Raw genomic sequence first — 143,776 nt, 5'->3', positions numbered from 1 at the left:
CGACTGAGCATACACGCACACTTTGAAAATATTGAGAAGGTAGTGCTAAATGGTGACCAAGGAAACAAGCAAACACATACACTGGTCTCCCTTGCGAAGAGTCTACCATGTCCAAGCACTGCTGGGGGTCCAGGAGCAAACAGGAAGATGACGCCGCTGCTCTTAAAGACCTTGCATTCCAATAGAGAGAGGTTAGGAACAGAAAGGAAGGAAAGAAGAGAAGGGAAATATCAGCTGGTGATAAAAGAAGCAGAATGGATTCTTGGGATATCCGAGAGCTTTCTGTCTGGACTTATCCCTGGATCTGTCTCAAGCAGTAGGCTGCTGTAGGTGAACTGAACACAGGTTTTCTGAAGTAACCTCTTTAAGGGACTCAGCCACAATACACAGAGATGCAGGTTGGTGCTGCAGAATGCCGAGGGTGTCACAGGCCACAATGTGAACAGCACCCCCTGGAGTTGTGACAGGTACCAAATGTTCCCTAACTCAAGTAATGTGTTGCAGGAATAGCATCTTAGGTCTAGGTGGAGCCAGAAATACTAGTGGATTCTTTGTTTCTCTAAAAAGGTAAAAGAGGGACTTCCATGATAGCCCAGTGGTGAAAAGTCCACCTTTCAATACAGGGGATGTGGGTTCTATCCCTGGTCAGGGAACTAAGATTTCTGCATGCTTCAGGGTAACTAAGTCTGCGCTGTGTGGCAAGTATTGAGCCCATGTGCTCTGGAGCTCATGCTCCGCACAACTAGAGAAGCCTGTGCACAGCAACAAAGACCCGGTGCAACCAGAATAAAAGTGTGCATCATTTTTCTAAAAAGGCACAAGAAAAGACCCTCCATTATCATCTGGCCCAGAATGCAAGCTTCTCCTGAGGCTGATGTTGGAGGACCACTTCCAGGCTTGGCTCTAAGCAGACGCCTTGTCCTCCCCGGGCAGAGTAAATGAAGGGAAAAAGCTGGATACGGTTTCCTCCTCCTTCTATAATTCCCCAGCACCATCCTCCAGAGCTTTTATCAAAACTTCATAATGATATCCTCCATGAGTGCGGTTTTAAAATGTTTGGTTCTGGTGGGCGTTGGGGAAATACAATTAAAAACAAATCTCCTCCCAACGAAGAAAACCTCTCCACCAAGGTAGCAAAGAAAGGAAACAATTTTATTATTGAATAAGCATGAAACCAGAATATGATGCGCCTCTCAGGCAATCCACTAGGAGATGGCAAAGGCAGAAAGGCATCTCCTGCTTTTATACAGCAGAGAAGATACAACCAATTACATCGATGGTCTCAAGGTAAACCATGACTAATCCACAAGTAAAAAGTCTTGGAAGAACCGTTGGTCACACGTAATTCATCTTAATTTAAGACACATTCACTTGGTAGTTGGGATAACCACTCGTGTTAGTTAACTGGCTTCATCCAAAGGAAAAGTCAACTTCTTGTACCTTTAGGATTGGAGGCAGTTTTGCAGCTTAGAGGCTCCTGCCCTCCCAGAGAAACAGGCAGATAAAGGCTCCATCTTTCTCAAGGCTGATGATTCAAAGAGATAGTTCCGGGGTCCTCGAGAAAGACACTCCTGGTCATAAAGCTGGCAAGAGGCTTATTTAGCTTTGAAAAAGATTTGCATTTATTTCAAAGAGACAGAGGAACAACTGACAATTACACGTTGACGAAGTCAGTGCCCTAAGAAAAGAGAAGGGGAAAGTCTCCTCTTGTTTTCAACAGAAAGGAGTAAGCCTCTTATTTTTCATTTGTATTTACCTTTACAAGCACAGAAGGAAGCAGCTGGCAAAACTTTGGTTTAAAATGGTTCTCTTATGTCTCTATATGTGGAATTTTAAAAAAAAGGTACAAAGGAATTTATCCATAAAACAGAAATAGAGTTATAGATGTAACAAATAAACTTATGGTTATGGAGGGGGCATTAAGGGAGGGAGGATAAACTGGAAGATTGGGATTGACATATACACACTACTATATATAAAACAGATAACTAATAAGGACTTACTGTATAGCACAGGGAACTCTACTCATCACTCTCCAATGGGACTTCCCTGGCAGAACAGTGGCTAAAACTTCGCCTTCCAAAGCAGGGGGTGTGGGTTTGATCCCTGATCAGGATGCTGAGATCTCACATGCCTCACAGCCAAAAAAACAAAAACAAAAAAACACCATAAAACAGAAGCAATGTTGTACTACGTTCAAAAAAAAAACTTTTAAAATATGCTTAAAAAAAAGGAAAAAATATTCTTTACTGGCCTATATGGAAAAAGAAGCTAAGAGTGGATATATGTATGTGTGTAACTGATTCACTTTGTTGAAAACCTGAAACTAACATAACATTATAAAACAATTATACCCTGACAACATTTCTCAAATGATTCTTTTAAAACTAAATTATGAAATGCTTCTAAGGGGGGAAAATCTTAATTTCTTAAAGAAGAATCTCAAGAGGAAAGGAAAGCCACACTCTTGGTGGTGTTAAGTCACTTTATGCAGAATGGTTTGCGCATTTTTAAGCAACTTCGAAAGTCAGTGATGGCACAACAGCAGTTGCCATGGCAGCAAAAGTTGGTGTTATTCTCATCTACTTGATGATGAATCGTCTGGAGCTGCTTCTCAGTGCAGGAAGCCATGTTCTGTGTGTGGAGTTGTTAGTTTTTGCACCATCTAATGGGCAGGAGTAGGCTGAGCGGACAGTATAGAAGTCAGGGTGGAAACTGGAGCAGACATAACATGAGATCTGAGCAGCCCTGAGTCAGAAACGAAAGAAGCCTTGGAAAGCAGAAAGCTTTGGTTCCCATCTCTCCAACCAGCCCTTGCTAAGGACTGGACTTGGGTTGGGATGAGGAGAGTGATGCCTACACAGAAACGTAGTAATTGTGTTAGGGGTACCACTGACTGAAACTGCCCGCCCCAGCCAGGTGCCATAGTAACCACTTGCACGAGTTATCTTACAACAGGAGGTTCTGGTTACGAATGAGGAATTGACAAGCTACCTACCACCACCCGGAAGAATTTGGGAAAGATCAAAAGGAGAAAGGAGACACCAGTCCATATGTCCTCGTAGAATCCTCCTCGCTGGGAGCCATTTTGGCTGAGCGACGCATGTGCCACCAGGAAGGACCCTGAGTCAGAGTGACTGGCCAGAGACGACCCAGAAACTCACCCCATCACCATAAAAGCCAAGACTGTGAGCCACATGGCAGAGCAGTCCTCCTGGGTCCCCTTACCTGCTGCCCTCCACCCGGGCACCCCTTCCCGGTAAAGTCTCTTGCTTTGTCAGCAAGTGTCAGGAATTCCAAATCCTTGGGCAATTCATTCCTGAATAAAAGGCAAGAGCCCACTCTTGGGCCCTGGAAGGGGTCCCCCTTTCTGCAACAATCATTCCAATCCCTCAACGACTCAGCATTGTGCCCATTTCCCCTGAGGACATGAGGGTTTATGAAGGCGAAAGAGACAGGTCCAAGGTCACAGAGTTGGTAGCTGAGTGAGGAACAGAATCCAGGGTCTTGCTCTCAAAATGGGAGGAGCTGGCATACTGATGTGAGAGGAAATTCAGAGAAGAAACTTGTTTCCCTGGAGGAGGGAGTGGCTGATCTCAAAGTTAGGAGAAAGAATAGAATCAGTATTGTTGGTGATTTTAGGTTCATGCTACCTAGAGAGAGAAAGAGATGGATGGAAAAAAAGGGAGAAAGCCAATGGCATATGTAGGTGCTTCACGAGGATGGGGACTTTGTCGGTTTCATTTACTACTGGCCTTAGAGGAGGGCTGGGCACACAAATCTTCGATAAAAAGTGGCTGAATGAACACTAAAGGAATTCTTGCAACAACTGAAGGCTGAAGGAAGAACACGATAGGAGTTTAACTATGTGGATTTAGGGTCTCAGTGAAGACTAAGACACCACATAATAAGAGCTATGAAGGACTGCCCAAGATTTATCCAAATCGATCATCTTCATGCAAGCTTTGGGAGGAATTCAGGCTAAGATACTTAAGGTCTGATGCATTTAAGAAATAAAGCTTACATTGTAAGTCACTTCTATGTTCCTTTCTTTTATTCATAAGAATCTGATTGATGAATGGTTACAACACCAAAACTCAGTATCTTGGTACTTGCCACATGCTCCAGTGGCTCAGACTCTGAGCTCCCAATGCAGGGGGCCTGGGTTTGATCCCTGGTCAGGGAACTAGATCCCATGTGCTGCAACTAAGAATTCGCATGCTGCAACTGAAAGATCCCATGTGCCACAACTAAGACCTGGAACAGCCAAATAAATAAGTTAATTAATATTTAAAACCTCAGTATCTTCCCAAACTCCTCCCCAGCCCTGGGGCAAGTTGCTGCCATCCACTTTGCGGCTCTGTCATTGTTTACCCTGACCTGCCTCTGCACAGGGATGTTCTCAGGATCATTACATAGAGCAATGGCCCTGAAGCCAGGCAAGTTAGTGCTAGTTTGTTGTTGACAGATAGTTTTGTGTGGGACTTTGACATGTCTGGCTGTCTTACCAGCTAAGACCTCTCTGCTTATTCCAGATGGTTGTTTTTCAATGTCTAATAAGTGAACAGCCTTAGAAGATAGAGACTGTGTTTCTGTCTGGAGCAAAGGGCAGGCATGTTTACTGACCATTAAAAGATGCTCAGGTTCCCTAAGTTCAGGGTTCCTGTCCATAAATGCGGGTATTACTTTCTGTCACCTTGAACTTTTTACATCATCCTGCGGAAGCCAAAAAAAAAAAACAAAACCCACCCAAAACCAAACAAACAAAAGCCCCCACTGTCTCTCTTGGCTATTGCTAATACCATTAGTCCCCAAGTCCTTTCTCTGACCCAGGAGATTTGTGTCTTCTGCCACCATCTGTAGAACTCTGACAGGATATCATAGTAGCTTGCAAGATTTTGCTGTGTTTGTGCTTGCTTTAAATGAATACAACAGATTTGATTTATATATATATATATTATTCACAGGATATTACTGATTAGGAAATAATTTGTTTTTAAAGTGATTCTTTGTGGAAATTCCCTGGTGGTCCAGTGTTTATGACTCAGCATGTTTCACTGCCTGGGTGAGGGATCAGTCCCTGGTCATGAAACTAAGATTCCACAAGCCATATGGCACGAGCAAAAAAAAATTTAAATAAATAAATAGATTCTTTGTGCTTTCAAAGTCACAATGTTAACGGCCATTTGAACATTTCCGTTATAAAATAAAGATTTTAAGAAATCTAAATTTAGCTTTATAGATGTGTGTGTTTACTGGATTCTTTTTGTACCTAAATTAAAGGCATGTCAACACATACTTCAGTTTGTGAATAAAATGCATGGACATTTGTTTTATCAAGTCTTTAGGAGACATGAACAAAGATGTTTAGTATGTGTGTGCATGCTCTTTGCTCAGTCACGTCTGACTCTTTTTGACCCCCAAAGACGGTAGCCTGCCAGGCTCCTCTGTCCATGGAGCTTATCAGACAAGAATGTTGGAGTGGGTTGCCATTTCCTTCTTCAGGGAATCTTCCTAACCCAGGGATCCAACCAGCATCTCCTGCATTAACAGGCAGATTCTTTACCTTCTAGCCACCAAGGAAGCCCCAAATGTTTAATACAGTGTTGTTTCAAGTGATCAGGGGATGGAGAGCATCAAGGCATCCATCCCTGGCAGAATTAAAAGGTGGTAGGGGCAAATGAACATCATGGAATGTGCTATGCTAAGTCACTTCAGTCGTGTCCAACTCTGTGCGACCCCATAGATGGCAGCCCACCAGGCTCCCCCGTCCCTGGGATTCTCCAGCAGTTACAATCAAAAGATCAGTGGTTCATATAACTATATAAATAGATCTTAGAAACATAGTGCCGAGTGAAAATAAGCAAGGAACAATGGGATTTATAACATAACACCAATAACAACACTTAAAAATATATATCTACTGGGACTTCCTTGGTGGCCCAGTGGTTAAGAATCTGCCTTCCAATGCAGGGGATGCAGGTTCAATCCCTGGTTGGGGAACTAAGACTCCATATTCCATGGAGCAACTAGAGAAGCCCTCAAGAGAGCTCTCATGTTGCAACTAAGACCCAATGCAGCCAAATACATAAATATTTTAAAAATTGTTCTGTATCTGGTTTAAAAAAACATATCTACCGAACAGTGCACATTTACAGGAACACATACATATAAACCAATACACATTAAATATATTAGAATGATCTTCTGTGGGGAAGAAGGTAATAAGAGTGGAGATGGAATAAAAAGGGGGTAAAAGGAAAAAAAGACTATTTTATAATAATTTTCCCATTCCTTTTTCATTTATGTGTACTTCATATTTAAATTGTGCTTTTCCCCCTTCTAAATCAGGAAAAAAGCTTCCCACCCACACTATTCTAGGGAGAGAGATGAATATTCACCATCTAACTTTTGAAATTGACATTTATTTTGTGATTCAAGAAGAAAAGGTGGTGGGAATAAATAACTTTGGAATTTAATCCATAAAACTGGGAAAATAGGTTTTATTAATAAAATATGAACTGGGTACATTCATCAGTTAGGGGGATTTATTTTGTTGATGATCTTAATTTGGATGGGGAGAGATTTTCATTAGTAACTTTGCTCACTTTTATGGGAATTAAGATTTTTTTTCCATGTACTGTGGGCATGCTTTCACCACTGGATGCAAAACCTGTTGCTCAGACATGATATTTGTGTTTGGTGGTGATTTTTGCATGCCAGTAGCAATGGAACCTGAATTTCCCTGGTGGCTCACACCGTAAAGAATCCACCTGCAATACAGGAGACCCGGGTTCGATCCCCGGATCGGGAAGATCCCCTGGAGAAGGGAATGGCAATCCACTCCAGCATTTTTGCCTGGAAAATTCCATGGACAGAGGAGCCTGGCGAGGTACAGTCCATGGGATCGCTAAGAGTTGGACATCACTGAGAGACTAACACTTTCACTTTCACAGCAATGGAACCCATGGAGCAATCCTACAGAACAATGAGCCCTAATACTGTGCCTCCTGAAGAGGTGAGGCCTCTAGCTCAGATGGGTTTGGGGAAAGATCTTGAACTGGCCTAAGACTCAAGGCTCCCTGTGGTCTCTCTAGGCCAGGCCCTCAGAATTGGGCATCCCATTCTCGCCCTCTGGTGAGAGGTCAATAGTCCAGAGTGAGGCAGGGAATTCACCATGAACAGGCTGGGACCTGGGACGCTTCACTGCAATGCTTGTAAACACAAAGAAACTATATTGGACTAAAAATAACTGTGTGCATGAGCAATTGGGGCAGACTCTGGACCTAAAGATACAAAGAGACCAAAAGACCTGACTGTCACTTTTGAAGCATGTATAAAGTCACTTCAGTTGTGTCCGACTCTTTGTGACAACATGGAGTGTGGCCCACCAGATTCCTCTGTACATAGGATTCTCCAGGCAAGAATACTGGAGTGGATTGCCATGCCCTCCTCCAGGGGGATCTTCGAGACCCAGGGATTGAAGAGCCTGGGGCAAAAGCAGGGTGGGCAAAGCACCTAAGCCACCCCTTTGGCCCAACCCCTGGACCCACTCTTACCCTCACTCCATATAAGGAACATGCTCACTGGCCCCTCAGGGAGTGAGCAAAGGAACCTACTGTTTGTTCTCACTCCCCTCTGCTGCAGCAGGGACCCCAGTAAAGTCTCCTCTCCTGACTCTTTTGTCTGACCTCTATCAATCTCTATTGATTGGGGAAGGCCAAGAACCCTGGTGGGTAATGACCACAGCGCCTGCTGAGACCTTCTGTGGCATCTCTGGGCAGCGCTGCAAGGCCACACCATCAGACCTGCTGCTAGAAGGCCTGGGGGGCCTTTCAGCAGGAGGACGCCCTTCCAGAGGGGATGCACTTACTTCTCAGACAGGCAGTGGTGGCTGCCCTAATGCCCCACTTCCTCCAACTAGCAGCTGAGTGTCTCTAGGTAAGCACCCCCTCGACTTACAGAGTCAGTACATTTCAGGAGTTGCAAAGACACATATGGCAAGTGAGTGTGCAAGGTCTGAAATGCTACTTCAGTTACCTATTGAGGTGTGACTCCCCAAAACTTAGTGGCTTCAAATGACAACCATTTTTGTTTGCTTGAGGTTCTGAGGGTCTAGAATTCAGACAGAGCACAAGTCCTTCTGCTCAGGGACCATCCTGGCATGGGTGACAGGGCTGAATAGGAAGGTCCAAAAGGCCTCACTCTCCCGTCCAGGTGGTTTGTCTCCCTCTCCATGTGTTGGTTTCTTCATCTGACCTCTCTCCAGAGGATGGCTTAGACTTCCGTATGGCACTGCAACTGGGTAAGAAAAAGCGGGAGACAAAAGCATTTACTTATCAAGCCTCTGTTTGCATCATGCTTGCTAGTGTCCCATTGGCTAAAGCAAGTCATGGAACCAAGCTCAGAATCAATGTGGGAAGAGACCACACCAAGATATGAGTACAGTTAAGTCCCCTACATAGGAACCTTCAAGTTGCAGGCTTTCAAGGATGCAAACGCACCCAGAGAAAGGACAAAGAGAGACAAGAGGAAGAAGCAGCTGAAAAACCGAAGAGATTCACGACACAGGACATGGCAGGGGGGTTTTCTTTACTTGAGGAGGCACTGTTAGCTTTTGAGACACTAGACCCAAATGTGGAGCAGTACATGAAGTTTGCAGCAGCTGTTCAGAATGCAATCCAGCACTACCGTGCCATCTATGATGAGAAAAAAAAAGAAGAGCTACCACCCAGACATCACTGAATCATTTTTTCAAGGGGGTAGAGAGAATTGTCTTCAATAAGGAACCAGAATCTGTGCCATCAACATCAGGCATGAGTGACACCTCAACTTGTCCTCTGTCTTCTATTGCTGATGATCCTTCAGCTCTACCAACTCCCACCTCCTCCATCAGTAACTCTTCTTGCCTGTTCACTCGATGCCATCCCCTATGTGCCAGTTGTTATACTATGCTATTTTACTTTTCAAAGTTGTACTATAAGATTAAAAATGTTTTATTTATTTTCTGTGTTTGATTCTTACGTATTATTTATGTGAAAAATGCAAGAAGATCAAACCAGTCAACCCTAAAGCAAATAATCCCTGAATATTCATTGGAAGGACTGATGCTGCAGCTGAAACTCCAATACTTTGGCCATCTGGTATGAAGAGCCAACTCACTGGAAAAGACCTTGATGCTAGGAAAGACTGAAGGCAAAAGGAGAAGGGAGCAAAAGAGGGTGAGATGGTTGGATGGCATCACCAACTCAACGGACCTGAGTTTGAGCAAACTCCGAGAGATACTAGAGGACAGAGGAGCCTGGCATGCTGTAGTCCATGGGGTTGCAAACAGTCAGACATGACTTAGTGACTGAACAATATGTGAAAAATATTATAAACCTATTACAGTACAGTACTATATAGCCAGTTGTGTTAATTGGGCACCCAGGTTAACTTTGTTGGACTTAGGAACAAATTGGACTTGTGAAGATGCTCTAGGACTGGAAGCCCTTTGATATTTAGGGGACTTACTATACTAGGAGGCATAGATCTTTGGCAGTCACCAAAGCACCAGTCTACCACAAGTTCTAATTACAGCTCTTACAGCCAGGCAGGACAGCCTACAGGTACAACCAGAGGGTACTGTTTGTCATTCTAGAAAAGTCTAGAGTTCTATCAGCTGCTAAAGAGCTCAGCCAGGTTGTGGCATGTGGCTGTCAACAAGCCCCCTTGTGGCTGAACAAGCCCCCCAAGGAACTCAGTCACCAGTTCCATGAGTCTGGGATGGGATCTAGGCAGGAGAGTAGGAAATGGGAGGATGAATATACCAGCTTCCTAGCCCCTTCAGGAGAGCGCCACATCACCTCCCAGAAGTCCCTGGCAAGACTGAGCTCTGGTTGCCACAGTGTCATCTGTTCATTTAATAGTTCCCATCTTGTTTTGCTTCTCCACTTATCTATCAGGGCTTCCACCCAAATAAGCCACTGATACTCCAGTGGGGCCTCAGGATCTGCTTCTTGGAAATTCCAGGTTAAGACACTGAGGGTTGTGGACCACTGTGTGATCTCATTTCCAGCTGGAAAAGCCTGCAATGTGATCAGTGAAGTAGAGGTGTGGACTTGGTATCAGACAGGCATGGGTGTAAGCCCCCGCACCCCTGCTCACCAATTCTGTACAGAGAGCTTTCCTTCTCCAAGATGGCCACCAACAAGGCTTCTCATCCCTGTGTCCACACACCATTCCTCTCATTAAGAGATGAAGTCTGTTTCTCCTCTCCTTGATTCTAGGCTGGCCTTATGACTTGCTTTACCTGGAGGGGGAAGAAAGTGATATTCCAGGACCTCTGAGCCCAGACCTTAAAAAAGCCTGTAGCTTCTACTCTTTTGCCCTTTTGGAAGACAGCTGTCATGTAAAAGCCCTGCCACCCTGCTGGAAAAACTGGCCTGGAAAAAGAGGGGCCCGGCCAGTTCCCAGTTATTTCCAGGGGTTGGGTACTGGGAGCTTCTGAGATGTCCAGTTGAAAATGTCAAAAGGACAGTAAGATATAATTAACACTTCTGTATTTCTCTGAAGAACCAGGACCTTGCCTGGCACTTTGGCTTAAAAGTTGCGTTGTGCCATCGGAACAGCTCACAATTGTAAACGGGTAAGGCTGTATGCGTGTACTGGTACGCGCGTGTGTGGTGTGTGGGCTGAGTGTTTGAAACAGGCTGTGCAGTTTCCCGTGCCCTCACGGCCTCCCTCCTACAGACCAGGCCTCAGCCACACCTGCCCCCGCGATGCGCAGACTGCGAAACCATCAAGCCTCCAGCACCACCAGGACCTCCCTCTGCCAGCAGCTAATGTAACACTTGGGACCAACGCGGGAAGCCTTTGGAACCATCCCGGTGCTAGCTTCTCCTCTAATGCGACCGTGGCTCTCTTGGAGGAAGCCCTTCCCCGAGCCCCATGGAGGGGGTCGCTGCTCAACCTTGCATAAACGTCCCTCCACCTCAAGGTCTGGAGCTTGGGTCACTATGCTTCGTGGTTTAGCGTCGTCTGCTTCATCACACCACTGGACCCAGTACAGACAACCACAAGTGGTGAGTCTAAGCCAGTCACAGAGTTCCGGGTCTCTTGCTAGTGATTGGTGTAGAAGTGAACATGTGACTCAATTCTGGCCAATGAGATATGAGGGCAGGTCTGCTCAGGAGGTTCTGGGAAAGGATTCTTTGCTCCTTCTGGAAAGGAGACCCTGAAAGCTTTGGCTTATCTCTACTAATGATGGATGGCCGGCCTGGCTGATTTGTGGAGCTTCTTGCTGCCAGCATCTCAGAATTATGAGGGTCAACAATGACTAGAGGAAGCTGAGGCAGAGAGATAGGAGGAACCTTGATAATATGATTATATTACCGAGTCCTATTAACTGGAAGTGAAAGACCTTACCTGCCTCCTGAGAAACCTATACTCAGGTGAAGAAGCAACACTTAAAACCAGACATGGAACAACGCTAAGTCGCTTCAGTCATGTCCGACTCTTTGCAGCCTTATGGACTCGGAGTCCACCAGGCTCTTCTGTCCATGGGATTCTCCAGGCAAGGATACTGGAGTGGGTTGTCATGCCCTTCTCCCAACCCGGGGATGGAACCTGTTTCTTATCTCTTATGTCTCCTACATTGGCAGGCGAGTTCTTTACCACACGTTACCAATCAGTTCAGTTCAGTTCTGTCACAAGTCGTGTCCGACTCTTTGCGACCCCATGGACTGCAGCATGCCAGGCTTCCCTGTCCATCACCAACTCCCAAAACTTGCTCAAATTCATGTCCATTGAGTCAGTGATGTCATCCAACCATCTCACACTCTGTTGTCACCTTCTCCCACCTTCAATGTTTCCCAGCATCAGGGTCTTTTCCAGTGAGTCAGTTCTTCTCATCAGGTGACCAAAGTATTGGAGTTTCAGCTCCAGCATCTGTCCTTCCAATGAATATTAAGGACTGATTTCCTTTAAGATGGACTGGCTGGATCTCCTTGCAGTCCAAGGGACTCTCAAGAGTCTTTGCCAACACCACAGTTCAAAAGCATGAATTTTTCTGCACTCAGCTTTCTTTATAGTTCAACTCTCACATCCATACATGACTACTGGAAAAACCATAGTTTTGACTAGATGGACTTTTGTTGGCAAAGTAATGTCTCTGATTTTTAATATGCTGTCTAGGTTGATCATAGCCATAATTTCATGGCTGCCGTCACCATCTGCAGTGATTTTAGAGCCAAAAAAATAGTCTCTTGTTGTTTCCATTATTTCCCCATCTATTTGCCACAATGGACTGGTTCAAAATTGGGGAAGAAGTACATCAAGGGTGTATATTGTCACTCTGCTTATTTAACTTTTGCCAGGAGAAGTATCAACAACCTCAGATATGCAGATGATACCACTCTAAGGGCAGAAAGCAAAGAGGAACTAAAGAGCCTTTGATGAGGGTGAAAGAGGAAAGTGACAAGGCTGGCTTATAACTCAACATTAAAAAAACTAAGACCATGGCATCCAGTCCCATCACATCATGGCAAATAGATGGGAAAATAGTGGAAATGGTGACAGATTTTCTTTTGTTAGGCTCTTGAATCACCGCAGATGGTGACTGCAACCGTGAAATTAAAAAACACTTTCTCCTTGGAAGGAAAGCTATGACAAACCTAGGCAGTATATTAAATAGCAAAGCCATCACTTTATCGACAAAGGTGTGTATAGCAAAGCTATGTTTTTTCCAGTAGTCATGTATGGATGTGAGAGCTGTACCATAAAGGAAGGCTGAGCACCGAAGAATTGATGCTTTTGAACTGTAGTACTAGAGAAGACTCTTGAGAGTCTCTTGGACAGCTAGGAGATCCAGTTAGTCAATCCTGAAGGAAATCAACCCTGAATATTCATTGGAAGGACTGATGCTGAAGCTGAAACTCCAATACTTTGGCCACCTGATGCAAGGAACCAACTCACTGCTAAAGACCCTGATACTGGGAAAGACTGAAGGCAGGAGGAGAAGGGGCAACAGAGGATGAGATGGTTGGATGGCATCACCAGCTCAATGGACATGAGTTTGAGCAAACTCCAGGAGATGGTGAAGGACAAGGAACCCTGGTGTGCTGCAGTCCATGGGGTTGCAAAGAGTAAGACAAGACTTAGCAACTGAACAATGAAAAACAACATTAACCTGAAATCTCTTTTACTTCTGGATGTATAATACGAGGGTGTGTTGTTTGTTACCTCTAGTCACCCTGGTGAGGCAGCCCTAGGCTTCTTTCCCACCTCCAGGGGCGGCTTCCCTGGAGGCCTCCCCTGTGCACTCAGCCACCTGTGTCAATCCAGAGGGTCAGAGTCCCCCTGGGTGTCCTACTGCCAAAATCTGCCTTCCAGGTTGAATACTCACTGCAGAACAGGTGTGGGTTCAGGTTTTGGTGTCACCCCTTCCTCACTGTACTGCCCTGACTTGTCTATCATCATCCTCTCTGAGCTTCAGTTTGTCTGTCTGCAGAATGGGGGCAACACCTCTCCCACAGGGTTGGCAGGAGAATCAAATGCGACAGGCTTATTACACGGTCCAGGGTAGGAGTCTGTGCTCCATTCCTTCCTCGGTTCCGTCGCCCTGATAGCTGCGGGCTCTCTCTCGTCATTACAGTCCCTATCTTCCTGGAAGTCCCAGCGCCTGACTGTTTCATTGCCCCATGGACACGCTGGTGGGCACCGGTGTTTAGAACGTGCACCTCACAGCGCTATGAGATTCCTGCCTAAGCTCGGCTCTGTTGTCCTCTCTGTTCAATTCCAACCTGACAGACCAGTGAGAGTTATCTGTTTGATCCTGTCGACAACCAAAATAGAAACTCCAATCCAGCTACCCTGGATACAGCTTTTCACTGTCTTTAGAAGACACAGGCAGTGATGGGCTCGCTTCAGGTTCTCTCTGGTAAAGGAAGGAGTCTCAGAAGCTAGATGCTGAGTCCCTCCATCCAGGTGTGTGGTGGCAGAAGGAGGCATGATAATAAACTGGGGGATGGGTGGAATGCCCCCCTTTGCCATGCAGAAAGCTGTTTGCTAGTCGCACCTGTATTGCACTCCAGCATATTTTGCTCAGATTAATGGGAGGCATCATTTAAGAAAAATCCACTCAGGGACTTCCCTGGTGGTCCAGTGCTTGGGAGTCCGCCTTCCAGTGCAGGGGACATAGGTTCAATCCCTGGTCAGGGAACTAAGATCCCACAAGGGGCAGAGCAACTAGGCCCACTCACTGCAACTGCTGAGCCCACACATTCTAGAAGAACCACAACGAAGACCCTTCGTGCTGCAACTAGGACCTGATGCAGCCAAGGAAGTAATTTTTTTTTAAGTGTTAGGATGGCACATCCAACACTGCCAGAGCTCGAAGCCACTCTGCGAAGCTGAGATTGTTGTGTCCCTTTTGTGAATGAGAACATGGAAGCTGCAGAGAGGGTTAATAGTTTGTCCAAAATCACTCAGCTGCAGAGTGCCCGCCCCAAGCTCTGCTCACAACACCATACTGTCTCCACCTCAGTCACGGACATTTCTCATCCCTGCCTCCTGTCCCTGGCCTCCCTGGGTTCTGGCAGGCACAGCTGGTTAAAGTGAAAGTCACTCAGTCATGTCCAGCTCTTTGCAACCTCATGGACTGTAGCCTGCCAGGCTCCTCTGTCTATGGAATTCTCCAGGCAAAAATACTGGCGTGTTCTTTCCACTGCCATTCCGTTTTCCAGGGGATCTTCCCAACCTAGAGATCAAACCGGCATCTTCTGCATTGCAGGCAGATTGTTTACCATCTGAACCACCAGGAAAGCCCAAGAGTACTGGAGTGGGTAGCCTATCCCTTCTCCAGGAGATCTTCCCGACCCAGGAATCATATCAGGGGCTCCTGCGTTACAGGCAGATTCTTTACCAGTTGAGCTACCAGGGAAGCCCTGACCCCTTTGAGACACATCATTGTTAAACAGACTCAGGGAACAATGTACCAAGTGTTCCCAGGGGCCCCTGTGTCTGTGTTGACTGGGTCCCCACCTTGATGCCTACTTCTTAGTCTGACCTTTACCCTGCTAAAAAAAATCAGAAAGCATCTGGGACATACAAGCAGAGTCTTTCCCAGGCTACCTGTTGATCTCCATCAGCCAGTCACCATCCCTCAAGCCTTCTAACTGGCCTGTGCTTCCAATCACCCTGCCACAAGGATGGCGTCCAGCACTGGGGCATGGGCCCCTCCACTGTTTGGACCCTGGAGCTCAGGAAACCTTTCTGTCTTGTTTAAAGTCCCAGAATTCTGTTACCAGAGGTCCCCTTGAGAGGATCCCGCCTTTACTGATGTTTCTCTGTTGATATCCAGCCTCCAAATATAAAGGCAGAGACCATCGCTCTGCAAGAAACGATACTCACCTAGATTACTAATGGAAGAATGGTCTTTACCCATCTTGCCCACTCCTACACTGCAGAGAGGAGACCTAGGCCCAGAAAGAAGAGAAAGCACAAGGTCTCCTTGACCCAGAGTAAAATCTTGAACCCAAATCAGGTGGCAGCTATCGATTATCAGGACATCTATTTGTGATTAGCGACTGGAATGGTTTACAGAAGCTAATGCTATAAAAATGTGGGGCTAGAGCACTATGGCCAGACTGGGACTCACCTAGATAGATTTTTCACCACCTAAAAAAAGTACCCCTTCTTCAGGCAGACTTAGCTCCTCGCAAGGCAAAGGCTCAGCAACCAGACCAAGGACCAGATTTCAGGTCCTGCTTGCCCTCTCAGCTGAGCATATTTGTGCAGTGAAGCATCTGAACAACTGTACATGGCAGTCCTGCACATAGAACACTGAAGTTATTTGCTTAAGAGTCTGTTTCTTTTACCAGAATGAGGGCTTGAGAAGGGAGTTCTGTTTCATTAATCTTTGTATTGTTCCCCCTCTTGGCAAAAAGCCTGGCACACAGGGGCTCATGGAAGCTTGCTGAATTAATGAATGCATGAAAAAAAAATGAGTGGATAAATAAATGATTCACTCTCCCAACTTCACTACTTCCCTTTTTAAATATTCACTTAAGAAACTCTCATCTGTATCTTAGTTAACTTTCTATAAGTTTTAATAACATTCTCTGTATCGGGGTACCCATGCAACAGGGAAGCACCAACTTCTGCTTCTGTCCTCCTGACAGGAGCGCTAAGGAGATGGTTGGAAGTAACAACAGTTTTCTTATCTCCTTGGAGAAGGATCCAAGCTATTACTGGGATTTTATAGATGAGATCCCCACTGTTCTCCATAAACTCATGTGTTGGAGCTTCTGTCTCCCTGGTTCTGCATTGCTGGCTGGCTGAGGTTATTCTGGGCATTTCTTCAAGTGTCACCGGTAACTTAGAACTCACCAGTGACAAGCTGGCAGATTCACTTACAGAATGCAGCTCTTGAAAACGACTAATGATGCTGCAAAGAGACAGGAGGCAGGAACCAGCAGTATTTGGTCTTCAGTTTAAGGCATAAATATCTGAAAACGAGAAATTCCTTGGAGCCAGCCTCCCAGATGGAACATTTAGTACTTGGGTTACATGAAGAGTCACAGTAGCCGAGAGGTCAGGGCAGAGATGCAGCACAGTAGGGGTGAGGTGTCAGGGGGCAGGGGGTGCTGGGCCCCCGGAAGAGTGAGTATCGCAGGGGGTGGGGTGGAGGGGGTCAAGGGCATGACCCAGTTGACTGTGAGTAGTGAGTGCTGAACTTTCTTCCATGCACTGTCCTGTAACCCTGCTGAGGTCAGAGCACAGTGCCAGGCACTGCAGGGAAGGTAGGGGAGGGTGGAGGGGACTTAGAATGTGGCATAATTTCAAAAATGAGCAAATCAGTGGTACTTTATAATACTGCAGGGCTTCCCTGGTGACTCAGAAGGTAAAGAATCCACCTACAATGCAGGTTCGACACCTGGGTTGGGAAGATTCCCTGGAGAAGGGAATGGCAATCCACCCTAGTATTCTTGCCTGGAGAAACCCATGGATGGAGGACCCTGGCCGACCACAGTCCAAAGGGTCGCAGAGTCAGATACAACTGAAGTGATTGAGCACCATGATACTGCAGATTCATTTGAAAGAGAAAACCTCATAAAGTAGTATGAGAGGAATCTCCCCTTTCTCCTCTCCCAAGAGCCAGCAGGGCTGTCTTTGAGGTCTGCCCTCGAGCAATGGGGAGAGGCTTTTAATTTTTCAAGACTAGGCTCTGGGCGTGTACAGATGTGAGAGTTGGAGCAGAAAGGAGGCTGCGCACCAAAGAATTGATGCTTTTGAACTGTGATGCTAGAGAAGATTCTTGAGTCCCTTGGACAGCAAGGAGATCAAACCAGTCAATCCTAAAGGAAATCAACCCTTAATATTCATTGGAAAGACTGATGGCTGACGCTGAAGCTCCAGTCCTTTGACCACCTTTTGCGAAGGGCTGACACACTGGAAAAGACCCTGGTGCTGAGAAAGATTGAGGGTAGGAGGGGAAGGGGTCAACAGAGGATAAGATGATTGGATGGTATCACCGACTCAATGGATATGAGTTTCAGCAGACTCTGGGAGATAGTTAAGGACAGGGAAGCCTGGTGTGCTGTTGTCCATGGGGTTTCAGAGTCAGACACGACTGAGTGACTGAACAACAACAAAATATTTTGTTAGACTTATATCTAAGTGTATGGGCTTCCCTGATGGCTCCGTAGGTAAAGAATCTGTCAGCAAATGGCTTAGCAGGGAGTGCGCGCGCGCGTGCGCGGGCCGCGACTGGGGGCTGCTCGAGCCGTCGCTCCCCGCCCTTCTGCCGTATTAAAAAAAAAGAATCTGTCAGCAATGCAGGAGATGCAGGTTTGACCCCTGGGCCGGGGAGATTCCCCTGGAGCAGGAAATGGCAACCCAATCCAGGATTCTTGCCTGGAAAATCCCATGACAGAGGAGCTTGGCTGGCTTCAGTCCAAAGTGTCGCAAAGAGTCGGACACAACTGAGCACAGAGGTGTGTGTGTGTGTGTGTGTGTGTGTGTGTGTGTGTGTGTACACACACCTAAGTGTGACCTGTCTACTCAACTGGGCTAAGGGATGCTCAGATGGCCTGGGTGTGTCTGTGATGTTGTTTCTGGAAGAGATTAGCATTTCAATCAGCAGACTGAGCAAAGAGCATAGATTGCCCTCAGAAATGCTGGTAGGTATCATCCATCTGTGGAGGTCATGAATAGAACAGAAAGGTAGAGGAAAGATGAATTTTCCCTCTGTCTGAGCTTGGACATCTATCTTCTCTGCCCTTGCATATTGGTTCTTAGGCCTTCAGAATCAGACAGGGTCTTACACTGTTGACTCCACTGGTCCTCAGGGTTTGAATTCAGACTAAATTCTACCACCAGCTTTCTTGGTTCTGCAGACTAATACACTAAGCCTTTCTCTCTCTCTCTCTCTCTCTCTCTTTTTTTTTTTTTTTTGCAATAGTAAATGACACTAGTTTTAATCTTGTTTTTCATGTATTTACTGCAATTTTATAGAAATGCAATTGATTTTTGTATATTGATCTTGTAACCTGTGACCTTGATGTACTCATTTATTAGTTCTAAGATTTTTTTCTCTTTGTAGATTCCTTGGGATAGTCCATGAGACCATCAAGTCATCTGCAAATAGGTATAGTTTTATTTTTACCTTTCTGACATATATCCATTCTATTTCCTTTTCTTGCCTTTGAGCTATGTAGGACTTCCAGTACTATGCTGAATTGTTCAAATAAGAGTTACTGCCAGTTCTGCCACTTCCCTGGTGGTCCAGTGATTAAGACTTCATCTTCCAATGCAGGGGGTGCGGGTTTGATCCCTGGTTGGGGAGCTAAGATCCCACATGCCTCTTGGCCAATATACAAAAATCATAAAGAGTTTATTCTAGTGATGCAAGGTAGATTCAGTATTTGAAAGTCAAGCAACCATATTAACAACCTATCATATCAATAATCCATCATATTAACATGCTAAGGAGAAAAATCATGAAAAATTCACATTTTAATATCAACCAGTACCCAAAAAGCACTCATTTTAATGTATATTTGCCTTTATGACTCGCCCACCTATTGGAGAATTGTCAATAAAGAAACCCAGAGAGTTTGATTTTGAGATGTCAGAATCCTTTGACCCTCTTAGGTGACCATGGGGAAGGGTAAACGCTCTGCTAAAGACAAGATGGGCGGTGGGAAGATCTTTACATTCTGGACATAAAAACCCAGTGTCATTTTGGACTTGAGTCCCGGTGTCCATAGAGCTTGGAGGAAAGTGTTGGTTCTAAGAAGCACAAAGCTCCCCTCTGCTCCTCAGTGCTCAGAATTGCTGTAATTCAGTCTCCTGCAAGAGAAAGTCCATGCTTTTATTTAGAAAGCCATGTACCAAAATTCACACAAGGAAATATCAATAGAATTGGAAGGTTTGGATAGTCTGAAGCAAAAGTCTCTTATTTCCCACATGGACCTGCGACCAATGAACTAGCTGGTTGAAGACCAAGAGTTCCCAAGTCATAGGCAAACATCAACCAACCATGGCTAAGAAAAAACTCCTCACCACCAGATTCAACCTTCTTCTCTGACAGATGGCAGATAGCAACAATGACCCAGAAAAAAATATGAATAGCCCCAAAGCTCAGACTTTGTTGTGATATGACTCTGGGTTCTGCCCTCAGGTTCATGCACAAAATGGCCTTTTGTGTACCTCTGTCATATCTGTCATCCAGGGCAGACAGAACATCCTTCTGTGAGCCTCAGAAATCCTGTCCCAGGGACCAAGAGTGTTTTTTCACAATATGTCACACCCACTGGATGTGAGGGAGGGACGTAGCAGGACAGCAATCAGCACCTACCGCAGAAACCCTGTGGAAACCCTGAAGTTGCTGTGTTTGGATGTGACCTGCCACACACTGGCATGTCATTCCAGGCAGTCAGTTCCCCTTTCTGAGCCCTAATTTCTTTACCTGTTGAGTAAAGGCTGGCAGGAAGAGGGATTTCCAAGAAACCCTGCATCATCAACAAGGGATGGTTCCAGCTTTTAAAATACTTATTTCTAATTTTTAATATTTATTTACTTGGCTGTGCCATATCTTAGTCGAGGCATGCAGGATCTAGATCCCTAACCAGGAGCTGAACCCAGGCCCCCTGCATTGGGAGCTCGGAGTCTTAGCTGCTGGACCACTAGGGAAGTCCCCAGGGATGGCTCCAGTTTGAGCCACACATGGCACATACAGAAGGCAAAGCCATTCTGTTCACATCCCTGGTACTGAAACAACTCTGGAAATGAAAGACAAATGTCTACTGTGTTCTAGCCATAATCTTTTAGATTCATTTGTGATAGAGCTCATTCTATACCAACTTAGACTCTGAAGCTGACCTGGGGATTCATTTTCAGGCTCTGGGCCATGAAAAAAGGCTCCTCCTTCCTGGCCGTGTATTCCAGGAATTGTACAAAGTGTAAGGTTTGATATATACACTACTATGTGTAAAACAGATAACTTGGGACTTTCCTTGTGGTCCAGTGGCTAAGACTCTGTGTTGCTAATGCAACACATTGGTTCAATCCCTGGGTTCAGTCCTTGGTCAAGGAACTAGATCCCACGTGCCACAACTAAAAGATCCTGCATGCTGCAACTAAGACTCAGTGCTGTCAAAATAAATAAAAAAATTTTTTTAAAAACAGATGACTAATAATAGCCTACTGTAGAGCACAGGGAATGCTCAGTGATCTACTCAGTGCACTGGGGTGAACTAAATGGGAAGAAAGTCCAAAAAAGAGGGGATATATATATACGTACAGCTGATTCACTTTGCTGTGCAGCAGAAACTAACGCAACATTGTGAAGCAACTATACTCCAATAAAAATTAATTTTAAAAAATATTTCTTAAAAGTGTAAGATTTGGAAGGGTGGAGACATCCTGAAAAGTTATCAGGTGATTATCCAATTTGGTTGCCTCAGCTATAATGAGAAATTCCTTCCTTGGTTTTTCTTTCTTTATTTAAAATACGGAAAAGAGTCTGATGATACTAGATTGATTTTTAGATCCATCTGAATTCCACGTCTTAAAATCCTCTGTTGGGACCTGACCTGAGCCATGACAGGCTCGACGGGCCACACTGGGCCTAGGCCTCATGTTCTTGTAAGCATGAGTCATAATTCTAGGAAGCCCCACCAAGGTCCCTGAAGACACCAAGGTCCCCGATGATGCCAAGGTTAAGTCAATCACCACGATGACCCAAGGTTGAGTCAATCACCACACGCCAACTACACTATTGCTGAGACAAAAGACCGCCTGTATATAAGCAGCTGTGATTCAGAGCTCCACTGCACTGGATGAGACTTGAGCCCTAGCTCAAGCTAGCAATAAACCCCTTTATGCTTTTGCATTGCTGTGGATGTCTTATTCTCTCAGTTTTGGGGACTCAGACACTGGGCATAACATTTGGGGGCTCGTCTGGGATTCCTTTTAACTGAGGGGAATAACACCCTACCGGCAGAAGGGGTTCCTTAGCCTGAAAGAGGTCGACCTAGCCGGCATAAGGCCGAGGCCCGGCATCGTGCTGGGAAGGCGGCTGGCTCTGTGGACACCTTGTTGGTTGACGGCATTGGACCTTGGGTGCACTGTAACCATGTGCGCTGTGCCACTCCGGAAAAACAGGAAAAGGCCCAGAGAGAATGGAAGGTGACATCACATCCCCAACCCTTTAAAGATGAAGCTCACCCGTCAACAGGACTCAGACGAATCACCCTGGACCCTCAGATAGAGGAGGATTCCTCTATATGATCAAAAGACAGGGGGGGATGTTGGGACCTGACCTGAGCCATGACAGGCTCGACGGGCCACACTGGGCCTAGGCCTCAGGTTCTTGTAAGCATGAGTCATAATTCTGGGAAGCCCCACCAAGGTCCCCGATGACACCAAGGTCCCTTATGACGCCAAGGTTAAGTCAATCACCACGATGACCCAAGGTTGAGTCAATCAACACACGCCAACTACACTATTGCTGAGACAAAAGACCGCCTGTATATAAGCAGCTGTGATTCAGAGCTCGGGGCTCTCGTCAAGACTCCACTGCGCTGGATGAGACTTGAGCCCTAGCTCGAGCTAGCAATAAACCCCTTTATGCTTTCACATTGCTGTGGACGTCTTATTCTCTCAGTTTTGGGGACTCAGACACTGGGCATAACACTCTCTTATTTTAGACTCTGCACAAAGAGACCCCCCAAAAATCTATACGGAATCTTGGGACAACAATTCTTCATCTAATAACTCAGTATAATCTCTCCTCCAGAACATTCTAGAACTGTGCCACACAAATAGACAAACTCTCTAAGTTGCTGAAGATTTGTCTCCTCTTTTAAGCACCACATGGCATTGACTGAAGCCATCTCTCAAACTTCTTTGCGTGTCCCTGTCTTATTTCTTTAGTGGAGTAACTTTTTTATTACAAAAAGTAGAAAATTCAGATTTAAGAAAAAAAGAATACTGAAGGAAAATGGAATCAAAATGAGAAGCAGAGCACATATGCCTCTTCCCCTCCCACTCCCCTAAAGTGATTCAAAAGATCAGATTAGCTGGGCCTGATTCCAATGAAGGGGGTGGGAAATCTTTGACTTACTGTACCTATTCCTCCACTGTCCATGGAATTCTCCAGGGAAGAATGCTGGAGTGGGTCCACCATTCCCTTCTCCAGGGTATCTTCCTGACCTGGTAGCTCAGATAGTAAAGAAACTGCATGCAATGCAGGAGACTTGGGTTCGATTCTTGGGCTGGGAATATCCCCTGTGGAATATTAGAAAGGAATGGCTACCCACTCCAGTATTCTTGCCTAGAGAATTTCGTGGATAGAGATACTTGGCAGGATACAGTCCATGCGGTCTCAAAGAGTGGGACACGGCTGAGCAACCAGCACTTTCACATTACTTTTTCACACTGTCTTATTCCTCTGTGGTCATGAGTAAATCCTAGCCCTCTGTATGTCACAAAATTTATCGAGTTGCTAGATATTTGTCAAACTCCATACGCTGTGAACAGAGCATGTATCTTCTTTCCCAGAAGCCTCAGAACAATCACCTAATTGACCACATGCAGAGCATGATGATGAGGCCAGATTTCAAAATAGTTGGTAAAGCAGTAAGAAACAGAAATCACTGGGATAAGAACAGACAGGGGAGGGTGGAATGAATTGAGAGGTACCTCATGCGAAGAGTTGACTCATTGGAAAAGACTCTGATGCTGGGAGGGATTGGGGGCAGGAGGAGAAGGGGATGACAGAGGAAGAGATGGCTGGATGGCATCACTGACTCGATGGACGTGAGTCTGAGTGAAGTCCGGGAGTTGGTGATGGACAGGGAGGCCTGGCGTGCTGCGATTCACGGGGTCGCAAAGAGTCGGACACGACTCAGTGACTGAACTGAACTGAACAGAATGACGCACATACACTACCATGTGTAAAATAGATGGTTAGTGGGAAGCTGCTGTATAGCACAAGGAGCTCAGCTCTGTGCTCTGTGATGACCTAGAAGGGTGGGGCGGGAGGCAAGGAAAGGATGTCCAAAAAGGAGGGGACATACATACATACAACTGATTCACTTTGCTGTACAGCAGAACTAATACTATATTGTAAAACAACTATATCACAATTTAAAAAAAATAACGACAGAACAATAGGACAAAAAGCAGCATCTGGAAATAGTCCTAAGTATTGACAAGAATTTGATCCCTGATAAAGATGCTACTCCTCATCAGTGGTAGAATTTGGATTATTCAATCAAGGGTATTGGGACAACTTGCCAGCTCTTTTGGAAAAATTAATAATAAGCAAGGCCCCCAACCTCACTCTTAATGAATTAAAAGCATAAATAGAAAAAATAAAATTGAAAAAATGAAGGAGAAAATATGGGCACATATGTTTCAATCTTGAAGGATCTGGCACAAGAGGGCAGGAGATCTAAAATAAGAAACCATAAAGAAAAAGATATATTTATCTGCACCCAAGTTTTAAAATTTCTTACAACCCAAATAAAGACATATAAAATATATAGTTGTGAATGGATGCTCAGTCACTTCAGTTGTGTCTGACTCTTTGTGACCCCATGGACTATAACCCCCAGGCTCCTCTGTCCATAGGATTCTCCAGGCAAGAATACTGGAGTGTGTTGCCATGCTCTCCTCCAGGGGATCTTCCAGACCCAGGGGAAGTGTATTGCCATGCTCTCCTCCAGGGGATCTTCCAAATCCACATCTCCTGCATTGCAGGCAGATTCTTACCACTGAGCTACTGGGGAAATCCCTGCAATATATAGATACATAGCATTAAAGACAAGCAACAAACTGTGGAGATTATTTGCAACACAGATTAAAACTGATGGTTAGTATCAATATCCAGGACTGACAAATAGATGGAGAAATGGATACTCTCATCTCTGTGGACAGCCATGTCAAGAATAAAAGCTCTCCTTGGAAATCTATTAATAGGTATTAATGTTTCAAATGGATGTTTCATTAACCTAGAAATTTCAGTTTTTAGGTTAAGAGAGGGAAATGTATCTACAAAGATACTAATTACATCATTATTCCAAAAGCTTAGAGAAGGGCATGGCAATCCACTTCAGTATTCTTGCCTGGAGAATCCCATGGATAGAGGAGCCTGGAGGGTTACAGTCCATGGGATTGCAAAAGAGTCAGACACAACTGAAGTGACTTGGCACAGAATGGCACGGCACGGCATTCCAAAAGCTGTGATTTGAGACAACCCAAATGCCAAATCAAAGTATCTGTTGATTAAAATCTGTAGTAATATTTGATTAAAATTTGCAGTAATATTGAGACAAACCTGGAACCCTTTGCTGCAGTGCTTGCACCTGGACACACCTCTCCTCCAGCAACAAAATACAAAGAAACTGTATGGAACTAAAAATAACTGCATGCATGTGTAGTTGGGGCAAATTCTGGACCAAAAGAAACCAAAACCCCCAACTACCACTTTTGAGGAGCCTGGAGCACAAGCAGGATACTGCATATGCCCCCTGTACATAGCACCACCTAAGGGGTGGGCAAACCACCTAAGCCACCCCTCCAGCCCAGTCCTGGACACAGCCCTACCCTCACCCCATATAAGGAACCAGCTTGTCCCCCAACCCATGCCAAGGAGCAAGCAAGGGAACCTGTTGTTTGTTCTCACCCTGCTCTCTCCCACTGCAGCAGGGACCTCGATGAAGCCTCGCCTAAATCGCTTGTCTGGCCTCTAATCAATTTCTATTGATTAAGAAGGCCAAGAACCCTAGTCCATAATGATATGAAAATATGTCCTCACATGCTGTTAAGTAAAGAGAGATGATAAAATAGCATGTGTTTCAGAATCCCATTTTGGTAAATATGTTAGCAACGAGGAAAGTCAAGGACATTAAATAGAAAAGAAGAAAATCAATGGAGGAGTAATCTCTTTACTTTCTATATTGCCTTAATACTTTACAAAACGCCTGCATTACATTTATAGTCCAACAGTATAATAAAGCTATTCTCACTGGTTAGAAAGTAAAGGTATAAACCCCTCACATCTACATGTGGATCCTGGAGCAAAGCTAACAACCGAGCCCAAAGTTGGAGGAATGAATCCCCATTGGCAAAGCCTCTATTTCCAAAACTCCTCTGACTCAACATATTAAATTCATTTTTTTAGGTGATGTGAAAAGTACATTTTTCTTTCAGAGTATGTTGCCAAAAGACCAAGGTTTCTCTAAATGTTACACCTACACACCACACATACCTCTCATGTGTACCTCACACCACACTTACACACACACCCCCCAAAGACTCCCTCTTCCCAAGGCAGGTCAGACCCACACAACTCCCAGGTCAACAAATGCCCAAGCTGACCACTCTTCTGAAGCCCCGCAGAAATCTCCCCATGAAGACTTACTAGGATTTTGGACTAAGCAATGTCCATGTCACTAGCTAGTCATTTCTAAATGCAGATCTCAAACCCACCAAAATACTCCTTAATCCTCCTTATTGTTTCCTTATCTGCAGAGACCTCAGCCCAGAGAGCTGGAAGTTGGGAGACCCAGAGAGCAAGTCCTCTGCGACGAGCTGTAGTTGAGCAGTCAGGATCCCCATCATAGCGTCGCCCTACGAGATTCTTTGCAAATATTGCTTCCACTCTCCAGCCTCAGTTTCTCCATCTGTGAAACGGGGTTATTAACCCTTGTCCAAAAGCCTTATGGAGAGGATGGAATGAAACAAGGCAAAGCCCAGATGCACTTGTGAGGTCTTGTGGGCATCTTTTCCACCTATGGGGAAGAGTTGGTCTCTGGCCTGGTAGACAGCACACACCATAGCTAGACATGCTCATCTCTGCCTGCTATGGCAGGACATGCCTACCTGCTCCCTGGCACCCCCACCCCAACCCAAACTGCAGCCGATGTTCTCCTTAAGCAGCTCCCCTGAGTGCCTTCCAATGGTCCTGAACTCTGGCTGGAGACCAGGAGGATGACCAGAGGGCCCCTTTACAAGCTCTGCTCAGGTTTCTGCCAATGGAGATTAGAGAGAAAGCAGTGTGTTTGCAGCTCAGATGGACATAATTAAAGTGCTAGGGCTGCGGTCACCTCCTCTCTCCCACATGAATACTTTGAGCCACATCCAGCCTTCCAGTGTGCCGTCCAGGTTTGGAATTCAGGTACCATAGGTCTCTCCGGCCACAGCAGCCTCTAAGCAGACCCAATCTTTTTTTTTTTTTAATCAGAGTACAGTTGTTTTTGAATGTTGTGTTAGTTCAAAGTTTCAACGTTAGTTTCACTTTGTGGCTGTACCACAAAGTGAATCAGCCATAGGCATAGGTATACATATATCCCCTCCTCCTTGAACCTCCTTTCTATCCCCTTCCCATCCCACCCCTCTTGATCATCACAGAGCACCGAGCTGAGTTCCCCGTGCTGTACAGAAGCTTCCCTCTAGCTATCTGTTTTACACACAGTAGTGTATATATGTCAATTCCAATCTCCCAGTTAATCCCCCCTCCCCTTTCCCCACTGTCTCCACATGTCAAGCAGACCCAGTCTTGGCTCTGGCCCACATGAGAGAGGCCCCCTTTTAGGATAAAGGCCAAACACTCTGCAACACAGCAACCAGTCATTCAACTCTACATAGCCAGTGGGGAGAGACCACCAAGTTCAAATCCTGCCCCTGCCACTATCCAGCTGAGTGACTCTGAACAAGTCACTCAACTACCCCAGGCCTCCATTTCCCTCTTCTGTACCACGGAGCTCATGAGGGGAGAGGGAAGGGGATGGACACTACTCCTAGAGCTGCGTGACAATTAAATGGCTTAGTCAGTCTGAAGCACTTAGAACAGTGCCCCTTCCCTCAAGTTCCCTTGGCCTCTGTATCAGGCTTCCTAAGAGAAGAGTTTAGAGGAAGAGAGACTGGATTAAGAAACTCACTTCTGGAAACTCTGCTTTCACAAAGAAGGCAGAAGAGAAGTAAAGGTGGTCACAGTGCAGGGACCTTCTTGGAAAAATCGAGACTAAAGGAAGAGTTTTAGCCATCACCCTTCTTTGCTTTCATTATTCGTGAAGAAAAATCCTTCGAGTTCCCAAACCCGAGCGTGGGAACTGAGAGGCAAGAGTAAGGCTAACTCGGTCAGTTCCTCCCTCGGAATGGTCCCCATCTTAAAAAGGCAGGCTTTCGCCATTGTGCCCAGGACCGGGGCTGTTCCAATTTAGGTACGGCCGGGTGTCTCTCCGTGGATTTCCCGGGGCCTTCCCAGAGCTTATTCCCAGGCCCTTCCCTCTCTCCAGACTAGGGTGAGTGGGTGTGGGGTGTGTGTGTGTGGGGTGTGTGTGTGTGTGTGTGTGGTATGTGGATGTGTCTGTGTGTTGCGCGTGCAAGGGAGGGAGGTGGGGTGCCAGCAGATTCTCTACTGAAAAATGGTGCCCTTCCTTCCTTCCTCCCGAAGGCTGCGCTCCCGCCTGTCCCCGCTGCAAACAGGCCGGGCCGGGCTGAGGGGCGCCGCCCCCGGCCCTAGCCCGGCCGGTACCCTCTGCGGCAGACGACGGTGCGCGCGATTCCAGCTCCAGCGCCCCGGCTGCCCGGCGGCCGGCGCGCCCTCCCGGTGCAGCAGGCGGGCGCTGTGACGTTCCCGGATAAATGCCGTGTAACTGTGTAGGCGAATGCGAGCTAAAAATAAGAACGGAAAATCTATCATTAAGGTATCATTGCGCCAGCGCAGCTATTTGAAGGCTCCCATGGTCCCTGGCGCCTGCGTTTGAAGCCCGCCTTCAGGCTTTGGAGGGTATTTGCAGAAAACTGCCAGCAGCGGCTCGCTAGCCAGACCTCGGGGCGCAGGGGTGGCGCCAGTAATTATGGCAACACTCAAATTAAAATAAATGCTCACGTCCCCCCTCCATATCTCCGCCTGTATTGCCCTCAGGTCGCTGGGGAAGCCACCAGAAGTAGGATTGGATGCTGAATGATGTGACCTGGTCGGTTACGCAAATATTAGAACTGAAAGCTCTTTCAGATCCATTTCGCCATCCACCTTCCTCCATCCACCTCGGAAAAGAAAAATAAAGTACCAGGAAGAAGCCTCTGGAGGAGAAAATGGCAAATGGTACTTAACCCCAGGTCTACTGTGCGCTGCGGCGGGGCGCAAAGACGCCAGCTCCCAGTATGGCGAGCCTCTGGTGTTCCTTGGGTTAAACGAAAATTGATCTGATTTGTTAACACCCAAAGAGAAGAGGAGATCGGGGGAGGGAGGACAGGATTTGTGTTTGTGCGTGTGCGCTTGTGTCCGGGGAGAAGGAGGAGGTGCCAAGGTGCAGCCTGCGCGCGGCTCTGCGCCTCGGCGGGCTGCGTGCGTGTGTCCCTGTCCGCGCTGCTGAAACGGGCTCTTCGAGGGATCAGCGTCACATGACTCCGCCTGCCCCTCGCCAGCGCGCAGCTCGCCAGTCCCTCCGTTTGCCCGGCGCCGGGGGAGGGTCGGGAGGCATCTCCAGGGCCCGGGGGCTCTGCGGAGTTGAGAAGAGGTTCTGGAGGGGAATGGTACATCTGGATTCCAGCAGCCGCGGCTCAGCGCCAGATCCTGGACTGTAGAGATTGGAGGGGGGAGGGGAGAGCGCGAAGGAGCGAGCGCCAGAGAGAAGCGGAGCACAGCGCGCACGGACCGGGGCTGCCGGGTTCCGCGCGGAGAAGATGTAAGCGCGTGGAGTCGAGCTGGCCTCCGAGCACCATGCAGAAGGGGATCCGGCTGAACGATGGCCACGTCGCGTCCCTGGGGCTGCTGGCGCGCAAGGATGGAACTCGCAAAGGCTACCTGAGCAAGCGGAGTTCGGACAACACAAAATGGCAAACCAAGTGGTTCGCGCTGCTGCAGAACCTGCTCTTCTACTTCGAGAGCGACTCGAGCTCGCGGCCCTCGGGGCTCTACCTGCTGGAGGGCTGCGTCTGCGATCGCGCGCCCTCCCCCAAGCCTACGCTCTCGGCCAAGGAGCCGCTGGAGAAACAGGTGAGGCCAGCGCCGGGGCCGCGGCCCTTGGGGCTCCGGGCCTTTCGCCGGCCGAAGGCGCCCGAACTTTAGTCCCTCTACTTTCGGCGCCCTCGGAGAGATGGGAGGGTTGGCCTAAGCGGGCTGTAACCCGCGGTGGCCAGAGGGTCCCCGGACTGCAGGCAGGGAGCGGGTGTGGGCTGCGGCTGTCCTGCACCCGGCGAGCTCGGCAGGAGGCGGGCACAGAGCGGGCGAGACCCGGAGATGCGGAGGGAGACGCGGTTTGGAGAGAGATGGGTGCCTCAGGACAGACAGAAACAATGAATGTAGAAGCACATCCAGCCAAAAATGGTGCTCCCGCCCCGGAGAGCCCCGGACCAGGTAGCTGAATTTCCCCGCGCTTAGGCACGGAAAGGGTGAGACCGAGGCGTCCGCTCGCCATGGCCCCTACCTCACCGCGGCGGGAGCGAAGACGAGCCAAGTTAGGGACTGCGCGCAGGGGTCGATTCGGTGCCATCGACCGGTGGTGAACTCCCAGCCGTCTCCACGCCCAAGCAACAAACCGAAGGGTTCCGGGGACCCTTCTGACGCGCTGGGGCCGGATCTGGGGCCGGGGCCGCTGCGGAGGCCGCGGGACAAGTGGGCGCATCTCTCACCCCCGCCCCCTGCGCCTCCGCCGCCGCCGCCGCCGCCGCCGCAGCAGCAGTCGCGCCTCTAGCGCTGCCCTGGGGTTTCCGGAGTTGCGAGGCTGAAAGCCCAGGCCTGGATGGACCGGGGATCGGGGCGCCGTGGAGGTGAGCCTTTGGCGTGGGGGGATGGAGTAGGACCTGCGGCAGCCAAGTGAAAGCCGCAGACTGCCAGAGAGCGATTTTTATACTTGCTGCGCTCTCCAAAGGCATCCATCCCGATGCCTCTGGGAAGGTAAAGTCAAAGATAGCGGATGCTAAAATGTCACCGCTGCGAGGGACCTGTGATCCGACGGAACTAACCAGCTGGTTACTGCCTGGATGAAGACTGGAGGCCAAAAGAGAGATATTTGCTTGCCCAGTGTCATCTCAGGAGTTAAGGCCACCTTAAGGTTCTGAGAAGAAAGCTAAGGGCTCGAAAGCCATTACTGCAGGCAAACTGGCAGTGATTGAATTGAATTAAATAAAAGCATCCTTGAAGTCGCCCTCCTGATGGCCCAAGACAGAGCTCTGAGCTCAGACCCTACAGCATGTCTCTTCCTCTCCTGCCCACAGCCCATAGGTGTTGGGAGATGAATTGGGAGGCTGGGAAAGGTGGACAGGAATATTTGAGGATAGATCTCTGAGAATGATGTGCCACCTGGCAGGTAGAGGCCCTCAGATGGCAAAGTGATGCAAGGAACGGGCAGCTCCTTAAGCTCAAGGCAAAAATGGGGCCTGGAAGACTCCCCTGGGAGAGGCAAACCCAGCCTGGGCCAGAGATGCTGTCTCAGCCCTTGACAACCTGCTCTTTGCCGGCCTTCCAGAACAGTACCAACATTTGCCGGCCAAAGTCCACCCATGGCCTGGAGTCCCAACTGGCGCCCATCCTCAACCTCTTATACCAGAGCACAGAGCTGAGCTCCCAGGCAGGCAGGGAGAAAGGGCTGGAGGAAACTGAGCTTCTATTGGGCTCATAGTATCTGCTCTCAGCCCCTTGGACCAGAAACAGGCCTGAGATGATTCACAGCTCTGCAACTTCCCATCTGTGTGACCTCAGTTAACACACTAAACTTCTCTGAGCCTCTGTTTTGTAATCTACAAACTGGAGGTAATAACACCTATCTTTCTGGGGTTTTGAGAACATGTATAATGTGTATGCAAGGATGCTCATGGTCCATTTTAGTTGATGTTTTAGTTTGAATCTGAATGATACCCACCTGGCCAGGGAGTAGAGGCCTAACATAAAATGTTGAAGCTGAAAGGAACCTTGGAAAGATCGTACGACCCACTCCTCCCGTTTTACAGACAGGGAAACTTGGAGAGCAGATTGGGAAGAGAATTATCTGCCTGATTCAGATTCAGTGGCAGAATTAAGACCTAGAATTCATCCAGTGTCTAAGAATTCCTAAAAATGCCCTCTTACATTGATTCTAAATCATTCACCTTTGGGCTCAGGTGTTGAATCGTGCTAGCAGTGGATTATGGGAGGGATAGGAGTGCAAAGCCAATTGGTGGTGTCCTTGCGTGGTCCAAGCCATTTCCCAGAAGAGCAATGGTCAAGAGATCCTCCAGTATGGTCGTGAGAGTAGCCTTCCTGGCACAGGAGAACCAGAAGAGGGTTGAGAATAGTAGGTGGCCATCTGGTACTGTCCAGCTCAGGTGCAGATTTCTGTTAAAGATGTGTGCTTTGTCTTATACACTTCTATAGATGGTCCATTTGACTCCAGGCCAAGTTTGGCTGCTCCTTTGCACTGCATGTGTCTATAAAAATTTATAGCTTTTTGTTTTCTAAATCTGTGAGTAAAATTGGTGGTGCCAGCAGCAAATCAGTGTTTCTCCTTGAATTGTAGTCCCTGTGACACCTACAGTGTACCAGCATGAGAGGCCCAGCTCCAAGCCATTCTGTGACTAGATTTGCCTTGAAAACCACAGGAAACCTTAATTCAAAACCAGCTGGGCATGTGGCAGAGAACCCACATGTGAGGGACCACAAAAAGGCTATCAGTTTGACTGGACTGGCCAGTATCTAGTGAAGGCTCTATTTTAGCAGAATGTCATTTTTATCCAGGTCTAAGCAGGCAGCAGAGAAGGACATGGCAACCCACTCCAGTACTCTTGCCTGGAAAATCCCACGGACGGAGGGGCCTGGTAGGCTACAGTCCATGGCATCTCGAAGAGTTGGACACGACTGAGAGACTTCACTTTCACTTTTCACTTTCATGCATTGGAGCAGGAATTGGCAACCCACTCCAATATTCTTTCCTAGAGAATCTCAGGGACAGAGGAGCCTGGTGGACTGCCTTCTATGGGGTCCCACAGAGTCAGACACGACTTAGCAGCAGCAGCACGTCCACCTGGGAGGATCAGGGTTAGTTTCTCTAGAAATAAAAACCAAGTCATGGCTGGAAACTACCCCAGTGGCAGGGATGCGTGAGGAATGAAGCACACAGTAGGTGCTCAAAAGGTACTTATGATGCTGAACTTATTGGTGTATCCTTGTTAATCCCACACTCCATGCTTCAAGACTGACTGTACAGCAGTCCAGGCCCTGAGCTGTGCTGTAGGCCCAGGAAGCGTGGATGTCATAGTCCCCAACCCCCCAGGAAGATGAACACAGATAAAGATGTGTTAGAGCTGTATAGGCTGTGAAGATGCTCCAGTAGGATATGCAGGGGCTCTGGGAGTCCAGGCCAACCTAACATGATGCACTGTCCTCTGGCTGCTTCTGTTCTGGTCTGACTGCCTCTGGTGCAGCCCTGATGTCTTGGAGCCCTGACTTGGGATCCCAAAGCCTCATAAAGTCACAGGGGCTTAGCCATGCTCCCCTGCCGACTGGCAATTGCAAGCCCTCCCTACACATTGGCCTGAGCCCTGCTTGCTCAGTCCTGACCCCCTTGCCTCTGACCCTATGGCCCACACACTGAAGACCAAGAGGCTCTGAACGTAAAATTTGGGTTCAGAAATTGACCCTGAGTGTTCCTTTTTTAAGGTTTTTTTTATGTGGACCATTTTTAAAGTCTTCATTGAATTTGTTCCAATACTGCTTCTGTTTTATATTTTGGTCTTCTGGCCACAAGGCATGTGGGAATCTTAGTTCCCCAACCAGGGATTGAAACCATACTCTTTGCATTGGAAGGTGAAGTCTTAACCACTGGACCACCTGGGAAGTCCCAACCCTGGGTGTTGTTGCTCTGCTTTGGCATGGAGTCACCCCACACTGGCTTTTTCTACTGTCATTCCCAGCTCTCTGAAACAGAGCTTCCAACCCCAGCTTCTCAGGTATGGGCTTGACCTAACCAACCCCAGGACTCCCTTATCACCCAGCCAGGGAGGGTCAAAATGTAGACCCCAGGCTCTTCCTGATCCCTTCATCCAGAACCTCAACACTGATGTAGGCAGAGGGTCCAGAAGCTGGGGGCCCACAGTACCTGTTGTCCACCCATGGGTGCCTTTCCCTGGAGACCAGATGAAGGCCCTCTCCTGGTCCTCATTTCTGGGTGGCCTGGTGTCTCCATGTTAAAGACAGCTGTAAGTCCATGAGCATGCAATCTCATCCGCACCACCGAGCAAGGTAGTGGCTGAAATGCTCTCTGGCTTTCTCTGCAGCGGCGCTGTCCTCACCACAAAGCCTGCCCTCCAATTGCTGTAGCTCATCCTGCCTCTTGGCCAATCAGAAAAGCACAAACCTGGATGCAGGGAAATACTGCATACTCTAAAAGCAACACCCCTCAGACAGAGGGACGTTACTGCACACTCACACACACACGTGGGGCCAGCAGCTCAGCCTGCCATACTTGCACCTCTGGAAGGACCAGCAGGGCTGTCCCCTTCTCTGGTTCCAGACCAGGGCCGGGCCAGGAGATGTGGGGCCAGCCCCCAAATATTTCTAGCACTGACACGAGGTTGAAGAGCCTCAATAATTACACCTTTTGTGTGTATGTGTGTGTGTATTCGGTTGTGTCCAACTCTTTGCAACCCCATGGATTACAGCCCACCAGTCTTCTCTGTCCATGAGATTTACCAGGCAAGAATCTGGAGTGGGTTGCCATTTCCTCCTCCAGGAATCTTCCTGACCCAGGGATCGAAGCTGAGTCTCCTGCACCTCCGGCACTGGCAGGCGGGTTCTTTACGAGTTTAGCCAGTGGGGAAGCCCTAGTGACACTGTAGTTGGGATATTTATTTGTGCAGTACACAATTTGGCTCTCAGTGTCAGGCTGATACCCAGTCCTGTGAATACAGAAAAAAATGAAATTGATTCTCTGTCTTTAAAGCTCACCATGGAGTAGAGTGCACCGTAAACACCAAGTGCCAGAATTCTTCATACTCAGGAGTCCAGACTCTTCCCACACCTGCCTTGGGTCAGGAGCTCAGTGTCAGGCTTGATATGTTAGACTTGCTCACATGGTCCCTCCTTGCCCCACACCAGTCCCTGGCCACATGGCAATCCTTGGGACTGAGCTTCTAGAAGGTAAACCTGACCATGTTCTAGGTCCCTGAGCATGTCACTGTCTTTCATTGCCTTTGGGAAAAAATGCAGGCTCTGCAGCATCACCCAAAGCACCCAGCAGGCTCCAGCCTCCGCCTGCCCTGCCAACCCTGCCTGACCCTCCCCTGCCCCTCGTTCCTCACCTGACCCTGCCTTCTCTTGCCCACCTCAAGGCCTCTGCAGAAGCTGCTCCCTATGCTTGGAATGATCCCCCCCCTCCCGCCCCCAGGTTTAGTGACCAACTTCTCCTCCTTCAAAGATCTCCTTTTAGGTCTTAGCCTAAAAGTCATCTTCTGAGCGCCCCCCAGCCCCACCCTGTGGGAGCTAGAGGAGCCCCAGTTTCCCCATCACAGGCTTGCACAGCCCTCTGTCCTTCATCCACATGGCTTATCAGGCTAGGCTTACTTGATGTATTTAGCTGGTGGTTTGTGAAGGGTCTTCCTTCTCCCTATAGAATGTAAAGGCTGGAGGGCATGTCTTATATCCAGTCTCTTCCCCTCATCATCCTGACACCCCATGAGGTTATCCCTGAAAACTATTTTTGAGGTAACAAAACTGAGGCTCAGAGATGGTCAGTAACTTGTCCAAGATTACAGAGTGCATACTTGGCAAAGCTAGCCTGTGAACCCAAGTCCATGCATGTGTGCAGTTGTGTCCAATTCTTTGTGACCCCATGCACTGTAGCCCACCAGATTCCTCTGTCCATTGGATTTCTCAGGCAAGAATACTGGACTGAGTTGCCATGCCCTCCTCCAAGGGATCTTGCCAATCAGGAATTGAACCCAAGTCTCCTGCATTGCAGGTGGATTCTTTACAGCTGAGCCACCGGGGAAGCCCAAACGCAGGTCCATGTGACTCTAAAACCTGCGCTTTCCAACCACAAGCACAGCACAGAGACTGGGGCTGAGGGACTGCTTGAGTTTAGCATCCTCCGCCAAGAGAAATAAAGAACGAGAGAGAGAGAGAATTAACAGCAAGCAAAAGGATGGTGCTTTCTGGTGACATCTGGGAAGGAGCTTTTGTTTCTGTTGGGGTGGGAGACTTGCACCTCAAGTCCCAGTAGTTGGGAATAAGCCCCCCAAGGCAGGCATCCATACCCCATGGGCTCCCTGGCATCTGTGGGAGCCTGGAGCCAGCATGTGTATGCACAGAGCCAAGAACAGGACTCAGCCCCCTGGTGTTTATGCAGGAGAGTCGGTGACGCGTGCACTTGAGGGGGGCCCAGAACACTGCCAACGCCTAGACGCCTCCGGGAGGGCACCTGTCGTGCTGGGAGCAGCTGCGAGCCTCGGACACCCCCGCTGCCCATCCCCTCCCCAGCTCAGAGAGGAAGGCGCAGCCCCCAAGCACATGGCTTCAATTCCCAGCTCATTCACTGAGGGGTTTGTCCACCCCCAGCAGTGACGTGGAATCGGGTAAAAGCCACATGGACTGACTTTGGATTCTGGCTCTGCCAGCTCCCAGCTTGGGAAGGTCTGCAAGCTCTCTGAGCCTCAGCGTCCGCGTCCGTGACGTGGAGTCTGTAACTCAGCCTGCCCCGCCACTTGTTCTGAGTGTCATAGTGGGTGCTGTTTGTAAAGCCCTCGCATAGTACAGTTGCTGTTGTTGTTTAGTTGCTCAATCATGTCTGACTGTTTGCAGCCCCGTGGACTGTAGCCCACCAGGCTCCTCTGTCTATGGGATTTTTCAGACAAAGGTGCTGGAGTGGGTTGCCATTTCCTTCTGCAGGGAATCTTCCTTATCCAGGGATTGAACCCGGGTCTCCTGCATTGCAGATGGATTCCTTACCACTGAGTCTCCGAGAAGTCCACCCCCACCCCCGCCAATAGCACAGTAGGTCCAATAAATACATTATAACTATTGTGGCTTCCCTGGTGGCTCAGACCATAAAGAATCTGCCTGCAACACAGGAGACCCAGGTTCAATCCCTGGGTTGGGAAGACCCCCTTGCAGAAGGAAATGGCAACCCACTCCAGTATTCCTGCCTGGAGAACCCCATGGACAGAGGACCCTGATGGGCTACAGTCCATGGGGTCACAAAGAGTCAGTCACGACTGAGCGACTAACACTTTTGCTTTCATTGTGGCTTCACCTTTCATGGTTATGACAGGCACTTCCTCCACAAAGCAAGGACCCAGATCCCCTGCGTCTCTGGAAGGTTTAAAGTGAACCAACACAGACCCTTGACCCTGGATATAAAAATAGGATCGTAAATCTTAACTCAGAGAACCTATGGGTTTCTGAGAAGGTCTGAGTGAGCATGCCCCTGAAAGAGGGAAAGTGGCTGCAGAAGCCTCCTTCATCCATGGTGGCCACACCATCACCCAGCCCTGTGGATTTCACCTCCTAAATCTCTCCCAGACCATCCTCTCTGGTCCCTCTCTTCCTCCAAGGCTCTAGTCCAGGCCACCATCATCCTGTCTGGACTTAGGTGCGGCCCTCCTAACGAGTGTACTAGTCAGCATGGGTGACGTCATGCTGCAGTAACAAACAAGCCCCCAGTTTCCAGGAACACAACAGAGACTTATTTCCTGCTCAGGCTTTAGGTCCCATATGGTTGGCAGGAGGGCACTGCTCACTGTGACCGCTCAGGGACACAGCCGGACATAGATTCATCCTGACACCTGCCTCCACAGTCACCTCCACTGAGGGCAGGTATGTGGCCAATCTCTCCCTGGCTCTTAAAGCTTCCCCCCGACACCCAGAAGTGGACTGCTCTGGCCACAGTTCAGGGTGACAAGGCAGGTCACGTGGCTTCAGTTCAGAGGTGGCAGGGACATGCAGACCTACCATGAAAGCAGGGCTCTAGAGGTTTTGGGAGAACCGTCTCCGTACATTCACTGCATCCTGCCACTTATGTGCCTCTCTGCAGCCAAAGCACTTTCCAAAATGCAGATCTAGTTGTCACACACACACACACACACACACACACGAGTAGCTGAGAGAAAAGCAGAAGCGCCATCGTGATGGGTGTAATGACAGGAAGCAGAGATTGTGCCCAGCAATGTGTGCTCACACCTACAGGGGCATCTCTTCCCAGCCTGGGGGCGTCGGGGAGACTCCACCCAGAAAGGGGCAAGTAGGACAGTGAATGCGGCTTGCAGGGGAGGCAGAGCTGGCCTCTAAAGCCCATGTGCAGGTTACAGAGCACAGTGAGGGGCTGGCACAGGTCTCGATGATAGAACGGGCTGCTGTCAGCTCCAGGCTGCAGAGATCGAGGCAGGGGGAGGAGAGACAGGAGGAAAACCCATCGGGAGGCAGGAGGTCAGGTCGGAGAAGGCTGTCGGACGGAGCGGTCACAAAGGCCTGAATTTGGGGAGTGTGAGAACACTGAAGATTCCACCCTTATCTATTATGCGTCACCCTGCACTGTGCCCCGAAACCATCCCTGGCTCCCACATGCCCTGGCCTGCACAACCTCTGGATCTTCCTACCTCCCAGGCTCGGTAGTGAGCCCATGAAAGCTCCAGGTGGTCTTCATACCTTATCCTTCAGCCACCGCTCAGATAGAGCACCTTTGCAGCTGACGGCTTACAAAGTCCTTTCCATGCCTAGCGTTTCGTGCAACACCAAGGTAACCCTGCTGTTCCTGCAGTTGTATGTGGGGAAGAGCTCATCCTTGCTTGGATGAAGCTCAGATAGACGGAGCTCATCTCTCCACAAACACCTGAGTGTCTGTGTCATGCAAGACCCCGAGCCCTCGCTGCTAATAAATGTCAGGCCTCCTGGTTCTGGGTTGTTAAGATCAGAGGACATCCAGGCCTCTGTTGTTAAATTCAGCAATTTATACTTAAAGACCACGTCTTACTAAACGAGCAAGGCTAATGCAGTTTCTTTCCCCTGAAAAAGAGAGAGAGAGAATTATTTTCAAGAAGATAATTCCCAGTTGAATTTTTATTTATTTTTCAAATTGAAAAATCTAACTGAGACCTTAAAATGAAATTAATTTTAGAAGTGTGAATGAATGAATTTTTAGCCGCTGTAGCTGGCATTCCAAAAACGAGTCTGGAAATTCAGACAGACTTGATTGACTTTTCCTCTGTCGGACTATATAAGTGAAATATAACCAGCTTTGTGGAATTGCCTCTTAGACTATTAGCCAAACTCAAGGAGTTAGTGAAATAGCTTGGAAGCACTAGTCAATCATGCAGCATCCTCTGCATGCCTGTTAACCTTACCCCTAGCCTGCTGCTGCCCATCTACCCTTTCTCCCACAGTGGGTCTTCCCTGCCCTCCAGCTACAGTGGTGGTCGCCTGGACTCCCTTCACCTCTCTGTCAGATCCACAGGCTTCGGGGAGCTTGGGGGAAGACTGGTGATCTGGATGGAGAGCCCATACAGTGTGGGCACAGGTGAGGAGAGGCAGGCATGTAATTACATCTGAGAGCTTCCTGGTAGCCAGGGCACAAAGGGAAACCAGCCAATTATGGAACACCCATTGCCTCCCAGAAAGTCACAGTGCAATTCATCCAGTAGGAGCACTTGTATACTCCCAGGGGCTTACATATGGGAGACTACTGGGGAGTGATGAGGACCTCAGGGGCAGAATCACTGCAGAAACAGAGGTTCACCCCACTTCAGTGGCTCCCACTGGCTCTCAGGGCAGGCTGGGCCTGCTCACTGAAGATCACAGTCCATGAGGCTACAATGCTGAGGTCCAAAAGATAGTGTCCTGGTGACTAGACAATGCAGGGGTCAGCTTGGAGAACCTGGAAAGTGGATGGTCGGTTAGGCACTCTCAAACAGCCACTGACTTTTATTTTAAAATTTTAGAATTGGTAATATATTCTTGACATTTAGAAGTTACAAAGACGTAAACAGTGACAATGCTGCTTCCCACTGCTAACCCTGGCAATCAAGTTCTCCTCCACAGAGGATTTTAATGTTACCGGTTGCTTATGCATTCTTCCAGAGAGATTATACATGCAAATATATGCAAAGGTATATAGATGTATGGCCATATATATGCATGTCTGTATAATTATACAAATGGCAACATACTGCAAGCACTATTGTACACATTTTTTTCAATATATTATGGAGATAGTTCTCTGTATTGATCGTCTTCATCCTTTTTGACAGCTGCATAGAAGGAACTTTTGCTTTGCTGAAAGAAGGAAAAAACTCCAGTCTGGATAGGTCTGTCTTTCACCTTCTGTCAAAAACCCAGTTAGAAATGACCTATGCACAAGGGTGTTTACTAATTTCAGGTCTGTTTGTAATAAAAAAAGACTATAAATTATCCAAAAGTCCCTCAAGAGAAGATTAGCTAAATAAACTGCAGCACAGCCACACAGTCGAATACTATGCAGGTATAAAAAAGGTGAGGACAGTAAATATACTTATAGAGAACTATCTCCACAATATCGTCAGAAAAACACATGTAGAATAGTGTTTGCAGTATGTTACCCTTTGTATAATTATACATACATGCATATATATGGCCATGTATCTATATATCTTTGTGTATATAATCTTCCTGGTGTGGTAACCAGGCCCTAGGAGGACCATGACTTGAGAACTCAGAGACAGAGGTCAGTGAAATGAGGTTACTTAGAGCAGGGTATGTGGGAGGGCAGGTAGGGAGAAGGTCATGAAGTGGCTTCCAGCCTCCAAGTGCAGTCATGTCAAGTGAGGTAGAGGGTGTGAGTGGGCAGGGTCCTTTCTGGGTTGGTGTGAGAGTACCAGTGGGGCTGGTCACTGCCAGTACTTCTATTGAGTAGGACCATTTGGAACACACTGTACCTAGGGACACCCCTCTGTATGCCCCAGACACAAGGGTGGTACAGCCAGGGCAGGGAGGAAGCAGCCTGAAGAGCCATTCACTGTGCCACAGACATGGTGAGACAGGGCAGTGTGCAAGCCTGGAGGGGGCCTGGCCTGAGTCAGCAGGACCTCTTCTGCAAAAGCCAGAGAGCAGACGGACTTCCCCTGGGATCTCAATGGTGAGAGGTGGAAAGGGACCTCAGATGATGGGGAGCCTGAGTGGGTGGCCCCTTATTGAAGGAGAGGTGGTCTTCAAGCAGAGCACTGCACACACACACACGCACACACACACACGCTGATGAGGCCCCTTCAGGTCCACTCTAACACAGTTCTGTTCGCACTGGGACCTCCGCAGCATCAGGCAGAAAGAGCTGACTGAGGCACAGGGCCAACTGGGACCATGGTCCCAAAGATGGACCAGGAGGGAGGAGCCAGGGCCTGTGGGGGAGAAGCTGACCGTACCTAGCCAGACCACTGGAGTGGACCTACCAAGAGGAAGGGGTGGGGCTGACCAGGAGTGAGGGCTTCCATCCTGCCGCTGACTGCAGCCCACCTCCCTCTTGGAGGAGATAGCGAGCAGAGGCCCAGACAGGCCAATAGGTCTGGTTTCTGATCAAGGACCATGAATCAGAGGGGATAAGACCAGGGGCAGGGAGACCATAGGGAATGGTTTACAAGTTGGGAGATGAACCTTGGAAGCAGGCACAGCAGTAAGGATGGGAGAATGCACAGTTCCAGAGATATCCAAGGCAGAGAACTTGGTGACCCATTGAGTATCAGAAATGAGGAAGAAACAGGAGCTGAGGGTGTTGGAAACAATACCCCAAATGGCTGATTGAGAGTAATCCTTTGATCTTAGTACAACTCTGACACTTCAGTTTCTAAGCCTCTCCCATGCCTCTTGTGTGTGTATGTGTGCATATGCCTTGCTTATTTGAAGAGGGTTAGTTTACAACAACAGCAGTGTATTCCCTCATAGCTCCAGAGGCTAGAGGTCTGAGACCAAGATGCCTGCGGGGCCATGGTCCCTCTGCAGTCTCTGAGGAAGAGCCTTTCCTTTCTTCTGCTGGCTCCTGATGGCTGCCAGCAATCCTTGGTGGTCCTTGATGTGTAGAGTCGTCTCTCCAGTCTCTGCCCCCCTCTTCACATGACTTCCTTCCCTGTATGTCTGTCCAGATTTCTCTCTTTTTATTAAAGCCTCTTCTTGTTATGACTTCATCTTCCCTTGCTTATATCTGTAAAGATCCTACTACAAATAAGGTCTTTTAAAAAAAAAATTTATTGGAGTAGAGTTGATTTACAATATTACGTTCGTTTCAGATGTACAGCAAAGTGAATCAGCCGTACATACACATATATCCCCTTTTCGAGATTATTTTCCCATATAGGCCATTACAGAGTATTGAGTAGAGTTCCCTGTGCTATACAGCAGGTTCTCATTAGTCATCTATTTTAGACAGAGTAGTGAGTATATATCAATCCCGAACCCCCAATTTATCCCTCCCTCACCTTCCCCTGTTGTAACCGTAAGTTTGTTTTCTACATCTGTGACTCTACTTCTGTTTTGTCCATCCGTTCCTTTGTACCATTTTTTTTTACATAACACATATTCGCAAATAAGTTCTTGGTCACAAATTCTGATAGACATGAATGTTAGGAGGGCATGATTTGTGCCCAGCATGTGTATGCACAAGGTGTGGTTTTTCTAGTAGTTGGCCACTAACTAGTTCTTTTGATGGGGCTTCCCATGTGGCTCAGTGGTAAAAATTCTTCCTGCCAATGCAGAAAACTCTTCCATAGGTCAGGAAGATCCCCTGGAGGAGAAAATGGCAACCCCCTCCAGTATTCTTGCCTGAGAAATCCCATGGACAGAGGAGCCTGGCGGGCTACTGTCCATGGGGTCAGAAAGAGTCAGACATAACTGAGTGACTGAGCACACAGGTTGTTTAGACCCATCACTTGGACCTGGCAAATGATTCGAGTGGTTTTAAGACCATTATCAAGCACTTCTGTGAACCAGGAGCTTTCACAGCATCATATGTTTTTCACAGCCCTGTGAGATTTGTGATATCCTCCCCTTTTTGTGAAAGAGAAAACAGGTCCACAGAAATGAAGAGATATATTGAAGACACCAAGGATAAATAATATATAATAAATTTAAACCCAGGTGATTCTAAAGCCTAGCATGTGCCACAGCTCCAGAGTCCTGGAACACTAGTTTCATGGAATGTTGATCTTCCAAAAAATGAGAAGTGTTCCATGGTGGGATAAGTTCTGGAAGAAGTTCCTTCAGGGACTTCCCTGGTACTCCAGTGGCTAAGACGCTACACCTCCAATGCAAGAGCCTGGATTTCAACCCCTGGTCAGGGAACTCTATCCTGCATGCCACAACTAAGAACTGATGCAGCCAAATAAATATTTTTAAACAACATGCATCATTAAACATATTTAAGAGAAGTCCCTTCATTGCACGACTGCTCAGTGCCTTTATGAAGTGACCGGGCCTCCTCTCCCTAAAGAGAGATGAGCCTCATTAATGGAAAGCCATGGCCCACACCCTTCCAGACAACTCGCCCACCTGAGAAGTAAATGCAATGCCACCTGCTTTGTGGCGTTTGCTGTGCATCGATTAATTAGTGATCTGGGCTCCCATGCCGTGCTGACACATGCATTCAGCCACCCATTCAGCAAACGAAGGCCATTCCAGACCATTCCAAACCCAGGCAGGGACACGGTGCCAGGCTCTGGGGACATTCTTGGTCAGGAATAATTTGTTTGAAAGAAGCAGGAGCCCATTCAAAGCAGCTTAAGCAAAAGGGACTGCTCTTGGAATGGTTACTGTGATAATTAATGGAACCCACGGAGCAAACCTGTGTCCCGGTCTCCAAGGCCTGGACCAGAACCATCTCTCTTTGCCCTGTCCTCCCCCACCCCCACTCTAGTTTCATGCTCTCCCATCTCCACTTCTCTCTGAGGCAGTTCTGCCTCCTCCTTTGTTGTTGGTACTTCGAGTTCAACACACACTGCTCATTAATTTGGTCTCTCCCTGTCATTGTTCCAAATAACTGAAAATTCCTGGATGGATGGCATGCATCTATGGTTGCTCCAGGGTGAGGGGCCCCAGGAGAACGTGGGGGGATGAGTAGGGGAAAGAGGTGCTTCTTCTGCAGACACTGTTCCCTATTAGGGGTTCACTGGGACCAACAGGAGGGCTTTGAAAAATATCGGTGCCTGAAGCCTATCCCCTCCCTGTTCCCTGCTCCCATGTTCTGGTTTAATGTGCCTAAAAACAGGGCTCAAGCATCCGTGTCGGCTTGGGTTCTCAGGTATCTCTATTGGGAGGCCCAGATCGGGACTCTGTGCTGTACAGCAAGTCCCCTACATACCAACTGTCAAGTTGTGAACTTTCAAAGATGTAAACGTGTGTTCGCATGTCCGGTCAATGAGTTAGTTCACGTGTCGGGCGTACCTTGTCACATACGTGTATCCTCTCCAAACGGTTGTGCTTGTGTGCACTTTACTGTCCAGTACTATGTAGAGTACAGTAGTGCAGTGTCTTTTCTGCAAGCCCAGGATGTCTGGAAGCAAGCGTAACAGCAGTGGTGATGTAGCTGGTACTACTCTGCTTTTCAAGGTACTGCATTGTTAAGACTCAAACTATTTTCTTTAATTTTTGTGTTTGTTTTTTGTGTATTGCTTGTGGGAAAAGTATTCTACACCTATTACAGTACAGTACTATGTAGCCGATCATGTTAGTTGGGTACTTAGACTAATTTTGTTTGGCTTGTGAACAAATTGAACTTATGATCATGCTCTTGGAACAGGACTTGTTTGTATGTAGGGGACTTACTGTGATAGGAAAGACAATAAAAAGTCATTACAAGAGGATAACGGCTTTGATGGAGAAGCATAGGGCCTGGCACACCTGACAGTCCAGAGGGAGCAGGAAAGAGATCCTTTAAGACCTGAGTGTGAGAAGTGCCCACACCTTGCAGAAAGCACTACGCATTGCGGGCTTCCGTGTTTGTCACTGATTACTACCATGAGATGGACAGTGTCTGGGTTTACAGTGGGGACAAAAAATATAGGCTGAATTCACAAATGAGAAATCACTCAGGTAGAGAGTTAAAGGTGGAGAGACCTTGATTTTGCATGATTGAGACCATTCATGCATAGTTGACCAAGGCAGGTGTCAGTGTCATGCCCACTTGCCAGGAAGCTTCCCAGCTGGCTCAGATGGTAAGGAATCTGCCTGCAGTGCAGGAGACCCAGGTTCAATCCTTGGGTCAGGAAGATCCTCTGGACAAGGGAATGGCAACCCTGTCCAGTATTCTTGCCTGGAGAATCCCATGGGTAAAGGAACCTGGCGGGCCTACAGTCCATGGGGTCACAGAGTTGGACGTGACTGAGCAACTAACACTTTCACTTTCCACTTGCCAGGGGGAGAGGCGGAGGCTGCCCAGAGTCCCTGGTTCTGAGCTGCACAGCCAAGCATGGACCCCACTGTTGAGACTTCCACCTGCCCCACCTTTTGTAGGATGACCAAAGGTCCTGGTGTGCTCAGGACTGCCTTGGTTTTAGCTCCAGAGTCCGCTGCTTGCAGAAGCGCCTCAGTTCAGTTCAGTTCAGTCACTCAGTCGTGTCCAACTCTCTGTGACCCCATGGACTGCAGCACACCAGACTTCCCTGTCCATCAGCAACTCCCAGAGCTTGCTCAAATTCATATCCATTGAGTCAGTGAGGCCATCCAACCAACTCATCCTCTGTTGTCCCCTTCTCCTCCTGCTTTCCCAGCATCAGAGTCTTTTCCAATGAGTCAGTTCTTCTCATCAGGTGGCCAAAGTATTGGAGTTTCAGCCTCGGCATCAGTCCTTCCAATGAATATTCAGGACTAATTTCTTTTAGGATGGACTACTTTGATCTCCTTACATACAGTCCAAGGGATTCTCAAGAGTCTTCTCCAACACCACAGTTCAAAAGCATCAGTTCTTTGGTGCTCAGCTTTCTTTATAGTCCAACTCTCACATCCATACATGACTGCTGGAAAAACCATAGCTTTGACTAGACGGACCTTTGTTGGCAAAGTAATATCTCTGCTTTTTAGTATGCTGTCTAGGTTGGTCATAGCTTTTCTTTCAAAGAGCAAGTGTCTTTTAATTTCATGGCTGCAATCGCCATCTGCAGTGATTTTGGAACCCAAGAAAGTAAAGTCTGTCACTGTTTCCATTGTTTCACCCTGTATTTGCCGTGAAGTGATGGGACCAGATGCCATGATCTTAGTTTTTTTAATGTTGAGTTTTAAGCCAATTTCTTAACTCTCTTCTTTCACTTTCATCAAGAGGCTCTTTTTTTTTTTTTTTTAACTTAATTTTACTTTACAATACTGTATTGGTTTTGCCATACATTGACATGAATCCACCACGGGTGTACATGTGATCCCAAACATGAACCCCCCTCCCACCTCCCTCCCCACAACATCCCTCTGGGTCATCCCCGTGCAGCAGCCCCAAGCATGCTGTATCCTGCATCAGACATAGACTGGCGATTCGATTCTTACATGGTAGTATACATGTTTCAATGCCATTCTCCCAAATCATCCCACCCTCTCCCTCTCCCTCTGAGTCCAAAAGTCCACTATACACATCTGTGTCTTTTTTGCTGTCTTGCATATAGGGTCATCATTGCCATCTTTCTAAATTCCATATATATGTGTTAGTATACTGTATTGGTGTTTTTCTTTCTGGCTTACTTCACTCTGTATAATCGGCTCCAGTTTCATCCATCTCATCAGAACTGATTCAAATGTATTCTTTTTAATGGCTGAGTAATACTCCATTGTGTATATGTACCACAGCTTTCTTATCCATTCATCTGCTGATGGACATCTCGGTTGTTTCCACGTCCTGGCTATTATAAACAGTGCTGCGATGAACATTGGGGTACATGTGTCTCTTTCAATTCTGGTTTCCTTGGTGTGTATGCCCAGCAGTGGGATTTCTGGGTCATATGGCAGTTCTATTTGCAATTTTTTAAGGAATCTCCACACTGTTTTCCATAGTGGTTGTACTAGTTTGCATTCCCACCAACAGTGTAGGAGGGTTCCCTTTTCTCCACACCCTCTCCAGCATTTATTGCTTGCAGATTCTTGGATCGCAGACATTCTGACTGGTGTGAAGTGGATGCATATAGACTGAAAGTGAAGGGCTGGAAAAAGATATTCCACACAAATAGAGATCAAAAGAAAGCAGGAGTGGCAATACTCATATCCGAAAAAATAGACTTTAAAACAAAGGCTGTGAAAAGAGATAAAGAAGGCCACTACATAATGATCAAAGGATCAATCCAAGAAGAAGATATAACAATTATAAGTATATATGCACCGCATATATAGGAGCACCGCAATATGTAAGACAAATGCTAACAAGTATGAAAGGGGAAATTAACAATAACACAATAATAGCGGGAGACTTTAATACCCCACTCACACCTATGGACAGATCAACTAAAGAGAAAATTAACAAAGAAACGCAAACTTTAAATGATACATTAGACCAGGTAGACCTAATTCATCAAGAGGCTCTTTAGTTCCTCTTCACTTTCAGCAATAAGAGTGGTGTCATCTGCGTATCTGAAGTTATTGATATTTCTCCTAGCAATCCTGATTCCAGCTTGTGCTTCATCCAGCCCAGCATTTCGCATGATGTGCTCTGCATATAAGTTAAATAAGCAAGGTGACAATATACAGCCTTGACGTACTCGTACCAATTTGGAACCAGTCTGTTGTTCCCTGTCCGGTTCTAACTGTTTCTTCTTGACCTGCATACAGATTTCTCAGGAGCCTGGTAAGGTGGTCTGGTATTCCCATCTCTTGAAGAATTTTCCACAGTTTGTTGTGATCTATAGTCCCAGGTCAACTAGGATGTTTGGTCATTGCACCTGTCAGTGGTTTCCCCATGTTCTACATCCTGTGGAGGTACAGAAGCCCTCCCAGCCAGTTAGGATAGGCAGGAGGTAAGTGGGAGGCTAAGCAGAACCAGGGTCGCTGGTCATCCCTAGAAAATATGGATATTGATAGCATTTAGCCAGAATGCCCAGAGACACCCCATCTGCCTTCTGGACTGTAAGCCTGTGAGATCCTCAGGTGGCCACTGGCGGTGGAGCACTCTCTGGTTCTCTATGGTGGTTACAGAGCTCCAGGGAGCTTGGCTGGCCCAAACAAGGCCTTGACCCCAAGATCTGGAACCAAAGCAGGCCAGTGGGTCCCCCATTTCTGCCTAAGCCCAGACCCCTATAGCAGGTCATAATTCTCTGGCATCAAGAAAGTCTGTCCCTAAACACCCAAACCAAGCAGAAAGGAGTTTAGGGAGGGGAGAGTGTGTCAGGGCCCGAGGATGTGTGTCTGGGCTTCCTGGGCAGGGTAGAGAAAGAAAGAGGAGCCCCTAACCCTGGAAGCAGCCAGTCACCAGCCTGAGCAAGAGGAGCGTGAGCAACTCAGGGAAGACAGGGGCTCCATATGTGGGCTGGTTTCTGCAGCTGGTGATGTAGCTGTGGCCAGATGATCTCACTTGCCATGTGGACAGAGGCTGGGAGAAGGGGCAGAGGGACTTGGAGGGGTAGAGAGGAGAGAGGCAGCAAGAGAGACACAGGGAGAAAGGGACAGAGAGGTGCAGAGGTTCAAAAGGAGACAAGAGACAGAAAACAATGGAAATAACAAGATTAGGTGACTTCCTTGGTGGTCCAGTGGTTAAGACTTTGCCCTCCAGTGTAGAGGGCATGGGCTCCATCCCTGGTTAGGGAATTAAGATCCTACTGCCTCGTGATAGTTCAGTTGCTAAGTCATATCTGACTCTTGTGACCTCATGGACTATAGCCCCCCAGGCTCCTCTGTCCATGGGATTTCCCAGACAAGAATACTGGAGTGGGTTGCCATTTCCTCCTCCAGGGGATTTTCCCAACCCAGGGACTGAACTAGAGTCTCCTGCATCTCTGGCATTGGCAGGCAGGTTCTTTATCGCTGAGCCATAGTGCAGCTGAAAAAAAAAAAAAAAGAACAAGATCAAAGAACCAGAGAGAAGGGGAGATGGCATTTTTCCTACTCCAAGAACCAAGAGGTAAGCTCCTTGGATCAGCCAAGCCAGAGTCAGCCCCACTCCCCATTGAGGATACAGTGATGGGAAACAGCCTCACCCTGGATCCTGAGGGCCATCATCAGGGCAGAGCTTCAGGCTCAGGCATACCAGGCCAGCCACTCTCAACCTGGCATCCTGTCTCTCGTGCACACCTGTGGGCAGCCCAGCCCAAGCGTTGCCATCCAGGGATGGGGGTGGAGTGGGGTGATGGCAACCAGCAGAGGATGGGAGGTCAGTCCTGACCATCCTTTGAGGAGGAACCAGCCTGTTTCTTGCTATGCAGCAGTGCATCTACCCACGAGATGGGCAGTTGTTCCTTTGATGTTGCCCTGAGCTGCTGAAGTGGCTCAGGGCTGGACAGTCATCACATTTTTGCTCCAAAGTCCACAGCAACCCATACAGGCCAAGAAGTCACCTATTTTGGGAACTGCTTTGGTGGTCCAGTGGTTAAGACTCCACGCTCCCAATGCAAGGGGTCTGAGTTCCATCCCTCATTCAGGGAACTAGATCTCACATGCCACAGCTGGAAAAAAAAATACTGTTGTGCTATAAGGAAGATTTGGCACAGTCAAATAAATAAACTGTTTAGTATCTGGCCTTCTCTGGTTGCTCAGATGGTAAAGAATCTGCCTACAATGCAGGAGACCTAGGTTCGATCACTGGATTGGGAAGATCCCCCTGGAGAAGGGAATGGCAACCCACTTCAGTATTCTTGCCTGAAGAATCCCATGAACAGAGGAGCCTGTAGTAAACTACAGTCCATGGGCTTACAAAGAGTTGGATACAACTGAACAACTAACACAACAAAGCATCTAAAACAGCCTTCTTTCTTAGCATCCTCCTGGAGCCTCTGGCTCACCCATTCTCTCCCTGCGTGTGGGTTTTGTTCTTTCACAGCCAATTGCACTTCCTTTCTCAGGCTCTGTGTCCCTGTGTGCTTTTCCTTCTGTCTCTCTGTGTGCTTCCCTCCACTCTCCCTGTCCTTTGTTTCCGTTTCTGTGTATAGTCCCTCTTCCCTCATCTCCCAAGTCCAGCGTCCAGCAAAATCTCATTTATTTGGTTGCCTGAAGTCAGGTGGGGTGATGACTCAGAATTGCCAGGTGGAAGTTTTACTTTCCCTTAGTGAACACTTTCTACTAGTCAGTCAGGCAACATGGTTGTACAGGCCAGCTGTCAGTGGAGAGGTTTACAATCACAGAGGGAATGCTCCAGTCATCCGAAGCACTTACATTCCAGCCTGGGGCAGCCCCCAGTCCTGGCTCAGCTGGGCCGTTTCCTGGCTGGTGACCTTGGGCAAACCACAGTGCTTGCCTCCACTTCCTCCGGTAAGTGGAGGTGATCCATTTCACACCTGGGGTTGAGGTGATAATGTGTGCTGAGAACCTGGCCTGATGCCCAGGGCCTCCAATTTCCCCTTTATCTACAGCCAAGCACCACCACCACCTCCAGCTGCCAGCACTGCAGGCCCTTTGGTTTCTGCCCTGAAGATGCTCTGCAAATTCTCCAGAGCTCACCATGGTATCCATAGCCAGCTTCCTAGGAGATGTAGTGGGTCTTGCCTGCAGTTATGGCCATATGCACGTCCCTCCAGCCAGCGGGCCACTTCACCTGTATTCTAGCCGGTCGGTTATTCAGGGTCTAGGTGCTATCTCTAAGGAAGAGAGATGCAAGATGCTTGTGGGAGAAAGGTCCCTGGACCTGAACTCGAACAGCAGCAATGGGGACAGATGCCAGGCCACACAGTAGTGGGATGGACAGAGGGGTGAACTGGCAGCTCGCGGTAGAGGGGGTGTGAGGAGCTGGGGAAGGGGCCTCTGGGAGCCCTGTCTCTGGTCTGAGGGACCGATAACTGAGTATTAGCAGCTGTCGAAAGCCAGAGGACTCTCCTAGAGACTGTCCTATGGAGTGAAGTAAGTCAGGAAGAGAAAAACAAATATCGTATCTTAACGCATATATGTGGAATCTAGAAAAATGGTACTAATGAAGCTATTTGCAGGGCAGAAATAGGCGGACGCAGAGAATGGGCTTGTGGACACAGGAAGGGACGGACAGGTTGCGATGAATTGAGAGAGTAGCCCTGACATGTATACCCTACATGTGTAAAACAGGCAGCTAGTGGGAAGCCGCCGCATAGCACAGGGAACTCAACTCTGTGCTCTGTGACGACCTAGGGGGTGGGATGGGGCGGGGTAGGAGGGAGGCCCAAGAGGGAAGGGACATATGTGTACAGATAGCCGATTCATGTTGTTGTACAACAGAAACTAACACAACATTGTAAAGCAATTATATTCCAATAATAAATAAAATTTCAGATGTTTTAAAAAAAAAAAACAAACAAACAAAGCCAGATGTTTCTGAAGGCCAGACTCAAGCTGGGGCTGGGGAGGAGAAGGGAGGCGGCCTTCCCAGCTTCCTTTCTCACGGTCAGCTGTCCAGCCGAGGTGAGGTGGCAGGGGCTTACAGTACACAGGGTGGCAGGTAGCCATCTGCTTATCCGTGAAGCAAGACGGGTTAGAAAGAAGGTTCTCTTTAAAAGTATTTATTATTATGTGGAGGATAATTGCTTTACAGTATTGTGTTGGTTTCTGCCATACATCAACATGAATCAGCCATAGGTATACACATGTCCCCTCCCTCTTGCACCTCCCTCCCAGTCCCACCCCATCCCAGCCCTCTAGCTTGTCACAGAGCACTGGGTTGAGCTCCCTGCGTCATACAGCAAATTCCCACCAACTATCTGTTCTGCATATGGTGATGCACATGTTCTGGTGCTACTCTCTCAAAATTTCCCACCCTCTCCTTTCCCTCCTCGTGTCCACAGTCTGTTCTCCAGGTGTGCGTCTCCACTGCTGACCTGCAGAGAGGTTCATCAGCACCGTCTTTCTAAATCCCATATATATGCATTAACATACGATATTTGTTTTCCACTTTCTGTCTTCACTCTGTATAACAGGCTCTAGGTTCATTCACTTCAGTAGAACTGACTTCTGTGTGTTCCTTTTTATGGCTGAGTGATATTCCCCTGTGTACATGTACCACAACTAGAAACAAGCTTCTGCTGGGAGGGAGGGGCCTCAGCCAAGCCCACCACCTGCTGCAGCTCTGAGTAGCCAGACTTGGGGGCCTCCACCAAGCCCAGCTGGCTCCTGCCCAGGGCGAGCAGCTCCAGGTCCCCGCATGGCTTTGGGGCGAAGGAAACTACACCTGCCCTGGGAATTGGCCAGCGCCACGGATGAGTCCAGCCAGCTCTGACCGTGCTGAGTTCCCCTGGGGATTCTCTAGGGACCCGGCAGCCCTGCTGAGCCCCTGTGGAGCTGAGAGGGCCTTGTTTCTGAGTTAGGACCCTGAGCCTCCCCTGGCCAGAAGTGCCTTCAGGTAGGGACCCTGCCTTTTCCATCCTTCACCCCAGCATCAAGCCCAAGATCTGAGTGGATGGTAGGTGCCCGGAGAAGGTGTTTTTCTGGCTCCCTTCCTTTCCAGCTATGGGACCTTGGGCAAGTGGCCTGACTTTTCTGCACCTCACATTCATCTGTGGTCAACAGATCACAAGACCTGTTCCACTTGGTGCACTTGGGAATACACAAGATCACAGGGTTCCCAGAGGCCGCTTCCGCAGCCCCTTCCACCCCCTCCATCGGCATTTCATCATATAGCCAGATCTCGAACCTGGAGCATATTATACAGAGTGAAGTGAAGTCAGGCGTGTGTGAGCTCTCCACCCTGGGGTGTGGGCAGCATGCTGGCTGTCGCCTGCAGCTGCATGTGCCGCCCGCTCTCTTCCCCAGGGAGCGCGGAGTGCCCACCGGAGCCTTCCCAATTCAGTAATGTGTGGCTGCAGCTGACATTTCATTCTACAGCCAGATCTGTTTCCTAGGAAACGAGTGAGAGACATTGACTGTGCAGCGCACACGCACATGCACACACACACACCCCTGGCTGCCACCAAGAATGACAATGAACAGAAAGACAGTAATGTCAGCGGAAGCAAAAAAATAAGTTTATGCCCTTGTGCTGTTGCTCCCTGCTGCCCGGGCTGCAGGGCAGGGAGGGAGGGAGACAGCACTCCTTGACACAAGACCACATCGTGGCCTGCGGGGCATCTTCTGAACAGGCAGGTTTGGGGGGGTCCCCTCTGCACCTCGCAGCCTCTATCCTCCAGGGCCAGACCCAGGTGGCCTCTGCAGGTGGGGTCCTGATTCGTTGCTTGTGCACCTTCTCTCTGACCGAGTCTGCTCCCAGCTTCCCTCTCCACCCTGAAGCTGGCACCCTAGACTCCTGTCTGCAGCCAGAAAGACATGATCCTCCAGGCACACACAGTCTGCATGTCCACTCCCACCCTTGACTCCCTGACACCTGCCCTTTATCCTGCCGATGCCTCCTCCAGTCTCTGGCATCCCACCCTCCTAAGGTGCTCAAGCCGGAGACCTGGGAGTGGTCCTTCTGCTCAGTTCCACCATGCAGGCCCCTCCTCCCACCCAGCCTCAGCTCTGGCATGCCATATTCCCACCCCTGGAACATGTCGTGCACTCTAGATGTCCATGCTCCCTCCATGTTCTTCCATCGACTGAAGTAAAACCTGGACAAACACCTCATCCTCTGGGAAGGCCTCCTGCCTTTCCTGGGCTGAATCAGCAGGTGACTTTCCCTGGACCCTTTTTTCTTACCTCCATGAGGGTAATGATCATTGCACCGCATTAATGAAATCAAACATGTGGGCTTACTAGATTTCCGGCATTCTAACAGCTTTACAGGCATTCGTTCATAGAATATTACACTTGTGTGTCTATTGTTGGCGTCCTTGCTGCCCTGGCAGCTTGGAGAGCAGGCCCCCTGTGTGACCCAGCTCTAAGTCGGCCACCAGCTCCCAACATAGAGCTGGCTTCTGGTGAGCTCTGCTAGGGTCTGTCTGTTTCTTGCTCTATGGCCAAGACATAGTAGAATACACAGAATATTTTCGTGGAGTGAATGAAATGAATGCTGCATTGAGAGGGTACCCAGTTGCCAGAGGGGATGCTCTCTTGGTGTGTTTCCTCTGCCTTTCTCCCAGCATATCTGGTGGTTTAAAACTGGCTTTTGTGCAGTCTGTTGGCAAAGAAGGCTTTGTGGGTTTTGCTTCCTTCTTACAATAACCTAAGCATAGGTTCTGTTACATTGTACAAAGCCTGCCTTAATCAGAGTTTGAAACTGCTGAATAGAATGGCATTCAGATGATCATAGATAATGAGTGCATGCCTAGCAGATGTGGCAGCAGAGTGTTTTGCAAAGCAGCCAGATGGATGACAGGAGACACTGCTGGTTCCCTGCCCATCACCCTGGTAATCAGGGCTGTCTTCTTTTTCTTTGGGCAGCACTATTTCACGGTTAACTTCAGCCACGAGAACCAGAAAGCCTTGGAGCTGAGGACAGAGGACGCCAAGGACTGCGACGAGTGGGTGGCGGCCATCGCTCACGCCAGGTACACCTCAGCCACCCCAAGGTCCAGGCGGGAGACTGGGCCCCGTCCTGGGAAAACTCAAACCCTGGGAGGGGAAGACATGGAGAGGGAGCACATGGAGGGAACATGAAGCTATAAGAAGGGCATCTTGACAGGTCCACCCTTATAGACCCAGGGCTCTGATGTGCCTCTCGGGGATGCACAAGGAACCAAGCGCCCCAGAGGAATAGGAGGATGCCCTCCTGCCCCCAACCAGATGAGCTTCTTTTATTATCCCAGGAGAACTGAGTCCAATTTGATTGGATTTAGGGTTTTATTACAGGACTTCCCAGGTGGCTCAGACGGTAAAGAAGCCACCCACAGTGCTGGAGACCCGGGTTCATCCCTGGTTCGGGAAGATCCCCTGGAGAAAGGAATGGCTACCCACTCCAGTATTCTTGCCTGGAGAATCCCATGGACAGAGAAGCCTGGTGGGCTATAGACCATGGGGTCGCAAAGAGTCAGACACAACTGAGTGACTAAGCACAAGGTTTTATGGTCACCAAAAGCTAAGACCACCTGAGTTCTAAACCGGATGCTGCAGGAATGTGCTGGTCCTGTCTTTTCTCTGGGCCTTGGTTTTCTCTATAGACTGAAATTCTCTGTGCTTGGATGTGCAGATTCTTAGCTGGCTCTTTCCCTCCTTCCCATCCATGTGTGCCCCTCTCTGGAAGGATTCACTGGGCCAGGCGGGTAGAAGAGCAGAAGGAGAGTGTATGCAACAGAGAAAACGGGGGCTTCAAACTGAACGGACTCTTCCTAGGTTTGGGGGAGATGATGGGCTTGGGGGCTGGGGTGTGGCCCCAGAGCTAACAATCCCCAGCAGGGCTGAGTACTCTCAGGGAGGATGGACACCCAGACTCACCCTTTCAAGCAGCAGACCTTTCTGGCTCCTCTTGGGAGCAGGGACCAAAGGCCTTATATAGACAAGAGCTCAGCAAATGTCGAGTGCAAGAATGCAAGGATGGATGGACAGAAGTTGGATGTTGAGTGTATGTGTGGGTGGTAAATGATGGATAAGTGGATAAATGAATAATAAATGAAAGATGGATAAGTGGTAAAAGTGAAAGTCGCTCACTTTTACTTTCAAAAAGTCGTGTCTGACTTTTTGAGACTCTATGGAATTCTCCAGGCCAGAATACTAGAGTGGATAGCTGTTCCCTTCTCTAGAGGATTTTCCCAACCCAGGGAACGAACCCAGGCCTCCCACATTGTAGGTGGATTCTTTACCAGCTGAGCCACCAGGGAAGCCCAGATAAGTGTTAGAAGTATACATAAAGGGGACTTCCCTGGTGGTTTGGTGGTTAAGAATCTACCTTGAAATGCAGGGGACATGGGTTTGATCCCCAGTTGGGGAACTAAGATCTCACACACAGAGGGGCAACTAAGCCTGCGAGCCAAACTAGAGAGTCTGTGTGCCACAGTGAAAGATCCCGAATGACCCAACGAGGATTCCTCCTGCCACAACTAAGACCTGACACAGCCAAAGAAATTAAAAAAAAAAAAAAAAAAAGACTGACAGTAGCAAATGGAGAGCGGATGTGAAAGTGAAAGTGAAGTCGCTCAGTCGTGTCTGACTCTTTGCGACCCCATGGACTGTAGCCTGTCAGGCTCCTCCGTCCATGGGATTTTCCAGGCAAGAGTGCTGGAGTAGATTGCCATTTCCTTCTCCAGGGGATCTTCCCGACCCAGGAATCGAACCCAGGTCTCCCGCATTGGAGAGGGGATAGGGTAACTATAAATCACATGATGCTGGTGCGAGCATAAAAGTGGTTCAACCACTCTGAAAAATTGTTAGGCAGTTCCTTTAAAAGTGAAACATATACCTACTCTGTGACCCGGCAGTTCCACTTCCTAGTATTTATCTCGAGAGAAATAAAAAACATCCACAGAAAGTCTTGCATGCAAATTTCCTTAGCAGCTTTATGCACAATAGCCCCCAAACTAGAAATAGCTGAGGTGTCTATCAACAGGCAGATGTAGGAAAGAACCTTGATACATCCTTGTGATGGAATACCGCTCAACAATAAAAAGGAACCCACTGCAAATATGCGTAACAAAACAGATAGCCAGGATGTGGAGTGAAAGAGCCAGACACAAGACAGTACACGCTGTCTGATTCCTGTTACCTGAAATTCTAATAACACAGGCAGAACTAAGCTGTGGTGACAGAAATCCAGACAGCAGCTACTTCTGGGGTGTGGACTGATGAGGAGGGGCACGGGGGAATTCTGGGGTGTTGGGGATTTTCTTTATCTCAATCAGGGCATATGCATTTATCCACCTCAGTCAAACTGTACATTTACGGTCTGTGCTTCCCATTCCCAAATTCCCCTCAAATTTGTAAAACAAATTATGTCTATTAGCATGTTTTAGTTCTCTACTGCTGCAGAACAAATGACCACAAACTTAGCAGCTTAAAATCATACCTGTTTCTCTCAGTTCTGTGGTCAGAAGTCTGGACTGAGACTTGGCTGTGGTCTCTGCACAGAGGTCATGGGCTGAAATCAAGGAGTCAAACTTCTGACCTCAAAGTTCTGGAGATGTCTCTGCTTCCAAGCTCACTCCTATTGTTGGCAAGAGTCAGTTTCTTATAGGAGTGCATCCCTGCTGGCTGGTGGGCAGGGAAGGCTCTCAGCTCCATCCTGTAGCACAGCAGTCTGGCATTTCATGCCATGTGGTCCCCTCCATCCTTGAGCCAACAGTGATTCACCAAATCATTCTCCAGCCCCAAATCTCTGACCACTCCTTCTGTGACCAGCCAGAGGAAGCTCTCCATTTTAAGAGGTTCATGTGGGGCCTTCTCCAGTGGTCCAGTGGTTAAGACACTGCCTTCTAATGCAAGGGATGTGGGTTTGATTCCTGGTCGGGGAGCTAAGATCCGACATGCCTCAGGGCTGCAACTAAGACCCAGTGCAGCCAAATAAATATTGCATAAATTAGACGAATAAATAAAATAAAGGCTCATGTGATTAGGTAAGGCCCACCTAGAGAATCTCCCTATCTTAATGTCAGCTATGCCAAAGAGTGGGTGTCCCAGGTGACTCACTGGTAAAGAATCTGCCTGCCAGTACGGGAGGCATGTTTAGATCCCTGGGTCGGGAAGATCCCCTGGAGAAGGAAATGGCAACCCACTCCAGTATTCTTGCCTGGAGAATCCCATGGACGGAGGAGCCTGGCAGGCTATAGTCCATGGGGTTGCAAAGGGTTGGACACGACTGAGTGAGCAACACATTCACAGAGGAGCACCGTCTGACCCTTTTCTGAGGGAAAGTTTCATTTTCAAAGAGAATGGGAAGAGAGGTTGGAAGAAGAAAAAGGAAAGACCAGAAGTCCCAAACCAATGCTGACTCCTCCATTCTTGCCAAGGCCACACTGGACTCGGACACAGGCTTTTTTGCTTTGGGCCAGCACATTTAAGGGGAAGATAAAAACTAGCCACTGAGGCTACAGTTAGGTTGTCTAAGAGATGTGGTCATTTTGGCCCATGAGATACCTGCAGAGAGACAGTGAGCTGTCCCTGGCTGGTGTCGACCCAGAAGCTATGGCCACTCAGAAGCTCTTCAAGTCAGATTCTATGTGGATGGACGACCATAGCACAGACTGAAGGGCTGAGAGAAGCCAGCAGCGTCCAGTCTGGCACCGAGCATGCAGGTCTAGACGCGTTTGCAGAGGCATCTTTAATTTGTGGACCAGGTTGCCTGGCCCTAGGGTTTCCATGGTGGTCTGGAGGGCTACAGTCCGTGAGACCACAAAAAAGTCGGAGAGGACTGAGCGACTCACACTTTCACTTTGACACAACATGGTAGAAACAAGGTATGTACAAAAATAAGCACATAGTATAGGAACAGGGACAGCCACAATGTCCTCTGCCACTGTATGCATAGTAGTCTAGTATTATGGGATGCCTCTGGGCTATGTGTCTGTACAGCAATGTATAAAATGCAACACCAAGTGTGGCTTGTGGTCTGGAGCTCAGTAAGGAGAACTAGATGGAAACCAGACGGCCACATGGAGAGCGCAGACCCGACTCTTCAGGAACTTGGTGCGATTCCAGCTTCAGCTTCGACGCTCAGTGACTAACTGTCAATCAGGGGGGCAAGTCACTTCCCCTCTCTGGCCCTCAGTTTCTTTGTTTATAAAATGAGACAGTTGGCCTTTCGTGATTCCTGAGTTTCCTCCCAGCTCTGAGAATCTGTGAGTCTATAAAGACGGTGCTGCACAGAAGTGCAGATGGACCTAGAGTGTGTCATACAGAGTCAAGTAAGTCAGAAAGAGAAAAACAAATTTCATATAATATCACTTATGTGTGGAATCTGGAAAAATGGTACTAATGAACTTATTTGCAAGGCAGAAATAGAGTCACAGATATAGAGAGCAAACTTATGGACACCAAAGGGGCAGGAGCAGGGGGAGGAACTGGGCGATTGGGATAGACGTGTATACACTACTATGTATGAAACAGATGGCTAACGAGAACCTGCTGGACAGCACAGGGAACTCGACTCAGTGCTCTGCGGTGACCTAAAAGGGAAGGAACTCCCAAAAGAGGGGATCTATGTATACGTATGGATGAATCACTTTGCTGTACAGCAGGAACTGACACAACACGGGGAAGCAGCTAAACTCCAATAAAGCGTTTTTTTTTAAACAGAAAACTGGGGGAGGAGGAGGCAAGGGAGGCAGGCAGCGAAGACAGGGGAAGGGAAGAAAGGGAGGCAAAAACAGACCAAACCGTCCTGCCAGTAAGACTCCAGATCCCAGTTCTGAAGCACCACTAAGAACAAACTGATGAAGGCTCTGAATGTTCACACTGGTAGAGCAAGGAGGAGAGACCAGCGGTGTGAAAACGGAGTCCTTCCTGTTCTCGACTGCATTTCCTTTGCAAGTCAAGATAATTAAGCCTCTTGGGAAGTTGGGAAAACATTAACACCTGATATTCTAGTTTAAATTCATTATAAGAGATGTACCAAAGCCTTATTTTAACCAAAGAGTTCTCTCTTGTAGCTTGTCATTTACCTCTAGAAGGGGATGGGGGAGCAAGCATGGAGCTTGGATTTGAGGATCAGGTGTTTTCCTCTAGGCACGGGCTCCAGGTCCTCTGCCCACCCTCTGCCCCTGCCACCCCCCTGAGGAGAAGCTGCCAGCTTTTCCCGCCACCCCTCCCCGCCCCTTCAGAGCACCGCTGGGCAGAGCCTCCTCCTCTGACACCATCAAGGGACCAGTCTCCACTGCCCACCGCCTCCGTTACATAGCTCCTCTCCTAGAGCAAAGCTGTTTCCCTGCCCTCAGCCTCCTGGGTTCCTCATCTCCATCCTGGGGGCTTGTAGGGAAGCAATTATTGTCCCATTTCGCCATGAGGGTCTCCCCCATGAGTTCTCAGGGACTTAAAGAACTTGTGTGAAGTGACTTCTGAGTTTGTGACAAAAGCCACTGTCTCTAAGCAGGCACACCACTAACCAGCTGCATCCTGGGAACCTGGTAGGTCATGTCAGTAGATTCTAGACTGAACAGTGTACCCTCAATTTAAGTGGAAGGTCATTGGTGACCCCAGAGAGGCAGCCGGCTCCTGTGGGTGCAGTGCCCTACCTGCCCTCTCCCTCTGTCCGCAGCTACCGGACCCTGGCCACGGAGCACGAGGCGCTGATGCAAAAATACCTGCACCTGCTGCAGATCGTGGAGACCGAGAAGACGGTGGCCAAGCAGCTGCGGCAGCAGATCGAGGACGGGGAGGTGGAGATCGAGCGACTGAAGGCAGAGGTGACCGCAACCCCGGGAGGAGAGGAGGCTGGCCAGGGATCCCGGCCTCCAGCCTCACACCCGTGCTCCCCAGGTTCAGGGAGACACAGGGTGGGCAGGAGGGACCCGCTCCCAGCAATAGCTGTGCCAGCCCCAAACTTAAAATCAGTGATGCTGGCCCAGTGGAAAGGTCGGGTGGTCAGATCTGGGTTCAAAGCCCTCCTCTGCATTGTAACAGCTGCAACCTGAAGCAAGTCCCCCAGTCTCTCTGCACCTTTGTCTGTGTTGTTGTTTAGTTGCTAAGTCATGTCCAGCTCTTTGTGATCCCGTGGACTGCAGCATACCAGGCTTCCCGGTCCTTCACTATCTCCTGGAGTTTGCTCAAACTCATGTCCTTTGAGACAATGTTGCCATCCAACCATCTCATCCTCTGTCCTCCACCTCTCTTCCTGCCTTCAATCTTTCCCAGCATCAGGACCTTTTCCAGTGAGTCAGCTCTTTACATCAGGTGGCCAAAGTATTGGAGTTTCAGCTTCAGCATCAGTCCTTCCAATGAATATTCAGGGTTGATTTCCTTTAGGACTGACTGGTTTGATCTCCTTGCTGCCCAAGAGACTCTCAAGAGTCTTCTCCAGCACCACAGTTCGAAAGCATCAATTCTTCGGCACTCAACCTTCTTTCTGAAGAATAGGCTTTTTATCACTAGCTGACAAAGTTGTGAAGATCAAGTGATGTCACTGATTGGCAAGCTCCTGGTTACTCTGCTGACAACCACATGGACTAAGGGGGCGGGTGTGGGGCCAGAGCGTGGCTGGTAAGTCCTCAGAGCGTGGGCTCAGGCTCAGCTCCAAGACAGTCCCTTCCTTCTGCCTGCCATGGCCGTCTGGAGGCTGATTAAGTCTTCTAAAACTTCTAGAACTAGTCTTCTAGTCTTGCTAGGTTAAGTCTTCTAGATCTTCACTACTCAAAGTGTGATATGGCCCATCAGAAATGCAGAACCTGGGGTCCCACCCATATCCCGAGTCAGAACCTGCACTTTAACAGCATCCCCGCAATTCTCATTTACCTGAGAGATGCTGACTCTCAGCCCTTAGATGCCCCTCGCCAGCTGTTCACTCCTCCACACGATGATCTGATCGCCTCTCACGGCCTCATCTCACCAGGAGGTCACAATGTGTGTGTTAATTGCTCAGTCATGTATGACTCTTTGTGACCCCGATGGACTGTAGCCCACCAGGCTTCTCTGTCCATGGGATTCTCTGGGCAAGAATACTGGAGTGGGTTCCCATTCCTTTCTCCAGGGGATCCTCCTGACCCAGGGATCAAACCCCAGTCTCCCACATTGTGGGCAGATTCATTACCATCTGAGCCACCAGGGAAGCCCCCCAAAATGCAGGAGCATCAATTCTTCATTGCTCAGCCTTTTTTATTGTCCAGCTCTCACATCCAAATATGACTACTGGAAAAAATCATAGCTTTGACTATACAGACCTTTGTAGGCTACAGTCCAGAGGGTCCCATAGAGTCGGACAAGACTGAGTGACTAAGCGCACATGCACAGGGAACTAGATCCCACATGTCTCTAGACAACATCAAAAAACTTAAGGAAAAAAAAAGGAAGGAAGAACTGAGCTGTGTGGCAGCTATCTGAAAAACAAGGAATTACAAAGGTCTTAGTAAAACCTTGGCAGGTAACAAAGAGGAAAACACCTGGGTTAATTCCACCATGAATGACTGCTCTGACTAAATGGATTCTGGACTAAAGACACTGCCTCTTGAGAAGGGAGCAGGATGGGGCAGAAGCTGATGCACTGTGTCTCAAAGTTGGGGTGGCAAGCGGGGTTTTCCTCTGATGGATCAAGGAAGCCAGACCACTGGTGGCGAGTGGGCAGGGTCCAGCAGAGACCACCTGGCTTTGAGCCTGGTCAGGCAGCCGAAGCTGGACTCCAGTCGGTGAGGTGGGCATGAGCCAAAGTCCCCACTCTGCGTGGCCTTCATCTACAAGGGTCAACTGAGCAGACCCTGGACGTCTAGCAAGCAAACCGAGGTCCAAAGCAGAACCATCTCCAGAGGAGACCCGCCAGGGTCAGAGAAAGGCTGCCTCCGTGGGCTCACCTGACCCTCGCTCCAGGCAGAGATGGGCCACAGCCCAGGACTTGTGCGGGGTCCCAGGCTTGCAACTCCCGCCCTAGAGCTCTGCCCCCCACCCCGAACCTGATGATCCTTGAACAGAGGCTCCGCGGCTGCCAGTGGTGCTGTGCATGCAGCATAGCGCCTGACCTAATTGCATCTATTTTTTGCCTGGTCCCTGCTGAGTGCATGTCCTGGAATGCCTCTTTCTGAGATAAGTGCCAGGTTTAAATACAGGACAGACACAGACACGTACATACAGCACACGCACGCACACAACCCCCCATGCTAAAGAAAAAAAATGGTTCCACATGCAAAGCTCAAAAGTGGCAAAGAAAGCAGAAGGTGATAATAATCAGGTCAAATGTGGGGATTGACTGGGCATTCCTGCATCTCTCGTCTCTCTAAGAGCCTGCCTGTGCGTGTGTGTCTTCACATGTGTTCCTCAGCCCTTTAAAATACAGATCAAAGAACCAGCCTTTATTTCACTGTGCAGATGTTCCCAGAGAATCGAAAGAAAAGGTAGGGGGTGGGGGAGAAAGAAGAAAAGCCTGTGTCGGCGCTGAATATGTCTCAGTTAGATATTTTCAGCCGCTCTTCAAGCATAGGCTGGGGTAATTTTAGCAACCCGCGAGTGGAGAGCGGGTAACTGTTCCATTTTGCTTTCAGAGTGCTCAGTTCGCTCAATTGTGAGAGCCCATTCATTCTGCAGTTCAGCAAGTGGCCTTGAGGGGACAAAGCCACGTGCTCTGAAGAGGAGCGGAGGCTTTGTGGCGGTGTTTGTGGAGTCCCCTGGGCTGTGTGGGGCTCAGTGACTGTGGCGTTTTCCTGTGATTGAGGTTTTTGTCGCTGCTGTGGTTCTGACCCTTCTCTAATTGACTTATTTCTGTCACCAATGAATATCTGTCAGCCACCAACCTCACGTTAGGCACCCGGAACCCACGAATGAATGAAATGGTGTGGTCCTTCCCCCACAGATACCATAGTCATGATGGAATACACAGGCAGTATCAGCATTTTCGGGCTTCCCACGTGGCACTAGTGGTAAAGAATCCGCCTGCCACTGCAGGAGACCAAGAGACACGGGTTCAATCCCTGGGTCGGGAAGATTCCCTGGAGAAGGAAATGGCAACCCACTCCAGTATTCTTGCCTGGAGAATCCCATTGACAGAGGAGCTTGGCGGGCTACAATCCATAGAGTTGCAAAGAGTTGGATATGACTGAACTGACTTAGTATGCATGCATTTTCACGGGAATGTTCGAAGCCCTGGGAACCCTAGTGAGGGATCCCCAGCAGAAACTTGCGGACTCTGGGGTGGCGTGAAGGAGCCCCACCAGGGAGGCTGCACTGCTAGCCTGTCCACCTGAGGAGTGCCTGAGGCCCCCGGCCACAGTGTGGCTTAAGGCACCTCTTCTGGGCGACACCGTGTTGGCTTTATTCTTGCAGCTGGGCAGACCTGTCTGATCCCAAATCTGGCAAATATAGATTCTTAGATCAGCTCCAACGCTCGTTTAAAGGGCTGTTCCATTTTCTAGGCCAGCAGTTCCCAGGCTGTGTTCCAAAGAGAGCTCCAAGTCAGAGAAGTCCTTCAGGGTTGTCCCGGGAGGGGACAGGCAAGCCAGCAGTGCTTCCAACTGAAGTCCTGCTGGGGTTCCAGGACAGTTTTGTTTGAAAAAACAAAGGAACTACCCAAGTGTCCATTGATGGATGAATGGATTGCAAAATAGGGTTTATACATACAATGGATGTCTTCCCTGGTGGCTCAGCAGTAAAATATCCGCCTGTCAGTGCTTGAGAACAGTTGGATCCCTGGGTCAGAAAGATCCCCTGGAGAAGGAAATGGCAACCCACTCCAGTATTCTTGCCTAGAAAATCCCATGGATAGAGGAGCCTGGCAGACTGCGGTCCATGGAGTTGCAAAGAGTCAGACACTACTGAGCAACTAAACAATACAGTGGATATTACTCAGCCTTACAAAGGAAGGCAAGTCTGACACCTGGTCTGACATAGGGGAGCGTTATGCTGGTGAAATAAGGCAGACACAGGTAGACAAATACCGTCCAATTCCACTTAGGTAAGGCACCTAGAGACATCAGATTCACAGAAAGTAGAACAGTGGGTGCCAGGGGCTGGGGAGTTAGTGTTTAAATGGGGACAGAGTTGGGGAGGATGAGAAAGTTCTGGAGACAGATGGAGCAGATGGCTGCACAGCAGTGTGAATGAACTTGATGCTACTGAGCTGTGCACTTAAAACCGGTTAAAACAGTAAATTTTATGTTACATCTATTTTACCACGATAGAAATTCAAAGATAAAGGAACTGAAGGTTTAGGAAGTAAGGAAGATGATCACAGATTTGGACCAAAGCTCCCAGATTACAAAGGGATTGCCTGCAGCCCTGAGGGTGCCCCGCCCAGGGTCACTCAGAGTCAGATCCCGGCTGCCCTGGACCCTGGTGGACAGGCACCAGGTCCAGCGCTTACTCACAGATGTCTGGCTTGTAACCTCGGGCGGACAGGAGCTGCAGTACCTCTGGCCTCATGGAGTGCGTGGGAGGGCACCTGCCCACCACACTCCGCCTGGTGGTACCTGGAGGGGTGGGGCTTCCGCCTGCTGCCGCAGCCCCCCCACCCCCAGCAGCTGACCCATGTTTCTGTTGCAGATCGCATCTCTGCTCAAGGACAATGAGCGCATCCAGTCCACCCAAACCGTCACCCCCAACGACGAAGACAGTGACATCAAAAAAATCAAGAAGGTCTGTACCGTCCCTCAGGGCTGACGAAGCTGCCCCGGTCCTCTTTAGAGAGCCCCACCCCCGGCACAGCCCCGTGCCCACCTGCTGTCCCCCAGCTCCCAGTGTGGCCTTCCACTTGCACTCCAAAGGCAGAACCAATAGCCCTCACCTCCGACCGGCACCTCCTCAAGCCTTTTCTTCAGGCTGTCTCTGTGAGGTAGGGTCGTTCAGCCCATTTGATAGATAGGAAAACCCAGGCCCCAAAAGATGAAAGAGTGGATTGAGCCAGGGCAGGAGCCCAGGCTGTGAGACTCATAGCTGAGAGCTTTCCTCACGACCCTGGGCAGCCTCAGTGAGACCCCAGGCCACTCTTCCATCCTCCAAACCTTGCGTGCCTGCCCGTCCCGCCTCACCCCAGCCACTGTCCTGCAAACACTGCCTCTCCCAACTGTACCCTTCAGTCCCCAGCAGAGGTCAGCATGGGGAACCAACCTCTGTGACGCACCAGGGTTGGTCCAGCTGGTTTTACTCTGTTGGAGTCCAGGAGGGGTGGACATCTCAGGGGGTATCAGAATGCTGCCCAGTGGCAGGGATACTGACCAGCACCATGAGCCACCCTGTGCAGGGGAAGAACATGGTCTGTGTTTGCAGCTGGCCAGACTTGAAGCAGGGGAGCCTGACTCACCCTAAGAAAAACAAGCGAAACCAGAAAACCCTCCTTGTCAAGAGCATAAGAGGACCCCAGCAGCATACAGACCAGAAGCTGCAAACTGGCTTCCCACAGGCCAAGTTCAGCCTCCCAGCGTGTTTGGGGTTTTTAGCCCATACGGTGTTTTTCCCCCCTTTTTAATGTGTTGCCGGTGCTATAAACGCTAAACATTTCACATTAAAAAAAAAAAAAGTCTGTATTTCTGGTTACTCAGAAATAGAAAGAGCTAACATCCCTTACGCACTTTCCATGTGCCAGACACTATTCTAGGAGATGTATGCAGATTAATCTCTTCCGAACTGAGAGCCCTCTGGAGTTTGATTATTGTCTGCATTTCACAGATGAGGGTACAGAAGCCCATAAGGGCAAAGTGACTTGCTCAGGTCACACACCCAGGTATTAGCAAAGCGACATTTAAACCCCGGCCACTGAGCTCCAGAGCCCTCATCTTCGGTCACTGGGACAGACCATCTCTTGGAAAAGCAGGAGGTCTCGCAGCCCCAGGCCTGCCTCCTGCCCACAGTGTTTGCTGGCTCTAGGCCAGGTGCCTGCCCACCTATGATCCATAGGACCCCCTGGTACCCTATGGACATTGGGACTTGCCACCAGTGCCACCAGGGATCTGAACCAAGCCCTACCCACACAGGGATGCGTTGGCCTGCCTTCTCTTCCGTGGCCCCACTGGACTTCCCGCCCCATTTTGACAGCCATTCTGGTGGGAACATTTTGTTAAGTCCAGCTGAAATGCACTGTCCTCCTTTTATTGTCACCTTTCTGGGGCCTCTGAGCAAGCCCCTCCCACTTTATCCAGAGAGGCTTCCTATCTTCAGAGAGAGCTGTTGTGGCGAGGTCAAGCCGCTCCTCCCCACCTATGATCTACATCCAGGACTGCCCAGGGCAGACGGCCCTGGCCACAGGTCTGCACTCAGAAGGCCGCACTTGCTGTTCATGGCCAGTGCCCTTTTCAGCTGAGAGGATTTTGATGAACACCTCAACAGGCAGCCCCTGGATCCCCAGGATCCCCTCTCCGACCCAGCACCATGCAGCACCTTTGTTCCTGGGGCCCTGGGCCCTCCCCGTGCAACCCCTGAGCTTGCCCACAACTCGGCAGCAGGAATGGTGAGGAGCCTTGACTGGAAGCATACAGATCTTCACACAGTCCTCTGAGTCTGGGAATCAAGGCCCTTCCCAAGTTCTCGCCAAAACGAGGCCAAGCCAAGCAGCCCAACTCAAGTCACCATGTTCATTTCTCCCCGCAGAGGCAGAAGACAGCCTCTGGCGCCTGCTGATGAGGTCCAAGCATGAGATGAACTCATCTGCCATATTCAGTTCAATGTGATAATCGCCCTCTGTCCAGACAAGCTTAAACTGAAACTTCAGGGTTCTCAGGCCAGTCATTAGATGAGAAGTGTGAGCTCCACCTGGCACAGCGTGGCAGCTCTCTCTTCTCGAGGCCCCTCCCATGGTGGGGACTTGGAGCCACATTTTCCCTCCGTCTGGGGATGCTACCAGAGCAACCTGGGGGACCTGGTTTGAACACAGAGGTCTGGGGTGGGGCCTGGGGTCGGCATTTCTAACAGAATCTCAAGAGATGCTGAAGCTGCCTGTCTGGGGACCACACTTTGAGTCCGGCCATCATCTCCTTAGCTTCAGGGCACAGATGGAAAGTGGACATAGAGGGCCCCGAGGTCACGCCCAGCACCACGCAGGCAGGGGCACCAGGCCTACCTTTGCCTGAGCTCTTTCCCTAAGCGCAGGGGATGACAGAGCCTGGGTCCTGGAAGGACCCAGGCAGCGGAGGCTGATGGGCGGCTCTCCCCGGTCTCGGCGCCCAGGTGCAGAGCTTCCTGCGGGGCTGGCTATGCCGGCGCAAGTGGAAGACCATCATCCAGGACTACATCCGGTCGCCGCACGCAGACAGCATGCGCAAGAGGAACCAGGTGGTGTTCAGCATGCTGGAGGCCGAGGCCGAGTACGTGCAGCAGCTGCACATCCTGGTGAACAACTTCCTGCGCCCGCTGCGGATGGCCGCCAGCTCCAAGAAGCCCCCCATCACGCACGACGATGTCAGCAGCATCTTCCTGAACAGGTGAGCACCTGAACCTCAGTCCCTGCCCGCACCCATCCCCACCACCACCACCACCGCTGCCTCGGAGCACTTGGCCAAGGCAGGAGGGGGGAGCTTGGCTAGCAATGAACTTGACTGCAAGCTCTCCTCTAGTTCCCGCCAAGTGTGGAGGAGGAAACAGCCCAGAAAGGAAGGAGGCCGCCCGAGGTCTCCGGCCTAGAAGCCAGTGTTCTGACCCTTACCGGCAGGATACGGACAGAGGCGCACAGAGTAGATGTCTAAACTCAGGAGTTCAGCTGGGGCAATATCGGGAGACGTTTTTGATTGTCAGAACTTGGTGAGGGGGTTGTGGGAGGAGTTTGCAAGTAGCATCTAGTGGGTAGAGGTCAGAGATGATGCTCAACATCCTACAGTGCACAGAGCAGTTCCCCACTCCCCCGACCCCAGCAAAGAATTATTCCACCAGAAATAATCATGCCAATACCCTGGTGGTCCAGTGGTTAAGACGCCGAGCTCCCACTGCAGGGGGTGCAGGTTTGATCCCCGCTCAGGGAGCTAAGATCCTATGCGCCAGAAAAAAAATCAATCAATAAAAATAATCAAGCCAAGGTTAAGAAACCCTGGATTAAATGTTTCCTGTATTGAGAGATGGGTTCATTACCACTGGCACCACGTGGGACAGGAGTTGAATTAAATGTTTACAAGTTATAAATCAAGCTACAAAAAACCAAGCGTGTTCCATTCCTCTATCTTAATAGCATCGTCATAATGATCAAGAAACAGGTCTAAATTTTTAGAATTCTCAGGCTCATTAGAGTTCAGCTTTGTACCACGTTACCCACATACCATATAAAAGTGGTTCAGTTCAGTTCAGTCGCTCAGTCGTGTCCAACTCTTTGGGACCCCACGAATCGCAGCACGCTGGGCCTCCCTGTGCATCACCAACTCCCGGAGTTCACTCAGACTCACATCCATCGAGTCAGTGATGCCATCCAGCCATCTCATCCTCTGTCGTCCCCTTCTCCTCCTGCCCCCAGTCCCTCCCAGCATCAGTCTTTTCCAATGAGTCAACTCTTTGCATGAGGTGCCCAAAGTACTGGAGTTTCAGCTTTAGCATCATTCTTTCCAAAGAAATCCCAGGGCTGATCTTCAGAATGGACTGGTTGGATCTCCCTGCAGTCCAAGGGACTCTCAAGAGTCTTCTCCAACACCACAATTCAAAAGCATCAATTCTTCGGCGCTCAGCCTTCTTCACAGTCCAACTCTCACATCCATACATGACCACAGGAAAAACCATAGCCTTGACTAGACGGACCTTAGTCAGCAAAGTAATGTCTCTGCCTTTGAATATGCTATCTAGGTTGGTCATAACTTTTGGTCTTTTAATTTCATGGGTGGAATCACCATCTGCAGTGATTTTGGAGCCCCAAAAAATAAAGTCTGGCACTGTTTCCACTCTTTCCCCATCTATTTCCCATGAACTGATGGGACCAGATGCCATGATCTTCGTTTTCTGAATGTTGAGCTTTAGGCCAACTTTTTCACTCTCCTCTTTGACTTTCATCAAGAGGCTTTTTAGTTCCTCTTCACTTTCTGCCATAAGGGTGGTGTCATCTGCATATCTGAGGTTATTGATATTTCTCCCGGCAATTTTGATTCCAGCTTGTGTTTCTTCCAGTCCAGTGTTTCTCATGATGTACTCCGCATATAAGTTAAATAAGCAGGGTTACTTTCCCAAATGGTGACCTTGGGTGTTTGTGTGAGGTTGGTAGTGCCTCAAAAGGCTGAGCTGACAGTTGCCCTTCTGCTGTCCACCTCTTTTGAAAAGGGCAGTCTTAGGAAGTGGCTTAAAGGAGCTTTGTGGTAGCCAATAAAATGGCGTAAACTAGGTAAAAGCAACAAAGATAAAAACATCAAGAGTGCTATTTACAAACGATTCTCATCTAGGAATTAAAGTAAATTATACGTGCTCCGGGTTATTCGTTCGGCTGCACTTCCTTTAGCATAGTCGTCGTTCAGTCACTTCACTAGTTCCAGCTAGTGTTCTGCAGAGGTGTTTGGGACCCAGGGTCACCTCCCCTAGGCCCTGCTCTGCCCCTTTACCTGCCAGGGTGCTGTAGCAAGTTTAAGGACTTGTGTGTCACCCTGGAGGAGATGGGGAAGACAGTGGACGCGGGTCTGATTCTAAGAGGTTGAGCTGAGATGCTGAAAGTGGCTGGGAGAAGGACCAGGTTGACCTCATGGATGTGGAGGAGATGTCAGGGTACAGGGACACAGTGGAGGTGGGAGCAGAAGGAGGGGAGCGGCTTCTAGCCTCAGAAAACCTTGTAGAAACTGAATCACTGGGCCTTACAAAGTTGCTTTATTTTAATGTATTTGCTCGGCTGTGCTGGGTCTTAGCTGCAGTACGTGGGATCTTCCTCGTGACATTCAGGCCCTTAGCTGCAGCATGTGGGCTCTAGTTCCCCAACCAGGGATCGAACCTGGGCCCCTGAATTGCGAGCACAGAGTCTTAGCCGCTGGACCAGTTGGGAAGTCCTGAACATGACTGCCTTGTTATCGTTCACACCTCACTGCATGATCCTCTGTGTGCATGGGACAGTATAAGTGTCACTGTCTTAACCACTTTGCTTTGTGTGAGCAGAGACCAGTGTGATTGATTTTTTCATTAAAAAATAGCAGCACTTCACAGCTTCTGTGCATGACTGAATGTTCTGGACTGCCCTCACCACATTAAGCTTTGCAGGGCCGGCTTCATGCCAGGCTCTCTGAGCACTTGGCCCGAGTGATTTCCGATCCTGGGAGATGCCCCATCAGGCTGGCATCAGAGCTCAGAGAGGTGATGGATAGGACGTGCTCAGGGTTCCAGTGGGCTGTGACTTTAATTCAGTTCTGTTTTACATCAAGGCCTCTGCTTGCCCCTGCTGCCCTATTAAATGATGGGCTGGATCTTTGCTTACCCCCATCCTCCTTTTCCCCAACGCGTGCTCATCACAACCCAGGTCTTGGCACGCACCGCCCCCACCCACTTCTGCGCTATTGAGAACTTTCTGTTGCGTGTGAGCCCAGCCTCCCCTCTTGCTGGGTAAGTGCTGTGAATCTCTGGGGTCTCCCTGCCTTGGACCACAGCACAGAGGTCTGTGTGTGCCACAGGCCAAGGGCAGAGGCTGCCAGCCCACTCACTAGAAGGCGTTTCTACACGTGACTTCCCCCTGGGTTTGCTTTCAGGCCAAAATGAATTCAGTGATTCAGCCACACTAGAAACCTGATGCTACTTTGGTGATTTCATTTGCCGGAGCTCCTTAAAAGAAGTCCTTGAGAAGAAAGAGGCCTCTCTCCAGGCTGGCAGATTCCTGGAGGGTGCTACGGAACGGGGGAGGGGGTTAATTGTGTGCTTCTACAATAGCGGAGGGTGGAGGAGAGGGGAGGAGCAATCTTTGAAGTAAACACCTGCAGCAGGTTTTGTTTACCCAAGACAATGAGCGCAGAGACTTGGACTGTTTCCCTTTAATAAAAACATTGCCCGGCAACATGTGCTGGGAACCACAGGCATGGCCCCGTGATGAGAACATCCCGCCAGGGTGACAGATGGTTGGTACCTTGATGCCACTCTGATTGATCGGCGGTGGCTGGGAGTCCCGGGCTGAGAAGGATGGTGAGGCTCCATGGGGGAGTATGCTGCCATCCATTCGTCATGTCTGCTTGGGCTGGGGAGTGAGGAGGGATGGGTAGAGGGCAGGGCAAGAGTGAAGAGGCCTGGTTCTGCCCTCCTCCTCCAGCCCAGCCCTGTGGATCTGAGAACGGCTTGGGTGAGTCACACTCCTTTCTGGGCTCAAGAAGGGAACCAGGAAAAATGAGTGCTTCCCAAGTAGACAGGTCGCTTCCTCTCCCTCAAATTCTCCCCACCCTACTGTCCTCCTTGTTTTCCTTATAACAGCTCTCTCCTACTCTTCCTTCATGTTTTTCTTGGATGTCTCCGACCACCCCATGCCCCTTGTTCCCATTGGCTTCTCTTCCCTGGTTGTGTGTTTCCAGGGCCCTCTTTTGTAGAATTCATCACACTTAAATAATGATATCTTTTGTGTTAGATTCCCTGCTGCACTCTAAATAAGCTGTGGGGAGGGATACGGCCGTAGAATACAGTTGCCCTCGCTGTGCACTGCACAATTCAGGGACAGCATTCACATAAACTAGGTCTCAGCAGAGTTCTTCTGTCAAGGGCCAGATGGTAAATATTCTAGACCTTGCGGGTCAGATGGTCTCTGTCCGAAGCATGTGGACTTAGGCAATCCTAATGACCGGTTGAATGGGTGTGGCTATGTTACAGTAAACCTTTATTGATGGACGCTAAAATGGTAATTCAATAGAATTTTTACTTACCATAAAACACACTTTTGATTTTTTTCAACCATTTAAAATTATAAAAGGCCTTCTAAACATGCAGGCTGTACAAAAACAAAAAGTGGGCCAGCATTCTGGATGGCAAGATTCCATGTCATAAATATGTCATTTCACCCAAGACATGCTATAAAGTTAGTATAATTGCAATTGAAGTTCAGCCTCACAGAGTGATTTTAAAGTCCATCTGAAGGAATACATGTAAATTGATAATCATGTTCTGAAAAAGGAACAATGAAAGTAACATCTCCTACATTAATTAAAATATAGTATAGGCTTATAAATATATTAAAAGTAACAAAAACAGCTTGACACTATTGCCAGAACAGGCCAATAGACCATCAAAGTAAAATAGAAAGTTCAGAAACAGACTTACACATGTTTGAGAATTTAGTAACAATAAAGTCAGCTTTGAAAAGCAGGGGAAACAGCTGGAGTATTGGATAAATAAAATGGGGCAGTTGGCTAACCAAACTGAGAGAAAGATTACATTTATATCTTTTATTCCCACTCTACACCAAAGTAAACTGGAGTTAAGTATTTTTAAAATCATTCATTTATTTATTTTGGCTGCGCTAGGTGATGAGATGGCTGGATGGCACCACGGACTCGATGGACGCGAGTCTGAGTGAACTCCGGGAGATGGTGATGCACAGGGAGGCCTGGCGTGCTGCGATCCACGGGGTCGCAAAGAGTCGGACACGACTGAGCAACTGGACTGAACTGAACTGAGGTCTTCGTTGCTGCGTGGGCTTTCTCTAGTTGCAGCGAGCGGGGGCTGCTCTCTAGCTGTGGTGCTCAGGCTTCTCTTGTGGTGGCTTCTCTTGTTGAGGCTCCTGGGCTCTAGAGCACAGGCTCAGTAGTTGTGGCACATGGGCTTAGTTGCTCTGAAGCATGTGGAATCTTCCATACAAGGATCTAACCTGTGTCCCCTGCATGGCAGGTAGATTCTTAACCACTGGACCATGAAGGAAGTCCCCTAGTGAAGTGTTTATATGTAAAAAATAAAATACAGACGAGTGTGTATGCAGTCTAGGAGTGGGAAAAGACGTGCTCAAAGCAGAAAAAAAAAAAAAGATAGAAAATGGTATACCTCATGGCAAAGTAGAAAAACTTTCAGTTCAGTTCAGTTCAGTCGCTCAGTCCTGTCCGACTCTTTGCGACCCCATGAATCGCAGCATGCCAGGCCTCCCTGTCCGTCACCAACTCCCGGAGTTCACTCAGACTCACGTCCATCGAGTCAGTGATGCCATCCAGCCATCTCATCCTCTGTCGTCCCCTTCTCCTCCTGCCCCCAATCCCTCCCAGCATGAGAGTCTTTTCCAATGAGTCAACTCTGCATGAGGTGGCCAAAGTACTGGAGTTTCAGCTTTAGCATCATTTCTTCCAAAGAAATCCCAGGGTTGATCTCCTTCAGAATGGACTGGTTGGATCTCCTTGCAGTCCAAGGGACTCTCAAGAGGCTTCACCAACACCACAGTTCAAAAGCATCAATTCTTCAGCACTCTGCCTTCACAGTCTAACTCTCACATCCATACATGACCACTGGAAAAACCATAGCCTTGACTAGACGGACCTTAGTTGGCAAAGTAATGTCTCTGCTTTTTAATATGCTACGACTGCTACTGCTACTTAGCAGCAGTAGCAGGTTGGTCATAACTTTTCTTCCAAGGAGTAAGCGTCTTTTAATTTCATGGCTGAAAAACTTTAAAAGGCACTAAACACAAAATCAGTGGAAAACAGCTAAGAAAAAAAAAGTCTGCAATGTAGATGTTCGATTTTATACTTAACATGAAGAGTTAGTTTAAATTAATAAAACTGAAAATAGTAAATGGACAGGACTTGGCAGTTCTCAAAAGAAGATGTTCAAATGGCCAATACAAAGGAAAAATGGAGCCTTCGTCAACTGTATTCTTATAGCCCCAGTTTATCATATTCCTACTGTGCTACTCTACCAGTCCATGCCCTGTTAGAATCGAAGAGGGTGGGTTTCCTCCCTGGTGTTTCCTGCAGCCGTATAAGGGGGCTCCCTAGCAGTGGGGCCCTGAGTCTTGCTGTCAGTGCTTGGGGTCATTCATCACCGCCTGACTCCTCAGGAAGCCCTGATAGTCTTTCTACCTCCACCCTCCCCCACCTCAGGGCCCACGTTCACCCCTCTGTGCACTGCCATGCACCCCAGACCCGTATCATTTGAATTTTCCAAAGGATCTTCCCATGTGGATGCCTAAAACTCTTCAGATTGGCATGGTGCCTGTTTATCTGTTCAATAACTAGTCCAGGGGCCATGGACAGGCAGAGTTATCCTGGTCACAGGTGCATCTGTTGCAGACCCGCTGCCTGAAAACTGAAGATGACTTCAGCCATCAAATGGGGCCCCCAGTCCAGAAATCACTGTGTCACCACCCCTAGGGGCCTGTTCTCTTGGGACTTCAGGGAAATGACAGTTAATTCATGGTAACGACTGGACCACACTCAGGAATGAGAACTCGGAATGTTTCCACTACCTTGTTGTTCAGTAGCTCGGTTGTATCCCACTCTTTGCGACCCCCATGTACCACAGTAGGCCAGGCTTCCCTACCCTCTACTATCTCCAGGAACTTGCTCAAACTCATGTCCACTGAGTCAGTGATACCATCCAACCATCTCATCCTCTATCATTCTACTTTTGCCTTCAATCTTCCCCAGCATCAGGATCTTTTCCAGTGACACCTGTTAAAGGCCCCCTGGCCCCAGCCCTCCCTTCTGAACGTCCTGGGGGTGTGATCAGTACAGACTGCTCTGCAGAGCCCAGGCGCTGTGTTCTGTTCTCTTACCACCACCCCCCTTCTCTCAGTTCCCTCACCCCTTTTTCTCTTGCAGTCTTTCCATCTTTTCTTTCCCTCTTCAGACAGTGTGTTTTCCCTGCAGAGTGGGGGTGCTCAGGGCATTCCAAACCCATCTGGGGTCCAGGAACCCCATGCTGCTCATGCCTTCCGTGCACGTGAGGTCCAGGCCCTTCACTGGCCTCCTGTGCCTCGCAGCCCAGGGGCGACCCCCCAGCGCCTTCCATCCTTTGCTCTTGTCCTGAGAATGAGACCTCACGGCGGTGGGGGGTTGCCTTCAGGGCACAAACTGCTGAGAGAAGGGACAGCACCCAGTGACAGGACTCCAAGCTGGAAAACACCAGGGCCTCAGTGACCACCCAGGGCACTGGGAGAGCCTGGGGAGGGAGCAGAGAGTGTTGCCATGGAGGGGTGGTGATACGGCAGAGAAAGACAGAGAATGTTCCAGGGAGAGGGGAAGACAGGGCCCAGAGGCACAACTCCTGGGAGCTCACGCTTCCTCTCTGGGACTCATTTTCCCTTTGCATGAGTAGAGCGCACGTTAAAAAAAAAAAGAATTTTTTTTGGCTGCACCACAGGTGGGATCTAGTTCCCTGACCCAGGATTGAACCCCATGCCCCCTGCTTTGGAAGTGCGGAATCTTAACCACTGGACCACCAGGGACAAGTCCCCACACTTTGGCCTATTTGGTTCTTTTGCCTTGCCCTGTGATTCAAGGCAAGCCCAGACATGCTGGGGAGACCCCCAGGTCTTCAGGGTGTAGGAGCCAGGGTGATGAGATGAGCAGGAGCAAGGGAAGAACAGGAGGGGGGGGGGCCTGCAGGATGGAGCAGAAATTGGCCCATCTCTTGGGTTCTCTGTGTTCTCACAGATTGGCTGTTCTCTGGAACCAGCCAGTTGGGGAGCAGTGGGCAGAGAAGGGGGGTACGGGAGTGGGGCCGTGGCAAATGTGGCTGTCTGGGGAATGCTCTGAAGCCTAATGAGACTATGTGCACCCCCAGCATTCCAGGTGATGACAAGGCAGGCACTTTAGAGACTCTGGGTTTCTGTCCTTTCCTCTTTTATTTTATTTTATTTTTTTGCCCTTTTCTAATGTTTATTCAAAAAGGGGCTGGTGGAGAACTAGCATTTGCTGAGCATCACTCTGCTCCAGTAGATGCACAGTACTTTCAGAAGAACCACATTTCACCTCCGTGTTTTCCGTGGAAGGACCTGTGGTTCAGAGATGCTAGGCATCTTGCTTAGGGTCACACTGGTGGGAAGGGGCCTAAGGCAGCAGATCAAGCCTCCATCTGTGGGTCTCAAGCCCTAGCTCCTGTCATGTCCTCATAACATGAGGACTTTTCTTCTGAGTGGCTTTTCCTCTGAGTTCTTCAAAGCCCTAGCTTCCTCTAGGATCCCTCAGGGGCACCCTCAGCCAGCAGGGACTTGAGGGAGCTAGGGAAGCCAGCAGCCAGAGCACTACCCTTCTCAGCCAGCTTGACCGGCATTTGATTGCATGCTGAGAAGAGCCCTTCTGAATTGTACGCTCTGCCGTCACCATCCTGAAATACACTTTATTTGTTTTTTCAGCTGTGGTGGGTCTTCGTTGCTGTACACAGGCTTTCTCTAGTTGCGATGAGTGAGGGCTGCTCTTCACTGAGGGTCACGGGCTTCTCATTGCAGTGGCTTCTATTGTTGTGCAGCACGGGCTGTGTGGCACGAAGGCTTCAGTAGTTGCGGCTCACGGGCTCTAGAGCACAGGCTCAGCAGTCGTGGTGCTCCGTAGCATGTGGAATCTTCCCCGACCTGGTGTCCCTTGCATTGCAAGGCGAATTCTTAACCACTGGACCACCAGGGAACCCCCATCCTGAAATTTTTAACCATTTTGTTAACAAGGGGCTCGCTTATTTGTTTTGCATTATTCCCCACAAATTACATAGTCCATCCCACTGAACTGGTTTTCAGGTTAAGTCACCTGAGAAGATTTCCTTAACTTGTGGGAGGGGACGCTTGGAGGGACAGGATGTCCTGGCCTGAGCTTAACCCTGTGCTTTTTCTTGCAGCGAGACCATCATGTTTTTGCACCAGATCTTTTACCAAGGCCTGAAGGCCCGCATCTCCAGCTGGCCCACGCTGGTCTTGGGTGAGTAGCAGCCCTGGCAGGGGTCCTCTGTCCCTCCATCCCCACCCCACCTGGGAAGTCCATCTACAGTGGCCACCCTCCTCCAACCCCAGCTGGCAACACTTTTGTCCTTGCAGAATGTACCACAGGGGCCCTTTAAAAACTCCCAGAAACCCTCAGAGGGCTCAGAGGAGGAAAAACAAATTGGCAAAAGCTACATTTCTGGGAGGAAGTGATATATTTTTAGTTTATCTGTTTTTCCTTTTTAAAAATAAAATATATGTACCCGTTTGAGAAAGTTTGAGAATCCAGAAAAGAAGGAAATGGTTAAAAATATCAGCCATAGTTCTGCTTCCCAAAGATAACTACTGTAAACACTTGGGTTTGTTTCCTTCCAATTCTTTTTTCTATGCATAGATTTTGATGTTTTTTTTTTCCCATTTTACATAATTGCAAACATACTGAATATAGAATTTGAATCTTACTGTGGGTTTTTTTTTTCTACTTAACATTATTGCATAAGCACTTTCTCAAGCTGAAGAACGCTTTTTGATGACTGTGTAGTGCTCCAGGGCCCTGTGAATCTGCCACCATCTACTCAGACATCTCCCCCTTCTTGGCTCTTAAAGATGCTCTGCCTTTCTGCTGTTACTAGAAACAATCGTGTCTACGTGTGAGGTGGTCTCCATGTTAGAGAGCAGTTCCCTGAGATAGGTGTCCAGAGGCTGAATGGCTGAAACAAGGGCGGTGGACTCCCCACTCTGTACCCACCGTCATATTTCTCTCCAAGTCCTCACTCCTGAGAGTGATGTTTAGGAGTGCCTCTCGCATCTTGTTTCTCCCACCCTGGGTAGCATTTTCCTTCCACCTAATTCAACAGGAAAAGGTGAGTGTTGTGTCACTTCCGCTGTGGAGTCAAGGGAAAAGGCTCAGGAAGGTGAAGGGACCACTGAGAGAGGAGAGGCTTCCCTGCCCACAGGCCAGGAGACTTCCATGGGGAGTGAACACTATTTCTATTTTTCTCAGGTCAAATAGACCCATTTTCTCCAAGGTCGAAAGAAGAAGCAGGTGACGCAGTGGTAAAGAGCAGGCCTGCCAATGCAGGAGACACAAGAGCCGTGGTTTGATCCTTGGGTCAGGAAGATCCCCTGGAAGAGGAAATGGCAACCTGCTCCTATATTCTTGCCCGAAAAACTCCATGGACAGAGGAGCCTGGCAGGCTACAGCCCATAGGGTCACAAAGAGTTGGACACAACTTAACGACTAAGCAAACACACACACATACACTAGAAAGAAGAAAAAGGCTGTGCTTTCTGTCCTCGTAAGGATTGATGAGGTGATCCACTGGACAGGTGGATGCCTTGCATGAGAGCTCCCACTTAGAGTTTGTTACAAAGAAATTTTTTCCTTTTATTGAAGTATAGTTGACTTACAATATTGTCTTCATTTCAACTGTATAGCAAAGTGATTCAGTTATACCTATATATATGTTCTTTTTGTAATATTCTTTTCCATTATGGTTATTACGGGTTATTGAATATAGTTCCTCGTGCTATACACTGGATGTGTGCATGCTCAGACTCTTGGCAACCCCATGGACTATAGCCCTCCAGGCTCCTGTGTCCATGGGATTTTCCCAAGAAGAATACTGGAGTGGGTACCCATTTCCTCCTCCAGGGGATCTTCCCTACTCAAGGATCAAACCTGAGTCTCCTGTGTCTCCTGCCTTGGCAGGCAGCTTGTTTACCACTGAGCCACCAGGGAAGCCCTGTGCTATACAGTACGACCTTCTTGTTTATCCATTCTACACGTAAAAACTTACAAATCCTAAACCCAAGCTCACACTCCATCCATCCCCCATCCCCCTCCCCCTTGGCAACCACAAATCTGTTCGCTAAGTCTGTGAGTCTGTTTCTGTTTTGTATATAAGTTCGTGTCATATTTAGATTCCACATATAAGTGATATCATATGGAGTTTGTCTTTCTCTGTCTGACTTACTTCACTTAGTATAATCATCACTAGCTGCATGGTCTTTCTCTTTAATGGGGTTAGTAAGCTGATGTTTGGAGAAGGCAATGGCACCCCACTCCAGTACTCTTGCCTGGAAAATCCCATGGACGGAGGAGCCTGGTGGGCAGCAGTCCATGGGGTTGCTAGGAGTCGGACACAACTGAGCAAATTCACTTTCGCTTTTCACTTTCATGCACTGGAGAAGGAAATGGCAACCCACTTCAGTGTTCTTGCCTGGAGAATCCCAGGGACGGGGGAACCTGATGGGCTGCCGTCTCTGGGGTCGTATAGAGTCAGACACGACTGAAGCAACTTAGCAGCAGCAGCAGCAAGCTGATGTTTTAGAGCAATGGTCCCCAACCTTTTGGGTACCAGGGACTGATTTCATAGAAGACAGTTTTTCCACAGACCAGGACTGGGGGAATGATTTCAAGATGTTTTAAGCACAGTACATTTATTGTGCACTTTATTTCTAATCTAACACTGCTACTGATCTGATAGGAGGTGCTGACCCGGAGGTTGGGGGACCCCTGTTTTAAAGGTGCCATCCCATCCTATCAAGTGTTGAAGGGCAGGTTTGGGCTTTCGAGAGCTGGAAGGATGATGCTAGACACCCAGGAGGTTGAGACTGACGGGCCAGCAGGGGCTGCAGAGCTGAGAGGGCAGGGACAGGGGACCCACAGGTGAGGGGACAGAGACTCAGGAAAGCATGTCATGGGGTGGAAAGCCCTGGAACAAGGGAGTTGGGAAACCTGGTTCCAAGCCAGCTGCTGACTCACCCTGTGGCCTCTGACAGGTCCCAGTCACAGATGCGACACTCTGGGAGGGAGGCCACCTGGAGGAAGGAGGGCATTGGGGGGATGTAATTACAACAGAGGCCAAGGGCAACCCCACAGGCGCTCTGGGACCCAGGTGGCCCCTCAGAGAGGTCCCCAGTCAAGGCAGGGGCTGGCCTTCATACCGCCTTCCCGTACTGTCATGGGCCCAGCTTGTGCAGGGCAGCTTCCTACAGTGGAGAGCAGTTCCCACGCAGGGAGGACCCAGCTGACAGCCACTGGGACTAGTGACAACCAGGGAAGAAGCACCTGTGTCCTAAAAGGTGCCCAGGGGGCACCCCACAGCACCCTCCACACCTGCTTTCTCTGGCCCTCTAGGTGTCAGACTAGATAGGGCTCTAAACCCTGTGGTTCTGATGTGATTGATCCCAGTGCCTGAGCCCTGCCTGTCTCTCCTAGGAGAGGGCGGTGGGGCCAGGGTCGGCTCCAAAGGCAGGGGTTTTCTCTGGGACCTCCCGGGCTGGGCTGGGGAGGCCGAGGGCCTGGGGGAGGGCGTCAGCCCCTCACCCCACACCGAGGGTGCCCCCGCTGCCCGCTGAGCCCCACCTCCTTGCAGCCGACCTGTTCGACATCCTGCTGCCCATGCTCAACATCTACCAGGAGTTCGTGCGCAACCACCAGTACAGCCTGCAGATCCTGGCGCACTGCAAGCAAAACCGCGACTTTGACAAGCTGCTCAAGCACTACGAGGCCAAGCCCGATTGCGAGGAGAGAACGCTGGAGACCTTCCTCACCTATCCCATGTTCCAGGTGCGCCACCCTGCCTGCCGCCCTACCAGGGTGCATGCGCACGTGGGTGGCTGGGCGGTGGGATCAGGAGGGGTGCAACTCGCAGAGAGCCAGGCCTGCAGGGCAGGCCAAGGGTGGGGGTGGAGGGGCTCGTCCCACCCAAGACCCTGGCTCCAAGTCTGAGATCAGAAGAGTCTGAGATCAGAAGTGCAATGGAGGTCCTTGGTGCTGAGAACCCCTGTCTCTGCTCCCCCATCCCTCTCCGGGGCTCTGTCTCTCCCCGTCTCTCATTTCATCGCCACCTCTTTCCTGCCTTGCCTCCCTCCCCCCGCAGATCCCCAGGTACATCCTGACGCTGCACGAGCTCCTGGCGCACACCCCTCATGAGCATGTGGAACGCAACAGCCTGGACTATGCCAAGTCCAAACTGGAGGAGCTGTCCAGGTAAACCCTGCAGCGGGTCCCCACACCAGGGAACCCAGGTCCCCATATCATAGGGCAGACCCAGGCTTGAGGGTGCCCCCACCAGGAGTTCACTGAGCCCAAATGGCCAAAACTCACGTTTCTGCTTAAGATTTCGAGGGGTGGGGACCCACAGCCTGTCCCACCTGGAGGCAAAATCCCCAGGAGCAGTCTGAGGGGTTTACAGCTCCAGTCCAGGTGGGCACCGGCGAGATGGGATGGGTGGCTTGCTGTCCCTGGCACAGGTGGGGCCCAGCAAGGGCCTGGGCGGTCAGTGGGCCCATCTCCAGGACTTGCAGACACTCTCTGCCCATTTCCTTGGTTCTCCAGCGTCGATGTGTCAATGCTTGTGGCTTTAGGAGCTCCATGGGGTCCCGAGTGTTGGGCCTTCATGTATCCCAGGCTCTGTTCAGCAGCAGGCAATGTCCGTGGGTGGACAGGCCATGGTTGGGTCATTGTCACAGGCCGAAGCCCCATAGTCAGGGCCTCCCCTGCTCTCCCTCAGTCCCTGGAGTGCAGTCTCTGCCCAGGCAGAAGCAGAGGGACCAGGGAGGAGGGATGCCACACCCAGGCGGTGGGGGAGGGATTCCCCATCTGTGGGGGCGGGGCGGCATGGAGGGGAGGAGCTTCAGACTCTAGTGTTTCCTGAAGAGGGAACCCACTAGAGTTTCTGATGGATGAGGTAAGAGGGCAGAGAGAGAAAATGGGAGTCGAAAGGGAGTCTGAGCCTGAGCAGCCTAAAGGATGGCACTGCCACGATGCAAGGTGTAGAAGCCTCTGGAGGGGCAGGGTTGAAGGGGTCTGCTTCGCTTCATGGGAGCTTTATTTGTGGGGTGTTGGGCCTGAGACGGACGACAGCAGTGGAGATGACAAGGAGGGAGAGTCGGTGCTTGAGTCTGGAATTTAGGGAGGCGAGATGGAACAGGTCATCAGCTCAGACATGGTATTTAAAGTCACCAGCTGGGACTTCCCTGGCGGTCCAGAGATTAAGATTCTGCACTTCCACTGCAGGAGGTGTGGGTTCGATCCCTAGTCAAGGAACTAAGATCCTGCATACCAGGTGGTGCAGCCAAAATTTTTTTTAAAAGTCACAAGATTGATGAGATCACCAAGGGAGTGTGTTTAAGCAGGAATGAGGTATGAACCAAAGGCTGAGCCCCGGGGCATCCACCAGTGGAGGCCAAGAGGTGAGGAGGGGCCTGATAGTCAGAGACGGATGGGTCTGCAGGGTGTAGGGCTCAGCCACCAGCCCCACTGGAGCCCCGCCTACCACCCAGAGCCCTAAACAGCTTCCCGAGTTCAACAAGTGGAACTTGTTGGGCAGCTGGGCAGAGGGAGGACCAGTCTGGACTGGGCAGGGCACAGACCCCACAGTGAAGAATTCGGGAGAAGGTGTAAGCAGGGCGTGACTGCAGACTAACAGAACCGTTGTGGGGTGTGGACCCCAGTTCTCTCGGGCCCCAGGGAGTCAGTACAGTGTACTCTTCCCCGGGGAAAAGATGTGTACCCCCCGCCCTGTGACTTCCTGGACCCTGCGGGATGCCCTGGCCCAGTGCAGGCAGGGATACAGGAGGCACATGGGTGCTAGGGAACTTGGCCCAAGACCCCGGTCCCCTCTCCCCCTTGGTGCTGGGTGTACTGACTGCTCTTCCTTTGTCCCCCTGCCCTTCACCTGCACCTGGTCCTGAGCCCAGCCTGAGCAGCACAGAAGAGGGTTTTCCCAAGTGAGAGCAGCCCTTTCATCCTCCTCCCACCTTCCCTGGGGCCTGAGGAAAGCTGCAGCCTGACTAGAAGCCAGAAGATAACCAGCCTCTCCCTGGCCAGCCTCAGAGCCCTGCACCCCTCATCTCTGGGGGCCATTGTCCCACTTCCTCTCCTGAACCCCCTCACTCCTAGGCTCCAGGATAACCCAGCTCATCACTTCCAGTTCCCCCAGGAGCCACAGGCCCTGGAAACCCTAGGCCGCCTTCCCAGAGTCCACCATCTTCCCTAACCTAGGCACCCCCATCACAGACTGCAGCCTGCTGCTGCTGCTACTGCTAAGTCACTTCAGTCATGTCCGACTCTGTGCGACCCCATAGACGGCAGCCCACCAGGCTCCCCCGTCCCTGGGATTCTCCAGGCAAGAACACTGGAGTGGGTTGCCACTTCCTTCTCCAATGCATGAAAGTGAAAAGTGAAAGGGAAGTCGCTCAGTCGTGTCCGACTCTTAGCGACCCCATGGACTGCAAGCTACCAGGCTCTTCCGTCCATGGGATTTCCCAGGCAGGAGTACTGGAGTGGGGTGCCATTGCCTTCTCCGGACTGCAGCCTGAGTCTGCCATTTACCCTGAGCTGCTGCAATTTATACATGTCTAACAGCTATCCCCAGGTGGCTCAGGGGTAAAACAGCCCGCCTGCCAGGGCCAGAGACTTAGGAGACCCAAGTTCGATCCCTGGGTCCAGAAGACCCCTTGGATGAGAAAATGGCAACCGACTGCAGTATTCTTACCTGGAGAATTTCATGGACACAGGAGGCTGGCTTGCTACAGTTCACGGGGTCCCAAAGAGTCGGACACGACTTGTCAACTAAACAACAAAGATTTTTTTTTTAATGTGGACCATTTTTTAAAGTCTTTATTGAATTTGTTACACTATTGCTTCTGTTTTATGTTTGGGTTTTTTATGCCGAGTCTGGCGGCACCTGGGATCTTAGCTCCCTGACCAGGGATCAAACCTGCATCCCCTGCATTGGATTGTGAAGTTTCAGCCATGGGACCGCCAGGGAGTTCACCCCCTCACTTTGAGCACCTCTAGCCTCTTCAGCCAATCCCCCACCCTCTGCAAGAGAGAGGGTTCTGATTGCCTTGGGCTGCTTCCAAAAGTGAAGTACTTTTAGAGGCTGGAGGAAGGATGGCTACTTCCATCCACAGAACTTCCTGAAAGGTCCCTCCCTGGCCCATGCCCATGTGTTTTTCTGAAGAAGGCTAAGGCCTGGAAAGAGAAGGGCGTTGCTGGGAAGGTAGGGGTGGGATGGGTAGAAAACCAAAGTTTCTAAGGCAGAGACCCCATCTCGATGCCCCAGTCTAATAGCCGGCAAAAATGACGAGTTTTTATCATATATCACCTTTTTTTCACAATAACATTTTTGCAGCCCTGATAAGGGCAGTGGTCACCACCTTTTATTCAAGCACCTGTCTTTGCATGAGGTCAGCCCATGCAGTGCATTATTTTCCGTCCTCACCCCAACAGTTACAAATGGGAAGCTAAGTATTCGAGGAGTTGAGTAATGCGTTCAGTATCAATCACACTGATTCCCTGTTCACAGCTCCAGCTCCACCCATGTCATCTCTCATTGTTATGGGGTTTGAATTGGATCATGTCTACGAGAGAACTCTGTTAACCACTGAATACTCGTCAGCTCTCTGAGTAGTTTTACTTGTGGAATTTCAGGCATCAACAAACAAAGAGGAGGCTTTGTGCTTTCCTTAGAGTAGGTGAGGTACTTTTTCCAGACCTCCTTCAAAATATATACATATATATATATATTCACTACTTTCCTAAGACTCCTGGAAACACATGGAGGGTCTTAGCAAAGTTGTTAACTCACTCCTACCTTTTCCCACCAATGCTATTTTTAAAAAGCAGTTAAGTACTACCACCTCGTGGAGAGGAGCAGTGTTGCAGCAGTCAGAACCAGAACAGAAAGTTGCAAGTGTTCTTGGATGAAGGGGCAAACTGTCTTGCTTAAACCTCCTAGTCGTGCTGGAGCCTATAGAAATAAACTGCAGTCAGTCTTTCCTTGAGCCAACTGGATTGCCAGGTGCTCCAAAAATAAGTCATTCTGGAACCCAAACATGAAGGAAACCACCATATAAAGAGTGTGCAAGAGGGGAGAAGGAGGTGTGACAAATTGAGATAGTAGCATTGGCATATACACACTAGCACATCAGATAGCTAGTGGGAAGCTGCTGAATAGCACAGGGAGCTCAGCTCAGCGCTCTGTGATAATCTAGAGTGTGGGCTGGGGCAGTGGGAGAGAGGATCTAGAGGGAAGGGACATATATGTATGTGTATAGCTGATTCATCCAAATATGACTACTGGAAAAACCATGGCTTTGACTATACAGACCTTTGTCGGCAAAGTGATGTCTTTGCTTTTTCATATGCTGTTTAGGTTGGCCGTAGCTTTCCTTACAAGGAGCAAGTGTCTTTTCATTTCATGGCTGCAGTCACTGTCTGCAGTGATTTTGGAGCCCAAGAAAATAGTCTGTCACTGTTTCCACATTTCCCCCTTCTATTTGGCATGACTCATTGGAAAAGACCCTGATGCTGAAAAGATTGAGGGCAGGAGAAGAAGGGGGCAACAGAGGATGAGACAGTTGGATGGCATCATCGACTCAATGAACATGAGTTTGAGCAGACTCTGGGAGATAGAGGAGGACAGGGAAGCCTGGTGTTCTGCAGTCCATGGAATCTCAAAGAGTCGCGTACAACTGAGCGACTGAACAACCACGACAAATAGCTGATTCAGATTATTATATCGCTAAAGCGACCGTACTCCAACTTCAAATTTTAATTAATCTTTTTAAAAGAACGTGCAGAGGGGAGAAACAAGCACATTTCCCCGAGGCAGGAGCTCTGCTGACTCTTCTCCATGTGGGTCAGACCATCTTCTCAGCCTCCCAGAGCTGTCGGAGAGTTAGAGGAGCCCGCCCCTGTAAAGTGCACACACACAGCGGGCTCTCCGTGTGTGTAGGCTCTCTCACCTTTGGTGACCACAAGTTCTACCCAAGAATCTCTTCCCAGGTCCAGCCAGAGACCCAGAATTGCATCCTCCCTGGGAGGTGGGGGCCGCTGGTCTCTGACTGTTCATCCTCACAGGATAATGCACGATGAAGTCAGTGAGACCGAGAACATCCGGAAAAACCTGGCCATTGAACGCATGATCATTGAAGGCTGCGAGATCCTCCTGGATACCAGCCAGACCTTTGTGAGACAAGGTATGGCCTCTGCATCCTGCGTCCCCCACCCATCCCCGGCCAGGTAGGCCCCGGCAGCGGGAGGCAGGCCACACTCGGGGACACCACCAGTTGGCTCGGCTGCCACGTGCTAAAGCCTGCCGGCATGACTGCGGCGTTTTCTGGGCCTGCCGGGGGAAATGCGACAGCTATATGTAGACGGCGGTGTCTATACATATAGATGCTGATATTGTCAGTTTTCACAGTTTCCTTGTCTCCAGGTGTAAACACAGTTTTTCCCAGATGGCCTTGGTTTGTCTACTGTATACCATCGTAAACACCGACATGTCCTTTGAGGGAGAGAATACCGGCTGGAGGATGAGGCCAGGCTCTGACTGGCCCCGTGAGTCACAAGCAGTTGCAGTGTCGAGGTGGCATCGGCGAGGGTCAGTCCCTCTGTCCTGTGCTTGGCCTCCTCGGCCTCTTGGGGAGGCCGTGATCACAGTGGTTCTGGGTGTGGTCCCCTCACTCTTGGGCTTCAGCTAACCTTGGGAACACTGTTGAGAGGCTCAGCCCTAGTGAGAAGGAGGGGTGAAGCTCTCTGGGGCCCAAGGGACTGACTTCCAACTTAGGGATGTTAGAGCCACAATGCCTTTAAGGTCAGCTGGTTCAGATTCGACAGCGTGTGGGAAATTCAGTGTCTGCTCTCATGCCCAGAGGTGATGCCTCAGGATGGACCTCAGCCTTCCTTCCTTCCTTCCTTCCTTCCTTCCATCTAGTCCTGGAGGTCTCTGACTACATGAAAGGCTGGCCTGAGCAGCTGTCACTGGTCCCCGCTGCCCTTGGCCTGAACCCCCTCTACTGGGTGTTTGTTCTGAGCCCCTGGGTCCACCCTGGGACCTGCTGAGCCCAGAGCCAGCCTAGCCTGTGACCCACTCCCCTGAGCTGTGCTGTGCCCAAATTGAGGGGCTGGGCTGGACCTGGAGACCAGACGGGGAGCCTAGCAAGCCCTTTCTCATTTATTCTGTCTCACCACCCCCGTGGATGCTGGCCCTATTCATGCCAGTCCAACTCAGGTCTCCAGGGATGCCCAGAGAGTAGAACCTGCCCCTCCCTCCAGAGCTGAATGTGCAAAGGAAAGGGGCTGAGGATACAGGGAAGGGGGTCCTTGCAGTGATGAATGTGGGCAGGAGGCAGAGTGGTGGCCCAGAGCGGGACTAGGGAGAGTCCGGGAGGGCTTCCGGAGGAGGTGGGACTGGACTCTGCAGCAGAAGACGCTGTGATCAGTTGGTCACATCTGCAGTGGCTGCATGCGGCAGCAGGGACTTAGTCTTATCAGTCTCTCTAGGCCACAGCCAGCTCCCCACTTCCTCAGTCTCCTGCCACCCCCAGGCCCCAGCCTAGCACTGCATTCTCATCCTAGGGGCCATGTCCTTCAGGGTTCCTTTTCTTTCTAAGGCCCTGGCCCTGGCTGGGTGGGTCAAAGTTCTGGCATGGAGCTTCTTTCGTCATCCCCTGCCCCCCCGAACCCCACCATGTGGCCCCGAGGAGGGGCTGGAGGGGGTGTCTGAGTCACCTGTCTGCTACCCGGAGCCAGGGTCACCTTGTCCCACTGCCGTGGCCACTGGCATCGCCACCCATGTGCAGCTTCAAAGCTGGCTCAGAGGCACAGTTCGTCCTGGGAGATGGACTCTGGGTCTCTCCTCCGTCCGCAGGGTCCCTCATCCAGGTGCCCATGTCTGAGAAGGGCAAGATCACCAGGGGGCGCCTGGGGTCCCTGTCCCTGAAGAAGGAGGGCGAGAGGCAGTGCTTCCTGTTTTCTAAGCACCTGATCATCTGCACCAGAGGCTCTGGCGGAAAGCTTCACCTGACCAAGGTAGGGATGCCCAGCGCTGGGGAGCTGCCGGGGCTGGAGATCGGACACTGCACTGACCGGGGGGCCCTGACCGACCCTGACCAGGGCCCAGACAGTGGGCAGGGGTGTCAGAGACGCTCGAGTGTGCGCACACACACGCTGACTGGTCCAGCTGGAAGCTTGGAATGAGCGAACCATTCATGGGTTTTCTACTGGAGAAGTCATGGGAAATGGGAAAGTGAGTTCGAAGATGCCCAAAGGCTCCCCCACAGCTGGGAGCTGGGACAGCGGAGCCAGGGGGTTCAGAGAAGCTCTTTCTTAAATTTTTATTTCTTTATTTTTAATTTATGTATTTTTGACTGTGCTGGGTCTTCTTTGTTGAGAATGGGCTTTTCTCTAGTTTTGGTAAGTCGGGGCTGCTCTCTGGTTGCAGTGCCTGGGTTTCTCCTGCTGCAGAGCACAGACTCCAGGGCCCACAGGCTTCAGTAACTGCAGCATACAGGCTCAGCAGTTGTGACTTCTGGGGTCTAGAGCACAGGCTTAGTAGCTTTGGTGCACGGGCTTTATTGCTCCGAAGCACATACGATCTTCCTGGACCGGGGATTGAACCCGTGTCTCCTGCCTTGGCAGGCAGGATTCTTTACCACTGGACTACCAGGACAGTCCCCAGATAAGCCCTTAAAAGTCCCATGTGTGTATGTGAGGGGCCAGTGGAGGATGGTCACATCTGGCTGAGGCAGAGCAGCACCCAGAGCCTTTTTCTCATTTCCAACCAAAAAGGAGTTCAGACAGCCGTTCCTAACGCCTTTGGGCACTCACCGCCCCCCACCAGCACCCCAGGCAGAAGCTACCACTCCCCAACACAGCACATGGCTATCCCACTGCTGAGAGCTCAGAATTTGATCCCACTTCTGTCTCTTACACTGTGTGAGCCCAGACACTTCCCGTGCCAGTCCATACCTCACTTCCTCATCTGCTTTGAAATAAGGGTGGCTGTCCTCACCAGAGGCATGCACAGATGCAGGGAGGTGCCCACAGACCTGCTCTGGGAGCTGTGATGCCCCTGCCTCTGTAGCGACAGCCTCCCCAAACTGTGTTCATCCCCATGAAGGCTCGCTTCAGCAGATTTCAAGTCTGAACACGCTGTGGCCTGGAGAGGGCCAGAAGGAGCCCTTAATTAAAGTAGAACATCAGGGAAACCATTCTTCCAGACCCTGGACGCCTGGCCCGTAGCCTCCTGCAGTGCTAATAGATCAAGCAATGGCTTCAGGGAACCTACTGCTTATGTTAACATGTCGACAAATTAGTTGGTCGGCTGCATGGGGGGAAATTAATTTACAAACATGGAATACTCCAGTTTCAACCAAATTGTGTGTCGAGGAAAGCATTCATTATTTATTAGGTCTGGAATTTCTTTTAGGAAGATCTCTGTCCAGACTGGAGGAATGGTTCCTCCAGCAGGTGGGAGTCAGTAGGGGTGGTTTGGACCGGAGACTTGAAGGCAGCTTTTCAGTATGAAAGCACATGCCTTTGTGTTTGTTCATTTTATCTTATTTTGGTTTGAGGGGTTGTTTATTTATTTGTTTGAGTTTTAAAAGTCTCTTAGCATACTGGTAAAGGTGGAATCTGAGCACTACTCAAATTCTAGGCCTGCTCCTTACCCGTGGGTGACCTTACTAAGCCCCAGTTTGCGTGCATACTCAGTCACTAAGTCATGTCTAATTCTTTGTAACCCCATGGACTGCAGCATACCAGGCTTCCCTGTCTTTCACTATCTCCTGGAGTTTGCTCAAACTCCTGTCCATTGGGTTGGTGATGCCATCCAACCATCTCATCCTCTGTTGCCCCCTTCTCCTCCTGCCCTCAGTCCTTCCCAACATCGTGGTCTTTTCCGATGAGTTGGCTCTTCGCATCAGGTGGCCAAAATATTGGAACTTCAGCTTCAGTATCTGTCCTTCCAATGAATAGTCAGAGTTGATTTCCTTTAGGATTAACTTGTTTGATCTCCTTGCTGTCCAAGGGACTTTCAAGAGTCTTCTCCAGCACCACAGTTTGAAAGCATCAGTTCTTTGGGCGCTCAGCCTTCTTTATGTCCAACTCTCACATCCCTGCATGACTATTGGAAAAACCATAGTTTTGACTAGATGGACATTTATTAGCCTAGGATGAAGGATTTCAAACTTCTGCAGACTTGGGACTACCAGGTCATGCCTCGGAGCTGCTGTGAGACAAGTAGCGAACATGCAAGCTCTCCATCCCCAGCCCAACCTTTACCCTTCTTCAGGGAAGGCATCTCTGAGCCAATCCCAATTGAGCTACTTCATTGGGCTTCTTTTTAACATTTAACTTTCTTTTAAGATTTTTTATTATGTGGACCATTTTTAAAATCTTTACTGAATTTGTTACAGTATTGCTTCTGTCATGTACTAAGTCACTTCAGTTATGTCCAACTGTTTATGACCCCATGAACTGTAGCCTGCCAGGTTCCTCTGTTCGTGGGGATTCTCCAGGCAAGACCACTGGAGTGGGTTGCCATTTCCTTCTCCAAGGGATCTTCCCAACCCAGGGTTTGAACCTGTGTCTCTTACGACTCCTGCATTGGCAGGCGGGTTCTTTACCATTAGCGCCACCTGTGTTTTGGTTTTTTGGCCAAGAGACATGTGGGATCTTAGCTCTCCGACCAGGGACTAACCCATACCCTCTGCATTGGAAGGTGAAGTCTTAACCACTGGACCACCAGAGAAGTCCCTGGGCTCCTTACATGAAGATGAAATTCTTCAACTTTAAAACCAGAATACCCACTTGGTTATGATGTGCACATACACGTGTCACGTGTCTGTCGCTTTTAGAGTCCCTCCTCACACTGACATTCTGGAACTCTGAACCTAGAGCATCTCCCCCGCCAATTCAAGGTGGCCCTGCTCTTTTCAGAACGGAGTCATATCCCTCATTGACTGCACCTTGCTGGAGGAGCCGGAGAGCACGGAGGAAGAAGGTGAGTGTGAGGCTGCCTGCAGGCCAGTGTGTCCACACACAGATCACACACTCTCACCCTGAGAGGTAGAGCCCAGGCTGTGGGAGGAGAGGAGGGTGCCGAAGTTCAGGGGCCATTGTCCTGGATCTGGAGAGGCTAGTCTGGGTCTTTAGACAAGGAGCTCCCTGGCCCAGTGGGTGACCACCTCCACCCCCTTCCTGGTTCCTTCCAAGCTCCTTGGGCCCCTGGACTTGGTGCCCTTGGGTTTGGGGGTCCCACGTGTCAGAGAGCACCCCTCATTAATGCATCCATATGCTGCATGCACCGTTGCTCGTTGGACAGCCAGAAGATGCCAGGGAGGTGCCAGGCCCAGCCCTGTTCTCCAGTGCAAACAGGTGGGGTGTTCAGGGACACACGTGCTCCCACCAGAGGGAGCGTAGGGGACCATCCCCTGCAGTGAGGCTGGAGGGACCAGGACCCAGGATGGGAAACAAGACTCAGGGAGAAGGGAGCATGTGAGAGGGACCTCAGCACACCAGAAGGGCCAGGTAGGGGGGCCCCAAGTGCCTGGAAAGCCTTGGCATGGGGCTGTCTGTGGATTTCTGTCTCCCAGGGAATCAGAATTGGGGGGTGGGCCTGTTATAAAGGGTTAAGGGGTGGGGTCACTGCTCTCTCTCGATTGGACCCAAGTTGCTCCTCGTCTCCCTGCTTCGTGACTCCCCAGCGAGGCTCCGGATCCCTGCCCTGGGGGTACACCAGCTGGATGGGCCATCTCTGCCCTTCTCCAGATCGGGGCTCCGTGGACCGGGCTGTGTCTGAGGACCTCAGATTCTAGTCCTGGCTTGGTCTTAGGCTCAGCGTTTGCTGGGAGCTGGGAGCCTCATCCACACACACATACACACACGCATGCCGTGGTCAGCCCCAGGGAGCTGATCTCTGCACCCTTCATGACCCTCCACCCAGGGCAGAGCCAAGCAGCCCCCGCAAGGCAAGAATAAACCTATAGCAGTTCACCCGAGGCTCTTACCAGCATGATCGTCTTCAGTCTTGGCCACAGCCAGTCCAGACCCGAGTGGAAACATCAGTCCCCAAGCCCTTTTCCCTCCAAGTCCAGGAAAGGTAGAGACACAGCCCCAAGAACTTGACATGCAGACACCCCACTTCTGAGCAGCTGAACCCATCACATCCCCGGGTCACCACATGGAATGGCAAGCAGAGCCCAGAGCTGTAGCAGGCCCTCCGTAACACTCAGGCCAGTGAATGCAGAGGCATTGGAAGGAGTCCCTGAACTGTGATCTTAGTCTTTCCAAATAAAGAGAGTTCAAGGAGCCCTACAGATTAAGAGCAGAAATAAAAATACCCAGGATTTACTTTGGCTTTGCGAACCTGTCAGCTGAGATAAATGTCCAGCCCAGTCCCTAACAGCTCAAGATCTAAGGTTCTGCACATGGCCTCTGGATCACCTTGGCAGAGCAGGAAGTGAAGTGAAGTGAAAGTCACTCAGTCGTGTCCGACTCTTTGCGACCCCATGGACTATACAGTTCATGGAATTCTCCAGGCCAGAATACTGGAGTGGGTAGCCTTTCCCTTCTCCAGGGGATCTTGCTAAACCAGGGATGGAACCCAGGTCTCCCGCTTTGCAGACAGATTCTTTTCCAGCTGAGCCACAAGGGAAGCCCAGGATGCAGAGCAGAAGGGCCTGGCTTAACCCCTGCCCAGAAGTGGGGTGGGGTTGTCTTACGAAAGTCCTCCCTGGGGACCTCAGCCCCTCACTGGGGTTAGGAGAGCAGAGTCAACTGGGGAATCCTAAAAGCTATTCCAACACGGAATCAGAGCTGTCCCTGTGTGGCTGGAAGCTACTCTGTACTCTAGGTCTCAGTCCTACCATCTTTGAAATGGGGATTCCTCACCTTAAAAAAGAAAAAAAGAGTTCTGACTTAGAATATGAACTTACGGTCTCTGGGAGGAACAGGATTGTTAGGGACTTTGGGAAGGTCATGTACACACTGTTATATTTAAATGAATAATCAACAAGGACTTCCTGTATAGCACAGGGAACTCTGCTCAATGTTATGTGGCAGCCTGGATGGGAGGGGAGTTTGGGGGAAAATGGATATATGTATATGGATGGCTGAGTCCCTTTGCTAGTCACCTGTTGTTCATCGGCTATACTCCAATACAAAATAAAAAGCTTGAAGTTTGGGAAAAAATAAAAAGATACCAAGGCATGAATCCAGAAAAGACAAAAATATAGTTCTGAAGCTAGCAAGAGCCCGATGCCCTAGCGATGCCATGCCTTCACCACCAGGTGAGGCAGGCATCATGCAGTTGTTTTCCAACTCAAAAAAGGCCCGCACTCATCCTGCTAACTCTGTGTTTTGCAACTGGAAGCCAAAGGGTCCAGCCAAGATGTAGACCACTTGGATTTCAAGATCGGGGTGGAGCCAAAGGATTCACCACCCTTCACGGTCATCCTCGTGGCCTCGTCCAGACAGGAGAAGGCGGCGTGGACTAGTGACATCAGCCAGGTGAGCGGTATCACCTCTGCCTGAGGGCAGGTGGTCCCTTCCTTCGTGCCTGCGCTGTTTGGAGGAAGGGGCAGCTGCAGGGTCCTAATGGGAAAGACGCAGGTATCAACAGGGACAGCCCCATCCAAGGCTGAGCCCTGCTAGCTGTCTACTCCCCCTAGGCCTCTAGGCCTCCTGTCAGTGTGGGAGCCCCTTGCATCCAGAACATCCATAGGGCAGGTTTGAGAACCCCAGGTTCCTGGGCTCCCTGTTGGTTCCCTGCATTTACTACATTCACATCTCTGGTACAAGGCCTGGAACCTACACAAGAGCCCTGCGGTGGGCAGAGGACAGAGGAGGCTGGAGGCCCCACGGAGCTGGCCTTCAGGGAGAGAGAACCCAGATCACTGTGATCTGATCCTATCCTTGATGTTGGACCTCAGAGGTCACCCCGAGAATGGCCAGACTGAGACACTTTCACTTTCACAAACACCCCGGGGAAGTGGGTATAGGAATCATTATCCCCATTTTGTAGATAGGGAGACTGAGGCCCAAGTAGGTCAAGTAAAGTCCCCAAAAGTCACTGAGCTGGGGACTTGACTTCTGGCCAGAATCCACAGGATGCTCTGTGTTGACCCTGCCCTTGCCTGGATGGTGCCCTTCGACCCTGTGTCAGGTGGGGGCATATGAACCCTCACTGAGCAGAGCCCCTGCCAGGCCTGGGTCTCAGCATGGAGACTGAGGCTCTGACTGAGAGCCCTCTCTCTGACTCCAGTGTGTGGATAACATCCGGTGCAACGGGCTGATGATGAACGCCTTTGAGGAGAACTCCAAGGTCACAGTGCCACAGATGATCAAGTAAGTGCCCGAGCCTCACGTGATCTGGGCCGAGCTCCAGAGACCGAAGGTCACACAGTGACCTCAGGGGGCTCGGGAGATGCTGAGTGGCACCTCTGGGGTGCTCTAGGCGTGTGTTTGTTTTGAGTTTACGTCTATTTGGTTGATGGCTTTGGTCTAGTTTTTGTAGTTGTTTTTGTCTTGAAAATGTGTATTTTTGTATTGTTGTTCAGTCGTCCAACTCTTTGCAACCTTTATGGACCGCAGCACAACAAGCTTCCCTGTCCTTCACCATCTCCCCAGGTTTGCTCAAACTCGTGTCGGTAATGCCATCCAACTATCTGATCCTCTGTCACCCTCTTCTCCTCCTGCCTCCAATCCTTCCCAGCATCAGGGTCTTTTCTAATGAGTCGGTTCTTCACATCACCTTGCCAAAGTATTGCAGCTTCAGCATCAGTCCTTCCAATGAATATGTAAGGTTGATCTCCTTGCAGTCCAAGGGACTCTCAAGAGTCTTCTCTAGCACCACAATTCAAAAACATCAATTCTTTGGCGCTCAGCCTTCTTTATAGTTCAACTCTAACATTCAATTAGGCTGTTTAAAATAGAATATCAGGAATGACACTTTATGCATTCTTTTTTTGTTTTTTTATGAGATGGCTTTTTTCTTTAATTATTTTTTTTTTATTTGGCTGCACCGGGTCTTAGTTGTGGCATGTGGAATCTAGTTCCCTGACTAGGGATTGAACCCAGGCCCCCTGCATTGGAAGTGAAGAGTCTTAGCCACAGGACCACCAAGGAAGTCCTTTTTTTTTTTGTCATTTTAATTTTTTCCCCAAACTTCTTTATTTTTTAATTGAAGGAAAATTGCTTCACAATATTATGTTGGCTTCTGCCATGCATCAAGTTCCCTATTTTTTAAATAGCTATTTTTCTTTGGTTTGAGCACCCCAGGGAGGAGGGACGAGGGGGTGTCCTCCTGCTGAACTCAGCTTCCTGAGCCCCGCTGGGCAGTGCAGCCCTAACCTGCACCAGGCCTGCTTCTCCTCCAGCATCTGCTCACCTGACCCCCACATGGCTTGCCCCACCACGGGTGGCCTGCTGGCCCTCTCACCTCCATCTGAATCTCTGAATCCCCAACCTGCTCTGTCCGCCTGACCCACCCCGGGGACATTGTCCTGCCCAAAGCAAGCATCGGGGACCCACTGCCTCTTTGCCTCTTGAAGTATACACTCTGGGGAGCTGCAGACCATTGTGGAGCAAGTGTGTGAAAGGGCCCCCCACATACCCAGTTTCCACGGCAGGCCTGATGGAGCGAGCGTGCCAGCAGCTGGGGGCTAGCCAAGGCGGTGTGGTGTACACCAGGTGTTCTAAGCATCTGGATGACTTTATGAGGAGTTCTCCCCACCCCAGTGGGTTTCAGTGTATTCACAGTGTCATGCTGCTGTCACCGCTAATTCCAGAATATTCCCATCATCCCCAAAAGAAACCCCATGGGTATTCGTAGTCATTCCAGTTCCCCCCGTTTCTATCCCCTAGCAACCACTAACCTACTTTCTGTGTCTGTAGATTTGGCCATTCTGGACAGCTCATAGAAATGAAGTCTTGCAACATGTGGACTTTTGTGACAGGGTTCTTTCACCTGGCATGTTTTCAGAAGTCATCCATGTTGCAGTGTAGAGCAGCATTTCATTCCTTTTTATGGCTGAATAATATTCCATTGTATGGACAAACCACATTCTGTGCATCCTTTCATCAGTTGATGGACATTTGGGTTGTTTCCACTTTTCCACAATTATGAGTAATGTTGCTCTGAATATTCGTGTCCAAATCTGCTTTGTGAACAGATTTTCTTCATAGCTTTTGAACTTGGCACCACATTATTCATTAATTAATTTATTTATTTATATTTCATTTTGGCTACACTGGGCCTTCACTGCTGCACTCCGGCTTTTTCTAGTTGCAGTGAGCAGGGGCTACTCTCTAGTTGGGGTGTGCAAGCATCTCATTGTGATGGCTTCTCTTGTTGCAAAGCACAGACTCTAGGTACTCATGGGGTCAGCAGTTGTGGCGCACAGGCTCAGTTGCCCCATGGCATGGAGGACCTTCCTGGACCAGGGATCAAACCTGTGTCCCCTGCATTGGCACGCAGATCCTTAACCACTGGACCACCAGGAAAGTGCAAGCAGTATATTATTTTTAAGTTTGTTGTATTTTATCTAGTGCTTCTAGGAGTTTTATAATGTCAGGTCGTCAGGCATGATTGGGAAAAAGAAGTTGTAGCCCATTCTTTCACAACTTCAGTCTGCCAAAGCTTTCCTTGTTCTCATCATAAGCCACTGCATCCTTGATTACTGGTGTGTTGGGGAGACAGTGATGGATGGGCTGTGGCCCAGCCCTCAGGGAGCACGTGGCCTGGCTGGGGAGACAGCCATTGACTCAGGCACCTTCAGACCTAAGTCCCTCCTCTCTCCTCCCTCCTCAGGTCCGACGCTTCCTTGTATTGCGACGACGTGGACATTCGCTTCAGCAAAACCATGAACTCCTGCAAAGTGCTGCAGATCCGGTATGCCAGCGTGGAGCGGCTACTGGAGCGACTGACCGACCTGCGCTTCCTGAGCATCGACTTCCTCAACACCTTCCTACACTCTTACCGGGTCTTTACCACCGCCGTTGTGGTCCTGGACAAGCTCATCACCATCTACAGAAAGCCCATCAGTGCCATCCCCGCCAGGTGGGCAGGCTCCCTCCGCACCCCCCACCTGACCCCCCCACCTCAGGCTGATCCACAGACCTCCTGGGCCCCGGGGGGAAACTGAGCTCAGCCTCAGGCTGGAACCTGAGGGGCAGATATGAGCACTGTCCCAGGAACGAGCCTGCCCTCTGCAAAGACATGGGAGAGGGCTGGCTTGCCTGACGCTGCTGCTCGGCCCCAGCTTTCTCCTCCTGCCCTCTGAGCTCCAGAGGTGGGGTAGAGTTTGGGGGTCACCATGTTGAATCCTCCCTAACCTCGCCCCTTGGCCACCTCCTTGAACCCTAGGGCCCTCCCTTCTCCCCACCTTCCCCACTGAAGAAAGGAAAAAAAACAAAGGGTGGACTCAAGGAAAGAAGGGGGGAAGGTGGGAGGAAAGTCCGAGAAAGGCAGAATCTTATCCCTTTTCTGCTTAGACCTACAGCATCTTGCTGTAAAGAGAGGCTGTAGCCCCTTTTTGCACACTTGGGGTGGTTCCGCCTTTGGAGGGCAAGCACCCAAGTGGATGGAAAGGACAGTGGGTTTAGAGTCAGGAGACATCAGAGGAGTCATTTCTTATCTCTGAGCCCCAGCTTCCTTGTCCATAAACTGTGTGGACCTGGGTGAGTTCAGAGCGTGTAGGTGACACCAGGCCCCTGCGGGGGACGAAGGGAACTTTCTTAGAAGCCTGCAGGTCAGGGGGATCCACAGGATGTCAGGTCAGCTGCTGCTGCTGACCAGAGGGAGGTGAAGAGGGAGCTTCAGGCAGACCGTCTGCCCCACCAAAGCCCATGCCCCACCCCCAGAGCAGGACACTTGGGCCTATAGAAACCTGGCTGCTGGCCATTGAACCACATGGCCCCTCTGGCATGGCCTCCTCTCAGACCTGCCTGCTCAGAGGACCCACCCAGAATCAAGGATCATGAAGATGAAGGAGCCACCACTGCCCTGTTGAGCCCCACCAGAGACAGAGGACTTCTGCGGCCTGGGCAGGCAGTCAGGCTCCACTGAGCTGACCGTCTGTTTTCATCCCCCACCCCACCCCACCCCCGCAGGTCACTGGAGCTCTTGTTTGCCAGCGGCCAGAACAACAAGCTCCTGTACGGGGACCCCCCCAAGTCCCCGCGTGCCACCCGCAAGTTCTCCTCGCCGCCACCCCTGTCCATCACCAAGACGTCATCGCCCAGCCGCCGGCGGAAGCTCTCCCTGAACATCCCCATCATCACGGGTGGCAAGGCCCTTGACCTGGCCGCGCTCAGCTGCAGCTCCAACGGCTACACCAGCATGTACTCAGCCATGTCGCCCTTCGGCAAAGCCACACTGGACACCAGCAAGCTCTACGTGTCCAGCAGCTTTGCCAACAAGATCCCAGATGAGGCTGACACTGCCACCGAGAAGTCCGAAGAGCCCTCTGCCCTCAGCAAGCAGAGTGAGTGGATGCCCCCAGGCTCAACGGCCACGGAGGCTGGCTAGCCCCGCCAGGCTCCCTCGGGGCAGGAGGGGCAGGCTGAGGGGGGGTCCATCCAGATTACGGTGGTCATGCAGAAGCTGGGTTGGGGAGAGGCAGACAGAGACACCGAGGAAGGTGGCTGACTATCCCCCCCATCGTCAGGTGTCCCATCGGCCTGGTAACCGCTCCCTCCTGCATCCTTGTGTCTGTCCACCTCTGCAGCAGACATGCCCTGGGCCGGGCCTCGGTCAGGGCCTGCGAGAAAAGAGGGCAGCAGACCTGGCTCCCGACCCCAGGATTCACAGTGTGGCTGAGGAGCAGGGCTAGACACGGAAACAGGACTCCTGATACGTGTTGTGTTGGAGGGATGCTCAAGAGACCCTGGGGAGAGTCAGAGAAGGCCTCCTGGAGGGCCTGTCAGACCTAGATGTGTCTAGAGGAAGGGAGAACATTCTAGACCAGCGGAATGGAGTGGGCGAGACTAAGGGGTGAGGAGGGGTGTCATGTGTTCAGGGAACAGCGTGAAGCGCAGCACACCTGCGACGCTGGGTGTGGAGACGACAGCTACAGGTGATGGCGGCCAGGCTGGGCCCTCCCTGCTCTCAGAAACCCGACCATCCCAAGACGGTGTCCCTTTGGAGGGTTGTCTGGCTCTGTCTGGAGTTAGGTCAGCCCACATCCTGGGTGACACCAGCCTTGCAGTGGTTAGCATACATATGCCTGCATATGCGTACACGCGCACGTACTCAACCCTGGGCTGGACAGAAGCCCCAGCCTTCAAGGAGCAGGCCTGGGAAAAAAACTTACGATGGCTGGAATTTCTTTCCTCTGAGTTGAGAAGCTGGGAAGGCAGGGGAACCTCCAACAGAGGGCATGGCTGGGAAGGGGTGAAGCCCCCAGGACCTTCATACCAGGTGACATTTACTGTGGCATGTGCAGTAAACGGGATGCACACGGCTGAAAGTCAGTTACCAAAGTGACAGCCTACCACAGAGCCCCAGAGGCCATCCTGCAGGAGCAAAGGGCAGAGTCCTAGCCAGGAAACACGGCAAGTAAACGTCATTTGGTTTCTGAGGTGGAATCCTAGAATACAAAGGGGACATTGGGTAGAAACTAAGGAAATCTGAATAAAGCATGGATTTTAGCTGGAAAAAATGACTAGGGACTTCCCTAGAGGTCCAGGGATTAAGACTCTGTGCTTCCAATGCAGAGGACCTGGTTTTGATCCCTGGTTGGGAAACTAGGACCTCGAGTGCCACATGGTGAGGCCAAAAATATTAAATCTTTTTAAAAAAGTCAGTGATTATTTGAGAAATATCAAATTGTTTCCTTCTTTCCTTCCAGGCTCAGAAGTCTCCATGAGGGAAGAGTCAGACAATGATCAAAACCAGAGTGACGATGGTGACACTGAGACATCCCCCACCAAATCTCCAACAACACCAAAATCAGTCAAAAGCAAAAACTCCTCAGGTACGGCTCACCAGCCCAGAACTGCAAATAGATTCCAGATGTTGTGTGAGATGCAGGTCGGGGAGGGCGGCAGGTGAGGCTAAGGGAGACCAGTGGATGTCACGCCTTGTGTTTTATGAGGGACTCCTCAGTGCAGGAACCTGGCTGCACTTCCCAGGCCAGGGGCGACTCTGGGGGCTGCAGCGCTGGCTGGGAAATCCTGCTGTTCCTCTTGGAGTCCCTCTACCGACCTCAGACAAGGCTGTGTAACCCACCGCGCCCAGGTGGGCAGGAAGGCCTGTCTTTTGGCTTCATTTATGGAAGTTCCTAGTTTCCCTGGTGACTCAAGACGGTAAAGAATCCTCCTGCAATGCAAGAGACCTGGGTTCAATCCCTGGGTCAGGAAGATCCCCTGGAGAAGGGAATGGCTACCCACTCCAGTATTCTCGCCTGGAGAGAATTCCATGGACAGAGGAGCCTGCCAGGTTGCAGTCCACGGGGTCGTAAAGAGTCAGACACGACTGAGTGACTCTCGCTCATTCCCTCATTAAATTTGTTGCAATATTTCTTCTATGTTTTGGCTTTCTGGCCCTGAGGCATGTGGCAGCTTAGCTCTCTGACCAAGGATCAAACCAGCACCCCCTGCACTGGACGGTGAAGTCCTAACCAACTGGACACCAGGGAAGACCCAGAAGGTGTTTCTTGAGCTGCTGCTACACGTCAGGCTCTGTGTTGGCTCTTTAATCATGTGACACCTTGCAACGGGGCCAGGTCCTTCCTGTTTTTCATTTAAGGGTAGAGTCTCTGGGAGGTGTGATGATGCTGGGCCCAAGTCTCAGACTCAAGATCCAGGAGGGCTCTCAGGGGGCCATCTGGGTCTCTGGTTCCCGTAAAGCACCTCCCCACACATGAGGGATGGCAGGGGGGGCTCTGAGGAACCCAGAGGTGAGGCATGAGCTCAAAGAAGCTCCTTGTGTCTCCAGCTGTCTCCTCGAGCCCCCTGCTCCCACATGTAAAGTGCAGCCTGAACCCCAAACTCCCCAATTTCCCAGGAGACCCAGTAAGTCTCAGGGTCACCCACCAGCAGAGAGAGACTGCCAGGATATCACACAGAAGCAGAACTCACAGACAGCCAAGTTCCAGAAATAAGCCTTGAGTTTTAAAATCAATCATTTGCTCCTCAATGCATAAGGACTCGTACTTTGTCCTAAGAATGGATTGCTCTCCAGAGATTTCTCCAAGATGAAGCTAAAGGTTTCTGGAGTGAGATTCTACTAATAGTATTGCTAAAAAAATAATGATTGTAATCGCATTGCTGTTCCATGGCATATATGTGTTGCTGTTCAGTCACTAAGTCTTGCCTGACTCTTTGCAACCCATGGACTGTAGCCCACTGGGCTCCTCTGTCCCTGGGGTTTCCCAGGCAAGAATATTGGAGTGGGTTACCATTTCCTCCTCCAGGACATCTTCCTGACCCAGGGATCAAACTTGCGTCTGCTACATTGGCAGGCAGATTGTTTACCACTGAGCCAACAGGGAAGTCTATGGGCATATACATATATATATATATATATACATATATATATATATATATATGTATCTTTTCACATATATATATCTTTTCATATATATATATATATATATATCTTTTCACACGATACTAAATACTTTCATCTGTGTTAACTCCTTTAATCTTTACATCCACCTTTTGAAGCAGGTATTATCCCAAGATTACATAGACTCAGAGAGGTTAGGTAATTTGCCCAAGGCTACACAGCTAGCAAGTGGGATGAGGACTTGGACTGCGGTGCTCTTTCCACCCCCACCATGATGCCAGGGAGCCCATCAGTGTGAGTTAACCATGTCAGACTTTGCACAGGTTATGTGTTCATTCCAAATAGACAAAAAGGGTGAGAAAATACACGAAGCTGTCCCTAAGTAGACCTTGGCCCAGCGGGGCCTACAAGGTAAAAGGTTTGGGGCTGCAAAGAGATGCAAAGGGTGGCTGGACTTTCTCCAGAAGCAGGAGGGCTAGTGGGACCTTCTCATCTCAGCAGGAGAAGCAGAAAAAGGCAGACAGAGGCTTTCTCTGCCCTGAGGCAGCCCTGGGGTGACACAGGGTGGCATGGGTGTGTCCCTCCTCGGGGACCACAGCAGGAGACCAGACCTTATGCCCACCGCCTGACCAGCCCTGGTTGCAGTGAATGCAGCCTGCCTGTCCAGAGGCCTTTCTAGCCTTGAGACCCATGGTTTCCTGAGCCGAAGGCTGGACCAGCGAAGGCTGAGGCTTGATCCCCTGCTCCCCACAGAGTTCCCCCTCTTCTCCTACAATAATGGAGTGGTCATGACCTCCTGCCGCGAGCTGGACAGTAACCGCAGCGCCCTGTCAGCAGCCTCTGCCTTCGCGATAGCCACTGCGGGTGCCAACGAGGGCACCCCGAACAAGGAGAAGTACCGGAGGATGTCCTTGGCCAGTGCAGGTACCGGGTTGGCTCACCAGCTTGATGACAGCACCACCCCAGGGGCTTGTCCCCCTTCTGATATGGAGTGCCTGCTGCCCCAGGCTCTGGCAGTGCTGAGCCTCCTGCCTGGGGGCCCCTTCCTCCCCACCCACCTGCTCTGCGACTTGGCAGACCTCTGCTTGGAGTCAAGCCCACTGCCTGACAGATGCTTGGCCACCTGCTCTGCCTCCCACTTTCATGGTGGAGTAGAGGCCACCAGAATCCTCCAGCGGCCCCTGAAAGCTGCAGAGGTCCGGGAGAAGCGGGCCTGTGAGGACTGTGTCCACAGGAAGTTGAGCCATCCAGACTCCTGGGTCAGAACCTGGGCTGATTGTCAGATATTTTCTCATCCCCCACCCAGAGCACCCCCGTCCTTCCCCTGGCTCCCCCAGATCTGGGGTTTCTTATCCTCACTACCCTTTCCCCTCTCTGTCACCTGTGTGCCAGGCTTCCCCCCTGACCAGAGGAACGGAGACAAAGAATTTGTGATTCGCAGAGCAGCCACCAACCGCGTCCTGAACGTGCTCCGACACTGGGTGTCCAAGCATTCTCAGGTAGGTGGGACCCCCAGGGACGCCCCGCAATCCAGGCGAGCTGCTGGGGACCCAAGATCACTGACCCAGGAACTAGCTGCCCTGATATTCTCAGGAGGGCCCGCTCAGATCCCCTACAAGGGGACCTAGGACATTCTAGGGGATAAGGGGCCTCTGTTCTCCACCTCTGTCTACATCAAGGCTACCTCCCAGGGCCTGGCCTAGGGCTGCAGCAATCAAGGGATGCTCCTTGACCTTGCAGCACCTTTCACCTCCAGGTCAGTCGGCTCCACTGGTGCCTGGCAGGCAGCTGGGGAAGAGGGAGATGAGGCAGGAAGCCTGAGTGGGCAGAGCCTGCATCCTCCTGCCCAGCACCTCAGGGCAGCTGGAACAGTAGCCAGAGCCACCCTCCTGTCTTCCCTGCAGGACTTTGAGACCAACGACGAGCTCAAATGCAAGGTCATCAGCTTCCTGGAGGAGGTCATGCATGACCCAGAGCTCCTGACCCAGGAGCGGAAGGCTGCGGCCAACATCATCAGGTGGGGGCTGGGGAAGGCCTGCTGGACGAGGGCCCTCCCCAGACCAGAGGACCTCCTCAGGCGGTTGCTCTGGGAGGATCTCAGAGCCCTGGGCAGCCTGGGGGCTGGTCAACACCCCTTCAGCCAGGATCTGGAGTGGCTTGTCCATGTGTGTCCTTCTCTCCACCTGCCCACCTCAGACCTAGAGACAAAAAGGGTGCCTGCTTCCCCATCCACACCCACTGCTGATACCCATTTACTCCACGCCGACCTGTGTGATAGCCACTAGTGATGTATGGGTGTTAAATCTAAATTAATTAAATAGGGACTTCTGTGGTGGTCCAGTGGCTAAGACTGGGGGGTGGCCAATGCAGGGGGCCCAAGTTTGATCCCTGGTCGGGGAACTACATCCCACATGCCAAAACTAAAGATCCCACATGCCTCAACTAAGACCTGGCTCAGCCAAATAAATAAAAGTAAATATTTAAGATTAAATACAATTTAAACTCTAGTTCCTGAGTCACATGAGCCACAGGGAGCTGGTGCCTCCACAGGGAGCAGCTTAAAGAACACTCCAGATTCCACTAAATGGGAAGTAAATCCCAAAAAGGGGGGATATATGTATGCATATAGCAGATTCACTTTGCTGTGCAGCAGAAAGTGACACAACTGTATCCCAATAAAAATTTTTAAATTAAAAAAAATCTAAAATACAAATTTTTTTTAAAAGAACATTACTGTCACGGAGGAGGGCTTTGTCCAATTGCACTGGCGAGCCTGTCTCGTGCTCCAGGGAATATGGTCGAATTGAATTAAATTGTCCCCAGACCTATCCTATTTCCTCCTGTCCCAGACTGGGCCTCTCCTGGCAGAGGTCAGAGGTCAGGTGGCACATATCCAAGCCCTGCTGGCTGAGTGATGCTCTGTGTGTCCTCGGGCAAGTCCTGTCTGTGAACCTCGTTTTTCCTCCTCTGCCAAATGGGTGAACAACACCCACTTCCAGGGCTGTGGTGAGATCACCTCTGCAGGTCTCAGGGGTGTCAGATGCAGGCCCTGGTCCACCCACCGCTCACCCCTGCTGACTCAGGCTGCCCTCTGGCCCTGCCCAGGTGTCTGGATTCAGGGTCAGGCCACCCGACCTCACTTCCTGTCCAGCTTCAGCTTTCCCTCTCTGCCCCGTGGTCACAGTCTCTGACCCAGACCTGCATCTACTTTCTGGCCGACAACCCAGTCTCCAGGCTTCCTCCAGCCAGACCATCCAATTTGCTTTCCTGAGGCCTGGGCTACAGGCCCATAATTCCTGCAGGCTCCACATCCTAGCATCGCTTCCAGACCACCCTCCCTGCTGTACCCACTGCCTAGACACACACACACACACGTACACACACACAGTCGGCCCCCAGGTCCTCTGTGCCTTTCCTCCTCGTCCCAGGAGACGTGCAGGACTATGCCAGGACCTTAGGCCTATGGGTCAAGTCAGGTCAAATGACCTTCGGACAGGGAGCTTGTTCAGACTGCTGCTAGATGCAGGGAGTCAAGCGGGCTCTGGTGTGGATGGTGGACCCAGAGGGCCCCAGCTGTGGGTCTACTTCCTTGGAGGGAGAGTGTGGGTGGCTCAGGCAGGCCCTATGGCCTCCAGACTGTCCCCCAGCCCCGGTCTGGCTCTTTAGCCCCATCCTCAGAACTCACGATCGCTGTCAGAATGAGGGCTCAGCATGTTGGCCTGACGCAGGAGCTCTGCCCTCATCCCCACCACTGCTTAGGACCCACTGCTCAGGACCCACTACTCAGTCGCTGTGAACAGCCTCCCACCTCTGGGTCTTTGACCACCACCTTGCTGCTCTCCCCTGTTCCCCCTGTCTGGAAAGCTCCCCAGCACCTCTGGCTTCTCTGATGCTCCAGCCTAAAGCTCCTTCCACTCACCCCACCGGCTGGTGCATCGGCCACATGCCAAGCCCAGGCCCAGGTACCTGAGCTACAGGGACAGAAGGGACATCAGCCTGTTTTCAGAGGCTCCTGGTGGATCTGGAGGAGTGGACCAGCCACAGACATGGCTGTTCCCAGCTGGGGAGCCTGGGGCTGAGACCACAGGAAGCCTAGGGGCTGAGGGAGCCCCAGGGGGGGCCTCACCCAGCCAGGAGGGTCAGGGAGCTGAATCATTGAAGACATCAATGACAAGAAAGGGGCAAGGGGGCTCCTGGCCCCGGAAATGGCAGAGCAGAGACAGAGAGCAAGGTGGGTTGTGTGCGGCGGTGGGGAGGGGACTGCCCAAAGGCAAGGGGTGTCACCAGCTGCTCGGGGCTCATCATTCCCTCTCACCCCCCAGGACTCTGACCCAGGACGACCCAGGTGACAACCAGATCACACTGGAGGAGATCACACAGATGGTGAGCCGGGCCTGCCCTCTCGCTCGCTGGCCAAGTCTGTCCTTCCCTGGCCACCTGGCTCCCAGGATCCCACTCCCAAGACCCCCCAGTGGAGCTCAGTCATCCCCTGTATTGGTTCCTGGAGCTCCCCTAACAAAGAGCCCCAGAATGGGGCACTTAAAACAGCAGAATTTTAATCTCGCATAGTTCTGGAGGCCGGAAGTCTGGAATTGAGGTGTTGCTGGGCCCATGCTCCGTCCAGAGGTTCCAGGGGAGGGTCTTCCTGGGCCTCTTCTGCGTCTGGTGGCCCTGGGCATTCCCGGGCTCGTAACAGAGGATCTCCAGTCTCTGCCTCGGTTGTCACATGGCCATCTCCTCCCCGGCTATCTCCACGTCCTCTTCCCTCTGTGTGTGTTGGCCCTATGTCCAAATTTCCCCTTCTTAGAAAGACACCGAGATGGTTAGATAGCATCACCAACTCAACGGACATGAACTTGAGCAAAGTTCAAGTTCGTGGAGATAGTAGCAGACTGGGAAGCCTGGTGTGCTGCATACAGTTCATGGGGTCTTAAAGAGTCAGGCTTCCCTGGGGGCTCAGACGGTAAAGCGTCTGTCTGCAATTCAGGAGTCCCGGGTTCAATCCCTGGTTTGAGAAGATCCCCTGGAGAAAGAAATGGCAGCCCACTCCAGTATTCTTGCCTGGAAAATCCCATGGACGGCGGAGCCTGGTGGGCTACCGTCCATGGGGTGGCAAAGAGTCGGACAGGACTGAGCGACTACACTTTCACTTTCAAAGAGTCAGACATGACTGAGCAACTGAACAACAGTAACAACATACTGGATGAGGGCCCGCTCTAGTGACCCCGCCTTACCTGAGTACATCTCTGAAGGCCTTATATCCAACAAGTTCACGGTCACAGGTCCCAGGGTTGAGGACTTCAGCATACAGTATGTCCCCTACATACAAACGAGTTCTGTGAGCATGCTCGTAAGTCCAACTTGTTCGTGAATCCAACGAAGTCAGCCTAGGTGCCCAACTAACACAGTCAGCTATATAGTACTGTATCGTCATAGGTTTATAATACTTTTCACACAAATGATACCTAAGAAACAAATTCAAAATTAAAGAAAACCATTTTAATCTTACAGTATAGTACCTTGACAAGTACAGTAGTACCAGCTTCCTCACCTCTGCTTTTTCAGTTGCTTCTGGACATCCTGGACTTGAAATAAAGACACTGCACTGCTATCCTCTGTATAGGGCTGTACGGTAAATACAGCACAAGCACTTGTAGAGGATGCGTACACGTGACAGTACACGCCAGACACGTGAACTCACTCACACGACCGGACATGCGAACACATGTTCACCTCTTTGAAAGTTCACAGCTTGAAGGTTCATATGTAGGGGACTTACCATATCTTTTGGGGAGGGAGATTCAACTGATAACACCAACTCTTCTGTTTTCTTCATCTTCTGCTTTCACATCTCCCCTAACCAGCCCCTACTGTCCCTGCTCACACTGTCCCCGGAAGGAGGAGGGTAAGAAGTCAGGCCTGGGGTGGACAGGCTCCGCACTGTGTGCTAGAGTCTTAAGGACTCTTCTCAACAGTGCTGTGGATCTGTATATTTATCCCCATCTTCCAGAAGAGGCAACTGAGGCAGGGGGAGGTGGAGTGACCTAAGCCGGGGTCACGGTAGGTGGCCACCTGCCTGGCAGTGAGGGGACCCCGGGCAGAGCTCGAGGCAGGGTTCCTTGCAGTGGAAGGGATGATGGTCTGTGTGCTTCCAGGGCCTGGCTGGGCCCCCTCTGGGCCCCTGTTGCCCATCACTGTGACCAAGGAAGCTCAGGGCCACCTTTGACCTCCCCGGAGGTGGAGGCCCACTCGTCAGACTGAGTGATATATCCAGCCTGTTCAGAGTAGCCAGTGGGAAGACTCAGGCCTCTGAGTCCTGTACCCACTGCTTCCCTCCCGTCCCCGCTCCTGACTCTTAGAGAGGGTTCTCCTGGCCCTGGGGGTGGGGGCAGCCATCCGTGGGGCAGCTGGCGCCCTGCCTGCACCCCAACCCCAAGAGCAGTGCTGCAGGTGCCCCAGGCACCCGCCCAGGGATCCCGGCCAGGCCACGCAGGGCAGCAGCCACACTGCAGGGGCCTGACCGGAACGTTCACCCGTCAAGAGCCTGAGGGCCCTCGTTCCAACTTCATGTGTGGCCAAGTCTGTTCTAGAACAAAGGGCTGCCCACCCACCCAGCTGTGCCCCCAGCTCCCTGCCCAACCCTGACATGGTTCCCAGAATCTGAGGGCCTGCGTGGGGCACGTCTAGTCTGGAGGAGGCCCCAGGGCCCTCCAGAGAGCAGAGGGGCTTCTTGTGACGATGCGCACAGGCCTCTGCTCCAGGCCTCGCCCCTCCCCAGGGCTGGCCAGCTCCTCCTAGGCAGCGCACCTCCCAGCCAGGCCCCTTCCTCAGGTGTCCATGCCCTGGGCACCCACCCCAGCTCACGGCCTCACCCCAGGACAGGCCTGGGCCTTCAGGGTGGGCTGTGCTGGTTGCCTGTCGCCTCTGCTTCAGAGGCTGCGGGCTCCTCATCATGAGGGTCCTGTGCATCCCAGGTGGCCCATGCCGCTTTCATCCCCATGTCTCCACTGCCTTCCTGAGAACTGTCATTCCTGATAGCATTGTGTCCTCACACCCAGTCTCCTGTATCTGGACTTCTGCACAGACCGTGCCTGGCCCAGGGCAACTCTGTTGGGGGCAGTACATTGATGCCCACCACCTGCACACACACCCCACACACATATGTACACATCCACGCCACACACACATGTACACACCACACACATGTACACAGCACTCATGGCACATGCATACACACACCATGCACACATACACATCACACACGTGTACACACCACACCATGTACATTCCACACCATGCACACACACGTACACACCACACACATATACATACAACATCACACACACCACACACAGGCTGCAGTAGGAGCTCTTTCCTCCACTTACCCACATTCTGTCCCTGCTCTGAGCCTGTGCCTGGAGCTCCTGAAGCCTGGACTGTGTTTTCTGGTCTTTTCATCTCACAAGGATCTGCCTGGGTGGTTCTCAATGACCATTTGCTGAGAAGTAGGCGAGAAGACTCCATCCAGAATGGAGGCTTGTTCCCCTGACACGGGGTCACCCCCACTTTCCTTGTCATTAGTGCAACTGGCTGGGCCCTCTGGGTGGGATAGCTAGCTGTCTCCTCCTATACAGCCCAGTCAGCACCCAGGAGGGGAGCAGGGGCATCCGTGTTCCTGACTCTCCTCCCATGAGAGCCCAGTTACCCTTTCCGGATCCAGATTTTCCCAGAGGCCTCTGGGCTGCAGACCTCCTCTTGTCTGATCCCAGCCATGGGGACATTGCTTCCTGAGAGTGCTTCCTGAAGATTTCCCCGGTCAAGGGCTTGAGGAGTGGTCACCTTTAAATGTGGTGTCCATGGTGGCCCTAGGGCAGGGACTTGTACCTGGGATGAAGGCAAACAGCTGTGTTGTAGACAAGGGTCAGAGGTACAGGAGGTCATTGCACCTGTGAGTCCTCCCCTAAAGAAATTTAAAAGGAAGTTCTGTGAAGCAGGTGTGGAAAGGCAGGACCCGAAGGGAGAAACAGGTTCCAGCCTGAATCAGACGGCCCGGGCTCTGTCCCCATCAACCTGGCTGAGTGCCTTGGGCTAGTCATTAACCTCCAGACACCTCTGTGGTCTCACCCGTGTGTTGGCGTAAGGATGACCTCATGAGTGACTGAAGTGCAGCACAGGCCTGCAGACACACACACACACACACACACACACACACACACACACACACACACACACGGGGCACAGCAGATGATGGTTCCCAGCTCCCACCGTCCCTTGCTGGCCAGTCTCCCAGGGTGGTGGGGGGCCCTCCCCAGTCACGCCTCACCCTCCCACTTACCAGAATCGAGAAGGATGTTCCCTCTAGGAAGGGGCCCCAAAGCCAGAAGGGGCCCCTCGCGGGCCTGACTGGGACCTTGCTCCTCTCAGGCTGAAGGCGTGAAGGCTGAGCCCTTTGAAAACCACTCGGCCCTGGAGATTGCGGAGCAACTGACCCTGCTGGACCACCTCGTCTTCAAGAAGATCCCTTATGAGTGAGTGGGCATGGGTTCCAGCCCGCACCTTCCTCCTCAGGCACCATCACAGCTGAGTCCCCCTCCTGAAGCATGTGCATTAGATTTCCAGAGCTGCATGGTTGATGCTCCACAGAGAGAAGCAGAAGTGCATGTGCCGGCAGGGATGATGAAGGATTCCTGTCCCTTCCTGTCCCCAGGCTCCCTCCTTCCCTACCAGCTGCACCTGTGCACGCACACACACATGCACACACGCACAGACACACATGCACATGCACACACACACTTGGATACACACACAATTTTCCAGAAGCATCTCTAGCTCTGTGCTCCTTTTCTGGAGGTCTAGAAAGAGTATGTGTTCACATACGTGCACGTATGTACATAGGAGCAAATGCGTGCACATGCATGTGTATGTGTGTATCCATGTGCAGGAATGGACTCTGGGGACAGCTCTGGCCTTTGAAGAAGCCCCAAGGCCTGATCAATACCTCCTCTGGCCTGTAGTCAGTCACCCCCAGGTAGTCATAACTGTACCACCTACATAATTTGTATCTCCTTTTCTTCATCTGACCCTATGCCAAAATGGTATCTGTGAACACCATTTTTAATAAGTACACTGTATTCCCTGGCAGTGCACCAAGCCATGAGGCTGTTTTCAGATTTCACTTTTTTTTTTTTAGATTTCACTTTTATACTTACAGGTGGGGGTCAGAAAGCCTCCTCATAACTAAATATGTCTCTGGGTTTCTGACAAGTGTCCCAGAATAGTTTCTAAAATTGGAGTCACCAATTCTGAGGTCATAAATCATCTCAGGACTCCAGATCTCTGCCTTCTAGAAAGGTAGCCCCACCGGACACACACGGAGGCCCCCACTGACACGGGTGCTGCCCCAGCTGGTTGTGGAGTGTCAGCCTTTTATACAGCTGCCACATCTCCCAGGTGTAGAGACAGTAGTTATTCTGGGTAGTAGTTACTGCTCACTCTTGCCCATGGAACTCTTTCACGGTCACTGTCAAATAAGAAGCTTGTCCTGGAGGCCTGGACAGCCTGTGGTCCTGTGAAGTCGCCATTCCCAGAACACGCTGTGGCATGGCTTGCAGGCACCTTTATCCATCTGTCTGGCCCTTTCTGTGGCCTTCTGTCCTTCCTGTTCTGCAGACCAACTTCTGCAATGTGACTTTAAAATGGAGGATTCTCCCTGTCAGAAACAATATCCAAAACCAGACCTGACGTGCTCTCAGCACCAAATCTCAGTTCGGCCTCTCCTTGACCCTGTAAGAAGAGTATTGTCATTGTTCCCATTTCACAGATGAGGAAACTGAGGCCCCAAGGGCTTACCCAAAGCCACACAGCTGGTACGGGGCACAGCTAGACCTGACCCCAGGTCCCCTCCTCTCAAAGGCTTTGCAGAAAGTTACTCCCCAGTAATGACCACTTCAAAAAGCAGAGAACTCAGAAGAGAAATCAGTAGGAACAAACCTAACCCCACCCACTCTGGGTTTCTCCCTTACTTCCTACAGGGAGTTCTTCGGACAAGGGTGGATGAAACTGGAAAAGAATGAGAGGACCCCTTATATCATGAAAACCACTAAGCATTTCAATGATGTGAGTATAGGGGTGGGGGATGCAGTGCCTTTTTCTGCAGGTTTCTCTTTGGTGGGACCCTCAGAACAGTCTGTACTCCTGCTAGATCCATAGCACCTGTTTCCTCTCTGGGCCTGTGAATTATATGCAAAATAATTTCTTTCAAAGTTCACACCCATTCTAAAAGATGGGGTTGTCATCACACTTTAGATATGAAGACACCAAGACTCTGAAGGGCAAATGCCTGAGGTCTCTGACCCGTGTCTGGTAGCTCATGGCCTTCCTCCACTGCAAAGCCCCAGTTCTGGGGAAAATATCCCTTCCTGATTTCCCCACATCTGCGCTAGTTCCAGCGCTTGCAACCACAGGGACTCGTCCACTCCTGGCCTCGTGACAACCTCAAGGGTGTTTGCACTTAGCTTCTTCATTCCTTTGCATTTAATCATCAACACAAGAGCCTTTGATAGCTGGAAGTGGGAGCACATGATCCCACTTGTCCTGACTGCCTGGTCAAAGCCACATGACGCCAACCACAGCCAGGGGCGGACCCTCATCCTGGGAGGAAACAGACAATGCAGGCGTCGGAGCTCGGAGAAGGAGCCCTGTCAGGAACACAGCTGCAGAGTGGAGAACAGCATGTGCAGCAGGAGAGAGGAGAGATGAAGTGGGCGGGGCCCTCAGGAAACACATACAAGGCCTGAGTCTGACCACACCTGACCCACAACTCTAACCACAGCAGGAGGCAGCAAAAAAGTCCCTCTCCACCCCCCACCCTCCCCCGCTGTGTGCCCAGGACTCAAGTAAGTAAAGGACGAGACTATGGAGTGAGCATTTATTACATGTTTGACCACGTGCCAGGACTGTGCTCAGGGTTTCATCAGCCTCATCTTCTTATTCTCTGTTATGGATGAAGAAACCAAGGCTTGAGGAGGTTAAATTTCATCCCCAGTCATCAGCAGGAGAGCCCACTTTGAACCCATACAATCCACCTCCGGAGGACTGCCCTCATCACTACCTGGCGTGTGGCCATCTCTGTTAAAAATTCACCTTTTTTTCAGGTGCACAGAATGGGCGCCCCTTTGGTGGTGATAATCATGGCCTGAAACTCTGTTTCTTAATCTCTCCCTGACACAGGGTTTGGTTTGCTTTTGTCTTTGCTGGGTTCCAGCCCTATTGGCTTTAATTCTTTGTCTTACCTTTTAAAACAAATCTTCCTTTAAATTTTTTAAATTTTAATTGATTTATTTGTTTTGGCCTCATTGGGTCTTGGTTGCTGCACCCTGGCTTTCTCTAGTTGCAGTGAGAATGAGGGCTACTCTTTGTAGCGGTGCACAGGCTTCTCTTGTTGCAGAGCACCAGCTCTAGAGCTTGGACTCAGTAGTTGTGGCGCATGGCCTTCTTTGCCCAGTGGCATGTGGGCTCTTTCTAGACCAGAGATCAAACCTGTGTCCCCTGCATTGGCAGCCAGATTCTCAACCACTGGACCACCAGGGAAGTCTTCTTGGTCTTGGTGAATGTAACTGGCTGGGATCTCCAGGATCAGGGCTGAAACTGGTGTGAGTCAAATGAAGTGCTCAGGGACAAATTTAAGGAACTTCTCACCTTCAGGTGCATGCACTTGCACTCTGGGTACCTCTAGACCTGGCCCCCAGACCACAGTGTTCAATAGAAATGGTGATAGTGAATCTTGTTCTTGGTTTTAATCTCTATCAGTGTTAGTCATCCAGTCGTGTCCAACTCTTTGCCACCCCATGGACTGTAGCCCGCCAGGCTCCTCCATCCACGGAATTCTCCAGGCAAGAATACTGGAGTGGGTAGCCATTTCCTTCTCCAGGAGATCTTCCTGACCCAGGGACTGAACCCGGGTCTGCCACATTCTTTACTGTCTGAACCACCTTAAAGAGTGCTTCTAACATTTCTCCACTTAGGATAGAATTTGTTTATTTATCAAGTTAAGGAAATTCTTTTTCTTATTCCTTGTTTGCTAATAATGGTTTTTACCATAAATAAGTATTGCATTTTATCAACTTTCTTCTGCATCTATTGAGATGGTCATATGGCTTTTCTCCTTTCAATCTATTGATGTGATGAATGACAGTTATAGATTTTTCTCTAATAGTCAACATCCTTGCATTCCATGGACAAAGCTAACATATTCATGTTATATTAAACAAAAGGATGTGTACTTTTTCCTTCTTCTAAAATTATCTGTATCTGGTGTTGGTATCAAGATTATACTAGCTTCATAGAATAAACTAGCAAGTATTCCTTCATTCTCTCTTCTCTGGAAAATTTGACTAATCTATTCCTTTTTTAAAAAATTATATAATGTGTAAAACTGTTTTGAATTCAGTATTTTCTTTATGGAAAAAAATTTCCATGTAATTAAGTCTTATAATATGTGTGCTATTTTGTGCTATCATTCCTTCCTGATTCATTTCAGTAGTTTTCCATTCTTACATCATTTGATAACTCATTCTTCTTTATGTACATCCTTTAAAAATTTTTCTAAAGAAGACTATTTCTGGGTGGTAAAGCCCTATAATTTATACTCATCTGTAAGTGTCCTCTTTATTTTTTAATAACAAGTCGTGTTTTTTGTACTTTTTATTTTGAAATGATGGTAGACTCAAAGGAAATGCAAAGAAATGTACAGGCAAGGCTAGTATTTCCTGCTGCCCCAGTTCCTTGCAGTTCTAGTTCTCTGATGTTTGAGCTCCAGCTTCCACTACCTCCCCAGCCCCTGGCTGCTCCAAGTCCAGCCTGCATTTAGTTTGTTTGTGTATATGTGATTATTTGCTTTGTAGGCAGGGTAGAGGAGTCCTTGGATATGTGAATGAGACAAGGGTTGCCCCAAAGTGTTGTCTTCTCCAAGCTTCAGTTGTATGGTGGGAGATTCCCTGAGACCTTCACTCTTCTTAACTGTTCTTCCAGATAAACTTTAGAATCACTTTGTCAGACTTTCAAGATAACTCCCATTGCATGTTTTATTAGATTGCATTGAACATGCTTGTTAGTTTTGAAAAAAGACATATTTACATTCCCATTTTGAACTCTAATCCTTTTCTTTCTTAATCCTCTTATTACCTTTGATGATTTTATTTTTCATGGAGCATCCTACATAGTTCCCATTAAAGTTTCCAGGTAATTTATAGATTCCCAGTGGTATTTTAAAGGTGATATCTTTTTCATTGTATTTTCTAATTGATGCTGATGTTCAGTCACTCAGTGGTGTCCAACTCTTTGTGACCCCAAGGACTGCTGCACTTCAGGCTTCCCTGACCTCTACTCTCCCAGAGTTTGCTCAAACTCATGTCCATTGTGTCGGTGATACCATCCAAACATCTCATCCTCTGCTGGCCCTTTCTCCTTCTGCTGTCAATCTTTCCCCCATATCAGGGTCTTTTCTAGTAAGTCAGTTCTTCACATAGGGTGGCCAAAGTGCTGGAGTTTCAGCTTCAGCATCAGTCCTTCCAATGTCAGGGTTGATTTTCTTTGGGATTGACTGGTTTGATCTCCTTTCTGTCCAAAGGACTCTCAAGAGTCTTCTCCAGCACAATTTGAAATCATCAGTTCTTCAGCACTCAGCCTTCTTTATGGTCCAACTCTCATGACTACTGGAAAAACCATAGCTATGGCTATACAGACCTTTGTCCGCAAAGTGATATCTCTGCTTTTTAATATGCTGTCTAGGTTTGTCATAGCTTTATTTACAAGAAGCAAGCATCTATTAATCTCATGACTGCAGTCACCATCTGCAGTGATTTTGGAGCCCAATTTGGTATTGCTACTATATTTTTAAAAGTTATTTTTGTATACTGAATCTTTAACCAGCTACGCTGACGAGCTCTGTTGGTTATTCTAGCAGTTTTCCAATTCATTCTTCTGGGAATTTTCAAATGATCATTTCATCTGCAAATAATGGTGATTTATCATCTTTACAGTACTTATTCCCTTTACTTTTTTTTCTTGTCCTATTGCACGGACTTAAAGATCAGTAACTTGATCGCTTCAGAAATCGTCCGCAACGAGGACATCAATGCGAGGGTGAGCACCATCGAGAAGTGGGTGGCCGTGGCCGACATATGCCGATGCTTGCACAACTACAACGCTGTTTTGGAGATCACCTCGTCCATGAACCGGAGCGCAATCTTCCGGCTGAAAAAGACGTGGCTCAAAGTCTCTAAGCAGGTACCAGCAGGAAGCGAGGCTGGGCTGGGGCTGGGGCAGGGAGACCAGAGGGCCACCATCCATAGGTGGATGAAGGACAGGGTGAGGGCCAACACTTCAGGTAAACCAGAGAACCTCTTCTCCTGTTTCACCTGAGACCAGATATCAGGCCCACAGTGTGGCACCAGCACCCTGTGGGACTTTAATTCCCACTTGAATAGTCAGTACCTCAGAGTGGGACATATGACAGTAATTGTTGCTCCCAACACTCTTCTCCTTGAGTTGGGACAAAGGAGTGGTGACTTTTGGGGGATCTCAGTCCAAACCTGCAGGTTACCAACATGGTAATCAGATGATCCTACAAGTCCTCTCCTCAGACTTTGATTTTGCAGCCCTTCTGGCCCCTAGAGAGTTAACTTGTCCCTGTTACCATTAGACAGTTGCTGATCTTATATATGAACTTAACAGTTATTCACTCAGAACCTGATTCTGAAAAGCCATAAGGCAGAGTCTTCCTCAGGAATAGAGCTCTATGCCCTGAGGTCATGAGGAGGCAGCTCTCCTGAGAGGAGGCATTTGGGCCACCTCCTGGGTGCACTGGATGTCCCTGAAAGCTAGACAGGGACCACCAGGGGTCAGGGGATGCCTCCAAAGGCATCAGTAATATAGTGTCTGGTCTTATAGCCAGGTGAGCTGTGTGGGGCCCAGGGTCTCCAAGGAGCCTGCTTCATCTGGGCCATTCTGAACTGGCATGCTGTGTCCCCTCTTGGGTCTGTTCATCACCCGCTCCTCACTACTCTTCTCATGCCAATGACAGCTCATGATTCCATGCCCCAGGGAGGCAGCAGGTCCATAAATCCCTCTTCTTTGGATAAACAGCCAGACTCAGGGTATCCTGGGACATCTCTGCTGCCTTTCCACTGCCAACCAGTCAGTCCACCTCCAGAGGACAGCAGGACTGCAGAGCACCCCTACTATCTGCACCGCACCCAGTGAGGCTGGGCCACTTGCTTCTTAGCACACAGGGATGCCGGGCTCAGGACAAAAGCTAGAAGATGCCTCTCTTGCGAGTGGAAGCGCAGGGGCTGGCAGTGCAGGAGCTCAGGGCAGCAGGCCACATCAGCCCACATGTGGCACATGACCTCGTGAATTCTTGGAGTCTGAGGTTGAGCGAGGCTACTGTAGAACCCGCGGGTCACTTAGGCTGTTCAGTCTGTCAAGGTTCAAACATGGCTATGGGCAGAGTCCGAGTGACCTATTTCAGGTCAGCATCTTTCTTCTTCTTCCCTGTTCCATCAGAATGATGTCATCTTTTCCAGAGGCCCTCTGACCAGGTTTTGTTTTCCCATCCCACTGGGGGTTTGGGAATTTTTTGGCTTTATTCTCTACATCACCCTTGTCATGGAGCTGGGAGGGAATTGCCTAGGCCATCCTAAAGTCTTCCATTCTCTTAGGAGAGTGCAACTTGAGGGCAGTCAGAGGGCAAGGTGTGTGATCTGGCCTGCCTCCAGGATGTCATTCAAGACCTAGGGCCAGCCAGTGTGTGTAAGTACTCAATCGTGTCCGACTCTTTGAGACCCATGGACTGTAGCCCACCAGGCTCCTATGTCCATGAAATTCTGCAGGCAAGAATTCTGGAGTGTGTTGCCATGCCCTCCTCCCAGACATCTTCCCAACCCAGGGATCAAACCTGCATCTCTTACATCCCCTGCTTTGGCAGGTGCGTTCTTTACCACTAGCACCAAAAAAGGCTGAGCACATAAAACTGATGCTTTCAAATTGTGGTGCTGGAGAAGACTCTTGAGAGTCCCTTGGACAGCAAAGAGATCAAACCAGTCAATCCTAAAGGAAATCAACCCTGAATATTCATTGGGAGGACTGATGCTGAAGCTGAAGTTCCAATACTTTGGCCACCTGATGTGAAGAGCTCACTTATTGGAGAAGCCTCTGATGCTGGGAGAGACTGAGGGCAGGAGAAGCGGGCAGCAGAGGATGAGATGATTAGGTAGCATCAATGACTCAATGGACGTGAGAAACTCCAGGAGATAGTGGAGGACACAGGAGCCTGGCATGCTGCAGTCCATGGGGTTGCAAAGAGTCAGACACAACTTAGCAACTGAAAAAGAATGAAAATGAGCATGGTGATGCCTCACCTGGAGCTATGTGTGTGTGTAACTGCTGTGTCACCCACAATTCTAAGCTATCTGAATGAGCATTGCCCTTAAGGAACATCTGGACCCACCCTTCCATTTTCTGGATGTACATTGAGTGTGAACTTGCCTATGGATGTATTGAGTATGAAGGCAACAGAGCCCACCAAGGGCTCTGACCCTCAGTCCCCACATCTGGCCTCAGCTGCAGCATCTCATTTCTCTGCAGGTGGACGGGAAAGAAGAGGAAGTGAGGGCACAGCTCTGGAAAGAGGCCAAGTGGAGGAGGGTAGCTGGGAGCCTGGGGTGGAGGTTGGCCTGGGCATCTGAGAGCAGCCATCTGGAAAGCAGAATCATCCACCCTTGGCCTGGTGGGGCTTCTTGCTATGCTAGGAAGCATGTGGCTCTTTCATCAGACCCAGAATACATTTTTGCTTTGAGCAGGGTTGGTCCAAACCAGGCGACCACATTTATAATTGACATGGAGGGACCAGCATGGAGGGACTGTGTTTTGCCATTCTTTCTCCTTGAAGAGCACACACTGATCTCTTCTTCCATCCGAATGAAGACTTGGCTTGTTGTTTTCTGTGGGTAGGTTTCTCATATAAAAATTAATCCTATGGTGCATGGCAGGTCTCTGGCCCGATTTCTCAACCATGTTCTGGATCTTGAGGCTTGGTGCTGGAAAGGAAGTCACTCCTCATCTCATCATTTTGTAAATGAGGGTGCTGAGGAGCTCTGAAGTGAGGGACTTTCCCCAGGTCGTGCGGGGGAAGCAGCACAAAGCCAGGCTCAACCCAGGACACGCTCCGCAGCACCCACCTGGACCCTTAAGACAAACACCAGCCACCTGAGTGTCCCCACCTAATGTGTGGGTGGGGCCTGCCTTGGTCGTTTGGCAGAGAGGACCCTCTGCTGCAGACTTTACTCTTTTCCATCAAGGTCTTTTCTTCTTTGATGATAAGTTTATTCACCATTTTTTTTTTTCTTGATTCTTAAATTGATGCGCTAAGTTGTTCCACTCATCTGACTCTTTGCAACCCTATAGACTGTAGCCCACCAGGCTCCTCTGTCCATGGGATTCTCCAGGCAAGAATACTGGAGTGGGTTGCCATGCCCTTCTCCAGGGGATCTTCCCTACCCGGGAATCGAACCCAAGTTTCTTATGTCTCCTGCATTGGCAGGCAGGTTCTTTACCACTAGTGCCATCTGGGAAGCCCGTTAAATTTGGGTGGTGCCCCTGATATATAAAAGTGGAGGTGTGAGGAGATGGTCACATCATTTGGGTACAGTGATGAGAAAGGTCATGATGGTGAAACATCAGTGATACCCTGTTCTGGGTCCAACTCTCTGGAGTTACCCATCACATCGTTCCCAACAGCCCAGGTCTCAGGACCCCAGTGTTTGGACCCTCCTGGCCCCACCCACAGTTTCTGAAAGATGTATGAGCATGGGCACACAAAGCAAAGATCCTTGTCCACCTCCTCACGAGTTCAGGGTCAAGTTGCTAGACCCAGGAAGTCCCCGAACCCACCTGCCCCATCTCAAGATGGAACAAGGCCCCGGAGTGTGGGCCAGAGCCGTGGGCTTTGACCTGTGCTGTGTGCTAGTAAATGCTTCTAATTCCTTCCAGACTAAAGCTTTGATTGACAAGCTCCAAAAGCTTGTGTCATCAGAGGGCAGATTTAAGAATCTGAGAGAAGCTCTGAAAAAGTAAGTTGTGTGTCATTTTGTCACCATTCTTTTTTAAATCATAGAATTGCATTACAGAGGCTTTCATGTGCCTCACCTGGCCGGAGCAGGAGGCCTGTCTGTCTGTCTGTCCATCTGTCTGCCCACAAGACCAATCCCTATGCATCCCCAGACCCCCAGGGCAGGTCAGCTTTGTCCTCCATCATCTCCCAAAGCAAATTCATGGTGTTGGGGCATTTCCAGAGAGAGACCCAGGAATAGCCTTGAGAAGTGTGGTAGGTGTGATGGCAATTATAGAGGTGCAGGATTCCTTGATTCCAAAATGCACATTTTATTTTATATTTTACTATTTCTGATGTCAGGCTACATCTCATAGTCAATGCGTTTATTTCATATGATTGCATTTTCTTTTTGTACTTGATAATTAGTCATCAAAACAAGAGTGCATTTTACAGATAACGGCATCTTGGAATCAAACAAATACGATTTTACCAGTAATTGACACTTTACAGTTTGCAAAGTTGGTGACTTCCCTGGCCCCGTTAACACTGCCCAGGAGGTGAACCTTCTCAGCCTCGGTCCTCTTGTCCTTTTGTTGTTTTTAAGTCACTCAGGCATGTCTGACTGTTTTTGACCCCGTGGACTGTAGCCCACTAGTCTCCTCTGTTCATGAGATTTCCCAGGCAAGAATACTGGGTTTCCATTTCCTTCTCCAGGGGATCTTCCCGACCCAGGTACTAAACCCCCATTTCCTGCATTGACAGGCAGGTTCTTTTACTTTTTTTCCCCAGTCTTGGGGCATGTGGAATATTAGTTTCCTGACCAGGAATCAAACCCACACCACCTGCAGTGGAAGCGTGGATTCTTAACCACTTGACCACCAAGGAAGTCCCTAGACCAGGATAGTTTTTGTGGTGAGGGCTGTCCTGTGCATGAAAGAATGCAAACATCCCTGGCCTCTACGCATGGGACCAGTGCCCCCGTTCCCCCCGCCCCCACCGAGTTATGAGGACCAGGAAGGTCTCCAGACATGGCCAGATACCCTCAGGGAGGCACAATTGCCCCCACTGAGAACCACATTGTGAGACAAAATCTCCCATGATGTTTCTCCAAACGAGGACACTGAGGGGCTAGTGGCTGGCCAAAGGATTGGGGGAAATGGTGATAGAGCCGGGCCTTGACCCAAGCCAGTGCCCTGTGGTTTGCCTGAGAGGCCAGGCCGGCTGTCCTCGGGCAGCAGTGACTCAGCCCCTTGTCACATGCTGAGGCTGCACACTCACCTGAAACATGGGTTTGCCGTCACTCTCGTTAGGTGCTCACTTGGGGTTCCTCCACTAGTCTCTGCCTCCGTGTTCCTCTCGGGCACTCGAGCACATGGCCTATTGGGCTGGCCCTCGCCCTTGCTCTCCGTTCCTAGGTGGCCACTTGCTGGACCTCCCAGTGCCTGGGAGACCCCAGGGCCCTGGCTCCAATGGAGCCCAGGAGCACCTCCCCTCCTTTCCAAGATGGACCCCATGACCACTGCCCACACCAGCCCACTAAAGCCCCCAGCACCTGAGGATGGAACCCTTCGCACCTCTAGCCCCTCTGGTGACTTCAGCACCCCACGCCCCCTCCCTGCCAGTCCCGTCCACCTTTCTCATTTCTCTCCTGTCATCCCTGGTGTTTGTGCTGGCTCTGTGTCCCATCGCCTTGACCATCATCTTCACTTTGTTTGTGTCCTCAGACAGATGTTCTACCCATCTGTGCTGTCCGGCCGTGTCTCCTCCGCCCGGGCTCTGCGAGCCCCCGTGGACTGTGCTTGTGGGCCCGTGGACTGTGCTTGTGGGGAGCTGCCCCCGCATTCACCAACCTGTCCGTCCGTCCGTCCGTGCGTCCGCCCCCAGGTGCTGCTCCATCCGCCTCCTTCACATGGCTTCCTCGCCCAGCGCCGCCACGGCCTCACCGCCTCCGTGGCCCCCATTCTGTCTGCGTCCCCATCCTGACCGTCTCCCCTCTTTCAGGTTCCCCGTGGGCTTGTGTAAGTGCCTCTCCTAGACGCCTCTTCACCCAGCCATGCAGGGCACAGGTGGCCTTCAGGCTTTCTGGCCGCTGAGACCTTTATGCAAACCAGGTTCCTGCCTTATGGAGATGCAGGCCAGGCCAGGCAGGAGAAGGACAGATTGGGACATGTGTTTATCCCCCTTTACTCCGGAAGCACCAAGATTTACGCATAAAGCAGCAGTATGTGACGACTTGGGGGTCATGTCACCAGGCGCAGGGCAGAGGTCAGAGGGCATGAAGTGGTAGGTGGGCACAGTTGGTGAGTTGCCCAGACAAGGAGCTCATGATGGGCCTCACTGTGTGGGTCCGTGGGTCCTCAGACCTGTTCTGATGTCCCGGGTGTCCTTTTTAGTCTATCATAATATGCAGCCTTATGCAGCACCCAGGCCAGCGCATGGCCTTTTAGCTTTACCAGCCAAGACTGCACCCCCAAATCCTACCTCCTGTCCCCAGCTACTCTTAAATATCTCCTGGGCAGCTACAAGGCTTGCTGTGTGCACCCCGTCAGTCCGCTGCCCTGATGCCCCCACATGGATGTGATCTCCCCCTTCTCCTTCCTCAAACCACACCCTGGTGAAACCCACAAGACTGTCCCCTCCTATCATCTACTGAGTGACCAGAAGCTGCCCACAGCTCCACTCAACAACATTTTGCTGTAAAATTTGGTCACAAGCTCTTGAGGGGCCAGTTCCAGCTTTGCCCATCTGTGTAATCTTAACCCAGCAGATGCTTGTCTGTCTTTAGTTTGAATAGGATGCCAGTGGAGGGCATGCAGGAGCCAGGCTCTCACTGCTCCTGTCACAGCCCTTCCCCTCTATTCCCCTAAGTGGAGGATGGGAACAGCTCTGGGGGAGCAAGTCTGCTGGCCGAGCATCAGCCCACCTCATACGACCTCCTATGGTGTGGACATCCATCTATGTACGTGGATATGATGGATCCACAGTCCTGGAGTTTCAGGGGCTCCAACAAGAGCAAATATCTGTTTGCATCTTTATTTTCAGCCTGTGGCCACAGAGCGAAGCCTAGTCTCTTGCTCAAGAAACTACAGAGCAGGTAGAATCCGCGTGCCAAAAACCAACGTTGGATTCTGAGCCCCACCCCACTCCCAATCCATTACCAAAAAAAAAATTTCCCCAAAATCTGAGGACCTGATTTCCCTGCACCACATACCAGAACTGTTGATGCTGACCCCTGGGATTCTAGCCCAGCTCCTGGTGGCCCTCATCCCCTCCCTGAGAAAGAGAGGAGATCCCAGACCAGAGCTTGTAAGAGAGGGCAGTCCAGCCCACAGCCAGGGATGGGGTTGGAGGGGCAAAGCAGCGGGTGACCCCTGCTTGTCACCATCCCTTTCCTGGGGTTCAGTGGAGAACCCCATCAGGCAGCTGCATCTTACTTTCAGTCGCTGATGCCAGCTCACTTCTTTCATCCCCTTTGACATCATCAGGAATTTCTTGGCAGAAACATCAGGCTTGGGGGCCCCAAACGCTCATAGATAAGATCCAGGTGCCAGGAGTCACCAGGTGTTGGCATGCATGTTTAGATGCTGCCTGGGAAACCAGAAGCAGCTTTTAGACTGAGGGGTGGGCACTTTCTTTCTGCTCCCTAGAACGTCAGGTACAGGCATGCGAGGCCTCTGCCTCTGTCCATAACAGCCTTGTTGGCCAGGCCCTGATGCAAGGCAAGGCTGAACCCCACCCAACAGGCCAGATGCCCACGTGGAGAGTTCAGAGCTAGCCACACATCGGGTGTTTTGCCCACACAAAGCCCCAGCTGTACTTCCCTGTATACTCAGATGCTCAGCACGGTCTGTGTCCACACAGTACTGCCCTTCGGGGGCCCTCCTCCAGCCTTCTCTGCCCCCACCGCCCCTTACTCTAGCCACTCTGACAACACCATATATTTCCCACATGGCTCTGGACTCTGGGGTGCGTGTACATGACTGAATGAAGTGTGCTGTTCCCTAAAGCCCCTCACTATGTAGGTGATGAACAAGAATAGAGTCCGGGACTGGTGGTGCCACATGCAAGTGACTAAATTGCCCACCCATCATCTTTCCACACCTGGATCATAACACCCAGTAAATCATTCAGGGAAATCACCGAGTGGCCCGAGTACCCCAGGTATTTTTTCACTGGTCTGGGTGGTCAGCACCCCGTGAGGCATTCAGAAACATCCTGCTTCCTTCAGTCTTTCACAGTCAGCGAGCAGTCACTCGGCCTTCCCTCTGCCTCTGTCCAAGATAAGAGGTCCTCCAAGCTCTCCAGGCTGCCTGGTGCCCACCATGGGCAGGAGGAGTGGGGCACCCCCAGAACCCACCAGTCAGCCCTCCAGCCCCAGAGTGTCTTCTAAGACCTTTGAACTCTTTTCTCCATCAGATCCACCAGCCTGTGCTTCAGATTTGGAGTTTGATGGAAAACCAGGCATGTATTGGGCTGGCCAAAAAGATGATTCTGGTTTTTCCATAAGATGTTAAAAATCGGAACAAACTTTCTGGCCCACCTGACAACAGTCATGACCTATTAATGGCTGGAAGGACTCAGAGAGGTCTGCCAGTGGCAGCATGATTCTTGCTTCCCCCCCACTCCCCCCCGGCTTTTTCACAACCTGCAGTAAAAATAAAATTATATTTGACAGTGTTACCCTGTATACAAACGCATATATGCCTAACAGGGACAAAAATGTCTCAAAGCAATTTTAGACCATGCAGTGAACTCAGATATTTCCCTATTCTCTCTTTTTTAAAACTTTTTTAAAAAATCTGATCAATGCTCTCCAAATTGATTTTAACATCCATGAAAGAGTCAAGACTGACAGTTCAAATAATATTTCTCCTCTCCACTATTTCTCAAACTCCAAAAATCCACCTCCTTTAAGACTTTGTCATACCCATGTGTCAGCTGTATTTGCATGTACTTAATAGTCTCCTTTAAATTAACTGTTTCCCAGAAATAAGTATTTAAATTTATTTTCTTTATTTAAAGAAGAAAATCTATCATAACAGCAAGTGGGAAACCAGCATATTTGCCATAAATATATATGGTTACCATGAAAAATAAATACAGTGAAAACAGAACAATGTTATTAAATTCTTACCAGATCCTGATGTATGCCAAGGCTCTGATCCTTAGTGAGTCCTGTTACTATTTGTTCAAAAAAGAAAAAAAGAGTGAGGAAAATGGCAAGTGTTAGGAAGTGTCAAAACCATGATGCTGACACTCATGATGCTGGGTGGTGGGCGTGAAAATCAAATGTTTATCATCATATGAATCAATTTATTTAAACAGTGTCCGAGCATCACCTAAAATCAACTCTCAGATCACCTAGAATTGTCTCAGCTAACATGAGCTCTGTTGTACAAGGGGAGCCTGAGGACCAGAGGGAAAGATATGGCTCAGGGTCACACAGCAAGCAGACAGGGGACTGAGACCAGGTTTCTATCCTTGCTCTACCATCCTCCCTGTCTTGATCCCCTCTGGAGAGGCAGAGTTGCCACCAGGAGACAGAGGTGAGATGGGCTAGAAAGGAGGATCGCTGCGGCTGTGTGCTGAGCTGAGAGGAGTCTGTAGAGCACTTTGTGGGGAGTCCCTCGAGGGAGCTGTAAGGAGCTCTCCCGGGGCAGAGTGACCACCAGAGCCATCACAGCATCATCCCCAGACCCAGCACCCCATAAGAGGCACCAGACGGGGTGTGAAGGACCAGTGACTGGAACCCCTGCTTCAGAGCCACCGATCAGAGAGGCCTGGCCCATCCCCGACAAAGGCTACCAACCCCCGCCCAGACCACATCCAGGACGGTGGTCTCAGAGAGCAGGGCTTTCTGTGCTGGTAGCTCAGTGCCTGGGTGGGCAGAGGTCCCAGTGGGGCGAGAAACAAAGGCAGAGACATCTCGGGGGGAGAGTGTCTGGGGGTGACTGGTGGGAATGGGGGTGGCACTACAAGGCACCCTCAGGACATGATTCTGGGACGAGGTTGCGAAGGAAAGTTTCAGGGGAGAGACGGAAAGGAAAGGAGAGCCTGGTGGGGGCTGGCAGCCAAGCCCCAGGACTCTGGGAGGGGGAGCAGCCAGGTAGAGGGGGACCTTCCGGCTTGGGGTGGGAGGGGATGGTCCACTGAGAAGCCCCAGCTGGCACCATGTCACCTCCACCATCCAGAGGACTGACCCTCTCGCCCAGCTGGCAGTTCAGGCCCAAGTGCTACTGTTAACTTGGCAAATAGAAACCCCTTCCCGTTCAGCAAAGCGAGCAACCCAAGGGGTGTGTCTGTTCTTGGGAGAGGCGCCAGCGTTTTAAGTGAAAAACCTCTGTCAATGCCGTTTGCTTCAAAGTTGTGACCCGCCCTGTGTCCCTTACCTGGGAATGTACCTCACTGACCTGGCCTTCATCGAAGAGGGTACGCCCAACTACACGGAGGACGGCCTGGTCAACTTCTCCAAGATGAGAATGGTGAGTTCCCCTCAGCAGAGGGGGCAGGGGCAGGGGGACATCAAAACCCGAGCCCGGGCCCACCAGAGCTCTGCCTCCAGGCCTGGCCGACTGCGGGGAGCCTGAGCCCAGCTCCTCCTGTAAGAACAGTCACCCCCTGAAGTGGCGATTAGCATTGGCCTGCCCTGAGCCAGCTATACCTCCATTCCCTCCTCTAACGCCTACAGGCTGAGGAGCGGGGTTGTCCACCTTACAGGGGAGCAAGCTGAGGCTGGGAGAGATCCAGGACCAGCCCAAAATCACCCCTAAGTAAAGGGCAGAACCGGGTCTGGAGCTCTGTCTGACTCCAAAAGGTGTATCTTTATTCCAAGCCCATCCAGTGTTGTTCAGATAAGCACTTGCTTTCTTTTTTTTTTTAACTTTATTTTCTTTATTTTTGACTGTGTTGGGTCTTCATTGCTACACATGGGTTTTTTTCTAGTTGCGGTGCCATTGCAGCGGCTTCTCTCGTTGCAGAGCACAGGTTCTCAGGCACACGGGCTTCAGCAGTCGCAGCTCACAGGCTCTAAGCACAGGCTCAGTAGTTGTGGTGCATGGGCATACTTGCCCCGAGGCATGTGGGATCTTTCCGGATCAGGGATCAAACCTGTGTCCCCTGCATGGACAGGCGGATTCTTAACCACTGAGACCATGAGGGAAGTCCTAGATACGCCCTTGCTTTATGTGGCCACAGCCGAATCATTTCTAAGCAAGTAGGTTTCCAGTTTCCCCAGAGAAATCTAGGACCTGGGAGGGGAGATGAAGACCCCCTTCCAGCAGGGAGCCTTGTTTATACCCATCCTTCTCCCCTGTTGCCTCCAGCCAGGGAGCCTCCATTTGTATTGGTTCTGTGTCATGGGCTTCCTCCTAAGGTTTTGTTTAATTGGTAAGATTTCTCTGTCAAGGGCAAGTTGGCAGCACTGCCCTAGTGGCAGGACGGGGAGACTTTGTGTGGTCTTGCATACCGTGGGCACGTGGAAAGTGGCCTTTAGCTGTTGCTGGAGTTGAGGGGAGCTGTTTTAGGATGTTGGATAAGCTGGCACCACTGATCAAGTGATGTCTTTCTCTCTCAGTCACATACTGTAATTTTTGTTGTTTTTCAGTCCATAAGTATCTGACTCTTTCTGACCCCATGGACTGCAGCACACCAGGCTTCCCTGTCCTTCACCATCTCCTGGAGTTCACTCAGACTCAAGTCCATTGAGACAGTGCTGCTATCTAACCATTTCATCCTCTGCCACCCCCTTCTCTTCCTGCCTTCAATCTTTCCAAGCATCAGGGTCATCAGGATTTTTTTTTTTTTTTAGCAACAAAATCACTCATTTATTTTCACTACTCAAAGAAAATGATTGGTATTTTTCTCTTACTATATTACCTGTGAGTCTTTAAAATAATTTTCATCATCTTTAGTGTAATCTGACTGAATATATGTTTTACATTTCAGAATATGCATCTTTTTACTGAAGTATAGGGATTTACAATACTGTGATAGTTTCATGTATATGACATAATGATTCAGTGTTTTTTATAGATTTTTTAATATATGAATGGATAAAGAAGATGTGGTGGTGGTGGTGGTTTAATCACTAAGTCGTTTCTGCCTCTTGTGACCCCATGGACTATATAGCCCACCAGGCTCCTCTGTCCATAGAATTTTCAAGAATTCTGGAGTGGGTTGCCATTTCCTTCTCCAAAAGAAGATGTGGTGTGTATATGTATATATACACATGCACACACACACACTGAAATATTATTCAGCCCTAAAAAAGAATGAAGTGCTAAGAGGTACAAAATGTTATGTATAAAATAAGCTATAAGGATATATTGTACAATACAGGGAATGTAACAAGTATTTCATAATAACTACAAATGGAGTATAACCTTTAAAAATTGTAAATCACTGTATTGTGCACCTGTAACATATAATAATGTGCATCACCTATACTTCAATAAATAAATAAATTGAGTGAGGTTCCGCCATTTGCAGGAACGTGGATGGACCTTGAGGATATTGAGCTTGGTGAAATAAGTCAGAGAAGGACAGATAGTCTGTGTTACTCCTTATAACCTATAGATTTATCGATTCTTACCAAGGATCAGCCTTTGAAGCAGGTTGCTGCAATAAGGAACATCGTGATGCTTCAGTAGCATCTACCAGGAGGTAAATTTACAGGCTGAGTTGATGGCTATTGATGTCCCTTCTGTTCTGCAGGGGGAGGGGGTCCAGGGGTGATACTAAGAGCAAATTGTTTCTAAAACTCGCCTTCCAGGGACTTCTTGGTGGCCCAGTGGCTAAGACGCCATGCTCCCAATGCAAGAGACATAGGTTTGATTCCTGGTCAGGGAACTAGATCCCACATGTGGCAACTAAGACATGTCTCAGCCAAATAAATAATAAATATAGGTTAAAATAAATATTTAAAACTCTCCTTCCTTCCCACAGATATCCCATATCATCCGAGAGATCCGCCAGTTTCAACAAACTGCCTACAAGATCGAGCACCAAGCAAAGGTGAGCTGGTAGCATTTGCAGTCACTTCTGATTTCTCACGAGTGCTGTGGCGGCCCCCCCACCTCTTCCTGCCTCTTCCCCTCCCCTCCAAACCCAAACATTTTCTGCCTTGAATTCCCTGGGCCCCACTCTTCCAGGAAGCCCTCCTTCCTGTGTCCTGTCCCCTGACCCACCATGAGTTCCCCCTCCTTCAGACAGAGCTTGTGGTCATCCCATTGCTCCCGTCTGATCTTTACCTGCCACAGGATGACTTAGAATCATGCTTGGTCTCCTCTGAGGCAAGAGAGGCCGTGTTTATCACATCTTTTCGATATGCTCACAAGTTTCAAAATTCACAACTAGAAAGGGCACCCAGCAAAAATTCCCCCAGCCTCCAAGTAAGTTCCCCTCCCAATGCCAATTGCATCACTCATTCTTTGCGTGTGTTTGCAAGCACAGCAAAACTTTTTTTTTTTTACTCTGTTAGCAGACCATACACACGCACATATTTCTTTGAGGCTTCCCACATGGCTCAGTGGTAAAGAATCTGCCGGCCAATGCAGGAGATGTAAGAGATTTGGGTTCAACCCTGGGTTGGGAAGATCCCCTGGAGGAGGAACCCAATCCAGTTTTCTTGCCTGGGAAATCCCATGGACAGAGGAGTCTGGTGGGCTGCAGTCCATGAGGTCACAAAGAGTCGGACGCGACTGAACACGCATGCACTCCTTTATGACAGACTTGCCCTGTCTCCTGCCAGGTTCCATGAACTCATTCTGTCTTTAGCTGATTACCGCAGGGAGAAGAGAAACCTTAATCAAGTGTGCCGCCTTTTCCTTGTCATTCACTCATTCTTTCATTTGGCAAGTGCTTATTGAGCACATACCAGGTACCAGGCACTGTGTTAGGCCTTTGCTCCCTTCTTAAACTTGCCCTTGAGCTCCAAGGTGCAACACAAATAAATGTTACTGCCCTTTAGACTTGGAGAAGGAAATGACAGCCCACTCCAGTATTCTTGCCTGGGAAATCCCATGGACAGAAGAGCCTGACGGGCTACAATCCATGGGTCGCAAAGAATGGGACACAACTGAAGAGACTTAAGGATACTAAGCATGCCCTTCAGGCTCCTTCTGTTAACAGCTTTGCAGTGATGGTGTTTGCTTCCAGTCTCAACAGAAGCAACACTCAGGGAAACAAATGCTCATGATGGAGAAAACTGACCAGTCTGCTGATTTCCAGAATGTTTGGAGGGTTGAGATTTTGTGCTCTACAAAGAACTGTTCGTATGAAGCTACTGCTGCTGCTGCTAAGTCACTTCAGTCGTGTCTGACTCTGTGCGACCCCATAGACGGCAGGCCACCAGGCTTCCCCTATAAAAGTCTGGACCTGGGACTTCCCTGGTGGTCCAGTGGTTAAGACTCTGCCCTTCTACTTCAGGAGGCATGGGTTCAATCCCTGGTTGGGCTACTAAGATCCCACATGCTACATGGCATGGCTAAGAAATAAAAATAAGTAATTTTTTAAAAGACAGAAAAAAATAAAAGTCTGGTCTACTTCCCATAGCTGTAAGACTGCCGCGTCTTTATCAGAGTTCGTCTAGACGTGAAATCTGAGGTCATCTTCGTGGAGGTGCTGATTGAGAGCCATTATTCAGACACAGTAACCTTTTCATCGGTGACTAATGGTCAGCATCCTAGACAGCCAGATCTGTCTCTCACAGTAGCAGAGGGTCAACTAGCAAAGAGGCTCACAGGACTTGATTTTTCTCCAGCAGCTATCAGAAGGTTCCCGATTACATACTAAGAAATGTAATTGTTTTCTTCCTCCTGATCTAAGTGTCTATGGAAAAACATGAACCTTCAGCTCCAAACAACTGACAAGTCACTGAACCTTGGAAACGTGAAAGTGTTTAGTTGCTCAGTCCTGTCCGACTCTTTGTGACCCCATGGACTGTAGCCTGCCAGGCTACTCTGTCCATGGAATTCTCCAGGCAAGAATACTGGAGTGGGTTGCCATTCTCTTCTCCAGGGGATCTTTCTGACCCAGGGATGAACCCAGATCTCCCATGTTGCAGACAGATTCTTTACCATCTGAGCCACCACTGAGCCTTGGAGAGATTCTTTATGAAGGGTGGGGGTCTGACTGTGAGATGTGGGCTTTGAGCTCTCATCGTACATTTAACACACAGGAGTCCAGCAAAGCACTCGGGAGCTGGGTGAAGTGGGGCACATGGAGGAAGGAGAACAGTTTAATCTATGTGGTGACTCTTCCTGATTTTCCACTCTGAGATTTTGCCCTGGAGTGAGCCTCATGAGGGGAAGAACAGGGAGCCTCCTTTCTTACACAGCCTCAGCTTCCACGGTCGGCTCCTGGGGGATTCTCTCTCATGCTACACAATCCCGATGTTTAAGAACATTTTTCCAACATATGGAAACACTGAAAGAACTGTCTCTGGAGTAGGAAATAGTAACCCATTCCAGTATTCTTGCCTACAGAATCCCACGGACAGAGGAGCCTGGTGGACTACAGTCCATAGGGTCACAAAGAGTCAGACACAACTGAAGCAACTGAGCACACACGCATGAAGGAACTGTGAACACCCCTACATGCACAGCCTAGATGCTACAATTGACATTTTAGATATATAGATACAGATGTGAATGTGAAAGTTGCTCCTTCATGTCCAACTCTTTGAGAGCGTGTAAGTCCATGGAATTCTCCAGGCCAGAATACAGAACTGGATAGCCGTTCCCTTCTCCAGGGGATCTTCCCAGGTCTCCCACATTGCAGGCGGATTCTTTACCAGCTGAGCCACCAGGGAAGCCCATAGATAGAGATGATTATATTTTGAAATATCTATTTATTTGGCTGCACCAGGTCTTCGTTGCACCATGACGGGTCTTTGGCAGCAGCACCTGAACTCTGAGTTGCAGCATGTAGGGATCTAGTTCCCCAACAGGGATGGAACCCTGGCCCCTTGCACTGGGGGTGTGAAGTCTTAGCCACTGGACCACCAGTCAAGTCCCATAGATATAGACGATTTTTTTATATGAGCCTAAAATATGTCTTCTAACACACAGGAATGGTGGTCAAGAGTAATTTTGACCATATGTGATTTTCTATTACTGTGAAGACAAAAAATTAAGACAATACTAAAAAATAGTATTAAGACACAACAGGGACTTCAATGGTGGTCCAGTGGTTAAGAGTCCGCCTTCCAAGCAGGGGACACGGGTTCAATCCTGGTTGACGAATTAAAATCCCACATGCCTTGCAGTGCAGCCAAAACATAATAATAATAAAGAAGCAAAATCATAAACATTAAAAAAGAGACACATTGTTTTTAATGCATCTCTGCCTCATGTGCAAGCCTGATGCCCCCCTCCCCATGATGCTGCCTGATTCCTGGGAGACACTCAGTGACCACCTAGTATATTGTGGAGATTGCATCACCTTGCATTCCTTCTTCTCTTTTCCTTTTCTCAGGTAACCCAGTATTTACTGGACCAATCTTTTGTAATGGATGAAGAAAGCCTCTACGAGTCTTCTCTCCGAATAGAACCAAAACTCCCCACCTGAATCCAGTACCCAGCCCAGATCCAGCCGCTCCCATGGACACGTGCTATATGATACTGTACATAGTCGTTTGGTTTCTCTGGGTTTTCTTCTTTAGTATGTGCTTCTCCAAGATTACAAATCCGTTCTTGTTCTTAGATCCCCATAGAACCAGAATATGAATTTCTGCACCTTTTAATACTTGGTCTGCCCACCCCACCCCTCGTCTCCTGCAGTGCCTGGTTCTTTTCATCAACCATCCTCTCAGTCTGTCCTTCCCGGCCCCTTACTCTTCTCCGAAGGGAAAACAGACCCCGCGCATACACGACTCTTAGGCACCTGTCCTGCTTCTGTCCGTCCCCAGCCCAGGCCCCTGGGCTGAGTTGGCCAGGCAACATCCTCCGGCATGTTCCATGTAGTTGTGATAACTGGGTGGGGGGTGGGGGGTGGGGGGAGGCGGGAGGGGGAACCATACCCCAGAGTCTGGTCATCGACAAATCTTCCTGCTGATGGTGACGCCGATTTCCAGAGCAGCTTTTCCAGCCCAAATCGCAGGTCTCCAAACTCCGCACCTCCCAGTGACCCGGAGGGAAGAGGGTCCTGTCCACTGAGAACCACGCCCTGCGACAGCCCTCGAGGCCGCCGCCTCGGTGCCATGCCGCTCCCGGCTCTGGAAATAGCACCAGGGGCATGACCATAGGTCTCTGTAACCCTGGACAAGGCCCCAGAACTTCCCGAGGAAAACAGAATCACAACACCAAGTCGTGTCGACTTTGCCAAAGGCGGCCAGCATCCACTGCAAGTCGAGAACACATGAAAAATGTCACTTTTCCTCTGAGCCGCCTAATGGTCACTACAAAGCTTACGTTGAGATGCTCCCAGTCTGTATGCCTTGTGAAAAATAGTACCACACTGTAGAGTTAGAAACTCAATAACCAAGTGTTTTTATTGCATATACTGTAGTCCTGTCTAAATGCCTTCTAGCAGGAATATAGTACTGTAGTGCTTATTCTGTGAATACTACCATCTATTTTTTACATTGTACAGTATAGAAAACACAGGTCAACTCTGAAGTGGCAGGCATGCTCCACTCCGACAAACAGACAACTTTTGCTGTAAGCAATACCTAGTGGTATGAGAATTCTATTTCAAGTCCTATAATATTTCAACTTACAGCTTGTTTGGAAAACAATTTCCATTTTTGTAAAAATATATGTTTCCTGATTACCTCTTGCTAATAAATCTATTCTATCTCAGGGTGAACGGTGGAATTTTGATGGGTTTCATTTATTCATTCAAGGAGTGTTTTGATGAACACTTGGTCCTTCTCAGGCTCTGCACTCAGACCAGAGGTCTGGAGTGGTCAGGGCACCCACTCCTGCTTCCTGGGGGAACTCATAGTCTGATGTCAAAGAGCATAAATTCGAGCAAACTCTGGGGAAGAGTGGAAGACAAGAGGAGCCTGGTGTGCTACAATCCATGGGGTTTCAAAGAGTCAAACACAACTAAGCTACTGAACAACAACAACAACATAGTCTGATGAGGGGGACTGTTGCAGTTTTCTATTGTATCAGGAACAAATAGCTCCAAAACTTAATGGCTGAAAACAGTTTTGCACAATTCTATGGGTTGTCTGAGTCCAGCTGGTGGTCCTTGCTTGGGGTCCTTTGTGAGGTGAGGATCTTAGTTCCCTGACCAGGGATGGAACCTGCACCCCCTGCATCAGCTGCTGGGGAAGGAGTGTTTGGAGAGGTGGGTTGTAGTTGTCTCAGGAGTATGGCCATACCACCCAGGTGCACCCACCACCCCCCAAGAATTTATATCTAGCCTCTGGGCATGCATACCTCAGTAACTATAAGCCTGCCCTGATCCTGACCTCCTAGAGCTGGTGACCTGGCTAAAGAGAAGAAACACAAAGCAAATAACCTTCATGTTCCTAACTGCAGCTCACATCTCCTCCAGGCTCCTCAAAACAAGATACCTAGAGGGCTTCCCCTGTGGCTCAGTGGTGAAGAATTTGCCTGCCAATGCAGGAGATGCGGTTTCGATCCCTGATCTGGGAAAACCCCACATGTCATGGGGCAACTAAGCCCGTGCGCCACAACTACCTGTGCTGTAGAGACTGGTAGCTGCAACTCCTGAAGCCCGTGCTCTCCCTAGAGCCTGTGCTCTGCAACAGGAGAAGCCACTGCAACGAGAAGCCCGCGCATCACCGCTGGAGAATAGCCACCGCTCGCAGCGACAAAGACAGTGCAGCCAAATAAATAAATAAACTGCATAGAAACTGCCGCCACCTGGTGCCCTACGGCCCCCTCACTACTGGACCAACCTGACCTCATCAACTCCCCCACTGCCCCTGGGCCTCCTTAATACCCCTCCCTGTGGTATGAGCTAGAAACTGAGAGGCCACCCTGACTCTCACTTTAAAGGGTCGCCTGATCCGGGCACTGTCAACCCCTAACTACTTCTCCACACTGGCCACAGCTCTTCGTCTCCTCTGCCACCACCTTGGATGAGCAGTCCCCAGTTTTTTAATCTAAGGGACCCCTCTATACACGCAAAAACTATCAAGGACCCCTCCCAGAAAAAGACCATATAAGTGGGTTACATCAGTAGGTATAATTGTATTACTGATTATTTTATTTGAAAAACTTCAGGAAAGTTTTAAAATAATTATTTATTAATTCATTTAAAAATAGCAGTAACACCAGCAATCCCACTTGTAGGTATTTGCCCCAAAGAATTGAAAACAAGGTCTCAAAGACATAATTGTACACTCATTTTCATAGTAACTTATTCACAATAAATGAAAGGTATAATCAATCCAAGTGTCCATCAACAGATGAATAAACAACCAGTGGTAAACAACAGAATGGGATTCAACCTTTAAAAGGAAAGAAATTCTAGGACTTCCTTGCTGGTCCAGTGGTTAAGACTCTGAGCTTGCAATGCAGGGGGCTCAGTTAGTTCAATCCCTGGTTGGGGAACTAAGATCCCACATGCCACACCATGTGCCCCCCCAAAAATAAAAATGAATAAAAGGACACAAACTACTGTTGTAGAATCTGAAGTCACAAAACACACCTCAGAGGACACTCAAGACAATGGAGAACAGTTTATTACACCAGCAGGTCCAAGGGGAATCGGTTCCCATCAAGGCCTATGATGATTTCGGGGGACTCGGTTTTATACCCTCTGCTACATGACTGCTTACACATTAGTAATTAGTTTTACAACATGCAGGCGTGGAAGAATTAACAATTACAACATGCAGGTGCAGACGTTATCGTTAATCTGAGACAACCTGACCCTTACTTCCAGTCGTTGTTTGCCACCTGTGAGAAGGGGGTTTCCTGGTTTTTCTTTAACGATGGTTAACAAGGATCATGGAGAAGGCAATGGCAACCCACTCCAGTACTCTTGCCTGGAAAATTCCAGGGATGGAGGAGCCTGGTGAGCTGCAGTCCATGGGGTCGCTAGGAGTCGGACACAACTGAGTGACTTCACTTTCACTTTTCACTTTCATGCATTGGAGAAGGAAATGGCAACCCACTCCAGTGTTCTTGCCTGGAGAATCCCGGGGACGGGGGAGCCTGGTGGGCTGCCATCTCTGGGGTCGCACAGAGTCAGACACGCCTGAAGCAACTTACCAGCAGCAGCAGCAACAGGGTTCAGACTCAGTTCACATCCTGCCTTAAGTCTTCAAGATGGAATCCCTCTTGCCCTCCTCCCAGCGACCCCAACTCTACCACTTGGATAAAGCTTGAAGACATTATGCTAAGTGAAATACACCAATCACAAAAAGGCAAACATTGTACAATTCCACATGTATGAGGTCCCTAGAGCAGTCAGATTCATAGAGACAGAAAACAGAATGGTGCTTACTAGCATTTTGTTGTTGTTGAAATTTTTAATATTTTAAAAAAGACATTTACTATCTGATAGCTCTCTTCCAGTATTTTTTAACCATTCAGATGTATTTCGTGGGAATATTTATTCACATAATTTTCCTTAATACATTTCTTTCTACACAAGACTGAATTTAAAAGTCTCTGTAACATTTTCAATTATAGCAATAACACTTTAATAAATTATAAATTAATAGAATCTTCATGTTTGCTTTAGAAAATCATTTATCAAATGTTAAATTGCACAAAGGCAAAAACATGGCTCATTCACCCACTTCTGCTCAGCACCAAGCCTGGCATGTCATGACATTCTGCACAGAATGTTTGTTGAATGAATGAATGACCCACATCTTCACTCTTCAGATTGTGAACCCCGAACGAGCAACACTAGCATTGCCTGGGAATCTGATAGAAAAGCAGGATCGCCCCACCTCAGACTTCTTGAACTTGAATCTGAACAAGCTGTCCAAGTGATATGGGAGCACGTGACCATTTTAGAAGCACTGTATTTGACCAAGCGCACATCATTTCAGCCCCAGAAGTAGTACACTACTTCTCCAATTGCACCACTCTCTATGCCAGTTAGACCAAACTACTGACTGCTCTCAATTTTTTATTTTTATGTCAGTCACTTCCACTTTTCTTTAACTGTCCGTCTCGGAAGCCTTTACCGATTTTCTCCAATCGGTACTTCATCTGTACCCATCTCAGGTTGATCTCTGCCTCTTGTCAAGGATCTGTGTCACTTCCCTCCTGTGATATTCCACATGGTCTGGGTGGTCTGACTCAGCCTGTGTCTCATGTGGCTCTCAGTACCACACCTAGCCCATGAGAGATGCTCTTGTCAGGTCTGATTGAGAGTGGGACTGCCAGGAAAAGGGAGTGAAAGGAAAAATAAAGTAAAGCTCATCAAAATTAAAAACTGTTGCACATCGAAGAACATTCTCAAGAAAGTGAAAAGATCACCTACAGAATGAAAGAGAATCTTTCTGCAAATCATATATTGGATAAGAGTTTAGTATCCAGAATATATAAAGAACTCTAACAACTCAAAAGCAAAAAACAAACCAATTTTTAAAATGGTCAAAGATGGGACTTCCCTGGGGTACAGTGGCTAAGACTCCTAATGCAGGCGGCCCAGGTTTGATCCCTGGTCAGGACACTAGATCCCGCATGCTGTAACTAAGACCTGGGCCAACCGAATAGATAAATAAATAGGTGGGGGGTTTTGTTTTTTGTTTTGAATGGACAAAGAACTTGCATAGACATTTCTCCAAAGAAGATATGCAAATGGCCTATAGGCACATGAAAAGATGTTAAACAACATTGGTCTTTCAGTTCAGTTCAGTTCAGTTGCTCAGTCGTGTCCAACTTTATGAGACCCCATGGACTGCAGTACGCCAGGCTTCCCTGTCCATCACCAATTCCTGGAGTTTACTCAAATTCATGTCCATCAAGTAGGTGATGCCATCCAACCATCTCATCCTGTGTCATCCCTTTCTCCTGCCTTCAATCTTTCCCAGCGTAGAGTCTTTTCCATTGAGTCAGTTCGCATCAGGTGGCCAAAGTATTGGAGCTTCAGCATCTGTCCTTCCAATGAATACTCTACTCAGGACTGATTTCCTTTAGGATGGACTGGTTGGATCTCCTTGCAGTCCAAGGAACTCTCAAGAGTCTCCTCCAACACCACAGTTCAAAAGCATCAATTCTTCAGCACTCAACTTTCTTTATAGTCCAACTCTCACATCCATACATGACCACTGGAAAAACCATAGCTTTGACTAGATGGACCTTTGTTGGCAAAGTAATGTCTCTGCTTTTTAATATGCTGTCTAGGTTGGTCATAGCTTTTCTTCCAAGGAGCAAGAATCTTTTAATTTCATGGCTGCAATCACCATCTGCAGTGATTTTGGAGCCCCCCAAAAATAAAGTCTCTCACTGTTTCCATTGTTTCCCCATCTATTTGCCATGAAGTGATGGGACTGGATGCAATGATCTTGGTTTTCTGAATGCTGAGTTTTAAGCCAACTTTTTCACTCTCCTCTTTCACTTTCATCAAGAGGCTCTTTAGTTCTTCACTTTCTGCCATAAGGGTGGTGTCATGTGCATATATGAGTTTATTGATATTTCTCCCAGCAATCTTGATTCCAGCTTGTGCTTCAGCATTTCTCATGACATACTCTGCATATAAGTTAAATAAGCAGGGTGACAATATACAGCCTTGATGCACTCCTTTTCCGATTTAGAACCAATCTGTTGTTCCATGTCCAGTTCGAACTGTTGCTTCTTGACCTGCATACAGATTTCTCAGGATGCAGGTCAGGTGGTCTGTTATTCCCATCTCTTAAGAATTTTCCACAGTTTGCTGTGATCCACACAGTCAGAGTCAATAAAGCAGAAAGTGAAGTGAAAGTGAAGTCGCTCAGTCATGTCCAACTCTTTGCAACCCCTTGGACTGTAGCCCACCAGGCTCCTCCATCCATGGGATTCTCCAGGCAAGAATACTGGAGTGGGTTGCCATTTCCTTCTCCAGGGGATCTTCCCAACCCAGGGATCGAACCCAGGTCTCCCACATTGCAGGCAGATGCTTTAACCTCTGAACCACTAGGGAAGCCCCCAATAGCGCAGAAGGGGTAGTCAATAAAGCAGAAGTAGATGTTTTTCTGGAACTCTCTTGCTTTTTTGATGATCCAGCAGATGTTGGCAATTTGATCTCTGGTTCCTCTGCCTTTTCTAAATCCAGCTTAAACATCTGGAAGTTCACGGTTCATGTACTGTTGAAACCTGGCTTGGAGGATTTTGAGCATTACTTTGCTAGCATGTAAAATAAGTGCAATTGTGCAATAGTTTGAGCATTCCTTGGCATTGCCCTTCTTTGGGATTGGAATGAAAACTGACCTTTTCCAGTCCTGTGGCCACTGCTGAGTTTTCCAAATTTACGGGCATATTGAGTGCAGCACTTTAACAAATCATCTTTTAGGATTTGAAATAACTCAACTGGAATTCCATCACCTCCACTAGCTTTGTTTGTAGTGATGCTTTCTAAGGCCCACTTGAGTTCACATTCCAGGATGTCTGGCTCTAGGTGAGTGATCACACCATCGTGGTTATCTGGGTCATGAAGATCTTTCTTTGTACAGTTCTTCTGTGTATTCTTGCCACCTCTTCTTAATAGCTTCTGCTTCTGTTAGGTCCATACAATTTCTGTCCTTTATTGTGCCCATCTTTGCACGAAATATTCCCTTGGTATCTCTAATTTTCTTGAAGAGATCTCTAGTCTTTCCCATTCTATTATTTTCCTCTGTTCCTTTGCATTGATCACGTAAGAAGGCCTTCTTATCTCTCCTTACTATTCTTCGAAACTCTGCATTCAAATGAGTATATGGATGCAATCTCAAAAACAACAGAATGGTCTCTGTTTGTTTCCAAGGCAAACCATTCAATATCACAGTAATCCAAGTCTATGCCCTGACCGGTAATGCTGAAGAAGCTGAAGTTGAACAGTTTTATGAAGACCTACAAGACCTTCTAGAACTAACAACCAAAAAATATGTCCTTTTCACTATAGGGGACTGAAATGTAAAAGTAGGAAGTCAAGAGATACCTGAAGTATCAAGCAAATTTGGTCTTAGAGTACAAACTGAAGTAGGGCAAAGGCTAACAGAGTTTTGCCAAGAGAATGCACAGGTCATAGCAAACACCCTCTTCCAACAACACAAGAGAAGACTCTACACAGGGACATCACCAGATGGTCAATACCGACATCAGATGGATTATATTCTTTTCAGCCAAAGATGGAGAAGCTCTATACAGTCAGCAAAAACAAGACCGGGAGCTGACTGTAGCTCAGATTATGAACTCCTTATTGCCAAATTCAGACTTAAATTGAAAAAAGTAGGAAAACCACTAGACCATTCAGGTATGACCTAAATCAAATCCCTTATGATTATACAGTGGAAGTGACAGATTCACGGGATTAGATCTGATACACAGAGTACTTGAAGAACTATGGATGGAAGTTCATGACATTGTACAGAAGGCAGTTATCAAGAGCGTCCCCAAGAAAAAGATATGCAAAAAGGCAAAATGGTTGTCTGAGGAGGCCTTACAAATAGCTGAGAAAAGAAGCAATGCAAAAGGCAAAGGAGAAGAGGAAAAATATACATTGGTCATTGAGGGAGTGAGTGAGTGAGTGAAAGTCGCTCAGTCATGTCCGACTCTTTGAGACCCCATGGACTATATAGTCCATGGAATTCACCAGGCCAGAATGCTGGAGTGGGTAGCCTTTCCCTTCTCCAGGGGATATTCCCAACCCAGGGATCAAACCCAGGTCTCCCACATTGCAGGTAGATTCTTTACCAGCTGAGCCACAAGGGACGCCCACATTGGTCATTCAAGAGATGCAAATCCAAACCACAGTGAGATACTGTTTCACACCCATGAAGATGGTGATGATAAAAGACAAAACAAAGACAAAACAGAAAATAACAATTCTCCGAAAGAGAAATAGGAATCTTCTTACATTGTTGGTGGGATGTAAAATGGTGCAGCCACTCAGTCACTGTGGAAAATAGTCTGGCATTTCCTCAAAAAGTAAAACATAGAATTACAATATAATCCACTAATTTCACTCCTAGTGTATACCCAAGAGAAATAAAAATGTATGTTCACTCAGAAATTTGTAAGTGAATGTTTACAGCAGCATTATTCAAAATAGCCAAAAGGTAAAAACCACCCAAATACCCATCAACAACTAAATGGATAAACAAAACATGGTACACATACCATGGAATATTATTCAACTTTTCAAAGGAGCAAAATGCTGGTGCATTCCATAAGTTGGATGAACCTTGAAAACATTATGTTACATTATAGAATCCAGACACAAATGATCACAAAGTGCATGATTTGTTTCATAGAAAATGTTCAGAACAGGCAAATTCATAAAGACAGGAAGTGATTAATGGTTGCCAAGGGGTTGGGGATGGAGGGAAGGAGTGTGGTTACTTAAAGGACATGGGCTGTTCTTTGACAGAGGGTTTTTAAAAGTTTTTAAACTAGAGAGAGGTAGTGCTTGCACAATGTTGTGAAGGCACTAAATGCCGTTGAATTCTATACTTTAAAATGGTTAATTCATGGCACTTCCCTGGCTATCCAGTGATTAAGACTCCATGCTTCTACTGCATGGAGCATGGGTTCGATCCCTGTTCATAGAACTAAGATCCCACATGCTGTGCAGTGCAACCAAAAAATAAAAATAAATAAAACAATCAATTCATGTTATGTGAAATGTACCTCAGAAAGAGACAGAGGAAGAACTGACTGTAGTTTCTCAGTCGTGTCCGACTCTGCAACTCCACGGACTGCAGCACACCAGGCCTCCCTGCCCTTCACCATCTCCCAGAATTTGCCCAAGTTCAGTGCTCACTAAAAAGTACCCCTGATGTGAAATTATATCAGTTATTGTCTCAGAAGTTATATCAGTTAATGGGAGAACTCTGAATTGTATGCTTTAAAATGGTGAATTATAGATACTACATAGATTTCACTTCATTTAAAAAAAAAAACAGTAAGAAATAAAACAGGGAATGGGGCTGGTCAGAGAGAGCTTCTCACTTCTCCCAAGTGTCCCAAACTGGGCCTTGAAGAACTAGAAACCCCAAGTTTTCTGGCTGAGAGAAGAAAGGGTCCTGAGTGTCTCTGATGAGGGACAGCCTGAGTGATGGCTGAACAGGTCTGGTGAGATGTCCAGGGAGAGGGCAGGGGGCAGGTGGGGGGCCTGCCGGCGTCCCTGAGCAGCTGGCCGGGGAGTCATGCAGGGCCTGATGGTGAAGTGGCCCAGCCTGATTCTATTTTAAGTCCATCAGCCCATTATCAGCACTTATCACACATATGCCGTAACGTATGTTTACTGTGCAATTATTGCCCAAACTCAGATCAAGTGACTCCCAGCCCAGGAACAGTCAGGGTCCACTTCTGTTTGCTGGGAGGGGAAGTAAATCCTGCTCGCACAGGACGGAGTCCAGGCAAACCGGCTCCTCCTGTTCCACATCTAGAGCCTCCCAGAGGCACCTCCAAGCTTCATGCCCACCCATAAACTCCCTACACCCATTCTTGTTATTCCCCAGGGGCCTGACACAACAATCCTAAAGGAAATCAATCCTGAATAGTCATTGGAAGGACTGATGCTGAAGCTGAAGCTCGATTACTTTGGCCTTCTGATGCAAAGAGCCGATTCATTGGAAAAGACCCAATACTGAGAAAGATTAAAGGCAGGAAGAGAAGGGGGCGACAGAGGATTAGATGGTTGGATGGCATTACCGACTCAATGGATATGAGTTTGAGCAAACTCCGGGAGATAGTGAAGGACTGGGAAGCCTGGCGTGCACAGTCCATGGGGTCACAGGGAGTCGGACACGACTGAGAGACTGAACAACAATGTCTCTCACAGCCGCTGAAAGCCTCATCAGGAGAGGAGCATAGAACCTCCAAGCCTCTCTCAGCCAGGACCCGAAGCCCCTCAAACACCACCATTAATGCCACCAGCGTTTTATCATCTGACTCAGAATAAATAACAATGACTACTGCTGCTGCCACCTCTGTCCAGCCTGCAGTGCATCTGGCTCTGTTTCTGAGCAAGAACTCCTGGGTGTTTTAAACCTCCATTTCACAGAGGAGGACAAGACACAGGAAACCTGATTTTCAAAATATTTAACTGCCATGAGTTACGGCATGAGTACTGACCACCAAGACTAACGGCCAAGAGGGTGCAAACTGGCTGAAAATCAACCAGTTCTGCAGGGCACCCTCCAAAGTCGTACAGGCTAAAGCATCACATTGTGGATACAGATGATGAATTCAGGAGCTGGGGAAGAGGAAGTTCATGCACAGGCGAGAGGAAGGGGTTGGAGGTTGGGCTGAGGCAGGACAAGAAGCTCAGCTATGGACTGGTGTGAGGAGTGCAGTGGAGCTGGACACTGCAAGCAGAATAGGGATATATCAAAGAAAGTCTTAACGGAAAATAAAGGAGTGCAGACCATGACAATTTGACATGCTCTGGGCTCCAGCCCCCAAGTGCTTTCTTTGATATATCCCTATTCTACTTGCAGTGTCCAGCTCCACTGCACTCCAGGGGCAGGAGTGAAGCCAACTGAACAAGGATAAGTGTCCACCACACAGGAGTGGCTTACAGAAAAGTCCAGAAATGTGCTCCCTCACAGGGCCAGGACAAGGGTGAAAGAAGTGAGACATACACCCCAGATGCAAAATTTAGGATGTGCGTGCTCAGTCATTAACTCTTGTCTGATTCTTAGAATCCCATGGACTGTAGCCTACCAGGCTCCTCTGTCCATGGGATTCTCCAGGCAAGAATACTGGAGTGGGTAGCCATTTCCTCCTCCAGGGGATCTTCCCGACCCAAGGATTGAACCTGCATCTCTCGCACTGGCAGGCAGATTCTTTTCCACTGAACAAGCAGGGAAGCCCACAAATTTTAAGGGAATGTCAGAAAACTCAGTCATCAAGATACATAATATTTTAATACAATATTATAAAATAACAAATTAATGCAAAAATCGTTGATGAGTAACATCACATGTTAATAATGAAAACAATGACAGGATCAAACCCTGTACTCGTTCAGCATAGCCTTACTGTATTCTCCCAAATCCTGGCCATAATGACTTACAGCTTTGGGACTTCTCTACCAGCACTTTCTTGGAGGTGAATGCAGCATCTTTAGGACTTCACCAAGCCAGTGGTGGTTCCCGTGTTCCCTGACTTCTTAGGGGACAAACAATGCCTTTTCAAGCAGCTGGAGGACATTTTCAGGCCCACTTCTCTGACTTAGGGCAAGGGAAATAACCAAGAGGGTTAAACAGGATGTCTCCTTGTCAACAATGGAACTTGGGATATATGTTTGTGTGAAAGTGAAAGTGCTCAGTCTTGTTCAGTCATGTCTGACTCTTTGTGACCCCATGGACTGTAGCTGGCCAGGCTCCTCTACCCATGGGCTTCTCCAGAAAAGAATACTGGAATGGGTTGCCATGCCCTTCTCCAGAGATTGAACCCAGGTCTCTGCCATTGCAGGCAGATTCTTTTCCCTCTGAGCTACCAGGGAAGCCCAGGGATATGTGTGTGTGTGTGTGTGTGTGTGTGTGTGTGTGTGTGTGTGTGTAGCTA

General features: G+C 49.6%; 1 protein-coding gene across 1 annotated transcript; it reads left to right on the top strand.

Annotated features, from left to right (window-relative positions):
• The first annotated feature begins 29,218 nt into the window (after nt 1-29,218).
• RASGRF1 (Ras protein specific guanine nucleotide releasing factor 1) lies at nt 29,219-131,711 on the top strand. The gene is made up of 27 exons (XM_052659823.1): nt 29,219-29,494; nt 53,870-53,976; nt 59,607-59,754; nt 64,526-64,618; nt 67,142-67,395; nt 76,640-76,719; nt 80,102-80,295; nt 80,609-80,718; nt 85,600-85,718; nt 87,392-87,552; nt 90,463-90,526; nt 92,897-93,033; nt 93,788-93,870; nt 96,335-96,583; nt 97,636-98,009; nt 99,375-99,500; nt 101,789-101,959; nt 102,428-102,534; nt 102,940-103,052; nt 105,358-105,418; nt 109,460-109,563; nt 111,067-111,151; nt 115,124-115,321; nt 119,084-119,163; nt 125,509-125,626; nt 128,088-128,156; nt 131,619-131,711. The coding sequence occupies exons 1-27, from the start codon at nt 29,219-29,221 to the stop codon at nt 131,709-131,711; spliced, it is 3,774 nt and encodes a 1,257-aa protein (XP_052515783.1).
• Nucleotides 131,712-143,776: the final 12,065 nt, after the last annotated feature.

The sequence above is a fragment of the Budorcas taxicolor genome, chromosome 21 (assembly GCF_023091745.1).
Source record: "Budorcas taxicolor isolate Tak-1 chromosome 21, Takin1.1, whole genome shotgun sequence".
NCBI classification, from domain to species: domain Eukaryota; kingdom Metazoa; phylum Chordata; class Mammalia; order Artiodactyla; family Bovidae; genus Budorcas; species Budorcas taxicolor.
This window is presented reverse-complemented; position numbering and strand designations above follow the sequence as displayed.

Coding starts and splice junctions, on each gene's coding strand:
- RASGRF1 (XM_052659823.1), top strand. CDS start 29,219: ATGCAGAAGGGGATCCGGCTGAACGATGGCCACGTCGCGTCCCTGGGG. Junction 90,527..92,896: donor GGAGAGCACGGAGGAAGAAG/GTGAGTGTGAGG, acceptor TGCAACTGGAAG/CCAAAGGGTCCAGCCAAGAT. Junction 98,010..99,374: donor CTCTGCCCTCAGCAAGCAGA/GTGAGTGGATGC, acceptor CTTTCCTTCCAG/GCTCAGAAGTCTCCATGAGG.